We start from the raw sequence: 143084 nt of genomic DNA, 5'->3' as shown, positions 1-143084 counted from the left end.
CGATGGAGGAAGCCTAGATGCGGTCCCCAGCGGCAGCGAGGGAGAAGGGTGATCACATCACCCTTCAACCCGGCACCTCACAATCAGCTGGGGATCTGCAGTAGCTTCATCTCTCTCTTCCTCTCCCTCTCTGACAGCACAGCAGCCCCTCTGGGTCCCATGTAGCTCTGCCCCCCTGCTCACAGTTCACTCGGCCTCTCCTGATTAAAAAGAAAATAAGAGCCTGACCTGCTGCTCAGATGCGAGGAGGGGACGGGCGGTAGGTCCTCTGTGAGTACACTACACAGTCAAAATTAACTCTGACTCCTCACAACAGTGTGGACTGCAGGCGACGTCAGATGCCAATTTGGGTGTGCTTGCCGCACTACCTGCCCATCAAGCCCAACGTGGCATTTTGTATTAGGAACCCTATAACAGCATTCCGACATCCCTCCCTATGACGCTGCCATCCATACACTGCCGCTCTCATACATCCGTACACCGCCACTCTCATACATCCGCACACTGCCGCTCTCACACAACTGTACACTGTTGCTCTCATACATCCATACACTGCCGCTCTCATACATCCGTACAACCCCGCTCTCATACATCCGTACAACCCCGCTCTCATACATCCGTACAACCCCGCACTCTTACAGCCGCACTCTTACAGCCGCACTCTTACAGCCGCACTCTTACAGCCGTACTCTTACAGCCGCACACTGCCGCACTCTTACAGCCGCACACCGCCGCACGCATACAGCCGCACACCATCGCACTCATACAGCCGCACACCGACGCAGTTATACAGCCGTACATTGCCGCTCTCATACATCCGCACACTGCCGCTCTCATACATCCGCACACTGCCGCTCACATCTATACATACATAGCCTCCATACATCTACACATCCAATCCCCGCGCAAGGGAACACTGAAATCACTATCACTTTTCCCCGGGGTGTGACCACAGCCAGCCACTACTCCGGCCACCTTCTTGTGACACCAAAATGCATCTTACCTATCATCAGGGTGGTGCTGCTGCTGGGGGCAGGTTGCTGCCTCAGTCTCCTAGTTGGTGCTGCGATTGGAGGGGGTACTGCTTCCCTGTGCTGCCACTGTCTCCCGGATCATCGTGCCGCTGGCTGAATTGCAGCTTGACGCTACTGCTGCCGGGAGTAACAGCTTCCTGACTGTTGTTGCTGGTGGCTGCCTACTGCTCATTGCCGCCGGAACACTGACCGGCTCGGCAGTGATGCTGGCGGAGGAGTAGTGGCGGTGGGGTGGTGCCTGCTCCCTTCCCTCGAGCATGCCGCAGTGTAAAAAAATAAATAATAGAGAGCATACCAGGGTGAGAGTCTGTATGGATCACAGTGATTACACGGGGCACAGCATAAGGACACCTTGCTGTGAGGGGCTCTGCCCACACAGATTGCTGCACCCTCTCTGATGTCAGCCGCTGCCCTCTCGTTCTCTGGGCGGCCAGTTCCAGAGTGAGGTAGGAGAGGAAGAGAACACACAGGTGTTAGGCGCCGTGGTCCGCGATGTCCTCGCGGCCCGGCGCCTAGCAACTAGGGACGCCGAGTGTGCTAGCCGCCGGCTCCCTAGCAACGCTAGGACGCCGGGCGCGCTGAGCCGCCAGGACCCTAGCAACGGGGACGCCACGGACGGACTGCGCTCCCCTTGCAGGGTCAATCAAGTAAACTACACACACACACTTGTCTTCTGGTCGTGCAGCAAGGCAGCTGCACGGCATTGTGCTAATCAGGCTCTGAACTTCTGATTGAAGGACTCCCTGCTAAATACCTTCTCAGTGCTTCACACAGACGCCGGTAATAGCTTGTCAACCTTCTTGCCCTATGTTCCCTGTCAACGGATGAAGACGCATCATTATCTACCGCAGTCATTTTGGCCCAATAGATATGCAAGAAGTTTAGATTCCCCTTTCTTTGCAGGTAAAGGAAGGAAAAGGAAGAGGTCTGTAGCCTCTTCAAGATCGCAGGACCAGAGATTGTCCTCTGCTTCTGCCAAATCCACTGCATGACACTGGGGCTTTCTTGCAGGAGCCCACACCAGTGGGGGCACGTCTAAAACTCTTCAGTCAGTTCTGGATTCATTCGGACCTGGACTCGTGGGTTTTACAAATAGTGTCCCAAGGGTACAAACTGGGGTTTCAAGACGTTCCCCCTCACCGATTGTTCAAATTGGCCTTAGTCAGCAGGGAGAAGGTTTTTATTCAAGCCTCTTCGTGGTCCCGAAGCCGGACGGCTCAGTCAGACCAATCTTAAATCTGAAATCCCTCAATTTCTTCCTAAAGAAATTCAATTTCAAGATGGAATTTCTCAGGGCAGTGATCTCCAGTCCGGAGGACGGAGATTTCATGGTTTTGGTAGACATAAAGGATGCCTACTTACATGTTCCCATTTAGCCACTGCCTCAAGCTACCTAAGGTTTGCAATTCAGGATTGTCATTACCAATTTCAGACATTGCCGTTTGGTCTGTCCACGGCTCCGAGGATTTTCACCAGGGTGATGGCGGAAATTATGGTTCTCCTTCGCAAGCAAGAAGTCACAATTATCCCGTACTTGGATGATCTCCTGATAAAGGCGAGATCCAGGGACCAGTTGGTGCAAAACATTGCACTCTCCCTGACAGTTCTTCAACAACATGGTTGGCTCCTAAACTTGCCAAAATCGCAGTTGGTCCCAATGACGCGGTTGTTGTTTTTGGGAGTCATACTGTTAGGCGCCGGGGTCCGCTTGATGGTCTGCGCGGCCCGGCGCCTAGCAACTAGAGACGCCGTGCACGTACAGCCGCCGGCTCCCTAGCAACGCTAGACGCCGGGCGCGCTGAGCCGCACGGACCCTAGCAACGGGGACGCCACTGGCGGACCGCGTTCCCCGTTGCTAGGCTTTAGGAAATTAAGATATTCACCTGCTCTCTGGCATTTATTCTAATCAGCCTTTAGCAGCTGATTGGAGGACTCCTTGTTAAATACACTCCCAGGGCTTCTCACAGACGCCGGTAATAGCTTCCTGCATGCTGCCTTTGTTTGCTGAGAGTCTGTTTCCAGTCCTGCTGTATCAGGTCATTCCAGTCCGCAGAAGTCCGGTATTCGGGAGTTATCATCTCATCCCAAGAGGTCGTTTGGTTCCCTGGAGTCCTGACTGATCACCGTTTTATATCCAGTGGTGTTCGTGAGTTGCGGCTCTGCCGTGTGTTGCGGCTCAGCCGCTTTACCTTTTATATTTTGTGTTTGGAGCACTTGCGGAGGGTTCCGCTTCCACAAGTCCTCTCTGGTACTTGGCGGTGCCGGGTAGGAGAATTGGACAAGTGGATATTTTGGTTGTCCTTTTTCCTGGCGGTTTCTCCGCACATATTATAGTTTTGAGTTTGCTTAGCCCCTGGCCTGGTTGTTTAGTTAGAGGGCCTCTTGTTATCACCCTGTCTCAGGTTTCCCTTTGTCTCTCATTAAGACCGGGGGGCATCGAAGTTGGGCAGACATAATCCGCCCTTCAAACGCGGCTGCCAAGGGCTCAAGAAACCATAGTCTCGCAGGGGATTTCTGACAACACGGGTGAGACAACAGAGTTAGGGCGCCAGGGGCTATTTTCCTGTCCTGCTCCCTTCCCCAGCATTCCGTTCCAGTGCTCCAGTCCTTGCCATAAGATCTTCTCTGACCAGAGTGCTGGAATCATAACATTATTACCGGCCATACCAAAACTTAAAATTAAACAGGGTTTAATTTTTTCTCATTCAGTTTTGTGAGAGTTTATCGGCCTCATGAATCCAACAGGTTTAGGGCCAAATCCTGGTCAGCTCTTAGTCAGCCAGATTCTAGAACTTACTCAGATGGTTCAGGATCTTTCTCTTCGGGTGAAGTCGCAGGAAGATCTTTTGCGAGCTTCCCCAAGGGTAGTCCCTGAACCAAAGATGCATTTGCCTGACCGTTTTTCTGGTGATAGAAAAGAGTTTTTTTAATTTTAAAGAATCCTGTAAACTTTATTTTCGTTTAAGACCGACTTCCTCGGGTACTGAATCTCAGCGGGTCGGGTTTATTATTTCTTTGCTCCAGGGGGATCCTCAGACCTGGGCATTTGGTTTAAGAGCAGAGGATCCGGCATTGTTGTCAATTGACGCTTTTTTTGAGTCTTTAGGGCTCTTGTATGATGACCCTGATAGAGAGGCGTCCGCTGAAAGTCAGTTGCGCGCTCTCAGACAGGGTAGAAATCCTGCAGAGGTTTATTGTACGGAGTTTCGCCGTTGGTCGAACGACTGTGGCTGGAATGACCCAGCCCTGCGCAGTCAGTTTCGCCTCGGCTTATCAGAGTCTATAAAAGACAGTCTCCTTCAGTACCCCGCTCCTGAGACTCTCGATAAACTCATGGAGCTTTCTATTAAGATTGATCGTCGTCTCAGAGAGCGGAGGGCTGAAAAAGGAGCACCTGTAAGGTCAAGTCCGTGTGTATATTCCATTCCTGAAGACGTAGAGGAGACCATGCAGATGGGTCTCTTCCGGCTGTCTCCTGAAGAAAGAGCCAGAAGGCAAAATTCTGGTCTTTGTCTGTACTGTGGGGGTAAGGGACATTTTGCTCGTAATTGTCCGAACAAGTCGGGAAACGCTTTGACCAGGTGAATTGTGAGGGGGTTCACCTAGGTCTGCAGCTTATCTCCTCGAATAACTCCCTTTTAGTCCCAGTTAAAGTTTCCTTTGGCAGCCTCAGTTCTTTGGTGTCGGCTTTTGTTGACAGTGGAGCTGCAGGAAACTTTATGGATTTAACTTTGGCTAAGGCCTTAGGCATTCCTCAGTTACCTTTGGGTAGGTGTGTCACCATGCATGGCTTAGATGGGAGTCCGCTGTCTAATGGGATTATTTCTCTCTGTACACCCCCTGTACTACTTACAGTAGGAGCTCTACATTCCGAGAAAATCGAGTTCTTTCTTACACATTGCCCAGCAGTTCCAGTTGTTCTGGGTCACCCTTGGCTGGCCTTTCATAATCCCACCATTGATTGGCGGTCGGGGGAGATTTCACATTGGGGTACTTTTTGTGATAAGGAATGTATCACGTTTCCAGTCAGAGTAGCAGCTATCATTCCAGAACTCATTCCGGTGGAATACCAGGAGTTTGCTGATGTTTTCTCCAAAGGCAATGCGGACATTCTGCCTCCCCATCGGCCTTATGATTGTGCTATTGAGTTAATTCCTGGTGCCGCATTGCCAAAGGGAAGATTATATGCATTATCCGGGCCAGAAACTGCGGCTATGAATGATTATGTAAAGGAGAGCCTTGAGAAAGGATTTATTAGACCATCAAAATCTCCTTTAAGTGCAGGCTTCTTCTTTGTGGAGAAAAAGGATGGCTCGCTTAGACCTTGCATTGATTTTAGAGCCCTGAATAAGATCTCAGTTAAAAACACCTATCCTTTGCCGTTGATTTCTGTACTCTTTGATCAGTTACGTTCTGCTGTGATTTTTTCTAAAATTGACCTTAGAGGAGCGTACAACCTCATCCGAATTAAATCTGGAGATGAGTGGAAAACGGCCTTCAGTACTCAGTCGGGTCACTACGAATACCTGGTGATGCCGTTCGGCCTGTCCAATGCTCCGGCAGTTTTTCAAGACCTCATTAACGATGTGCTCCGTGACTTCCTAGGGAAATTCGTGGTCGTTTACTTAGACGACATCCTGATTTTTTCTAAATCAATGGAACAACATGTTACCCAGGTGCGTCTGGTTCTTCAAAAGTTATGTGAGAATCATTTATATGCCAAGCTGGAGAAGTGTGAGTTTCATGTCACGGAAGTATCTTTTTTAGGGTACATAATTTCCCCTCAGGGATTTTCCATGGAACCAAAGAAACTCCAGGCCATCCTTAGTTGGGCGCAACCCACCAATTTAAAAGCAATTAAGCGTTTTTTAGGGTTTGCGAATTATTATAGGAGGTTCATTCATTCTTTTTCTGACCTGGTTGCTCCCATTGTAGCTCTGACAAAGAAAGGAGCGGATCCTACCAACTGGTCGCGTGAAGCTGAGTTGTCCTTCCGGGCCTAGAAACAAGCCTTTGTCTCGGCTCCAGTCCTCAGACATCCTAATCCGGAATTGCCCTTTGTGGTGGAGGTTGATGCCTCGGAGGTTGGAGTGGGGGCTATCCTTTCTCAAAAGGATCCGGAGTCTCTGGAGTTATATCCTTGTGCCTTTATGTCCAGGAAATTCTCCTCCGCTGAATCCAACTATGACGTTGGTAATCGGGAGTTACTGGCGGTAAAATGGGCTTTCGAGGAGTGGAGGCATTGGCTGGAGGGAGCAAAACATACTATTTCGGTATTGACTGACTATAAGAACCTGCAATAGATTGAATCGGCTAAGCGGCTTAATGCCCGGCAGGCACGTTGGGCATTATTTTTTACGCGTTTCAAATTTATAATCACTTTCAGGCCTGGTTCCAAGAATACTAAGGCTGATGCCCTGTCACATAGCTTTCTTCCGGTTCACAATAACAATCCTGTTACCCCCATACTTCCATCTTCGGTCATCTGGGCGGGCCTCACACAAGATTTATTTACCCAGTTAAAACAGCTTCAACACCAAGCTCCTAGAATTACTCCTGCTGGTCGTCTTTACGTCCCTGAGTTTTTGAGAGTTACTGTTTTAACGGAATTCCATGATAACAAAGTTTCAGGGCATCCAGGAGTCTCTAAGACATTGGAGTTAGTCTCTCGCTCAGTATGGTGGCCTGGTCTTTCTAAAGACGTCAAGGAATTTGTTTATTCATGTCAGGTTTGTGCACAGCATAAGGTTCCCCGTTCCTTGCCCATCGGGCAACTTATGCCCTTAAATGTTCCTCTCAGGCCGTGGTCTCATATTTCCATGGATTTTGTGGTTGACCTTCCCCTTTCAGCCGGATTCCGAGTCATATGGGTGGTAGTGGACCGTTTTAGTAAAATGGCTCATTTTATTGCTCTTCCCCGATTGCCTTCTGCCCAAGGGTTGGCAGTTTTGTTTCTCCGCCATGTATTCAGGCTTCATGGGTTACCTACTGATATTGTTTCTGATCGGGGTCCACAATTCATCGCACAATTCTGGAAATGTTTTTGTGCCTCATTGAAGATGAAATTGTCGTTAACATCCGGTTACCACCCACAATCCAACGGGCAAACCGAACGAGTTAACCAATCATTGAAACAATATTTGCGCTTGTATTCAGCCAAACTCCAGAATGATTGGTCCGAGTTTCTTCCGTTGGCTGAATTTGCTTACAATAATTCTTGTCATTCCTCCACTAAAGAGTCTCCATTCTTTTCAGTTTTTGGTTTTCACCCCAGAGCTAATTCTTTTTTTCATCATTCCTCAGTCTCCTCGCTTACCTTAACCTCCCATCTCAGAGCCATTTGGAAAAAGGTGCACCTTGCTCTCAGAAAAGCGGCCTTTCGAGAGAAGAAATTTTCTGACAGGCTCCGACGTCCTTGCACTTTTAAGGTGGGAGATAGGGTGTGGTTGTCGACTCGCAACATCAGGCTTCGACAATCCTCAGCTAGACTGGGACCCAAATTTATTGGGCCATTTCTTATTATTAAAAGAGTCAACCCAGTTGCCTTTCGGTTACGTTTACCAAAGGTGGGCAGGGAGGGAGGTCAGTGTGATGTGGATGGGGGTGTGGGGAGGTGACAGGGAAGGGAGAGAGGGAGCAGGGCTGAGTTGTGGGGTAGCAGGACCATGGGGCAGAGGTGAATGAAAGTGGGGTAACAGGAAAGGTGGGGGAAGGAAACAGAGGGATGGAGGGGAGACAGAGGAGGGGAGAGAGGAGGAGGTGGAGGAGACTAGTGGGGAAGGATAAAGATACATTATTAGGTAGACACTGAGTGATGTGGGGAGTATAAGAAAACCTTGACATAGTGTTAAGTAGGTAAATAGGTTGAAGTAGTGGAAGTAGGAGAGGAGACTGTAAGGCAATCCGAGCAGAAGAATTGCAGAAATGCAGGTGAGAAAAGCAGTGTAGGCTCAAGGGGTGTAGATTTAGTATGAAATGAGTCAAAAGCGTAGATAAAGTGGGTGCAGAAATGTATTTGGAGTGTAAGAAATGAAAGGATTGTGAGAGGTTTAAGAAGCAATGGTAATTATGTTAGATGTTTTAAGTGTTTGCAGGCAAAATTGCATTGGTGCAGCTGTGCTTAAAAAACAAAATTACAATAATACAGATACAGGCATTTGTAGGTGAAATGGATGGTTTATGAAATGTCCAAGTAAGGTAGTTCTGTGCTATGTAATCAGATGCAACAATCAGGAGGTGAGTGATCTGAGGAGTAAGTGACTCACATTTGTTATTAGTTCTTCAGTTTTCTTTGTTTTGTTAGATTGGTGTGCTTCTGTTTTCCTTCTTTTTCACTTCGATTGAACGCTGATTGAACACTGCTGTTATGTGTCAATTTTATCACGCTTTGATAAAAATGCACGCTTAGATCAATAAATGCACAGCCAAATGGCTTTGCACAGCCTACACCATTGGACTTAAGTAGAAGACTATTACAAGTGAAACCAATAATTGAAATCTGTAACCACACCCCACCCCCTCAAATGCCAGGCAATAAATTACCTTAAAAACAACAACCAGGCATTCCACAAAGATTAAACTGGGTCTATATCATTCAAAACTTTAAAAAAGTACTTCAAAATCACATACTATGCAATAATGTTTCAATTTGCATTACCCAGCAGAATTAGCTTTGCATATATAGATATAGTGCAGCAGAATATATTGGTGGTTGTAGTCAATTGTAATTACCTGGAGGTGACAAGAAGAGAAGAAACGTCAATTCACAATCGATATCAGCTGAAGATAAATTAATGCTGATTGAACACTGCTGTTATGTGTCAATTTTATCACGCTTTGATAAAAATGCACGCTTGGATCAATAAATGCACAGCCAAACGGCTTTGCACAGCCTACACCATTGGACTTAAGTAGAAGACTATTACAAGTAAAACCAATAATTGAAATCTGTAACCAAACCCCCCCCCCACCTCAAATGCCAGGCAATAAATTACCTTAAAAACAACAACCAGGCATTCCACAAAGATTAAACTGGGTCTTTATCATTCAAAACTTTAAAAAAGTACTTAAAAATCACATACTATGCAATAATGTTTCAATTTGCATTACCCAGCAGAATTAGCTTTGCATATATAGATATAGTGCAGCAGAATATATTGGTGGTTGTAGTCAATTGTAATTACTCAGCAGAATTAGCTTTGCATATATAGATAGAGTGCAGCAGAATATATTGGTGGTTGTAGTCAATTGTAATTACCCAGCAGAATTAGCTTTGCAAATATAGATATAGTGCAGCAGAATATATTGGTGGTTGTAGTCAATTGTAATTACCCAGCAGAATTAGATCTTCATATATATAGTGCAGCAGAATATATTGGTGGTTGAAGTAAATTGTAATTACCCAGCAGCAGCTCTACTGCACTCAACATCACCAGTGCTCACAATATATATAATGCTATATACTATGCCATAGTGGTGCTTACTATATAACACCTCCTACTGCGTTCCCCCTGGCAATGAGCATGACACCCAGAGAGTGAAACCCCTGGCAATGAGCATGACACCCAGCACGTGAAACTCTTGGCGTTGAGCAGTTTTTGTAAAAGTAATTAGAAGCTTTACTGTAGGGCATAGTGTATCACAGATATTGTGGTGTGTGACATAATATGTTCCAAAGGGCATTAATGTGTGGGGCTTAACATGGTGGAAATTACTGTACTTTTTTCCCTGTGGTGGCCGAGGTCTGTTGGTGCAGGGTCAAGAACTAGGGTGTAAGGTAGTCTTTGCCTGCAAGGCTACGCTCATTTTATGGAGACCATACCCATACATTTAAGTGTGGCATATACCTGCGCTTGCTCGCGGGGTGAGAACATCTCCCTAATTGAATTCAGCGATATGAATAGAGGTTGTGCAGCAGCCACAGAAAGGGTTAATCTCTGCAGCTTGTCACTAAATTACATTGTTGCAATTTTAGCTGGGAGCTGCAATAATTACTCTAATACATAACACAGCCAACACTTCTATATTCACACAATATACTGCATGGTGAATATAGAAGTGGTGCTTGCTAAACAGCACCTCCTACTGCATTCCACATCACCGCTGGTCACACTCATATCAGGCCCATAATGCTGTATACTATGCCATAGTGGTGCTTACTATATAACACCAGGTGCTGTGCAGTGGTCAAAACTAGAGATGAGCGGGTTCGGTTTCTTTGAATCCGAACCCGCACGAACTTCACTTTTTTTTCCACGGGTCCGAGCGACTCGGATCTTCCCGCCTTGCTCGGTTAACCCGAGCGCGCCCGAACGTCATCATGACGCTGTCGGATTCTCGCGAGGCTCGGATTCTATCGCGAGACTCGGATTCTATATAAGGAGCCGCGCGTCGCCGCCATTTTCACTCGTGCATTGAGATTGATAGGGAGAGGACGTGTCTGGCGTCCTCTCCATTAGAATAGAGATAGATAGATTAGATAGAGAGAGATTGTGCAGAGTCGCAGACAGAGTTAGTTTACCACAGTCAGTGACCAGTGCAGTTGCTAGTTAACTTTTATTTAATATAATATATCCGTTCACTTCTCTCTGCTATATCCGTTCTCTGCCTGAAAAAAAAAACGATACACAGCACAGTCAGTCACACAGTGTGACTCAGTCTGTGTGCACTCAGCTCAGCCCAGTGTGCTGCACAGTCATCAATGTATAAATTAAAAGCTTATAATTAATTGTGGGGGAGACTGGGGAGCACTGCAGGTTGTTAGCAGGAGCCAGGAGTACAATTATATTAATTAACAGTGCACACTTTTGCTGCAGGAGTGGTGACCAGTGCCTGACCACCAGTATAGTATTGTTGTATACTACTAATATCTCTTTAAATATCAACCAGTCTATATTAGCAGCAGACACAGTACAGTGCGGTAGTTCACGGCTGTGGCTACCTCTGTGTCGGCACACGGCAGGCAGTCCGTCCGACCAGAATTGTATTATTTATTATTATATACCTACCACCTAACCGTGGTTTTTTTTTCATTCTTTATACCGTCATAGTGTCATCCTAATTGTTACGAGTATACTACTATCTCTTTATCAACCAGTGTACAGTGCGGTAGTTCACGGCTGTGGCTACCTCTGTGTCGGCACACGGCAGGCAGTCCGTCCGACCAGAATTGTATTATTTATTATTATATACCTACCACCTAACCGTGGTTTTTTTTTCATTCTTTATACCGTCATAGTGTCATCCTAATTGTTACGAGTATACTACTATCTCTTTATCAACCAGTGTACAGTGCGGTAGTTCACGGCTGTGGCTACCTCTGTGTCGGCACACGGCAGGCAGTCCGTCCGACCAGAATTGTATTATTTATTATTATATACCTACCACCTAACCGTGGTTTTTTTTTCATTCTTTATACCGTCATAGTGTCATCCTAATTGTTACGAGTATACTACTATCTCTTTATCAACCAGTGTACAGTGCGGTAGTTCACGGCTGTGGCTACCTCTGTGTCGGCACACGGCAGGCAGTCCGTCCGACCAGAATTGTATTATTTATTATTATATACCTACCACCTAACCGTGGTTTTTTTTTCATTCTTTATACCGTCATAGTGTCATCCTAATTGTTACGAGTATACTACTATCTCTTTATCAACCAGTGTACAGTGCGGTAGTTCACGGCTGTGGCTACCTCTGTGTCGGCAGTCGGCAGGCAGTCCGTCCATCCATAATTGTATTATTATTATAATATATACCACCTAACCGTGGTTTTTTTTTCATTCTTTATACCGTCATAGTGTCATACTAGTTGTTACGAGTATACTACTATCTCTTTATCAACCAGTGTACAGTGCGGTAGTTCACGGCTGTGGCTACCTCTGTGTCGGCAGTCGGCAGGCAGTCCGTCCATCCATAATTGTATTATAATATATACCACCTAACCGTGGTTTTTTTTTCATTCTTTATACCGTCATAGTCAGTCATACTAGTTGTTACGAGTATACTACTATCTCTTTATCAACCAGTGTACAGTGCGGTAGTTCACGGCTGTGGCTACCTCTGTGTCGGAACTCGGCAGGCAGTCCGTCCATCCATAATTGTATTATAATATATACCACCTAACCGTGGTTTTTTTTTCGTTCTTTATACCGTCGTCATACTAGTTGTTACGAGTATACTACTATCTCTTTATCAACCAGTGTACAGTGCGGTAGTTCACGGCTGTGGCTACCTCTGTGTCGGCACTCGGCAGGCAGTCCGTCCAACCATAATTGTATTATATACCACCTAACCGTGGTTTTTTTTTCATTCTTTATACCGTCGTCATACTAGTTGTTACGAGTATACTACTATCTCTTTATCAACCAGTGTACAGTGCGGTAGTTCACGGCTGTGGCTACCTCTGTGTCGGCACTCGGCAGGCAGTCCGTCCAACCATAATTGTATTATATACCACCTAACCGTGGTTTTTTTTTCATTCTTTATACCGTCGTCATACTAGTTGTTACGAGTATACTACTATCTCTTTATCAACCAGTGTACAGTGCGGTAGTTCACGGCTGTGGCTACCTCTGTGTCGGCACTCGGCAGCCCGTCCATAATTGTATATACCAGTGACCTAACCGTGGTTTTTTTTTTCTTTCTTTATACATACATACTAGTTACGAGTATACTATCTCTTTATCAACCAGTCTATATATTAGCAGCAGACACAGTACAGTGCGGTAGTTCACGGCTGTGGCTACCTCTGTGTCGGCACTCGGCAGCCCGTCCATAATTGTATATACCACCTAACCGTGGTTTTTTTTTTCTTTCTTTATACATACATACTGCAGTGCCACTCCTAGATGGGCCCGGTGTTTGTGTCGGCCACTAGGGTCGTTAATCTTACTCACACAGTCAGCTACCTCATTGCGCCTCTTTTTTTCTTTGCGTCATGTGCTGTTTGGGGAGGGTTTTTTGGAAGGGCCATCCTGCGTGACACTGCAGTGCCACTCCTAGATGGGCCCGGTGTTTGTGTCGGCCACTAGGGTCGCTAATCTTACTCACACAGCTACCTCATTGCGCCTCTTTTTTTCTTTGCGTCATGTGCTGTTTGGGGAGGGTTTTTTGGAAGGGACATCCTGCGTGACACTGCAGTGCCACTCCTAGATGGGCCCGGTGTTTGTGTCGGCCACTAGGGTCGCTTATCTTACTCACACAGCGACCTCGGTGCAAATTTTAGGACTAAAAATAATATTGTGAGGTGTGAGGTATTCAGAATAGACTGAAAATGAGTGTAAATTATGGTTTTTGAGGTTAATAATACTTTGGGATCAAAATGACCCCCAAATTCTATGATTTAAGCTGTTTTTTAGTGTTTTTGGAAAAAAACACCCGAATCCAAAACACACCCGAATCCGACAAAAAAAATTCGGTGAGGTTTTGCCAAAACGCGTTCGAACCCAAAACACGGCCGCGGAACCGAACCCAAAACCAAAACACAAAACCAGAAAAATTTCAGGCGCTCATCTCTAGTCAAAACACACTAACTGGTCCCATGCTGTTGTTGAACTAAAGGCCTATACACACGATGAGATTCGGTCTATGCTAATAGGTTTAAAAAGGTTACATAAAAGCTACTTTATGTATTTATTCATTAAAGTTTTTAAGTTGTATTTTACAACCATACAATGATATGATATATAATGTATCGTATAATCATTACATAATGTTGATGGCATTGAATTGTCTCTGCCTTGACTAGTGGCAGCAGCTTCAGCACTAGGTGGAAGTGGATCTTGATCTTTCCCTATTTTACCCTCCACCTTTTTGTTCTCCATTTTTTAATGTGTGGAATTATATGCCAGTAATATATCTGGAATTAGACGGTGGTAATGTCTGGAATTAGATACCACTAGATAGATACCAGATATCACTGTGACTGGAATGATGACATATGCACAGTGACAGGACACTACCACAGCACCCTACAGCAGCCATATGCGGCACAAGACACTGGAGTATTAGTAATGTACTGTAGTATACTGAGCACCACAAGACAATGAGCAGTGATACGGAGCACTGATGAGATTACTAGAACTGACACTGAGCAGCCAGATGCAGCACTGGACTATTAGTAATGTTCTGTAGTATACTGAGCACCACAATGCAGCACAAGACAATGAGCAGTGATACTGAGCACTGATGAGGATACTAGAACTGACACTGAGCAGCAAGATGCAGCACTGGACTATTAGTAATGTACTCTAGTATACTGAGCACCACATTGCAGCACAAGACAATGAGCAGTGATACTGAGCACTGATGAGGATACTACTGAGAACTGACACTGAGCAGGAGAGACACACTACAATTTCATCTTGCGCCTCTTTTTTTTATTTATCTTTGCATCATGTGCTGTTTGGGGCTATTTTTTTAAGTGCCATCCTGTCTGACACTGCAGTGCCACTCCTAGATGGGCCAGGTGTTTGTGCTGCCCACTTGGGTCGCTTAGCTTAGTCATCCAGGGACCTTGGTGCAAATTTTAGGACTAAAAATAATATTGGGAGGTGTGAGGTGTTCAGAATAGACTGGAAAGGAGTAGAAATTATGGTTATTGAGCTTAATACTATAGGATCAAAATTACCCCCAAATTCTATGATTTTAGCTGTTTGAGGTTTTAAAAAAAAATCACCCGAATACAAAACCCGAAAGGGTGGTTTTGCCAAAACGCGTCCGTATCCAAAACACAACTGCGGATCCGAAACCAAAACCAAAACATGAAACACGAAAAATGCCCGCTGCACATCTCTAGTTAGGGGAGAAGCATGTAGCCTTGTAGACTATGCACAGCTATATCTAGAAAAATATACGATCTAATCTTTAACCAACCAATGCAAGAAAGTATTTAATGTGAAAATACGAAACACTAGACTAATTGGAGGTGCGCCCTAAAGCAAATTACAATGTTAGGATTAGGGGGTTCGGAAAGACCTCTAGTGTAAACACTACTATATACATTTTAAGATAGGAAGGTACAAATTACATATTCACATTGCATCTATGGGCTGGATTCAAATGTCCCTTTCCTCCCTCAATCGTGCCCGTCAGCAGCTATTCTAATGTTGCTGCCAACGGGTGCGACATGTTTATTTCAGCTAGCTACCCCCAGGGGAAACAAGCTGAAATGTGTGCAAAGAGACCCATTTGGGCAACCAAACGGTGTCTTTTCATGATCGCGCCCATTACTTTATTCAGGTTTAGGTGCTTTGTGCACCTAAACCAGAGTGTAATGGGCGCAATAATTGAGGGCATTTGAATTTCCCTTATATGTGTGTGTGTGTGATATACACACAGACACACATACTGTATTTCTTTATATAATGGACACCTCAGTTTCTATTCATTCATGTCCTGCCCCCTACTCTGTCAGACCCCTTCCCCTCTACTTTTCTGACCCCAAACGCCACTCATTCTTGTTGAGTGCTGGTGGGCCCATTCAGAATTTTGCTATGGGGCCCACAAAGGTCTAGTTACGCCACTGGGCAGGGTTGTAGAGGAGGCGGTGCAAGGCATCCTGGGAACAGTCAAAGCTTTAGCCTGTTGGTGCCTTGGATCAAGATCCAACTCTACACCCCGATGTTAGTGTAGTGCCTTTTGGGGTTAAGGTTTTACAGAAAGTTACAGGTTTTTTTAATTTAGTAAAATATGCCCCATTTTAAAGATAGGGCATTTACATTTGTTGCACCTGTGCAGTACATAGCAGCCTGCAGGGCATGTACAGTGGCTTCATTTGGGTGCACATACATTGCCGGCTCCTGGTCGCAAACTGAAATTATTGTGTGTAAGTGGAATTAGCGGTGTTTATGTCATACAGGGGGTGGGGGAGGTTTGTGATTGGTGGGGGGCACGCTGTGTGATTATTATCCTGCATCTATACATACATGCGCTAACACCTGGACATACACTGATGTACCCACACCTAATATCCATACATACACGCCCTGACACCTGGACATACACCAACATTCCCACACCTGCATCTATACATACACATGCTGACACCTGGACATACACCAACATACAAGCACCTGCATCTATATATACACGCGCTGACAAATGGACATACACCGACGTACCCACACTTGCATCTATACATACATGCACTGACATCTGGACATACAAGCACCTGCATCTATACATACACGCGCTGACACCTGAACCTACACTGACGTTCCCACACCTGCATCTATACATACACATTCTGACACCTGGACATACACAGACGTACCCACACCTGCATCTATACATACACGCGTTGACACCTGGACGTACACTGACGTACACACACCTACATCTATATATGCATGGATGCAAATGTGGGTACGTCTGTATACGTCCAGGTGTTAGCATGTGTATGTATAGATGTTAGGTGTGGGTACATCAGTGTATGTCCAGGTGTCAGCACATGTATGTATAGATTCACATGTGGGTAAGCCGGTGTACGTCCACGTGTCAGCATGTGTAGGTATAGATGCAGGTGTGGGTACGTTGGTGTACGTTTAGGGGTCAGCGTGTTTATCTATAGATGTTGGTGTGTGTATGTCAGTGTACGTACAGATATAGGTGTGTGTATGTATGTATGTATGTATGTATGTATGTATGTATATGTATAGAGGAAGGTGTGATACATACATATAACACATACATGATAGATACATACATATATCACACACACGATAGATAGATAGATAGATAGATAGAACACATACATACAAGATAGATACATACATACATACATGATAGATACATATATATACACACACATACGATAGATAGATAGATAGATACATACATACATATATATTTATATATATATCACAAACATATATGATTCATACATATATCACACACACATACATGATACATACATGAGAAAGACCTGGGATGGTGATGAGGCCAGGGCCCCCTGCTGATGTTGCGTTGAGGAAGGCAGTGTTCCAGGGCGGATGCCAGTCGGGGAGAGCGCCGCGCAGCCCGGGAAAAATACTGCTGAGGAGCTACATCTGGAAGAGCCCCTGGGAGGGAGAGTGCCACATGCCCCATCCTGCGTGGCAGACTCTGCAGGCCTGCACATGGGAAAGGAGGTCTCTGGCCACACATACTCACCCTTCTGCTGAAGCCCCGCTGCTGTCCCCATCAGCGCTCTCCAGCGGGGAGCGGGGCCAGGATGAACCTCAACCTGTGAGAACTATCTTCATGATCAAGAGATCTCATATGCAAGATAAGTATGTGTTGGGATAGGGCTGGGGAGGGCGGCTGCTCGGGCACACCCCCGTCAAGTTAAGGAGATTTAACTGAGGAAGCACAAGGGAACTCTCGTCTGGGGACAACAACTGCAGGGAGACCACATCTTTTCAGATGAACATGGGAGGGCGGAAGGCTGCCTAATACTGAAGCACCCTCAGACATTAAACCATATGCAACAACTATTGCAAGCATTCCTGGGGGAAGGTCTGCAGCAGACGGATTTGCATACGGTGATGTCATCCAAGCAGTGGGCCAAAGTTGGCTGGAACCCTCATCTGTATATGAAAAGAGAAAAGGGGCATGCAGGGCATGGCGGCCTTTTGCGGCGCTTGTATAACCCCAAGTTTGCATTAAACACCCCCACCCTCCTTCGGTGTGGGGCTCATGTTGGCCATGCCCAAGCCCCTGAAGCATTCAAGCTGATTTCTTGCAGCAGCTGGGCACTGTAACAGCTTCAGAGCTGCTCTACAAGACAAGTAAAAGGGTGTGGGCCCTGCAGCACCACCTGTAGTTTGCATACACACATATATAGGACAGCATCTCTTATATGCCCCAGGGTCAATAAAATAGTATCCTTGTCTAGGCTATCCATCCCCTCAGATAAGGTATTTGTCCATGCCGCTACAGCACTACACACCCAGGCCGACGCAATTGCCGGTCTGAGTAAGGTACCTGAATGTGTATAAATGGACTTCAGGGTAATCTCCTGTTTGCGGTCAGCACACTCTTTGAAGGTAGCCGTATCCTGGGACGGGAGGGCTACCTTCTTGGATAAGCGTGTTAATGCTTTGTCCACCCTAGGGGAGCATTCCCATCGTAACCTATCCGTTGATGGGAAAGGATACGCCATAAGAATCCTTTTGGAAATCTGCAGTCTTTTATCTGGAGATTCCCAAGCTTTTTCACATAACTCGTTCAGCTCGTGTGAGGGGGGAAAGGTTACCTCAGGCTTCTTTCCCTTGTACATATGTACCCTCTTGTCAGCGACAGGGGGTTCCTCTGTGATGTGCAAAACATCTTTTATTGCCATAATCATAAATCGAATGGATTTTGCCAATTTTGGCTGTAACTTTGCATCATCGTAATCGACACTGGAGTCAGAATCCGTGTCGGTATCTGTGTCAACAATCTGGATAGTGGGCGCTTATGAGACCCTGACAGTCCCTGCAACATAGGATCAGGCATGGGTTGAAACCCTGACTGTCCCAAAGCTTCTGCCTTGTCTAATCTTTTGTGCAATGAGTTTACACTAGCATTTAAAACATTCCACATATCCATCCAATCAGCTGTCTGGCTATCAGAGGATGATCTCTGCTCCTGCGATCTTGAAGAGGATGCAGACCTCTTCTCTCTTCTCCTTCCTCTACCTGCAAAGAAAGGGGAATCTTAACTTCTTGCATATCTATTGGGCCGAAATGACTGCATCAGATAATGATGCGTCTTCATCCGTTGGGAGGGAACATAGGGCAAGAAGGTTGACTTACCTGCGGGAGCTGCCGAGATCAAATTAACTAGGCAGTCACCAAACAAGGCTTCACCTTCATAGGGAAGAGACTCCCTTTCTTCTTGGAGTCAGCATCAGAATTCTCTTGGTGAATCCACAATGCCCTCCTATCCGACACTGCCATGAAATTGGCCCGTGAACTCAAGAGTCCTATACCCCTTGCAGTCTCACGTAAGTATGCTGCAGTGTCCTTGATATGATACAACGTAAGGAGTATCCCATCTCTCCAGGGTATCTATATCGGATGACAAGGTATTCGACCAATTCTTGAATACTACTACTCACCCATGCACATGTAATGGCAGGTCTAAGTAATGTACCCGTGGTTACATAACTAGAAATAATGTAGCTTCCTGCATACGATCCGCTGGATTTGTGACAGGGCCCCGTGCAGAACAGGGGGTGACTCCCACTTTATTCTGTCCGCGGCGGGAAATGAATAAACAACCAGAATCCTTTTGGGGATTTGAAACCATCTTGTCGAGCTGGCCCAGACTTTCTCAAACAGAGATGGAGGAACGTTACATCAGCTTTCATTATATATCTATATATACATACATATAGACCCCTTTGTCAGGAACAGCAGGGTCTTCAGTGATTTTAATATGTCCTTAATATCCACAATCATGTACTGAATGCTCCTTGCCAATATTGGATCTAATCAGGAAACATTATGGTCGACATAAGTATCAGTATCCGTGTCAGTATCAGTGTGTAGTAACTGGGCAAAATAACATTTTTGCGACCCAGCGGGGCCTGAGGGAAAAGAAACATAGCCATGAATATCACATCTATTCTCTACGTCTGTGTCTGGGACACAGATTTATCCAACCTTACTCTGATATTACTGAAACATTTACCAAGTCAGTTATTGGTGGTGCCAACAGGGCCACCATCATATGTCTGCATTCCTAATATAGTTTCCTCTTGGGAAAAACATTCAGCCACCGACATGTTGACACACATATACCAAGTACCCACAGACACACCGGCTTATGGGGGACAGACCGTCAGTAAATCTGTCAGAGGGACACAGAGGATTTTTCAGCTCACAATCCAGCGCCAAAAGTACACAGTCTGGGAAATAATAAACTCTATAGTGATAGACTTGTAATGCTCTAAAGATGTTCTGGTGAGGTGAGGAAGAAGCCCCGCCGCTGTAATGGCGCGTATCTGTCCCGCTCAGAAATAATTAATTACGCTAGTGGGGTAAGGACAGTGCCCAGGCACTAATGTCCACTTTTTCCAGCCTTTTGTGAGGAATTTATGCTGCCCAGGGTGCCCCCCCCCCCCCTGTGCCCTGCACCCTGCAGTGCCTGTGTTTGTGTGTGAGCATGGCGCGCAGCGTTCCGCTCGCTGCTCGGTACCTCAGAATGCCGTCACTGAAGAAGAAGTCTCTGTTCTTCTGCTACTCACCTGTCTTCTGGCTCTGTAAGGGGGTGACGGCAGGCTTCGGGAGTGTGCATCTAGGCGTACCCAGCGATCAGCACCCTCAGGAGCTAATGGTGTCCTGTCAGCCTGAAGCAGAGCCATTGAACTCACTAGAAGTTGGTCATACTTCTCTCCCCTAAGTCCCACGAAGCAGGGAGACTGTTGCCAGCAGCCTCCCTGAAAATAAAAAAACTAACAAGTCTTTTCAGAGAAACTCAGTAGAGCTCCCCTGTAGTGCATCCAGTATCACTGCGCACAATACTAAAACTGGAGTCTGGAGGAGGGGCATAGAGGGAGGAGACAGTTCACACCCTTTGAAAGTCTTAAAGTGCCCATGTCTCCTGCGGATCCCGTCTATACCCCATGGTTCTTAATGTGACCCCAGCATCCTCTAGGACGTATGAGAAAACAAATAACGCACACACGAGGAGGAGAGAACTAAGGAAGCTATAAGGAGAAGAGGGGAGGGAGGGGGGGTTGAAAGGTAAGGTAGTAAAGGCATATTGGATAAACTACAACCTTATAGATATTCATTAATGTACCAGTAGTTAGAAGTAGAAGAGCTCTAACAGAAACCACAAAGCTTATCTAAAGCCACACCACACTGGATATGCCCAATCTCATTTGATTTTTGAAGCAAAGCAGTATTGGACTTTGTTAATACATGGATGGGAGACTGCTTGGTAGTATCAGATTCTTTAGGTGTTTTTAAACTACCAACACCATTTTCTTGGTACATTTAATTTTTACATGTATTCTTTTATGTACCAGAAGTTAGAAGTAGAAGAGCTGTAACAGAAACCACCAGCTCATCTACAGCCACAGCACACTGGATTTGCCCAATCTCTCCTGATCATGGAAGCTGAGCAGTGTTGGTCCTGGTTTTAGTACTTGGATGGGAGACCACAAGGAAATACCAGGAGCTGTGTGTATTTTTTCAATACTAACTAGAGATGAGCGCCTGAAATTTTTCGGGTTTTGTGTTTTGGTTTTGGGTTCGGTTCCGCGGCCGTGTTTTGGGTTCGAACGCGTTTTGGCAAAACCTCACCGAATTTTTTTTGTCGGATTCGGGTGTGTTTTGGATTCGGGTGTTTTTTTCAAAAAACACTAAAAAACAGCTTAAATCATAGAATTTGGGGGTCATTTTGATCCCAAAGTATTATTAACCTCAAAAACCATAATTTACACTCATTTTCAGTCTATTCTGAATACCTCACACCTCACAATATTATTTTTAGTCCTAAAATTTGCACCGAGGTCGCTGTGTGAGTAAGATAAGCGACCCTAGTGGCCGACACAAACACCGGGCCCATCTAGGAGTGGCACTGCAGTGTCACGCAGGATGTCCCTTCCAAAAAACCCTCCCCAAACAGCACATGACGCAAAGAAAAAAAGAGGCGCAATGAGGTAGCTGTGTGAGTAAGATTAGCGACCCTAGTGGCCGACACAAACACCGGGCCCATCTAGGAGTGGCACTGCAGTGTCACGCAGGATGTCCCTTCCAAAAAACCCTCCCCAAACAGCACATGACGCAAAGAAAAAATGAGGCGCAATGAGGTAGCTGTGTGAGTAAGATTAGCGACCCTAGTGCAGAAGAAGACACAAACACCGGGCCCATCTAGGAGTGGCACTGCAGTGTCACGCAGGATGTCCCTTCCAAAAAACCCTCCCCAAACAGCACATGACGCAAAGAAAAAAAGAGGCGCAATGAGGTAGCTGTGTGAGTAAGATTAGCGACCCTAGTGGCCGACACAAACACCGGGCCCATCTAGGAGTGGCACTGCAGTGTCACGCAGGATGTCCCTTCCAAAAAACCCTCCCCAAACAGCACATGACGCAAAGAAAAAAAGAGGCGCAATGAGGTAGCTGACTGTGTGAGTAAGATTAGCGACCCTAGTGGCCGACACAAACACCGGGCCCATCTAGGAGTGGCACTGCAGTGTCACGCAGGATGGCCCTTCCAAAAAACCCTCCCCAATCAGCACATGATGCAAAGAAAAAGAAAAGAAAAAAGAGGTGCAAGATGGAATTGTCCTTGGGCCCTCCCACCCACCCTTATGTTGTATAAACAAAACAGGACATGCACACTTTAACCAACCCATCATTTCAGTGACAGGGTCTGCCACACGACTGTGACTGATATGACGGGTTGGTTTGGACCCCCCCCAAAAAAGAAGCAATTAATCTCTCATTGCACAAACTGGCTCTACAGAGGCAAAATGTCCACCTCATCTTCACCCTCCGATATATCACCGTGTACATCCCCCTCCTCACAGATTATCAATTCGTCCCCACTGGAATCCACCATCTCAGCTCCCTGTGTACTTTGTGGAGGCAATTGCTGCTGGTCAATGTCTCCGCGGAGGAATTGATTATAATTCATTTTAATGAACATCATCTTCTCCACATTTTCTGGATGTAACCTCGTACGCCGATTGCTGACAAGGTGAGCGGCGGCACTAAACACTCTTTCGGAGTACACACTTGTGGGAGGGCAACTTAGGTAGAATAAAGCCAGTTTGTGCAAGGGCCTCCAAATTGCCTCTTTTTCCTGCCAGTATAAGTACGGACTGTGTGACGTGCCTACTTGGATGCGGTCACTCATATAATCCTCCACCATTCTATCAATGTTGAGAGAATCATATGCAGTGACAGTAGACGACATGTCCGTAATCGTTGTCAGGTCCTTCAGTCCGGACCAGATGTCAGCATCAGCAGTCGCTCCAGACTGCCCTGCATCACCGCCAGCGGGTGGGCTCGGAATTCTGAGCCTTTTCCTCGCACCCCCAGTTGCGGGAGAATGTGAAGGAGGAGATGTTGACAGGTCGCGTTCCGCTTGACTTGACAATTTTGTCACCAGCAGGTCTTTCAACCCCAGCAGACTTGTGTCTGCCGGAAAGAGAGATCCAAGGTAGGCTTTAAATCTAGGATCGAGCACGGTGGCCAAAATGTAGTGCTCTGATTTCAACAGATTGACCACCCGTGAATCCTTGTTAAGCGAATTAAGGGCTCCATCCACAAGTCCCACATGCCTAGCGGAATCGCTCCGTGTTAGCTCCTCCTTCAATGTCTCCAGCTTCTTCTGCAAAAGCCTGATGAGGGGAATGACCTGACTCAGGCTGGCAGTGTCTGAACTGACTTCACGTGTGGCAAGTTCAAAGGGCATCAGAACCTTGCACAACGTTGAAATCATTCTCCACTGCGCTTGAGACAGGTGCATTCCACCTACTATATCGTGCTCAATTGTATAGGCTTGAATGGCCTTTTGCTGCTCCTCCAACCTCTGAAGCAAATAGAGGGTTGAATTCCACCTCGTTACCACTTCTTGCTTCAGATGATGGCAGGGCAGGTTCAGTAGTTTTTGGTGGTGCTCCAGTCTTCTGTACGTGGTGCCTGTACGCCGAAAGTGTCCCGCAATTCTTCTGGCCACCGACAGCATCTCTTGCACGCCCCTGTCGTTTTTTAAAAAATTCTGCACCACCAAATTCAAGGTATGTGCAAAACATGGGACGTGCTGGAATTTGCCCATATTTAATGCACACACAATATTGCTGGCGTTGTCCGATGCCACAAATCCACAGGAGAGTCCAATTGGGGTAAGCCATTCCGCGATGATCTTCCTCAGTTGCCGTAAGAGGTTTTCAGCTGTGTGCGTATTCTGGAAAGCGGTGATACAAAGCGTAGCCTGCCTAGGAAAGAGTTGGCGTTTGCGAGATGCTGCTACTGGTGCCGCCGCTGCTGTTCTTGCGGCGGGAGTCCATACATCTACCCAGTGGGCTGTCACAGTCATATAGTCCTGACCCTGCCCTGCTCCACTTGTCCACATGTCCGTGGTTAAGTGGACATTGGGTACAACTGCATTTTTTAGGACACTGGTGAGTCTTTTTCTGACGTCCGTGTACATTCTCGGTATCGCCTGCCTAGAGAAGTGGAACCTAGATGGTATTTGGTAACGGGGGCACACTGCCTCAATAAATTGTCTAGTTCCCTGTGAACTAACGGCGGATACCGGACGCACGTCTAACACCAACATAGTTGTCAAGGCCTCAGTTATCCGCTTTGCAGTAGGATGACTGCTGTGATATTTCATCTTCCTCGCAAAGGACTGTTGAACAGTCAATTGCTTACTGGAAGTAGTACAAGTGGGCTTACGACTTCCCCTCTGGGATGACCATCGACTCCCAGCGGCAACAACAGCAGCGCCAGCAGCAGTAGGCGATACACGCAAGGATGCATCGGAGGAATCCCAGGCAGGAGAGGACTCGTCAGAATTGCCAGTGACATGGCCTGCAGGACTATTGGCATTCCTGGGGAAGGAGGAAATTGACACTGAGGGAGTTGGTGGGGTGGTTTGCGTGAGCTTGGTTACAAGAGGAAGGGATTTACTGGTCAGTGGACTGCTTCCGCTGTCACCCAAAGTTTTTGAACTTGTCACTGACTTATTATGAATGCGCTGCAGGTGACGTATAAGGGAGGATGTTCCGAGGTGGTTAACGTCCTTACCCCTACTTATTACAGCTTGACAAAGGGAACACACGGCTTGACACCTGTTGTCCGCATTTCTGGTGAAATACCTCCACACCGAAGAGCTGATTTTTTTGGTATTTTCACCTGGCATGTCAACGGCCATATTCCTCCCACGGACAACAGGTGTCTCCCCGGGTGCCTGACTTAAACAAACCACCTCACCATCAGAATCCTCCTGGTCAATTTCCTCCCCAGCGCCAGCAACACCCATATCCTCCTCATCCTGGTGTACTTCAACACTGACATCTTCAATCTGACTATCAGGAACTGGACTGCGGGTGCTCCTTCCAGCACTTGCAGGGGGCGTGCAAATGGTGGAAGGCGCATGCTCTTCACGTCCAGTGTTGGGAAGGTCAGGCATCGCAACCGACACAATTGGACTCTCCTTGTGGATTTGGGATTTCGAAGAATGCACAGTTCTTTGCTGTGCTGCTTTTGCCAGCTTGAGTCTTTTCATTTTTCTAGCGAGAGGCTGAGTGCTTCCATCCTCATGTGAAGCTGAACCACTAGCCATGAACATAGGCCAGGGCCTCAGCCGTTCCTTGCCACTCCGTGTGGTAAATGGCATATTGGCAAGTTTACGCTTCTCCTCCGACAATTTTATTTTAGGTTTTGGAGTCCTTTTTTTTCTGATATTTGGTGTTTTGGATTTGACATGCTCTGTACTATGACATTGGGCATCGGCCTTGGCAGACGACGTTGCTGGCATTTCATCGTCTCGGCCATGACTAGTGGCAGCAGCTTCAGCACGAGGTGGAAGTGGATCTTGATCTTTCCCTAATTTTGGAACCTCAACATTTTTGTTCTCCATATTTTAATAGGCACAACTAAAAGGCACCTCAGGTAAACAATGGAGATGGATACTAGTATACAATTATGGACTGCCTGCCGACTGCAGACACAGAGGTAGCCACAGCCGTGAACTACCGTACTGTACTGTGTCTGCAGCTAATATAGACTGGTTGATAAAGAGAAGATGTCTATGTAACTATGTATGTATAAAGAAGACTGAAAAAAATCCACGGTTAGGTGGTATACAATTATGGACGGACTGCCTGCCGAGTGCAGACACAGAGGTAGCCACAGCCGTGAACTACCGTACTGTACTGTGTCTGCAGCTAATATAGACTGGTTGATAAAGAGAAGATGTCTATGTAACTATGTATGTATAAAGAAGAATGAAAAAAAACCACGGTTAGGTGGTATACAATTATGGACGGACTGCCTGCCGAGTGCAGACACAGAGGTAGCCACAGCCGTGAACTACCGTACTGTACTGTGTCTGCAGCTAATATAGACTGGTTGATAAAGAGAAGATGTCTATGTAACTATGTATGTATAAAGAAGAATGGAAAAAATCCACGGTTAGGTGGTATTACAATTATGGACGGACTGCCTGCCGAGTGCAGAGACACAGAGGTAGCCACAGCCGTGAACTACCGTACTGTGTCTGCTGCGACTGGATGATAAATGATATAAAAAATATATATATATCACTACTGCAGCCGGACAGGTATATATTATATATTATATAATGACGGACCTGCTGGACACTGTCTGTCAGCAGAATGAGTTTTATTTTTATAGAATAAAAAAAAAAAAACACACAAGTGAAGTCACACGACGAGTGTTTAACTTTTTCAGGCAATCACAATATAAGTATACTACTAACTATACTGGTGGTCAGTGTGGTCAGGTCACTGGTCAGTCACACTGGCAGTGGCACTCCTGCAGCAAAAGTGTGCACTGTTTAATTTTAATATAATATGTACTCCTGGCTCCTGCTATAACCTATAACTGGCACTGCAGTAGTGCTCCCCAGTCTCCCCCACAATTATAAGCTGTGTGAGCTGAGCAGTCAGACAGATATATAATATATATAGATGATGCAGCACACTGGCCTGAGCCTGAGCAGTGCACACAGATATGGTATGTGACTGACTGAGTCACTGTGTGTATCGCTTTTTTCAGGCAGAGAACGGATATATTAAATAAACTGCACTGTGTGTCTGGTGGTCACTCACTATATAATATATTATGTACTCCTGGCTCCTGCTATAACCTATAACTGGCACTGCAGTAGTGCTCCCCAGTCTCCCCCACAATTATAAGCTGTGTGAGCTGAGCAGTCAGACAGATATATATAATATTATATATAGATAATAGATGATGCAGCACACTGGCCTGAGCCTGAGCAGTGCACACAGATATGGTATGTGACTGACTGAGTCACTGTGTGTATCGCTTTTTTCAGGCAGAGAACGGATATATTAAATAAACTGCACTGTGTGTCTGGTGGTCACTCACTATATAATATATTATGTACTCCTGGCTCCTGCTATAACCTATAACTGCAAATTCTGCTAAGTAACAGAATTTGCAATCCTTTGGTTCGCATGCTGGGGCCACCCATCACAGGGCATGGCCACCCAGCATGCCGCCTCCCTTCTTGACCACGCTGAAATTGCAGTCCCAGTGCAGTTCAGCGTGATCATAAAAAATGGGTTAGCCTCCTGTTGGTGCAGACTGTACGTGTGCGCAGGAAGCCGCCACCATTTTTGTGATCGCAACGGCTGCATGTGATGTCATGCAGCCGCTCTGACCACGCCTCCTGTTTCTCCGTTGAAGCCCTGCCCCCGCACCGCTCCATCTCCGACTTTGAAATGGAGTGTTGCTGACCCCCCCCCGCACCGATTGACAGTCACAGAAAATGCAGGCGCATGCGTATGCTCTTAGCAATTTTTGCAGTTGAATTGCTTATTGTGATTGCAATCCAACCTGAATCAGGCTCTATTACCTATCACAATGCACTGCAGGTAGTACAAAATGGGGTTAATATAGGAGAAAACCCCCCAGAGCTGTGCTCCTTAACTGTCCCTGGTGGCTAGTGGAGCGGCTGCCCAGTAATCAGTGTCCACGCCAGTGCGCACACGGCCCGCCCCCTACAGCCATGCTGGATCACGGTATAGTGTGGGCACAGAAGCCCCTTACCTCCCTTTCATCAGCGGCCTCGTGATCCCGGAGGGCGGTGTGTGTGTGACTGACCTTAGGAAGAAACCGGAGCCTCCGCTGCAGTGACCCAGCAACCAGGGCACGGGAGTATACTGCGCCGCTGGGAGTGACGGAGCTGCAGTAAAGATGTCTATTAGACCTAGCCTGCTGCAGCCCTTGTACATTCTTATAAAAAAAGTTCTTCTTTTCTTGTCAAAATTAATAGCTAAGTATAGGCTGCCTGAGGCAGCCCCCTGTTAAGTGTCCTGCTACTGAAGGCACCAACTACAAACTGAGCTCCCTGTTCATGGAAGCGAGGTTATAGAGCAGGGGGCGCTGAGCATCTTGGGAACAGTCAAAAGCTTTGAGCCTGTTGGTGCCTCAGATCAAGATCCTACTCTACACCACAATGTGAATCCTTGCGGAGTCCAGTGTACCCCACAGAAGAAATGAATGTGTCACACCCATTGGCAGCAACATTAGAATAGCTGCTGATGGGCACAATTGAGAAAGGAAGGGGGGAAAACATTTGAATCCAGCACATATATGTAATTTGAATATGTAATTTGTACCTTCCTACTTTAAAATGTAATGGATGAACCTCACCCTGTGAGAACTATCTTCATGATCAAGAGATCTCATATGCAAGATAAGTATGTGTTGGCAGAGGCGCTCACTGGGCAGAGATGCTGATCGCATCTCTGGCATGTGCAGGTGCACTGCGGCACCAGCACACACACACACACTTCAGACCTGATCTCCTGTTGTGTGAATATGCACAGCAGAGATCAGGTCTGAATACAGCTGTCAGTAAGGCAGGGATCTGCTGCTGCCAGTGAGGCAAGGATGTGCTGATGTCAGTGAAGCAGTGATCTGCTGCTGCCAGTGAGGCAGGGATCTGCTGCTGCCAGTGAGGCAGGGATGTGCTGCTATAAGTGAGGCAGGTATGTGCTGCTGTCAATGAGGCAGGGATGTGCTGCTGTCAGTGAAGCAGGGATGTGCTGCTGTCAGCGAGGCAGTGATCTGCTGCCCACTATCTCCCTATCACCCCTGCCTGAGTCACACACTTTCCCTGTCACCCCTGCCCCAGTTACCCACTATCTCCCAGTCACCGCTGCCTCAGTTAACCACTATACCTGCGACCCCTGCCTCAGTCACCCACTATACCAGTCACCCCTGCTTTAGTCACCCACTATCTCTGTCACCCCTGCCTCAGTCAACCACTATCTCCATATCACCCCTACCTCAGTCACCCACTATCCCTGTCACCTCTGCCTCAGTCACCCACTGTCACCCTATCACCCCTGCCTCAGTCACCCACTATCCCTGTCACCCCTGCCTCAGTCTCCTACTGTCCCTGTCACCCCTGCCACAGTCATCCACTATATCCCTATCACCCCTGCCTTAGTCACTGACTATCTCCCAGTCACCCCGGCCTCAGTCACCCACTATCTCCCAGTCATACATGCTTCAGTCACCCACTATCTCCCAGTCATCCCTGCCTCAGTCACCTACTGACACCAGTGCAGACATTTCTGCTGCGGCCTCTCCACTCTCCAGCGTGAACGTACTGACGACTGAGGAAATCCGCTTCCCAGTTGAGGACTCCGGGAATGAACACTGCCGATATTGCTGGCAGATGACGTTCTACCCAACTGAGGATTTTTGATACTTCCAGCTTTGCCATGCAATTTCGAGTGCCGCCTTGATGATTTGTGTACACTACCGTGGTGTCGTTGTCCGATTGTACTTGAACAGGCCTGTTCTGTACTAGAGGCAGGGCCAGTGTCAATGAATTGAACACTGCCCGCAATTCCAGAATGTTTATCGGGAGGAGAGATTCCTCCCTGGTCCACCGATGGTGAAGGGTCGTCATCACGGCCATGACCTTGGTGAATTTCCGAGGTGCCATGGCCAAACCAGAAGGCAGGACCTGAAATCCAAAAACTAACCAGGCACAACACTGCTTAGCTTCCAACATCAGATGAGATTGGACATATCCAGTGTGATGCGGCTGTAGATGATTTTTGCTGTTTCTAACTTCTACTTCTAACTACTGGTACATCAATGAATAAGTTTCAAAATATAATGCATCAAGAGAACGGTGTTGGTAGTATAAAACTACCTACAGCACCTGGTATTCCCAGGTGGTCTCACATCCAAGAACAAACCAGGCCTAAAATCAGGTGATATTGGGCATATACAGTGTGGTGTGGCTGTAGATGAGCTTAGTGGTTTCTGTTAGAGTTCTTCTACTTCTAACTACTCGTACATAAATGAGTAAGCAGCCGATTTATTAAACCTGGTGAAATGATAATTTGCATGGTGATAAAGTACCAGCCAATCAGCTCCTAATTGCCATGTCACAGGCTGGGTTTGAAAAATGACAGTTAGGAGCTGACTGGCTGGTACTTTATCACCTTGCACTTTATCAGTTCACCAGGCTTAATAGATCTGCCCCAATGTTTCAAAATGGAATGCATCAAGAGAACGGTGTTAGTATTAGAGATGAGCGGGTTCGGTTTCTCTGAATCCGAACCCGCCAGAACTTCATGGTTTTTTTCACGGGTCCGAGCAGACTCGGATCTTCCCGCCTTGCTCGGTTAACCCGAGCGCGCCCGAACGTCATCATGACGCTGTCGGATTCTCGCGAGGCTCGGATTCTATCGCGAGACTCGGATTCTATATAAGGAGCCGCGCGTCGCCGCCATTTTCACACGTGCATTGAGATTGATAGGGAGAGGACGTGGCTGGCGTCCTCTCCATTTAGATTATAAGAGACTGAGAGAGATTTACTGGAGCTGACTAGGAGGAGTACTGTTACTGTAGAAGTGTAGAGACTGAGTGGAGAGAGTTTACTAGTGAGGACAGTGCAGTTTACTTTATAATCCGTTCTCTGCCTGAAAAAAGCGATACACAGCACACAGTGACTCAGTCACATACCATATCTGTGTGCACTGCTCAGGCTCAGGCCAGTGTGCTGCATCATCTATTATCTATATATAATATTATATATATCTGTCTGACTGCTCAGCTCACACAGCTTATAATTGTGGGGGAGACTGGGGAGCACTACTGCAGTGCCAGTTATAGGTTATAGCAGGAGCCAGGAGTACATAATATATTATATAGTGAGTGACCACCAGACACACAGTGCAGTTTATTTAATATATCCGTTCTCTGCCTGAAAAAAGCGATACACACAGTGACTCAGTCAGTCACATACCATATCTGTGTGCACTGCTCAGGCTCAGGCCAGTGTGCTGCATCATCTATTATCTATATATAATATTATATATATCTGTCTGACTGCTCAGCTCACACAGCTTATAATTGTGGGGGAGACTGGGGAGCACTACTGCAGTGCCAGTTATAGGTTATAGCAGGAGCCAGGAGTACATAATATATTATATAGTGAGTGACCACCAGACACACAGTGCAGTTTATTTAATATATCCGTTCTCTGCCTGAAAAAAGAGATACACACAGTGACTCAGTCAGTCACATACCATATCTGTGTGCACTGCTCAGGCTCAGGCCAGTGTGCTGCATCATCTATTATCTATATATAATATTATATATATCTGTCTGACTGCTCAGCTCACACAGCTTATAATTGTGGGGGAGACTGGGGAGCACTACTGCAGTGCCAGCTTTGGGTAAAATCACTGGCCACAGTTTATTAATATACCACCTTACTAGGTTGCAGGGCATGGACAGAAAGTGGTGGGCAAGGTGGAATGTGTTACCCACTCATTCCATTTTTCCTGGGGCGTGCCCTGCCTACCCAGTAGGCACCGCGGCAACGCCCCCCTTGGGAACCAGCCCCTGTGGTGCATATCACGCTCGCCTGGCGTGCAGCCCACGGGCCCAACCGTCCACGGCTGGAGCCGGGCGTGCGTCCATTCACCGAGGGTGAATCTGCATACCTCAGCTGGCTCCCCCCTTCACCATGCCTTGCGCACCGCTTTTTCCCGCCACACAAGGTTCTCAGACATGCCTGAGCACCGAAGCCCCCACCCTGCAACCCGCCCTACCCCTCTGCCTTCTTGCACTTCCTGCCTCGGGTTATTTTACTTGTCAGTGCCAGTATCTGACAAATGCCTCCTGACCCCCCTGTACCTGCCCTATGTTTTATTTCTGATGTCTTTGTGCGGTACGCCCCTTTGCATTCCTGGCAGCGCTGCACCTCATTTTACGGCTGCACCCCCTATTTTTTTCTGGGCTCCCTCTCAGCCCGCTCCTCTCCAGGCTCCCTGCCAAGGCAACCTGGAGTCATGGTGCACCGTAAACCATTTTGCAGCATGCCCTTACTCTTTTCCCACGATCCTGGTCCCCCCTTATAACCGATTAGGTCCAGGGACTCTCCTAAGGTCGCCTCCCGTAGGTATAGCAATAACCTCCTTTTTCTGCCTGTACCGCTACCGCTAAAGCCCCTTGCAATCATGCCACAGGACCTTTGGTGCGGACCTGTCGCCTGCTATGTAAATATTGCACTCCGCCCGAATGCTGTAATCCTCTACCTAGCATCCCTTTCTAGCTGCTGATATTGCAGCCTCAGTCCCAAGCGATCGAGCACCATATTATGACCTGACAATTGTCCCTGGGCAGCTGGATGTGTCCAGCTACCAACATGGCTGCTGCAGTCACGTGTTGCTCGACTGTACTCTGCTGTTTTTTGGGAGGGGAGGGGTCAGGGCTTACCCTCCCCGTAGATTGGAACTGGTGCCTTTTCCAGAGTCGCATACTTTTTCCGTATCCTACTGTCCTCTTGAATGGACTTTGTCCTGATCGTGATACTGTGGCACCAACGCTAGCCTTCTAAGCAGTTTGCCTACCGGCGGGGTGATGCACGCTGCTTGTTTACCACCTGCACTCCCCTCACACTCCTGTAGCATAATTGGATATTCCTGTTGGCCATCCTGTGGGCCCATATTCCCATGGCCTCTGCTACTGAGAACACATCTACTATCGCCACATCCTTGGTTAGCTCATTGATTGGCATAATGTAGAAATTATACATTCAAAAAAGGGGTGGGTGGGATTCCCATTACTTGGCACCGCCGCGCTCTCTCCTGCGGGAGTCCAGTTTCCTTACCCGGGATGGGGGGGGGGGGGGAAGGGGACACACTCCGACTGCCCTGGTTCCCAACCTGCCAGTTCAAGTATTTGATTCACACTGAACTTGATGCTGCTGCGCAGGCGCCCTGCCGCCAGCCCCCTCCTCGCTTGCTGGCACTTGGCTCCCTTGTTCCTCTGTCTGGCTTCGCCATACAAGCTGGCCAGCCTGTGGCCCCTTATGCCGCCAGCCCGCCTGTTGACGGCCACCATCATGCCGCCTTCTCCCGGCCAGCTTCTTGGCCAGATAAACTGCTTTGGCCCCTGCTGGACACTCCCTGATTCCTGCATCTCTGCCAGCTGCCTGTGCTTCAAATGTCACCAAACTGCCAAACCTGACCAGGTGCCCTGGCTGTTTCTGAATGTGCCTTGCACTGTTCCTGACTAAGAAACCGCAGTGATAAATTTCATGCTGTCGCAGCTTATCTCCCTGCCCCCGCCCGGGCCTAACTCACGAGAAATAGCTAGAAGAGGCAAACGGTTCTATCCTCCTAACATCTGATGCTAACATCAATGGTTGCCCCCCATTGGATCCTGCTGCATTTCCATTGACTTCTGCTAACAAAACCAGTAGCACGCTAAATGCGAACCTCAATGGTTACGAACCCTCGGGAACCAGCTGCCTTTATGCATCTCCGCTGCCGGCAGACCGTGGCCCAACGCTTCAAAGCAGTTAGTTAGGAAAAACCTTCCTAGCCTCCTATTGTATGCCAACATCGATGCTTTGAACCCTTGGATGCTAAAACTGTCTTGGGCCCTCAGTTTTTCTGGTGCGATAGGCACGCTGAATACCTCCAGCATGACCTGTAGTTCGCGCAGCAATTGGCTGAGCTGACACAGAGGTAGCCACAGCCGTGAACTACCGCACTGTACTGTGTCTGCTGCTAATATATAGACTGGTTGATAAAGAGATAGTATACTCGTAACTAGTATGTATGTATAAAGAAAGAAAAAAAAACCACGGTTAGGTGGTATATACAATTATGGACGGGCTGCCGAGTGCCGACACAGAGGTAGCCACAGCCGTGAACTACCGCACTGTACTGTGTCTGCTGCTAATATAGACTGGTTGATAAAGAGATAGTATACTCGTAACTAGTATGTATGTATAAAGAAAGAAAAAAAAACCACGGTTAGGTGGTATATACAATTATGGACGGGCTGCCGAGTGCCGACACAGTGGTAGCCACAGCCGTGAACTACCGCACTGTACTGTGTCTGCTGCTAATATAGACTGGTTGATAAAGAGATAGTATACTCGTAACTAGTATGACTATAAAGAAAGAAAAAAAAACCACGGTTAGGTGGTATATACAATTATGGACGGGCTGCCGAGTGCCGACACAGAGGTAGCCACAGCCGTGAACTACCGCACTGTACTGTGTCTGCTGCTAATATAGACTGGTTGATAAAGAGATAGTATACTACTAATATTATATATACTGGTGGTCAGGTCACTGGTCACTAGTCACACTGGCAGTGGCACTCCTGCAGCAAAAGTGTGCACTGTTTAATTTTAATATAATATTATGTACTCCTGGCTCCTGCTATAACCTATAACTGGCACTGCAGTGCTCCCCAGTCTCCCCCACAATTATAAGCTGTGTGAGCTGAGCACAGTCAGATATATATATACATTGATGCAGCACACTGGGCTGAGCAGTGCACACAGATATGGTATGTGACTGAGTCACTGTGTGTATCGTTTTTTTCAGGCAGAGAACGGATATATTAAATAAAACAAACAACTGCACTGTCTGGTGGTCACTGTGGTCGTCAGTCACTAAACTCTGCACTCTCTTCTACAGTATCACAGCCTCAGGTCAATCTCTCTCTCTCTCTCTCAACCCTAATCTAAATGGAGAGGACGCCAGCCACGTCCTCTCCCTATCAATCTCAATGCACGTGTGAAAATGGCGGCGACGCGCGGCTCCTTATATAGAATCCGAGTCTCGCGATAGAATCCGAGCCTCGCGAGAATCCGACAGCGTCATGATGACGTTCGGGCGCGCTCGGGTTAACCGAGCAAGGCGGGAAGATCCGAGTCGCTCGGATCCGTGTAAAAAAAGCTGAAGTTCGGGCGGGTTCGGATTCCGAGGAACCGAACCCGCTCATCTCTAATTCAAGGTATGTGCAAAACATTGGACGTGCTGGAATTTGCCCATATTTAATGCACACACAATATTGCTGGCGTTGTCCGATGCCACAAATCCACAGGAGAGTCCAATTGGGGTAAGCCATTCCGCGATGATCTTCCTCAGTTGCCGTAAGAGGTTTTCAGCTGTGTGCGTATTCTGGAAACCGGTGATACAAAGCGTAGCCTGCCTAGGAAAGAGTTGGCGTTTGCGAGATGCTGCTACTGGTGCCGCCGCTGCTGTTCTTGCGGCGGGAGTCCATACATCTACCCAGTGGGCTGTCACAGTCATATAGTCCTGACCCTGCCCTGCTCCACTTGTCCACATGTCCGTGGTTAAATGGACATTGGGTACAACTGCATTTTTTAGGACACTGGTGAGTCTTTTTCTGACGTCCGTGTACATTCTCGGTATCGCCTGCCTAGAGAAGTGGAACCTAGATGGTATTTGGTAACGGGGGCACACTACCTCAAGAAATTGTCTAGTTCCCTGTGAACTAACGGCGGATACCGGACGCACGTCTAACACCAACATAGTTGTCAAGGCCTCAGTTATCCGCTTTGCAACAGGATGACTGCTGTGATATTTCATCTTCCTCGCAAAGGACTGTTGGACAGTCAATTGCTTGGTGGAAGTAGTAAAAGTGGGCTTACGACTTCCCCTCTGGGATGACCATCGACTCCCAGCAGCAACAACAGCAGCGCCAGCAGCAGTAGGCGTTACACGCAAGGATGCATCGGAGGAATCCCAGGCAGGAGAGGACTCGTCAGAATTGCCAGTGACATGGCCTGCAGGACTATTGGCATTCCTGGGGAAGGAGGAAATTGACACTGAGGGAGTTGGTGGGGTGGTTTGCGTGAGCTTGGTTACAAGAGGAAGGGATTTACTGGTCAGTGGACTGCTTCCGCTGTCGCCCAAAGTTTTTGAACTTGTCACTGACTTATTATGAATGCGCTGCAGGTGACGTATAAGGGAGGATGTTCCGAGGTGGTTAACGTCCTTACCCCTACTTATTACAGCTTGACAAAGGCAACACACGGCTTGACACCTGTTGTCCGCATTTCTGTTGAAATACTTCCACACCGAAGAGCTGATTTTTGGGGTATTTTCACCAGGCATGTCAATGGCCATATTCCTCCCACGGACAACAGGTGTCTCCCCGGGTGCCTGACTTAAACAAACCACCTCACCATCAGAATCCTCCTGGTCAATTTCCTCCCCAGCGCCAGCAACACCCATATCCTCCTCATCCTGGTGTACTTCAACACTGACATCTTCAATCTGACTATCAGGAACTGGACTGCGGGTGCTCCTTCCAGCACTTGCAGGGGGCGTGCAAATGGTGGAAGGCGCATGCTCTTCACGTCCAGTGTTGGGAAGGTCAGGCATCGCAACCGACACAATTGGACTCTCCTTGTGGATTTGGGATTTCAAAGAACGCACAGTTCTTTGCTGTGCTTTTGCCAGCTTGAGTCTTTTCATTTTTCTAGCGAGAGGCTGAGTGCTTCCATCCTCATGTGAAGCTGAACCACTAGCCATGAACATAGGCCAGGGCCTCAGCCGTTCCTTGCCACTCCGTGTGGTAAATGGCATATTGGCAAGTTTACGCTTCTCCTCCGACAATTTTATTTTAGATTTTTGAGTCCTTTTTTTACTGATATTTGGTGTTTTGGATTTTACATGCTCTGTACTATGACATTGGGCATCGGCCTTGGCAGACAACGTTGCTGGCATTTCATCGTCTCGGCCATGACTAGTGGCAGCAGCTTCAGCACGAGGTGGAAGTCGATCTTGATCTTTCCCTATTTTTGGAACCTCAACATTTTTGTTCTCCATATTTTAATAGGCACAACTAAAAGGCACCTCAGGTAAACAATGGAGATGGATGGATACTAGTATACTTATGGATGACGAGCGACTGCCGACACAGAGGTAGCTACAGCCGTGGACTACCGTACTGTGTCTGCTGCTAATATAGACTGGATGATAATGAGATAAAATTAAAATATATATATATATATCACACTAGTACTGCAGCCGGACAGGTATATATTATGTAATGACGGACCTTCTGGACACTGTCTGTCAGCACTGCAGACTCCTAAAGTAAGCTACTAGTATCAAGAAGATAGAAAAAAAAAAACCACGGGTAGGTGGTATACTATTATGGATGGACGAGCGACTGCCGACACAGAGGTAACTACAGCCGTGGACTACCGTACTGTGTCTGCTGCTAATATAGACTGGATGATAATGAGATAAAATTAAAATATATATATATATATATCACACTAGTACTGCAGCCGGACAGGTATATATTATGTAATGACGGACCTGCTGGACACTGTCTGTCAGCACTGCAGACTCCTAAAGTAAGCTACTAGTATCAAGAAGATAGAAAAAAAAAAACACGGGTAGGTGGTATACAATTATGGATGGACGAGCGACTGCCGACACAGAGGTAGCTACAGCCGTGGACTACCGTACTGTGTCTGCTGCTAATATAGACTGGATGATAATGAGATAAAATTAAAATATATATATATATCACACTAGTACTGCAGCCGGACAGGTATATATTATGTAATGACGGACCTGCTGGACACTGTCTGTCAGCACTGCAGACTCCTAAAGTAAGCTACTAGTATCAAGAAGATAGAAAAAAAAAAAAACACGGGTAGGTGGTATACAATTATGGATGGACGAGCGACTGCCGACACAGAGGTAGCTACTACAGCCGTGGACTACCGTACTGTGTCTGCTGCTAATATAGACTGGATGATAATGAGATAAAATTAAAATATATATATATATATATATATCACACTAGTACTGGCGCCGGACAGGTATATATTATGTAATGACGGACCTGCTGGACACTGTCTGTCAGCACTGCAGACTCCTAAAGTAAGCTACTAGTATCAAGAAGATAGAAGAAAAGAAAAAACACGGGTAGGTGGTATACAATTATGGATGGACGAGCGACTGCCGACACAGAGGTAGCTACAGCCGTGGACTACCGTACTGTGTCTGCTGCTAATATAGACTGGATGATAATGAGATAAAATTAAAATATATATATATTATATATCACACTAGTACTGCAGCCGGACAGGTATATATTATGTAATGACGGACCTGCTGGACACTGTCTGTCAGACTCAGCACTGCAGACTCCTAAAGTAAGCTACTAGTATCAAGAAGATAGAAAAAAAAAACCACGGGTAGGTGGTATACAATTATGGATGGACGAGCGACTGCCGACACAGAGGTAGCTACAGCCGTGGACTACCGTACTGTGTCTGCTGCTAATATAGACTGGATGATAGTGAGATAAAATTAAAATATATATATATATCACACTAGTACTGCAGCCGGACAGGTATATATTATGTAATGACGGACCTGCTGGACACTGTCTGCAGAATGCGTTTATAAAAACACCACACGACGAGTGTTTAACTTTTTCAGGCAGACAATCACAATATACTGGTGGTCAGCAGACAATCACAATACTGGTGGTCAGTGGTCACTGGTCAGTCACACTGGCAGTGGCACTCTGGCAGCAAAAGTGTGCACTGTACTTAAAATATGTACTCCTGCTATAACTGCTCCCCAGTCTCCCCCACAATTAAGCTGTGTGAGCAGTGAGCACTCAGCACAGTCAGATAATGATATACAGTATTACATATAATGCAGCACACTGGGCTGAGCACAGATATGGTATGTGACTGTGTCACACTGTGTATCGTTTTTTTTCAGGCAGAGAACGGATTAATTAAACTGGTGGTCACTGGTCACACTATCAGCAGCAAGTAGTACTCCTCCTAATAATATGCTCCCCAAAATTTGTGTCTCTCTCTAGTACTCTAGTCTAAACGGAGAGGACGCCAGCCACGTCCTCTCCCTATCAATCTCAATGCACGTGTGAAAATGGCGGCGACGCGCGGCTCCTTATATAGAATCCGAGTCTCGCGATAGAATACGAGCCTCGCGAGAATCCGACAGCGGGATGATGACGTTCGGGCGCGCTCGGGTTAACCGAGCAAGGCGGGAAGATCCGAGTCGCTCGGCCCCGTGTAAAAAAACCTGAAGTTCGGGCGGGTTCGGATTCCGAGGAACCGAACCCGCTCATCTCTACCCTCTATACAGTACACTGACCTCTATATACCTGCTAGTACATCCCTGATGCCTATATTTCCTAAGCTAAATCCCTGACGCCTCTATTCCCTACGCTACATCCCTGACGCCTCTATTCCCTATGCTACATCCCTGACGCCTCTATACCCTACGCTACATCCCTGATGCCTCTATTCCCTACGCTACATTCCTGATGCCTCTATAACCTACGCTACATCCCTGACGCCTCTATACCCTACGCTACATCCCTGACGCCTCTATACAGTACAATGCATTACTGATCCCTCTAGACCATACATCCTCATTACATCAGAGAGATAGTGAAACACTGGAAAAAATAAGGATAAAGTGGACTACAGAAACTGATGCTCTAAACAAAGGAGAGAGAGAGAGAGAGAAAAGCACAAGGGAAAGTGGGCAATCGGAACACCATAGAGAGAGGAGAGATAGAAATGCCTGAAAAAGTAAAGGGGGTTGGGTATGGCATCCGGCGCTCGGGATTCCAGCAGTCATATGATACCTAATCCTAACCCTCTGGGGGGGTGGCGGATAGGGCTAACCCTCAGGGGGTGGCAGCTAGGACTAACCCCCCCCCCTAGTGCCTTCCCTAACACCCCCTCCCCCGGTCCTAACCCTCCCTCCAATACTCGCCTTCGGGATGTTGGCTGTCAGCAAGATGCATCCTCATTTCAATGTCTACTGAAATAATTCAGGTTGACACCAGGAAACATTAACGCCACTGCATCCTTGCTGCTTTCTCATGTGGAAGTCTGTTTAATGTGAAAACAAGGTGATATCTAATTATCTAATTAGCACACAGGTAAGGAATTAAGAAAATCTTTATTTAAGGGTGAAGATGTTTCTCACAAAATCGTTGCCCCAATGCATCATTGAAATTCAAGCTGGAAAGATGATTTTAATATATCACTTGTACATTTTGTATTGCTCTTCTGGTGACAATGTAGTTTGTTTTTGTCAATTACCATTTTAATAATAGGGTAAATAAAATTAAGTGGATTTTTGAAAGAAAACAATACTGTCAATATACTATTAAAACAAATTAAAATGGTAAAAGTTATTGTACTTTAAGTAAAAATAAAAGAGCCAAAATATCAATCCCAGTTTTGGATTACTTTAATTAACAAAAAAAAAAGCATACAGCAGAGGATAGTTTCAATCTGCCTACCTCTGGGTTATGGGTCCAGCATGCTTCCATTGCAGTACTCTGCTGCACATGTAAGTGCAAGAGATCCTGAAGCACTCACTCATCATGGGAAAGTACCAATGTGTTTCTTCGTTGGTTGATGGAAGAAACATCTTACAAAAACTCTCCAGATTATTGACTTTTTAAAGTTTTGCTAGGAAACGTTTTAGATGAATGCTTATTAGCCTTTGTCAGTATGGACTTTTGCAAAGTGTCTCTGTGGCGCAATCAGTTAGTATGTACGGCTATTAACCAAAAGGTTGGTGGTTCAATCCCACCCAGGGACCTAATTGACCTTGTTATCAGATTTTGGTGATCTTTAAGTAGACTAGTCAAAATTTCAAACCCCCTGTTATGGTGTAGGGTACTTGGCCTTCTCTGATGTAATCAGAGTTAGATTTGATTCAGTGATTTTATAAAAACAGCTAGGAAGCACAATTTAGCAGTGGGTTGCAGAGAAAAAAAATATGCTGGCAGAAAAATCCAATTGAGTGATTAAACAGTTTTTTATTTTCTGGCTTTATTTTTATGCTAACAAATTTGTTCTCTGAAAAGTGTCCACAAAGCCAAGTCTCTGATTAACACCTTTGTAAGGATGGTTTTTCACCTATTACTAAATTAAACTTGCTTCATTGGAAAGGCAGCAAGATGCATCCTCATTTCAATGTCTACTGAAATAATACAGGTTGACACCAGGAAACATTAACGCCACTGCATCCTTGCTGCTTTCTCATGTGGAAGTCTGTTTAATGTGAAAACAAGGTGCTATCTAATTAGCACACAGGTAAGGAATTAAGAAAATCTTTATTTAAGGGTGAAGATGTTTCTCACAAAATCGTTGCCCCAATGCATCATTGAAATTATAGCTGGAAAGATGATTTTAATATATCACTTGTACATTTTGTATTGCTCTTCTGGTGACAATGTAGTTTGTTTTTGTCAATTACCATTTTAATAATAGGGTAAAGAAAATGAAGTGGATTTTTGAAAGAAAACAATACTGTCAATATACTATTAAAACAAATTAAAATGGTAAAAGTTATTGTACTTTAAGTAAAAATAAAAGAGACAAAATATCAATCCCAGTTTTGGATTACTTTAATTAACAAACAAAAAAATGCATATAGCAGAGGATAGTTTCAATCTGCCTACCTCTGGGTTATGGGTCCAGCATGCTTCCATTGCAGTACTCTGCTGCACATGTAAGTGCAAGAGATCCTGAAGCACTCACTCATCATGGGAAAGTACCAATGTGTTTCTTCGTTGGTTGATGGAAGAAACATCTTACAAAAACTCTCCTGATTATTGACTTTTTAAAGTTTTTCTAGGAAACGTTTTAGATGAATGCTTATTAGCCTTTGTCAGTATGAACTTTTGCAAAGTGTCTCTGTGGCGCAATCAGTTAGTATGTACGGCTATTAACCAAAAGGTTGGTGGTTCAATCCCACCCAGGGACCTAATTGACCTTGTTATCAGATTTTGGTGATCTTTAAGTAGACAAGTCAAATTTCATACCCCCTGTTATGGTGTAGGGTACCTGGCCTTCTCTGATGTAATCAGAGTTAGATTTGATTCAGTGATTTTATAAAAACATCTAGGAAGCACAATTTAGCAGTGGGTTGCAGAGAAAAAGAAATATGCTGGCAAAAAAATCAAATTGCGTGATTAAACAGCTCTTCATTTTCTGGCTTTATTTTTATGCTAACAAATTTGTTCTCTGAAAAGTGTCCACAAAGCCAAGTCTCTGATTAACACCTTTGTAAGGATGGTTTTTCACCTATTACTAAATTAAACTTGCTTCATTGGAAAGGCAGCAAGATGCATCCTCATTTCAATGTCTACTGAAATAATACAGGTTGACACCAGGAAACATTAACGCCACTGCATCCTTGCTGCTTTCTCATGTGGAAGTCTGTTTAATGTGAAAACAAGGTGATATCTAATTAGCACACAGGTAAGAAATTACGAAAATCTTTATTTAAGGGTGAAGATGTTTCTCACAAAATTGTTGCCCCAATGCATCATTGAAATTCAAGCTGGAAAGATGATTTTAATATATCACTTGTACATTTTGTATTGCTCTTCTGGTGACAATGTAGTTTTTTTTGTCAATTACCATTTTAATAATAGGGTAAAGAAAATGAAGTGGATTTTTGAAAGAAAACAATACTGTCAATATACTATTAAAACAAATTAAAATGGTAAAAGTTATTGTACTTTAAGTAAAAATAAAAGAGACAAAATATCAATCCCAGTTTTGGATTACTTTAATTAACAAAAAAAAAAAGCATACAGCAGAGGATAGTTTCAATCTGCCTACCTCTGGGTTATGGGTCCAGCATGCTTCCATTGCAGTACTCTGCTGCACATGTAAGTGCAAGAGATCCTGAAGCACTCACTCATCATGGGAAAGTACCAATGTGTTTCTTCGTTGGTTGATGGAAGAAACATCTTACAAAAACTCTCCAGATTATTGACTTTTTAAAGTTTTGCTAGGAAACGTTTTAGATGAATGCTTATTAGCCTATGTCAGTATGGACTTTTGCAAAGTGTCTCTGTGGCGCAATCAGTTAGTATGTACGGCTATTAACCAAAAGGTTGGTGGTTCAATCCCACCCAGGGACCTAATTGACCTTGTTATCAGATTTTGGTGATCTTTAAGTAGACAAGTCAAAATTTCAAACCCCCTGTTATGGTGTAGGGTACTTGGCCTTCTCTGATGTAATCAGAGTTAGATTTGATTCAGTGATTTTATAAAAACAGCTTGGAAGCACAATTTAGCAGTGGGTTGCAGAGAAAAAAAATATGCTGGCAGAAAAATCCAATTGAGTGATTAAACAGTTTTTTATTTTCTGGCTTTATTTTTATGCTAACAAATTTGTTCTCTGAAAAGTGTCCACAAAGCCAAGTCTCTGATTAACACCTTTGTAAGGATGGTTTTTCACCTATTACTAAATTAAACTTGCTTCATTGGAAAGGCAGCAAGATGCATCCTCATTTCAATGTCTACTGAAATAATACAGGTTGACACCAGGAAACATTAACGCCACTGCATCCTTGCTGCTTTCTCATGTGGAAGTCTGTTTAATGTGAAAACAAGGTGATATCTAATTAGCACACAGGTAAGGAATTAAGAAAATCTTTATTTAAGGGTGAAGATGTTTCTCACAAAATCGTTGCCCCAATGCATCATTGAAATTATAGCTGGAAAGATGATTTTAATATATCACTTGTACATTTTGTATTGCTCTTCTGGTGACAATGTAGTTTGTTTTTGTCAATTACCATTTTAATAATAGGGTAAAGAAAATGAAGTGGATTTTTGAAAGAAAACAATACTGTCAATATACTATTAAAACAAATTAAAATGGTAAAAGTTATTGTACTTTAAGTAAAAATAAAAGAGACAAAATATCAATCCCAGTTTTGGATTACTTTAATTAACAAACAAAAAAATGCATATAGCAGAGGATAGTTTCAATCTGCCTACCTCTGGGTTATGGGCCCAGCATGCTTCCATTGCAGTACTCTGCTGCACATGTAAGTGCAAGAGATCCTGAAGCACTCACTCATCATGGGAAAGTACCAATGTGTTTCTTCGTTGGTTGATGGAAGAAACATCTTACAAAAACTCTCCAGATTATTGACTTTTTAAAGTTTTTCTAGGAAACGTTTTAGATGAATGCTTATTAGCCTTTGTCAGTATGAACTTTTGCAAAGTGTCTCTGTGGCGCAATCAGTTAGTATGTACGGCTATTAACCAAAAGGTTGTTGGTTCAATCCCACCCAGGGACCTAATTGACCTTGTTATCAGATTTTGGTGATCTTTAAGTAGACAAGTCAAATTTCATACCCCCTGTTAAGGTGTAGGGTACCTGGCCTTCTCTGATGTAATCAGAGTTAGATTTGATTCAGTGATTTTATAAAAACATCTAGGAAGCACAATTTAGCAGTGGGTTGCAGAGAAAAAGAAATATGCTGGCAAAAAAATCAAATTGCGTGATTAAACAGCTCTTCATTTTCTGGCTTTATTTTTATGCTAACAAATTTGTTCTCTGAAAAGTGTCCACAAAGCCAAGTCTCTGATTAACACCTTTGTAGGGATGGTTTTTCACCTATTACTAAATTAAACTTGCTTCATTGGAAAGGCAGCAAGATGCATCCTCATTTCAATGTCTACTGAAATAATACAGGTTGACACCAGGAAACATTAACGCCACTGCATCCTTGCTGCTTTCTCATGTGGAAGTCTGTTTAATGTGAAAACAAGGTGATATCTAATTAGCACACAGGTAAGAAATTACGAAAATCTTTATTTAAGGGTGAAGATGTTTCTCACAAAATTGTTGCCCCAATGCATCATTGAAATTCAAGCTGGAAAGATGATTTTAATATATCACTTGTACATTTTGTATTGCTCTTCTGGTGACAATGTAGTTTTTTTTGTCAATTACCATTTTAATAATAGGGTAAAGAAAATGAAGTGGATTTTTGAAAGAAAACAATACTGTCAATATACTATTAAAACAAATTAAAATGGTAAAAGTTATTGTACTTTAAGTAAAAATAAAAGAGCAAAAATATCAATCCCAGTTTTGATTACTTAAATTAACCAAAAAAAATGCATATAGCAAAGGATAGTTTCAATCTGCCTACCTCTGGGTTATGGGTCCAGCATGCTTCCATTGCAGTACTCTGCTGCACATGTAAGTGCAAGAGATCCTGAAGCACTCCCTCATCATGGGAAAGTACCAATGTGTTTATTCATTGGTTGATGGAAGAAACATCTTACAAAAACTCTCCAGATTATTGATTTTTTAATATTTTTCTAGGAAACGTTCTAGATGTATGCTTATTAGCCTTTGTCAGTATGTACTGTTTGCAAAGTGTCTCGGTGGCGCAATCGGTTAGTGTGTTCGGCTATTAACCAAAAGGTTGGTGGTTCAATCCCACCCAGGGACGTAATTGACCTTGTGATCAGATTTTGGTGATATTTAAGTAGACAAGTCAAAATTTCAAACCCCCTCTTATTGTGTAGGGTACCTGGCCTTCTCTGATGTAATCAGAGTTAGATTTGATTCAGTGATTTTATAAAAAACAGCTAGGAAGCACAATTTAGCAGTGGGTTGCAGAGAAAAAAAATATGCTGGCAGAAAAATCCAATTGAGTGATTAAACAGCTCTTCATTTTCTGGAATTTATTTTTATGCTAACAAATTTGTTCTCTGAAAAGTGTCCACAAAGCCAAGTCTCTGATTAACACCTTTGTAAGGATGGTTTTTCACCTATTACTAAATTAAACTTGCTTCATTGGAAAGGCAGCAAGATGCATCCTCATTTCAATGTCTACTGAAATAATACAGGTTGACACCAGGAAACATTAACGCCACTGCATCTTTGCTGCTTTCTCACATGGAAGTCTGTTTAATGTGAAAACAAGGTGATATCTAATTAGCACACAGGTAAGGAATTACGAAAATCTTTATTTAAGGGTGAAGATGTTTCTCACAAAATTGTTGCCCCAATGCATCATTGAAATTCAAGCTGGAAAGATGATTTTAATATATCACTTGTACATTTTGTATTGCTCTTCTGGTGACAATGTAGTTTTTTTGTCAATTACCATTTTAATAACAGGGTAAAGAAAATTAAGTGGATTTTTGAAAGAAAACTATACTGTCAATATACTATTAAAACAAATTAAAATGGTAAAAGTTATTGTACTTTAAGTAAAAATAAAAGAGCAAAAATATCAATCCCAGTTTTGATTACTTAAATTAACAAAAAAAATGCATATAGCAAAGGATAGTTTCAATCTGCCTACCTCTGGGTTATGGGTCCAGCATGCTTCCATTGCAGTACTCTGCTGCCCATGTAAGTGCAAGAGATCCTGAAGCACTCACTCATCATGGGAAAGTACCAATGTGTTTATTCGTTGGTTGATGGAAGAAACATCTTACAAAAACTCTCCAGATTATTGATTTTTTAATGTTTTTCTAGGAAACGTTCTAGATGTATGCTTATTAGCCTTTGTCAGTATGTACTTTTTGCAAAGTGTCTCTGTGGCGCAATCGGTTAGTGTGTTTGGCTGTTAACCAAAAGGTTGGTGGTTCAATCCCACCCAGGGATGTAATTAACCTTGTGATCAGATTTTGGTGATATTTAAGTAGACAAGTCAAAATTTCAAACCTCCTCTTATGGTGTAGGGTACATGGCCTTCTCTGATGTAATCAGAGTTAGATTTGATTCAGTGATTTTATAAAAAACAGCTAGGAAGCACAATTTAGCAGTGGGTTGCAGAGAAAAAAAATTTGCTGGCAGAAAAATCCAATCGAGTGATTAAACAGCTCTTCATTTTCTGGCTTTATTTTTATGCTAACAAATTTGTTCTCTGAAAAGTGTCCACAAAGCCAAGTCTCTGATTAACACCTTTGTAAGGATGGTTTTTCACCTATTACTAAATTAAACTTGCTTCATTGGAAAGGCAGCAAGATGCATCCTCATTTCAATGTCTACTGAAATAATACAAGTTGACACCAGGAAACATTAACGCCACTGCATCCTTGCTGCTTTCTCATGTGGAAGTCTGTTTAATGTGAAAACAAGGTGATATCTAATTAGCACACAGGTAAGGAATTAAGAAAATCTTTATTTAAGGGTGAAGATGTTTCTCACAAAATTGTTGACCCAATGCATCATTGAAATTCAAGCTGGAAAGATGATTTTAATATATCACTTGTACATTTTGTATTGCTCTTCTGGTGACAATGTAGTTTGTTTTTGTCAATTACCATTTTAATAATAGGGTAAAGAAAATGAAGTGGATTTTTGAAAGAAAACAATACTGTCAATATACTATTAAAACAAATTAAAATGGTAAAAGTTATTGTACTTTAAGTAAAAATAAAAGAGACAAAATATCAATCCGAGTTTTGGATTACTTTAATTAACAAAAAAAAATGCATATAGCAGAGGATAGTTTCAATCTGCCTACCTCTGGGTTATGGGCCCAGCATGCTTCCATTGCAGTACTCTGCTGCACATGTAAGTGCAAGAGATCCTGAAGCACTCACTCATCATGGGAAAGTACCAATGTGTTTCTTCGTTGGTTGATGGAAGAAACATCTTACAAAAACTCTCCAGATAATTGACATTTTAAAGTTTTTCTAGGAAACGTTTTAGATGAATGCTTATTAGCCTTTGTCAGTATGAACTTTTGCAAAGTGTCTCTGTGGCGCAATCAGTTAGTATGTACGGCTATTAACCAAAAGGTTGGTGGTTCAATCCCACCAATTGACCTTGTTATCAGATTTTGGTGATATTTAAGTAGACAAGTCAAATTTCATACCCCCTGTTATGGTGTAGGGTACCTGGCCTTCTCTGATGTAATCAGAGTTAGATTTGATTCAGTGATTTTATAAAAACATCTAGGAAGCACAATTTAGCAGTGGGTTGCAGAGAAAAAGAAATATGCTGGCAAAAAAATCAAATTGCGTGATTAAACAGCTCTTCATTTTCTGGCTTTATTTTTATGCTAACAAATTTGTTCTCTGAAAAGTGTCCACAAAGCCAAGTCTCTGATTAACACCTTTGTAGGGATGGTTTTTCACCTATTACTAAATTAAACTTGCTTCATTGGAAAGGCAGCAAGATGCATCCTCATTTCAATGTCTACTGAAATAATACAAGTTGACACCAGGAAACATTAACGCCACTGCATCCTTGCTGCTTTCTCATGTGGAAGTCTGTTTAATGTGAAAACAAGGTGATATCTAATTAGCACACAGGTAAGAAATTCCGAAAATCTTTATTTAAGGGTGAAGATGTTTCTCACAAAATTGTTGCCCCAATGCATCTTTGAAATTCAAGCTGGAAAGATGATTTTAATATATCACTTGTACATTTTGTATTGCTCTTCTGGTGACAATGTAGTTTTTTTTGTCAATTACCATTTTAATAATAGGGTAAAGAAAATTAAGCGGATTTTTGAAAGAAAACTATACTGTCAATATACTATTAAAACAAATTAAAATGGTAAAAGTTATTGTACTTTAAGTAAAAATAAAAGAGCAAAAATATCAATCCCAGTTTTGATTACTTAAATTAACAAAAAAAAATGCATATAACAAAGGATAGTTTCAATCTGCCTACCTCTGGGTTATGGGTCCAGCATGCTTCCATTGCAGTACTCTGCTGCACATGTAAGTGCAAGAGATCCTGAAGCACTCACTCATCATGGGAAAGTACCAATGTGTTTATTCATTGGTTGATGGAAGAAACATCTTACAAAAACTCTCCAGATTATTGATTTTTTAATGTTTTTCTAGGAAACGTTCTAGATGTATGCTTATTAGCCTTTGTCAGTATGTACTGTTTGCAAAGTGTCTCTGTGGCGCAATCGGTTAGTGTGTTCGGCTATTAACCAAAAGGTTGGTGGTTCAATCCCACCCAGGGACGTAATTAACCTTGTGATCAGATTTTGGTGATATTTAAGTAGACAAGTCAAAATTTCAAACCTCCTCTTATGGTGTAGGGTACATGGCCTTCTCTGATGTAATCAGAGTTAGATTTGATTCAGTGATTTTATAAAAAACAGCTAGGAAGCACAATTTAGCAGTGGGTTGCAGAGAAAAAAAATATGCTGGCAGAAAAATCCAATCGAGTGATTAAACAGCTCTTCATTTTCTGGCTTTATTTTTATGCTAACAAATTTGTTCTCTGAAAAGTGTCCACAAAGCCAAGTCTCTGATTAACACCTTTGTAAGGATGGTTTTTCACCTATTACTAAATTAAACTTGCTTCATTGGAAAGGCAGCAAGATGCATCCTCATTTCAATGTCTACTGAAATAATACAAGTTGACACCAGGAAACATTAACGCCACTGCATCCTTGCTGCTTTCTCATGTGGAAGTCTGTTTAATGTGAAAACAAGGTGATATCTAATTAGCACACAGGTAAGGAATTAAGAAAATCTTTATTTAAGGGTGAAGATGTTTCTCACAAAATTGTTGACCCAATGCATCATTGAAATTCAAGCTGGAAAGATGATTTTAATATATCACTTGTACATTTTGTATTGCTCTTCTGGTGACAATGTAGTTTGTTTTTGTCAATTACCATTTTAATAATAGGGTAAAGAAAATTAAGTGGATTTTTGAAAGAAAACAATACTGTCAATATACTATTAAAACAAATTAAAATGGTAAAAGTTATTGTACTTTAAGTAAAAATAAAAGAGACAAAATATCAATCCCAGTTTTGGATTACTTTAATTAACAAAAAAAAAATGCATATAGCAGAGGATAGTTTCAATCTGCCTACCTCTGGGTTATGGGCCCAGCATGCTTCCATTGCAGTACTCTGCTGCACATGTAAGTTCAAGAGATCCTGAAGCACTCACTCATCATGGGAAAGTACCAATGTGTTTCTTCGTTGGTTGATGGAAGAAACATCTTACAAAAACTCTCCAGATTATTGACTTTTTAAAGTTTTGCTAGGAAACGTTTTAGATGAATGCTTATTAGCCTTTGTCAGTATGGAAATTTGCAAAGTGTCTCTGTGGCGCAATCAGTTAGTATGTACGGCTTTTAACCAAAAGGTTGGTGGTTTAATCCCACCTAGGGACCTAATTGACCTTGTTATCAGATTTTGGTGATCTTTAAGTAGACAAGTCAAAATTTCAAACCCCCTGTTAAGGTGTAGGGTACTTGGCCTTCTCTGATGTAATCAGAGTTAGATTTGATTCAGTGATTTTATAAAAACAGCTAGGAAGCACAATTTAGCAGTGGGTTGCAGAGAAAAAAAATATGCTGGCAGAAAAATCCAATTGAGTGATTAAACAGCTCTTTATTTTCTGGCTTTATTTTTATGCTAACAAATTTGTTCTCTGAAAAGTGTCCACAAAGCCAAGTCTCTGATTAACACCTTTGTAAGGATGGTTTTTCACCTATTACTAAATTAAACTTGCTTCATTGGAAAGGCAGCAAGATGCATCCTCATTTCAATGTCTACTGAAATAATACAGGTTGACACCAGGAAACATTAACGCCACTGCATCCTTGCTGCTTTCTCATGTAAAAGTCTGTTTAATATGAAAACAAGGTGATATCTAATTAGCACACAGGTAAGGAATTAAGAAAATCTTTATTTAAGGGTGAAGATGTTTCTCACAAAATCGTTGCCCCAATGCATCATTGAAATTCAAGCTGGAAAGATGATTTTAATATATCACTTGTACATTTTGTATTGCTCTTCTGGTGACAATGTAGTTTGTTTTTGTCAATTACCATTTTAATAATAGGGTAAAGAAAATGAAGTGGATTTTTGAAAGAAAACAATACTGTCAATATACTATTAAAACAAATTAAAATGGTAAAAGTTATTGTACTTTAAGTAAAAATAAAAGAGCCAAAATATCAATCCCAGTTTTGGATTACTTTAATTAACAAAAAAAAATGCATATAGCAGAGGATAGTTTCAATCTGCCTACCTCTGGGTTATGGGCCCAGCATGCTTCCATTGCAGTACTCTGCTGCACATGTAAGTGCAAGAGATCCTGAAGCACTCACTCATCATGGGAAAGTACCAATGTGTTTCTTCGTTGGTTGATGGAAGAAACATCTTACAAAAACTCTCCAGATTATTGACTTTTTAAAGTTTTTCTAGGAAACGTTTTAGATGAATGCTTATTAGCCTTTGTCAGTATGAACTTTTGCAAAGTGTCTCTGTGGCGCAATCAGTTAGTATGTACGGCTATTAACCAAAAGGTTGGTGGTTCAATCCCACCCAGGGACCTAATTGACCTTGTTATCAGATTTTGGTGATCTTTAAGTAGACAAGTCAAATTTCATACCCCCTGTTATGGTGTAGGGTACCTGGCCTTCTCTGATGTAATCAGAGTTAGATTTGATTCAGTGATTTTATAAAAACATCTAGGAAGCACAATTTAGCAGTGGGTTGCAGAGAAAAAGAAATATGCTGGCAAAAAAATCAAATTGCGTGATTAAACAGCTCTTCATTTTCTGGCTTTATTTTTATGCTAACAAATTTGTTCTCTGAAAAGTGTCCACAAAGCCAAGTCTCTGATTAACACCTTTGTAGGGATGGTTTTTCACCTATTACTAAATTAAACTTGCTTCATTGGAAAGGCAGCAAGATGCATCCTCATTTCAATGTCTACTGAAATAATACAGGTTGACACCAGGAAACATTAACGCCACTGCATCCTTGCTGCTTTCTCATGTGGAAGTCTGTTTAATGTGAAAACAAGGTGATATCTAATTAGCACACAGGTAAGAAATTACGAAAATCTTTATTTAAGGGTGAATATGTTTCTCACAAAATTGTTGCCCCAATGCATCATTGAAATTCAAGCTGGAAAGATGATTTTAATATATCACTTGTACATTTTGTATTGCTCTTCTGGTGACAATGTAGTTTTTTTTGTCAATTACCATTTTAATAATAGGGTAAAGAAAATTAAGTGGATTTTTGAAAGAAAACTATACTGTCAATATACTATTAAAACAAATTAAAATGGTAAAAGTTATTGTACTTTAAGTAAAAATAAAAGAGCAAAAATATCAATCCCAGTTTTGATTACTTAAATTAACAAAAAAAAATGCATATAGCAAAGGATAGTTTCAATCTGCCTACCTCTGGGTTATGGGTCCAGCATGCTTCCATTGCAGTACTCTGCTGCACATGTAAGTGCAAGAGATCCTGAAGCACTCCCTCATCATGGGAAAGTACCAATGTGTTTATTCATTGGTTGATGGAAGAAACATCTTACAAAAACTCTCCAGATTATTGATTTTTTAATATTTTTCTAGGAAACGTTCTAGATGTATGCTTATTAGCCTTTGTTAGTATGTACTGTTTGCAAAGTGTCTTGGTGGCGCAATCGGTTAGTGTGTTCGGCTATTAACCAAAAGGTCGGTGGTTCAATCCCACCCAGGGACGTAATTGACCTTGTGATCAGATTTTGGTGATATTTAAGTAGACAAGTCAAAATTTCAAACCCCCTCTTATTGTGTAGGGTACCTGGCCTTCTCTGATGTAATCAGAGTTAGATTTGATTCAGTGATTTTATAAAAAACAGCTAGGAAGCACAATTTAGCAGTGGGTTGCAGAGAAAAAAAATATGCTGGCAGAAAAATCCAATTGAGTGATTAAACAGCTCTTCATTTTCTGGAATTTATTTTTATGCTAACAAATTTGTTCTCTGAAAAGTGTCCACAAAGCCAAGTCTCTGATTAACACCTTTGTAAGGATGGTTTTTCACCTATTACTAAATTAAACTTGCTTCATTGGAAAGGCAGCAAGATGCATCCTCATTTCAATGTCTACTGAAATAATACAGGTTGACACCAGGAAACATTAACGCCACTGCATCTTTGCTGCTTTCTCACATGGAAGTCTGTTTAATGTGAAAACAAGGTGATATCTAATTAGCACACAGGTAAGGAATTACGAAAATCTTTATTTAAGGGTGAAGATGTTTCTCACAAAATTGTTGCCCCAATGCATCATTGAAATTCAAGCTGGAAAGATGATTTTAATATATCACTTGTACATTTTGTATTGCTCTTCTGGTGACAATGTAGTTTTTTTGTCAATTACCATTTTAATAACAGGGTAAAGAAAATTAAGTGGATTTTTGAAAGAAAACTATACTGTCAATATACTATTAAAACAAATTAAAATGGTAAAAGTTATTGTACTTTAAGTAAAAATAAAAGAGCAAAAATATCAATCCCAGTTTTGATTACTTAAATTAACAAAAAAAATGCATATAGCAAAGGATAGTTTCAATCTGCCTACCTCTGGGTTATGGGTCCAGCATGCTTCCATTGCAGTACTCTGCTGCCCATGTAAGTGCAAGAGATCCTGAAGCACTCACTCATCATGGGAAAGTACCAATGTGTTTATTCGTTGGTTGATGGAAGAAACATCTTACAAAAACTCTCCAGATTATTGATTTTTTAATGTTTTTCTAGGAAACGTTCTAGATGTATGCTTATTAGCCTTTGTCAGTATGTACTTTTTGCAAAGTGTCTCTGTGGCGCAATCGGTTAGTGTGTTTGGCTGTTAACCAAAAGGTTGGTGGTTCAATCCCACCCAGGGACGTAATTAACCTTGTGATCAGATTTTGGTGATATTTAAGTAGACAAGTCAAAATTTCAAACCTCCTCTTATGGTGTAGGGTACATGGCCTTCTCTGATGTAATCAGAGTTAGATTTGATTCAGTGATTTTATAAAAAAACAGCTAGGAAGCACAATTTAGCAGTGGGTTGCAGAGAAAAAAAATATGCTGGCAGAAAAATCCAATCGAGTGATTAAACAGCTCTTCATTTTCTGGCTTTATTTTTATGCTAACAAATTTGTTCTCTGAAAAGTGTCCACAAAGCCAAGTCTCTGATTAACACCTTTGTAAGGATGGTTTTTCACCTATTACTAAATTAAACTTGCTTCATTGGAAAGGCAGCAAGATGCATCCTCATTTCAATGTCTACTGAAATAATACAAGTTGACACCAGGAAACATTAACGCCACTGCATCCTTGCTGCTTTCTCATGTGGAAGTCTGTTTAATGTGAAAACAAGGTGATATCTAATTAGCACACAGGTAAGGAATTAAGAAAATCTTTATTTAAGGGTGAAGATGTTTCTCACAAAATTGTTGACCCAATGCATCATTGAAATTCAAGCTGGAAAGATGATTTTAATATATCACTTGTACATTTTGTATTGCTCTTCTGGTGACAATGTAGTTTGTTTTTGTCAATTACCATTTTAATAATAGGGTAAAGAAAATGAAGTGGATTTTTGAAAGAAAACAATACTGTCAATATACTATTAAAACAAATTAAAATGGTAAAAGTTATTGTACTTTAAGTAAAAATAAAAGAGACAAAATATCAATCCCAGTTTTGGATTACTTTAATTAACAAAAAAAAATGCATATAGCAGAGGATAGTTTCAATCTGCCTACCTCTGGGTTATGGGCCCAGCATGCTTCCATTGCAGTACTCTGCTGCACATGTAAGTGCAAGAGATCCTGAAGCACTCACTCATCATGGGAAAGTACCAATGTGTTTCTTCGTTGGTTGATGGAAGAAACATCTTACAAAAACTCTCCAGATTATTGACATTTTAAAGTTTTTCTAGGAAACGTTTTAGATGAATGCTTATTAGCCTTTGTCAGTATGGAAATTTGCAAAGTGTCTCTGTGGCGCAATCAGTTAGTATGTATGGCTTTTAACCAAAAGGTTGGTGGTTTAATCCCACCCAGGGACCTAATTGACCTTGTTATCAGATTTTGGTGATCTTTAAGTAGACAAGTCAAAATTTCAAACCCCCTGTTATGGTGTAGGGTACTTGGCCTTCTCTGATGTAATCAGAGTTAGATTTGATTCAGTGATTTTATAAAAACAGCTAGGAAGCACAATTTAGCAGTGGGTTGCAGAGAAAAAAAATATGCTGGCAGAAAAATCCAATTGAGTGATTAAACAGCTCTTTATTTTCTTGCTTTATTTTTATGCTAACAAATTTGTTCTCTGAAAAGTGTCCACAAAGCCAAGTCTCTGATTAACACCTTTGTAAGGATGGTTTTTCACCTATTACTAAATTAAACTTGCTTCATTGGAAAGGCAGCAAGATGCATCCTCATTTCAATGTCTACTGAAATAATACAGGTTGACACCAGGAAACATTAACGCCACTGCATCCTTGCTGCTTTCTCATGTAAAAGTCTGTTTAATATGAAAACAAGGTGATATCTAATTAGCACACAGGTAAGGAATTAAGAAAATCTTTATTTAAGGGTGAAGATGTTTCTCACAAAATCGTTGCCCCAATGCATCATTGAAATTCAAGCTGGAAAGATGATTTTAATATATCACTTGTACATTTTGTATTGCTCTTCTGGTGACAATGTAGTTTTTTTTGTCAATTACCATTTTAATAATAGGGTAAAGAAAATTAAGTGGATTTTTGAAAGAAAACTATACTGTCAATATACTATTAAAACAAATTAAAATGGTAAAAGTTATTGTACTTTAAGTAAAAATAAAAGAGCAAAAATATCAATCCCAGTTTTGATTACTTAAATTAACAAAAAAAAAATGCATATAGCAAAGGATAGTTTCAATCTGCCTACCTCTGGGTTATGGGTCCAGCATGCTTCCATTGCAGTACTCTGCTGCACATGTAAGTGCAAGAGATCCTGAAGCACTCACTCATCATGGGAAAGTACCAATGTGTTTATTCATTGGTTGATGGAAGAAACATCTTACAAAAACTCTCCAGATTATTGATTTTTTAATATTTTTCTAGGAAACGTTCTAGATGTATGCTTATTAGCCTTTGTCAGTATGTACTGTTTACAAAGTGTCTCGGTGGCGCAATCGGTTAGTGTGTTCGGCTATAAACCAAAAGGTTGGTGGTTCAATCCCACCCAGGGACGTAATTGACCTTGTGATCAGATTTTGGTGATATTTAAGTAGACAAGTCAAAATTTCAAACCCCCTCTTATTGTGTAGGGTACCTGGCCTTCTCTGATGTAATCAGAGTTAGATTTGATTCAGTGATTTTATAAAAAACAGCTAGGAAGCACAATTTAGCAGTGGGTTGCAGAGAAAAAAAATATGCTGGCAGAAAAATCCAATCGAGTGATTAAACAGCTCTTCATTTTCTGGCTTTATTTTTATGCTAACAAATTTGTTCTCTGAAAAGTGTCCACAAAGCCAAGTCTCTGATTAACACCTTTGTAAGGATGGTTTTTCACCTATTACTAAATTAAACTTGCTTCATTGGAAAGGCAGCAAGATGCATCCTCATTTCAATGTCTACTGAAATAATACAAGTTGACACCAGGAAACATTAACGCCACTGCATCCTTGCTGCTTTCTCATGTGGAAGTCTGTTTAATGTGAAAACAAGGTGATATCTAATTAGCACACAGGTAAGGAATTAAGAAAATCTTTATTTAAGGGTGAAGATGTTTCTCACAAAATTGTTGACCCAATGCAACATTGAAATTCAAGCTGGAAAGATGATTTTAATATATCACTTGTACATTTTGTATTGCTCTTCTGGTGACAATGTAGTTTGTTTTTGTCAATTACCATTTTAATAATAGGGTAAAGAAAATGAAGTGGATTTTTGAAAGAAAACAATACTGTCAATATACTATTAAAACAAATTAAAATGGTAAAAGTTATTGTACTTTAAGTAAAAATAAAAGAGACAAAATATCAATCCCAGTTTTGGATTACTTTAATTAACAAAAAAAAAATGCATATAGCAGAGGATAGTTTCAATCTGCCTACCTCTGGGTTATGGGCCCAGCATGCTTCCATTGCAGTACTCTGCTGCACATGTAAGTTCAAGAGATCCTGAAGCACTCACTCATCATGGGAAAGTACCAATGTGTTTCTTCGTTGGTTGATGGAAGAAACATCTTACAAAAACTCTCCAGATTATTGACTTTTTAAAGTTTTTCTAGGAAACGTTTTAGATGAATGCTTATTAGCCTTTGTCAGTATGGACTTTTGCAAAGTGTCTCTGTGGCGCAATCAGTTAGTATGTACGGCTATTAACCAAAAGGTTGGTGGTTCAATCCCACCCAGGGACCTAATTGACCTTGTTATCAGATTTTGGTGATCTTTAAGTAGACAAGTCAAAATTTCAAACCCCCTGTTATGGTGTAGGGTACCTGGCCTTCTCTGATGTAATCAGAGTTAGATTTGATTCAGTGATTTTATAAAAACAGCTAGGAAGCACAATTTAGCAGTGGGTTGCAGAGAAAAAAAATATGCTGGCAGAAAAATCCAATTGAGTGATTAAACAGCTCTTTATTTTCTGGCTTTATTTTTATGCTAACAAATTTGTTCTCTGAAAAGTGTCCACAAAGCCAAGTCTCTGATTAACACCTTTGTAGGGATGGTTTTTCACCTATTACTAAATTAAACTTGCTTCATTGGAAAGGCAGCAAGATGTATCCTCATTTCAATGTCTACTGAAATAATACAGGTTGACACCAGGAAACATTAACGCCACTGCATCCTTGCTGCTTTCTCATGTGGAAGTCTGTTTAATGTGAAAACAAGGTGGTATCTAATTAGCACACAGGTAAGGAATTACGAAAATCTTTATTTAAGGGTGAAGATGTTTCTCACAAAATTGTTGCCCCAATGCATCATTGAAATTCAAGCTGGAAAGATGATTTTAATATATCACTTGTACATTTTGTATTGCTCTTCTGGTGACAATGTAGTTTTTTTGTCAATTACCATTTTAATAACAGGGTAAAGAAAATTAAGTGGATTTTTGATAGAAAACTATACTGTCAATATACTATTAAAACAAATTAAAATGGTAAAAGTTATTGTACTTTAAGTAAAAATAAAAGAGCCAAAATATCAATCCCAGTTTTGGATTACTTTAATTAACAAACAAAAAAATGCATATAGCAGAGGATAGTTTCAATCTGCCTACCTCTGGGTTATGGGCCCAGCATACTTCCATTGCAGTACTCTGCTGCACATGTAAGTGCAAGAGATCCTGAAGCACTCACTCATCATGGGAAAGTACCAATGTGTTTCTTCGTTGGTTGATGGAAGAAACATCTTACAAAAACTCTCCAGATTATTGACTTTTTAAAGTTTTTCTATTAAACGTTTTAGATGAATGCTTATTAGCCTTTGTCAGTATGGACTTTTGCAAAGTGTCTCTGTGGTGCAATCGGTTAGTGTGTTTGGCTATTAACCAAAAGGTTGGTGGTTCAATCCCACCCAGGGACATAATTAACCTTGTGATCAGATTTTGGTGATATTTAAGTAGACAAGTCAAAATTTCAAACCTCATCTTATGGTGTAGGGTACATGGCCTTCTCTGATGTAATCAGAGTTAGATTTGATTCAGTGATTTTATAAAAAACAGCTAGGAAGCACAATTTAGCAGTGGGTTGCAGAGAAAAAAAATATGCTGGCAGAAAAATCCAATCGAGTGATTAAACAGCTCTTCATTTTCTGGCTTTATTTTTATGCTAACAAATTTGTTCTCTGAAAAGTGTCCACAAAGCCAAGTCTCTGATTAACACCTTTGTAAGGATGGTTTTTCACCTATTACTAAATTAAACTTGCTTCATTGGAAAGGCAGCAAGATGCATCCTCATTTCAATGTCTACTGAAATAATACAAGTTGACACCAGGAAACATTAACGCCACTGCATCCTTGCTGCTTTCTCATGTGGAAGTCTGTTTAATGTGAAAACAAGGTGATATCTAATTAGCACACAGGTAAGGAATTAAGAAAATCTTTATTTAAGGGTGAAGATGTTTCTCACAAAATTGTTGACCCAATGCAACATTGAAATTCAAGCTGGAAAGATGATTTTAATATATCACTTGTACATTTTGTATTGCTCTTCTGGTGACAATGTAGTTTGTTTTTGTCAATTACCATTTTAATAATAGGGTAAAGAAAATGAAGTGGATTTTTGAAAGAAAACAATACTGTCAATATACTATTAAAACAAATTAAAATGGTAAAAGTTATTGTACTTTAAGTAAAAATAAAAGAGACAAAATATCAATCCCAGTTTTGGATTACTTTAATTAACAAAAAAAAAAAATGCATATAGCAGAGGATAGTTTCAATCTGCCTACCTCTGGGTTATGGGCCCAGCATGCTTCCATTGCAGTACTCTGCTGCACATGTAAGTTCAAGAGATCCTGAAGCACTCACTCATCATGGGAAAGTACCAATGTGTTTCTTCGTTGGTTGATGGAAGAAACATCTTACAAAAACTCTCCAGATTATTGACTTTTTAAAGTTTTTCTAGGAAACGTTTTAGATGAATGCTTATTAGCCTTTGTCAGTATGGACTTTTGCAAAGTGTCTCTGTGGCGCAATCAGTTAGTATGTACAGCTATTAACCAAAAGGTTGGTGGTTCAATCCCACCCAGGGACCTAATTGACCTTGTTATCAGATTTTGGTGATCTTTAAGTAGACAAGTCAAATTTCATATCCCCCTGTTATGGTGTAGGGTACCTGGCCTTCTCTGATGTAATCAGAGTTAGATTTGATTCAGTGATTTTATAAAAACATCTAGGAAGCACAATTTAGCAGTGGGTTGCAGAGAAAAAGAAATATGCTGGCAAAAAAATCAAATTGCGTGATTAAACAGCTCTTCATTTTCTGGCTTTATTTTTATGCTAACAAATTTGTTCTCTGAAAAGTGTCCACAAAGCCAAGTCTCTGATTAACACCTTTGTAGGGATGGTTTTTCACCTATTACTAAATTAAACTTGCTTCATTGGAAAGGCAGCAAGATGCATCCTCATTTCAATGTCTACTGAAATAATACAGGTTGACACCAGGAAACATTAACGCCACTGCATCCTTGCTGCTTTCTCATGTGGAAGTCTGTTTAATGTGAAAACAAGGTGATATCTAATTAGCACACAGGTAAGAAATTACGAAAATCTTTATTTAAGGGTGAAGATGTTTCTCACAAAATTGTTGCCCCAATGCATCATTGAAATTCAAGCTGGAAAGATGATTTTAATATATCACTTGTACATTTTGTATTGCTCTTCTGGTGACAATGTAGTTTTTTTTGTCAATTACCATTTTAATAATAGGGTAAAGAAAATTAAGTGGATTTTTGAAAGAAAACTATACTGTCAATATACTATTAAAACAAATTAAAATGGTAAAAGTTATTGTACTTTAAGTAAAAATAAAAGAGCAAAAATATCAATCCCAGTTTTGATTACTTAAATTAACAAAAAAAAATGCATATAGCAAAGGATAGTTTCAATCTGCCTACCTCTGGGTTATGGGTCCAGCATGCTTCCATTGCAGTACTCTGCTGCACATGTAAGTGCAAGAGATCCTGAAGCACTCACTCATCATGGGAAAGTACCAATGTGTTTATTCATTGGTTGATGGAAGAAACATCTTACAAAAACTCTCCAGATTATTGATTTTTTAATATTTTTCTAGGAAACGTTCTAGATGTATGCTTATTAGCCTTTGTCAGTATGTACTGTTTGCAAAGTGTCTCGGTGGCGCAATCGGTTAGTGTGTTTGGCTATTAACCAAAAGGTTGGTGGTTCAATCCCACCCAGGGACGTAATTGACCTTGTGATCAGATTTTGGTGATATTTAAGTAGACAAGTCAAAATTTCAAACCCCCTCTTATTGTGTAGGGTACCTGGCCTTCTCTGATGTAATCAGAGTTAGATTTGATTCAGTGATTTTATAAAAAAACAGCTAGGAAGCACAATTTAGCAGTGGGTTGCAGAGAAAAAAAATATGCTGGCAGAAAAATCCAATTGAGTGATTAAACAGCTCTTCATTTTCTGGAATTTATTTTTATGCTAACAAATTTGTTCTCTGAAAAGTGTCCACAAAGCCAAGTCTCTGATTAACACCTTTGTAAGGATGGTTTTTCACCTATTACTAAATTAAACTTGCTTCATTGGAAAGGCAGCAAGATGCATCCTCATTTCAATGTCTACTGAAATAATACAGGTTGACACCAGGAAACATTAAAGCCACTGCATCCTTGCTGCTTTCTCATGTGGAAGTCTGTTTAATGTGAAAACAAGGTGATATCTAATTAGCACACAGGTAAGAAATTACGAAAATCTTTATTTAAGGGTGAAGATGTTTCTCACAAAATTGTTGCCCCAATGCATCATTGAAATTCAAGCTGGAAAGATGATTTTAATATATCACTTGTACATTTTGTATTGCTCTTCTGGTGACAATGTAGTTTTTTTTGTCAATTACCATTTTAATAATAGGGTAAAGAAAATTAAGTGGATTTTTGAATGAAAACTATACTGTCAATATACTATTAAAACAAATTAAAATGGTAAAAGTTATTGTACTTTAAGTAAAAATAAAAGAGCAAAAATATCAATCCCAGTTTTGATTACTTAAATTAACAAAAAAAAATGCATATAGCAAAGGATAGTTTCAATCTGCCTACCTCTGGGTTATGGGTCCAGCATGCTTCCATTGCAGTACTCTGCTGCACATGTAAGTGCAAGAGATCCTGAAGCACTCACTCATCATGGGAAAGTACCAATGTGTTTATTCATTGGTTGATGGAAGAAACATCTTACAAAAACTCTCCAGATTATTGATTTTTTAATATTTTTCTAGGAAACGTTCTAGATGTATGCTTATTAGCCTTTGTCAGTATGTACTTTTTGCAAAGTGTCTCGGTGGCGCAATCGGTTAGTGTGTTTGGCTATTAACCAAAAGGTTGGTGGTTCAATCCCACCCAGGGACGTAATTGACCTTGTGATCAGATTTTGGTGATATTTAAGTAGACAAGTCAAAATTTCAAACCCCCTCTTATTGTGTAGGGTACCTGGCCTTCTCTGATGTAATCAGAGTTAGATTTGATTCAGTGATTTTATAAAAAAACAGCTAGGAAGCACAATTTAGCAGTGGGTTGCAGAGAAAAAAAATATGCTGGCAGAAAAATCCAATTGAGTGATTAAACAGCTCTTCATTTTCTGGAATTTATTTTTATGCTAACAAATTTGTTCTCTGAAAAGTGTCCACAAAGCCAAGTCTCTGATTAACACCTTTGTAAGGATGGTTTTTCACCTATTACTAAATTAAACTTGCTTCATTGGAAAGGCAGCAAGATGCATCCTCATTTCAATGTCTACTGAAATAATACAGGTTGACACCAGGAAACATTAAAGCCACTGCATCCTTGCTGCTTTCTCATGTGGAAGTCTGTTTAATGTGAAAACAAGGTGATATCTAATTAGCACACAGGTAAGGAATTACGAAAATCTTTATTTAAGGGTGAAGATGTTTCTCACAAAATTGTTGCCCCAATGCATCATTGAAATTCAAGCTGGAAAGATGATTTTAATATATCACTTGTACATTTTGTATTGCTCTTCTGGTGACAATGTAGTTTTTTTGTCAATTACCATTTTAATAACAGGGTAAAGAAAATTAAGTGGATTTTTGAAAGAAAACTATACTGTCAATATACTATTAAAACAAATTAAAATGGTAAAAGTTATTGTACTTTAAGTAAAAATAAAAGAGCCAAAATATCAATCCCAGTTTTGGATTACTTTAATTAACAAACAAAAAAATGCATATAGCAGAGGATAGTTTCAATCTGCCTACCTCTGGGTTATGGGCCCAGCATGCTTCCATTGCAGTACTCTGCTGCACATGTAAGTGCAAGAGATCCTGAAGCACTCACTTATCATGGGAAAGTACCAATGTGTTTCTTCGTTGGTTGATGGAAGAAACATCTTACAAAAACTCTCCAGATTATTGACTTTTTAAAGTTTTTCTAGGAAACGTTTTAGATGAATGCTTATTAGCCTTTGTCAGTATGGACTTTTGCAAAGTGTCTCTGTGGCGCAATCAGTTAGTGTGTTTGGCTATTAACCAAAAGGTTGGTGGTTCAATCCCACCCAGGGACGTAGTTAACCTTGTGATCAGATTTTGGTGATATTTAAGTAGACAAGTCAAAATTTCAAACCTCCTCTTATGGTGTAGGGTACATGGCCTTCTCTGATGTAATCAGAGTTAGATTTGATTCAGTGATTTTATAAAAAACAGCTAGGAAGCACAATTTAGCAGTGGGTTGCAGAGAAAAAAAATATGCTGGCAGAAAAATCCAATCGAGTGATTAAACAGCTCTTCATTTTCTGGCTTTATTTTTATGCTAACAAATTTGTTCTCTGAAAAGTGTCCACAAAGCCAAGTCTCTGATTAACACCTTTGTAAGGATGGTTTTTCACCTATTACTAAATTAAACTTGCTTCATTGGAAAGGCAGCAAGATGCATCCTCATTTCAATGTCTACTGAAATAATACAAGTTGACACCAGGAAACATTAACGCCACTGCATCCTTGCTGCTTTCTCATGTGGAAGTCTGTTTAATGTGAAAACAAGGTGATATCTAATTAGCACACAGGTAAGGAATTAAGAAAATCTTTATTTAAGGGTGAAGATGTTTCTCACAAAATTGTTGACCCAATGCAACATTGAAATTCAAGCTGGAAAGATGATTTTAATATATCACTTGTACATTTTGTATTGCTCTTCTGGTGACAATGTAGTTTGTTTTTGTCAATTACCATTTTAATAATAGGGTAAAGAAAATGAAGTGGATTTTTGAAAGAAAGCAATACTGTCAATATACTATTAAAACAAATTAAAATGGTAAAAGTTATTGTACTTTAAGTAAAAATAAAAGAGACAAAATATCAATCCCAGTTTTGGATTACTTTAATTAACAAAAAAAAAATGCATATAGCAGAGGATAGTTTCAATCTGCCTACCTCTGGGTTATGGGCCCAGCATGCTTCCATTGCAGTACTCTGCTGCACATGTAAGTTCAAGAGATCCTGAAGCACTCACTCATCATGGGAAAGTACCAATGTGTTTCTTCGTTGGTTGATGGAAGAAACATCTTACAAAAACTCTCCAGATTATTGACTTTTGAAAATTTTTCTAGGAAACGTTTTAGATGAATGCTTATTAGCCTTTGTCAGTATGGACTTTTGCAAAGTGTCTCTGTGGCGCAATCAGTTAGTATGTACGGCTATTAACCATAAGGTTGGTGGTTCAATCCCACCCAGGGACCTAATTGACCTTGTTATCAGATTTTTGTGATCTTTAAGTAGACAAGTCAAAATTTCAAACCCCCTGTTATGGTGTAGGGTACCTGGCCTTCTCTGATGTAATCAGAGTTAGATTTGATTCAGTGATTTTATAAAAACAGCTAGGAAGCACAATTTAGCAGTGGGTTGCAGAGAAAAAAAATATGCTGGCAGAAAAATCCAATTGAGTGATTAAACAGCTCTTTATTTTCTGGCTTTATTTTTATGCTAACAAATTTGTTCTCTGAAAAGTGTCCACAAAGCCAAGTCTCTGATTAACACCTTTGTAAGGATGGTTTTTCACCTATTACTAAATTAAACTTGCTTCATTGGAAAGGCAGCAAGATGCATCCTCATTTCAATGTCTACTGAATTAATACAGGTTGACACCAGGAAACATTAACGCCACTGCATCCTTGCTGCTTTCTCTTGTGGAAGTCTGTTTAATGTGAAAACAAGGTGATATCTAATTAGCACACAGGTAAGGAATTAAGAAAATCTTTATTTAAGGGTGAAGATGTTTCTCACAAAATCGTTGCCCCAATGCATCATTGAAATTCAAGCTGGAAAGATGATTTTAATATATCACTTGTACATTTTGTATTGCTCTTCTGGTGACAATGTAGTTTGTTTTTGTCAATTACCATTTTAATAATAGGGTAAAGAAAATTAAGTGGATTTTTGAAAGAAAACAATACTGTCAATATACTATTAAAACAAATTAAAATGGTAAAAGTTATTGTACTTTAAGTAAAAATAAAAGAGCCAAAATATCAATCCCAGTTTTGGATTACTTTAATTAACAAACAAAAAAATGCATATAGCAGAGGATAGTTTCAATCTGCCTACCTCTGGGTTATGGGCCCAGCATGCTTCCATTGCTGTACTCTGCTGCACATGTAAGTGCAAGAGATCCTGAAGCACTCACTCATCATGGGAAAGTACCAATGTGTTTCTTCGTTGGTTGATAGAAGAAACATCTTACAAAAACTCTCCAGATTATTGACTTTTTTAAGTTTTTCTAGGAAACGTTTTAGATGAATGCTTATTAGCATTTGTCAGTATGTGCTTTTGCAAAGTGTCTCTGTGGCGCAATCAGTTAGTGTGTACGGCTATTAACCAAAAGGTTGGTGGTTCAATCCCACCCAGGGACGTAATTGACCTTGTTATCAGATTTTGGTGATCTTTAAGTAGACAAGTCAAATTTCATACCCCCTGTTATGGTGTAGGGTACCTGGCCTTCTCTGATGTAATCAGAGTTAGATTTGATTCAGTGATTTTATAAAAACATCTAGGAAGCACAATTTAGCAGTGGGTTGCAGAGAAAAAGAAATATGCTGGCAAAAAAATCAAATTGCGTGATTAAACAGCTCTTCATTTTCTGGCTTTATTTTTATGCTAACAAATTTGTTCTCTGAAAAGTGTCCACAAAGCCAAGTCTCTGATTAACACCTTTGTAGGGATGGTTTTTCACCTATTACTAAATTAAACTTGCTTCATTGGAAAGGCAGCAAGATGTATCCTCATTTCAATGTCTACTGAAATAATACAGGTTGACACCAGGAAACATTAACGCCACTGCATCCTTGCTGCTTTCTCATGTGGAAGTCTGTTTAATGTGAAAACAAGGTGATATCTAATTAGCACACAGGTAAGGAATTAAGAAAATCTTTATTTAAGGGTGAAGATGTTTCTCACAAAATTGTTGACCCAATGCAACATTGAAATTCAAGCTGGAAAGATGATTTTAATATATCACTTGTACATTTTGTATTGCTCTTCTGGTGACAATGTAGTTTGTTTTTGTCAATTACCATTTTAATAATAGGGTAAAGAAAATGAAGTGGATTTTTGAAAAAAAACAATACTGTCAATATACTATTAAAACAAATTAAAATGGTAAAAGTTATTGTACTTTAAGTAAAAATAAAAGAGACAAAATATCAATCCCAGTTTTGGATTACTTTAATTAACAAAAAAAAATGCATATAGCAGAGGATAGTTTCAATCTGCCTACCTCTGGGTTATGGGCCCAGCATGCTTCCATTGCAGTACTCTGCTGCACATGTAAGTGCAAGAGATCCTGAAGCACTCACTCATCATGGGAAAGTACCAATGTGTTTCTTCGTTGGTTGATGGAAGAAACATCTTACAAAAACTCTCCAGATTATTAACTTTTGAAAGTTTTTCTAGGAAACGTTTTAGATGAATGCTTATTAGCCTTTGTCAGTATGTGCTTTTGCAAAGTGTCTCTGTGGCGCAATCAGTTAGTGTGTACGGCTATTAACCAAAAGGTTGGTGGTTCAATCCCACCCAGGGACCTAATTGACCTTGTTATCAGATTTTGGTGATCTTTAAGTAGACAAGTCAAAATTTCAAACCCCCTGTTATGGTGTAGGGTACCTGGCCTTCTCTGATGTAATCAGAGTTAGATTTGATTCAGTGATTTTATAAAAACAGCTAGGAAGCACAATTTAGCAGTGGGTTGCAGAGAAAAAAAATATGCTGGCAGAAAAATCCAATTGAGTGATTAAACAGCTCTTCATTTTCTGGCTTTATTTTTATGCTAACAAATTTGTTCTCTGAAAAGTGTCCACAAAGCCAAGTCTCTGATTAACACCTTTGTAAGGATGGTTTTTCACCTATTACTAAATTAAACTTGCTTCATTGGAAAGGCAGCAAGATGCATCCTCATTTCAATGTCTACTGAAATAATACAGGTTGACACCAGGAAACATTAACGCCACTGCATCCTTGCTGCTTTCTCATGTGGAAGTCTGTTTAATGTGAAAACAAGGTGATATCTAATTAGCACACAGGTAAGGAATTAAGAAAATCTTTATTTAAGGGTGAAGATGTTTCTCACAAAATCGTTGCCCCCATGCATCATTGAAATTCAAGCTGGAAAGATGATTTTAATATATCACTTGTACATTTTGTATTGCTCTTCTGGTGACAATGTAGTTTGTTTTTGTCAATTACCATTTTATTATAGGGTAAAGAAAATTAAGTGGATTTTTGAAAGAAAACAATACTGTCAATATACTATTAAAACAAATTAAAATGGTAAAAGTTATTGTACTTTAAGTAAAAATAAAAGAGCCAAAATATCAATCCCAGTTTTGGATTACTTTAATTAACAAACAAAAAAATGCATATAGCAGAGGATAGTTTCAATCTGCCTACCTCTGGGTTATGGGCCCAGCATGCTTCCATTGCAGTACTCTGCTGCACATGTAAGTGCAAGAGATCCTGAAGCACTCACTTATCATGGGAAAGTACCAATGTGTTTCTTCGTTGGTTGATGGAAGAAACATCTTACAAAAACTCTCCAGATTATTGACTTTTTAAAGTTTTTCTAGGAAACGTTTTAGATGAATGCTTATTAGCCTTTGTCAGTATGGACTTTTGCAAAGTGTCTCTGTGGCGCAATCGGTTAGTGTGTTTGGCTATTAACCAAAAGGTTGGTGGTTCAATCCCACCCAGGGACGTAATTAACCTTGTGATCAGATTTTGGTGATATTTAAGTAGACAAGTCAAAATTTCAAACCTCCTCTTATGGTGTAGGGTACATGGCCTTCTCTGATGTAATCAGAGTTAGATTTGATTCAGTGATTTTATAAAAAAACAGCTAGGAAGCACAATTTAGCAGTGGGTTGCAGAGAAAAAAAATATGCTGGCAGAAAAATCCAATCGAGTGATTAAACAGCTCTTCATTTTCTGGCTTTATTTTTATGCTAACAAATTTGTTCTCTGAAAAGTGTCCACAAAGCCAAGTCTCTGATTAACACCTTTGTAAGGATGGTTTTTCACCTATTACTAAATTAAACTTGCTTCATTGGAAAGGCAGCAAGATGCATCCTCATTTCAATGTCTACTGAAATAATACAAGTTGACTCCAGGAAACATTAATGCCACTGCATCCTTGCTGCTTTCTCATGTGGAAGTCTGTTTAATGTGAAAACAAGGTGATATCTAATTAGCACACAGGTAAGGAATTAAGAAAATCTTTATTTAAGGGTGAAGATGTTTCTCACAAAATTGTTGACCCAATGCAACATTGAAATTCAAGCTGGAAAGATGATTTTAATATATCACTTGTACATTTTGTATTGCTCTTCTGGTGACAATGTAGTTTGTTTTTGTCAATTACCATTTTAATAATAGGGTAAAGAAAATGAAGTGGATTTTTGAAAGAAAGCAATACTGTCAATATACTATTAAAACAAATTAAAATGGTAAAAGTTATTGTACTTTAAGTAAAAATAAAAGAGACAAAATATCAATCCCAGTTTTGGATTACTTTAATTAACAAAAAAAAAATGCATATAGCAGAGGATAGTTTCAATCTGCCTACCTCTGGGTTATGGGCCCAGCATGCTTCCATTGCAGTACTCTGCTGCACATGTAAGTTCAAGAGATCCTGAAGCACTCACTCATCATGGGAAAGTACCAATGTGTTTCTTCGTTGGTTGATGGAAGAAACATCTTACAAAAACTCTCCAGATTATTGACTTTTGAAAATTTTTCTAGGAAACGTTTTAGATGAATGCTTTTTAGCCTTTGTCAGTATGGACTTTTGCAGAGTGTCTCTGTGGCGCAATCAGTTAGTATGTACGGCTATTAACCATAAGGTTGGTGGTTCAATCCCACCCAGGGACCTAATTGACCTTGTTATCAGATTTTTGTGATCTTTAAGTAGACAAGTCAAAATTTCAAACCCCCTGTTATGGTGTAGGGTACCTGGCCTTCTCTGATGTAATCAGAGTTAGATTTGATTCAGTGATTTTATAAAAACAGCTAGGAAGCACAATTTAGCAGTGGGTTGCAGAGAAAAAAAATATGCTGGCAGAAAAATCCAATTGAGTGATTAAACAGCTCTTTATTTTCTGGCTTTATTTTTATGCTAACAAATTTGTTCTCTGAAAAGTGTCCACAAAGCCAAGTCTCTGATTAACACCTTTGTAAGGATGGTTTTTCACCTATTACTAAATTAAACTTGCTTCATTGGAAAGGCAGCAAGATGCATCCTCATTTCAATGTCTACTGAATTAATACAGGTTGACACCAGGAAACATTAACGCCACTGCATCCTTGCTGCTTTCTCTTGTGTAAGTCTGTTTAATGTGAAAACAAGGTGATATCTAATTAGCACACAGGTAAGGAATTAAGAAAATCTTTATTTAAGGGTGAAGATGTTTCTCACAAAATCGTTGCCCCAATGCATCATTGAAATTCAAGCTGGAAAGATGATTTTAATATATCACTTGTACATTTTGTATTGCTCTTCTGGTGACAATGTAGTTTGTTTTTGTCAATTACCATTTTAATAATAGGGTAAAGAAAATTAAGTGGATTTTTGAAAGAAAACAATACTGTCAATATACTATTAAAACAAATTAAAATGGTAAAAGTTATTGTACTTTAAGTAAAAATAAAAGAGCCAAAATATCAATCCCAGTTTTGGATTACTTTAATTAACAAACAAAAAAATGCATATAGCAGAGGATAGTTTCAATCTGCCTACCTCTGGGTTATGGGCCCAGCATGCTTCCATTGCTGTACTCTGCTGCACATGTAAGTGCAAGAGATCCTGAAGCACTCACTCATCATGGGAAAGTACCAATGTGTTTCTTCGTTGGTTGATAGAAGAAACATCTTACAAAAACTCTCCAGATTATTGACTTTTTTAAGTTTTTCTAGGAAACGTTTTAGATGAATGCTTATTAGCATTTGTCAGTATGTACTTTTGCAAAGTGTCTCTGTGGCGCAATCAGTTAGTGTGTACGGCTATTAACCAAAAGGTTGGTGGTTCAATCCCACCCAGGGACGTAATTGACCTTGTTATCAGATTTTGGTGATCTTTAAGTAGACAAGTCAAATTTCATACCCCCTGTTATGGTGTAGGGTACCTGGCCTTCTCTGATGTAATCAGAGTTAGATTTGATTCAGTGATTTTATAAAAACATCTAGGAAGCACAATTTAGCAGTGGGTTGCAGAGAAAAAGAAATATGCTGGCAAAAAAATCAAATTGCGTGATTAAACAGCTCTTCATTTTCTGGCTTTATTTTTATGCTAACAAATTTGTTCTCTGAAAAGTGTCCACAAAGCCAAGTCTCTGATTAACACCTTTGTAGGGATGGTTTTTCACCTATTACTAAATTAAACTTGCTTCATTGGAAAGGCAGCAAGATGTATCCTCATTTCAATGTCTACTGAAATAATACAGGTTGACACCAGGAAACATTAACGCCACTGCATCCTTGCTGCTTTCTCATGTGGAAGTCTGTTTAATGTGAAAACAAGGTGATATCTAATTAGCACACAGGTAAGGAATTAAGAAAATCTTTATTTAAGGGTGAAGATGTTTCTCACAAAATTGTTGACCCAATGCATCATTGAAATTCAAGCTGGAAAGATGATTTTAATATATCACTTGTACATTTTGTATTGCTCTTCTGGTGACAATGTAGTTTGTTTTTGTCAATTACCATTTTAATAATAGGGTAAAGAAAATGAAGTGGATTTTTGAAAGAAAACAATACTGTCAATATACTATTAAAACAAATTAAAATGGTAAAAGTTATTGTACTTTAAGTAAAAATAAAACAGACAAAATATCAATCCCAGTTTTGGATTACTTTAATTAACAAACAAAAAAATGCATATAGCAGAGGATAGTTTCAATCTGCCTACCTCTGGGTTATGGGCCCAGCATGCTTCCATTGCAGTACTCTGCTGCACATGTAAGTTCAAGAGATCCTGAAGCACTCACTCATCATGGGAAAGTACCAATGTGTTTCTTCGTTGGTTGATGGAAGAAACATCTTACAAAAACTTTCCAGATTATTGACTTTTTAAAGTTTTTCTAGGAAACGTTTTAGATGAATGCTTATTAGCCTTTGTCAGTATGGACTTTTGCAAAGTGTCTCTGTGGCGCAATCAGTTAGTATGTACGGCTATTAACCAAAAGGTTGGTGGTTCAATCCCACCCAGGGACCTAATTGACCTTGTTATCAGATTTTGGTGATCTTTAAGTAGACAGTCAAAATTTCATACCCCCTTTTATGGTGTAGGGTACCTGGCCTTCTCTGATGTAATCAGAGTTAGATTTGATTCAGTGATTTTATAAAAACAGCTAGGAAGCACAATTTAGCAGTGGGTTGCAGAGAAAAAAAATATGCTGGCAGAAAAATCCAATTGAGTGATTAAACAGCTCTTTATTTTCTGGCTTTATTTTTATGCTAACAAATTTGTTCTCTGAAAAGTGTCCACAAAGCCAAGTCTCTGATTAACACCTTTGTAAGGATGGTTTTTCACCTATTACTAAATTAAACTTGCTTCATTGGAAAGGCAGCAAGATGCATCCTCATTTCAATGTCTACTGAAATAATACAGGTTGACACCAGGAAACATTAACGCCACTGCATCCTTGCTGCTTTCTCATGTGGAAGTCTGTTTAATGTGAAAACAAGGTGATATCTAATTAGCACACAGGTAAGGAATTAAGAAAATCTTTATTTAAGGGTGAAGATGTTTCTCACAAAATCGTTGCCCCAATGCATCATTGAAATTCAAGCTGGAAAGATGATTTTAATATATCACTTGTACATTTTGTATTGCTCTTCTGGTGACAATGTAGTTTGTTTTTGTCAATTACCATTTTAATAATAGGGTAAAGAAAATGAAGTGGATTTTTGAAAGAAAACAATACTGTCAATATACTATTAAAACAAATTAAAATGGTAAAAGTTATTGTACTTTAAGTAAAAATAAAAGAGACAAAATATCAATCCCAGTTTTGGATTACTTTAATTAACACAAAAAAAATGCATATAGCAGAGGATAGTTTCAATCTGCCTACCTCTGGGTTATGGGCCCAGCATCACTGTATGCAAATCCGTCTTCTGCAGACCTTCCCCCAGGAATGCTTGTACTAGTTGTTGCATTTGGTTTGTTGTTTGGGGGTGCTTCAGTATTAGGCAGCCTTCTGCCCTCCCATGTTCATTTGAAAATATGTGTTCTCCCTGCAGTTGTTGTCCCCAGATGAGAGTTCCCTTGTGCTGCCTCAGTTGAATCGCCTTTACTTGACAGAGATGTGCCTGAGCAGCGGCCCTCCCCAGCCCTATCCCAAATCATACTTATTTTGCATAGGAGATATCATGGTCATGAAGATTGTTCTCCCAGGGTGAGGTTCATTCATTGCATTCTGGGTATGATGACCCCTGTGATTTCCCCAAATATGGGAAACTCGACTGCATTATTTGTGGTAGTGGGGGACTGTGTTTGTGCTTTCCTCTGGTCAGCTCTGGTAAAAGTCAGATTTCTTTGTCTCAGATCTTCCTCTAGCCTTGTTCTTCTTTCGAGAGTTCCCTTGTGCTGCCTCAGTTGGATCTCCTTCACTTGACAGGGGGGTGCCCGAGCAGCGACCCTCCCCAGCTCTAGCCCAACTCCTACTTACCTGCCAGGTGAGATACTATGATCAGGAAGGTGCTTCTCCCAGGGCAAGGCTCACCCATTGCACTCTGGGTGTGCTGCCCCTTTGATTTCCCCAAATGTGGGACACTTGACTGCATAATTTGTGTTTCCCCTGGTCGGCTCTCATATAATTCAGATCTCTTTGTCTCAGGTCTCTCTTCAGCCTAGTTTGCTGTCTGTTTCCACTTCTCTTTTCTTGAGCCGCTCCCTTCTATGCCCTTGCACACTAGCCTGACTTCTCCCATCTGCTTACTTTGTGCCTTCCAACGCACAATGCGAACTACAGGTAGTGCTGCAGGGCCCACACCCTTTTACTTGCCTTACAGAGCAGCTCTGGAGCTGTTACAGTGCCCAGCTGCTGCAAGAAATCAGCTTGAATGCTTCAGGGGCTGGGGCATAGCCAACATGAGCCCCACACCGAAGGAGGGTGGAGGTGTTTAATGCGAACTAGGGGTCATCCAAGCGCCGCAAAAGGCCGCCATGCCCTGCATGCCCCTTTTCTCTTTTCATATGCAGACGAGGGTTGAAGCCAACTTTGACCCACTGCTTGGATGACATCACCATATGCAAATCCATCTGCTGCAGGCCTTCCCCCAGGAATGCTTGCACTAGTTGTTGCATTTGGTTTGTTGTTTGGGGGTGCTTCAGTATTAGGCAGCCTTCTGCCCTCCCATGTTCATCTGAAAATATGTGTTCTCCCTGCAGTTGTTGTCCCCAGATGAGAGTTCCCTTGTGCTGCCTCAGTTGAATCTCCTTTACTTGACAGAGATGTGCCTGAGCAGCGGCCCTCCCCAGCCCTATCCCAAATCATACTTATTTTGCATAGGAGATACCATGGTCATGAAGATTGTTCTCCCAGGGTGAGGTTCATTCATTGCATTCTGGGTATGCTGACCCCTGTGATTTCCCCAAATGTGGGAAACTCGACTGCATTATTTGTGGTAGTGGGGGACTGTGTTTGTGCTTTCCTCTGGTCAGCTCTGGTAAAAGTCAGATTTCTTTGTCTCAGATCTTCCTCTAGCCTTGTTCTTCTTTCGAGAGTTCCCTTGTGCTGCCTCAGTTGGATCTCCTTCACTTGACAGGGGGGTGCCCGAGCAGCGACCCTCCCCAGCTCTAGCCCAACTCCTACTTACCTGCCAGGTGAGATACTATGATCATGAAGGTGCTTCTCCCAGGGCAAGGCTCATCCATTGCACTCTGGGTGTGCTGCTCCTGTGATTTCCCCAAATGTGGGAAACTTGACTGCATAATTTGTGTTTCCACTGGTCGGCTTTCATATAATTCAGATCTCTTTGTCTCAGGTCTCTCTCCAGCCTAGTTTGCTGTCTGTTTCCACTTCTTTTTTTTTGAGCCCCTCCCTTCTATACCCTTGTGCACTATCCTGACTTCTACTCCTGTCTGCTTACTTTGTGCCTTCCAATGCACAATGCAAACTACAGGTAGTGCTGCAGGGCCCACAACCTTTTACTTGCCTTACAGAGCAGCTCTGGAGCTGTTACAGTGCCAAGCTGCTGCAAGAAATCAGCTTGAATGCTGGGGCATTGCCAATATGAGCCCCACACCGAAGGATGGTGGGGGTGTTTAATGCGAACTAAGGGTCATCCAAGCGCCGCAAAAGGCCGCCATGCCCTGCATACCCCTTTTCTCTTTTCATATGCAGATGAGGGTTCCAGCCAACTTTGGCCCACTGCTTGGATGACATCACTGTATGCAAATCCGTCTTCTGCAGACCTTCCCCCAGGAATGCTTGTACTAGTTGTTGCATTTGGTTTGTTGTTTGGGGGTGCTTCAGTATTAGGCAGCCTTCTGCCCTCCCATGTTCATTTGAAAATATGTGTTCTCCCTGCAGTTGTTGTCCCCAGATGAGAGTTCCCTTGTGCTGTCTCAGTTGAATCTCCTTTACTTGACAGAGATATGCCTGAGCAGCGGCCCTCCCCAGCCCTATCCCAAATCATACTTATTTTGCATAGGAGATACCATGGTCATGAAGATTGTTCTCCCAGGGTGAGGTTCATTCATTGCATTCTGGGTATGCTGACCCCTGTGATTTCCCCAAATGTGGGAAACTCGACTGCATTATTTGTGGTAGTGGGGGACTGTGTTTGTGCTTTCCTCTGGTCAGCTCTGGTAAAAGTCAGATTTCTTTGTCTCAGATCTTCCTCTAGCCTTGTTCTTCTTTCGAGAGTTCCCTTGTGCTGCCTCAGTTGGATCTCCTTCACTTGACAGGGGGGTGCCCGAGCAGCGACCCTCCCCAGCTCTAGCCCAACTCCTACTTACCTGCCAGGTGAGATACTATGATCAGGAAGGTGCTTCTCCCAGGGCAAGGCTCACCCATTGCACTCTGGGTGTGCTGCTCCTGCGATTTCCCCAAATGTGGGACACTTGACTGCATAATTTGTGTTTCCTCTGGTCGGCTCTCGTATAATTCAGATCTCTTTGTCTCAGGTCTCTCTCCAGCCTAGTTTGCTGTCTGTTTCCACTTCTCTTTTCTTGAGCCGCTCCCTTCTATGCCCTTGCGCACTATCCTGACTTCTCCCGTCTGCTTACTTTGTGCCTTCCAACGCACAATGCGAACTACAGGTAGTGCTGCAGGGCCCACACCCTTTTAGTTGCCTTACAGAGCAGCTCTGGAGCTGTTACAGTGCCCAGCTGCTGCAAGAAATCAGCTGGAATGCTTCAGGGGCTGGGGCATTGCCAACATGAGCCCCACACCGAAGGAGGGTGGGGGTGTTTAATGCGAACTGAGGGTCATCCAAGCGCCGCAAAAGGCCGCCATGCCCTGCATACCCCTTTTCTCTTTTCATATGCAGATGAGGGTTCCAGCCAACTTTGGCCCACTGCTTGGATGACATCACTGTATGCAAATCCGTCTTCTGCAGACCTTCCCCCAGGAATGCTTGTACTAGTTGTTGCATTTGGTTTGTTGTTTGGGGGTGCTTCAGTATTAGGCAGCCTTCTGCCCTCCCATGTTCATTTGAAAATATGTGTTCTCCCTGCAGTTGTTGTCCCCAGATGAGAGTTCCCTTGTGCTGCCTCAGATGAATCTCCTTTACTTGACAGATATATGCCTGAGCAGCGGCCCTCCCCAGCCCTATCCCAAATCATACTTATTTTGCATAGGAGATACCATGGTCATGAAGATTGTTCTCCCAGGGTGAGGTTCATTCATTGCATTCTGGGTATGCTGACCCCTGTGATTTCCCCAAATGTGGGAAACTCGACTGCATTATTTGTGGTAGTGGGGGACTGTGTTTGTGCTTTCCTCTGCTCAGCTCTGGTAAAAGTCAGATTTCTTTGTCTCAGATCTTCCTCTAGCCTTGTTCTTCTTTCGAGAGTTCCCTTGTGCTGCCTCAGTTGGATCTCCTTCACTTGACAGGGGGGTGCCCTAGCAGCGACCCTCCCCAGCTCTAGCCCAACTCCTACTTACCTGCCTGGTGAGATATTATGATCAGGAAGGTGCTTCTCCCAGGGCAAGGCTCACCCATTGCACTCTGGGTGTGCTGCTCCTGCGATTTCCCCAAATGTGGGGCACTTGACTGCATAATTTGTGTTTCCTCTGGTCGGCTCTCGTATAATTCAGATCTCTTTGTCTCAGGTCTCTCTCCAGCCTAGTTTGCTGTCTGTTTCCACTTCTCTTTTCTTGAGCCACTCCCTTCTATGCCCTTGCGCACTATCCTGACTTCTCCCGTCTGCTTACTTTGTGCCTTCCAACGCACAATGCGAACTACAGGTAGTGCTGCAGGGCCCACACCCTTTTACTTGCCTTACAGAGCAGCTCTGGAGCTGTTACAGTGCCCAGCTGCTGCAAGAAATCAGCTTGAATGCTTCAGGTGCTGGGGCATAGCCAACATGAGCCCCACACCGAAGGAGGGTGGAGGTGTTTAATGCGAATTAGGGGTCATGCAAGCGCCGCAAAAGGCCGCCATGCCCTGCACATCCCTTTTTTCTTTTCATATGCAGACGAGGGTTGAAGCCAACTTTGACCCACTGCTTGGATGACATCACCATATGCAAATCCATCTGCTGCAGGCCTTCCCCCAGGAATGCTTGCACTAGTTGTTGCATTTGGTTTGTTGTTTTTTGGGTGCTTCAGTATTAGGCAGCCTTCTGCCCTCCCATGTTCATCTGAAAATATGTGTTCTCCCTGCAGTTGTTGTCCCCAGATGAGAGTTCCCTTGTGCTGCCTCAGTTGAATCGCCTTTACTTGACAGAGATGTGCCTGAGCAGCGGCCCTCCCCAGCCCTATACCAAATCATACTTATTTTGCATAGGAGATATCATGGTCATGAAGATTGTTCTCCCAGGGTGAGGTTCATTCATTGCATTCTGGGTATGATGACCCCTGTGATTTCCCCAAATGTGGGAAACTCGACTGCATTATTTGTGGTAGTGGGGGACTGTGTTTGTGCTTTCCTCTGGTCAGCTCTGGTAAAAGTCAGATTTCTTTGTCTCAGATCTTCCTCTAGCCTTGTTCTTCTTTCGAGAGTTCCCTTGTGCTGCCTCAGTTGGATCTCCTTCACTTGACAGGGGGGTGCCCGAGCAGCGACCCTCCCCAGCTCTAGCCCAACTCATACTTACCTGCCAGGTGAGATACTATGATGATGTAGGTGCTTCTCCCAGGGCAAGGCTCACCCATTGCACTCTGGGTGTGCTGCCCCTTTGATTTCCCCAAATGTGGGAAACTTGACTGCATAATTTGTGTTTCCCCTGGTCGGCTCTCATATAATTCAGATCTCTTTGTCTCAGGTCTCTCTTCAGCCTAGTTTGCTGTCTGTTTCCACTTCTCTTTTCTTGAGCCGCTCCCTTCTATGCCCTTGCGCACTATCCTGACTTCTCCCATCTGCTTACTTTGTGCCTTCCAACGCACAATGCGAACTACAGGTAGTGCTGCAGGGCCCACACCCTTTTACTTGCCTTACAGAGCAGCTCTGGAGCTGTTACAGTGCCCAGCTGCTGCAAGAAATCAGCTTGAATGCTTCAGGGGCTGGGGCATAGCCAACATGAGCCCCACACCGAAGGAGGGTGGAGGTGTTTAATGCGAACTAGGGGTCATCCAAGCGCCGCAAAAGGCCGCCATGCCCTGCACGCCCCTTTTCTCTTTTCATATGCAGATGAGGGTTGAAGCCAACTTTGACCCACTGCTTGGATGACATCACCATATGCAAATCCATCTGCTGCAGGCCTTCCCCCAGGAATGCTTGTACTAGTAGTTGCATTTGGTTTGTTGTTTGGGGGTGCTTCAGTATTAGGCAGCCTTCTGCCCTCCCATGTTCATCTGAAAATATGTGTTCTCCCTGCAGTTGTTGTCCCCAGATGAGAGTTCCCTTGTGCTGCCTCAGTTGAATCTCCTTTACTTGACAGAGATGTGCCTGAGCAGCGGCCCTCCCCAGCCCTATCCCAAATCATACTTATTTTGCATAGGAGATACCATGGTCATGAAGATTGTTCTCCCAGGGTGAGGTTCATTCATTGCATTCTGAGTATGCTGACCCCTGTGATTTCCCCAAATGTGGGAAACTCGACTGCATTATTTGTGGTAGAGGGGGACTATGTTTGTGCTTTCCTCTGGTCAGCTCTGTTAAAAGTCAGATTTCTTTGTCTCAGATCTTCCTCTAGCCTTGTTCCTCTTTCGAGAGTTCCCTTGTGCTGCCTCAGTTGGATCTCCTTCACTTGACAGGGGGGTTCCCGAGCAGCGACCATCCCCAGCTCTAGCCCAACTCCTACTTACCTGCCAGGTGAGATACTATGATCATGAAGGTGCTTCTCCCAGGGCAAGGCTCACCCATTGCACTCTGGGTGTGCTGCTCCTGCAATTTCCCCAAATGTGGGACACTTGACTGCATAATTTGTGTTTCCTCTGGTCGGCTCTCGTATAATTCAGATCTCTTTGTCTCAGGTCTCTCTCCAGCCTAGTTTGCTGTCTGTTTCCACTTCTCTTTTCTTGAGCCGCTCCCTTCTATGCCCTTGCGCACTATCCTGACTTCTCCCATCTGCTTACTTTGTGCCTTCCAACGCACAATGCATACTACAGGTAGTGCTGCAGGGCCCACACCCTTTTACATGCTTTACAGAACAGCTCTGGAGCTGTTACAGTGCCCAGCTGCTGCAAGAAATCATCTTGAATGCTTCAGGGGCTGGGGCATAGCCAACATGAGCCCCACACCGAAGGAGGGTGGAGATGTTTAATGCGAATTAAGGGTCATCCAAGCGCCACAAAAGGACGCCATGCCCTGCACATCCCTTTTTTCTTTTCATATGCAGACGAGGGTTGAAGCCAACTTTGACCCACTGCTTGGATGACATCACCATATGCAAATCCATCTGCTGCAGGCCTTCCCCCAGGAATGCTTACACTAGTTGTTGCATTTGGTTTGTTGTTTGGGGGTGCTTCAGTATTAGGCAGCCTTCTGCCCTCCCATGTTCATCTGAAAATATGTGTTCTCCCTGCAGTTGTTGTCCCCAGATGAGAGTTCCCTTGTGCTGCCTCAGTTGAATCTCCTTTACTTGACAGAGATGTGCCTGAGCAGCGGCCCTCCCCAGCCCTATCCCAAATCATACTTATTTTGCATAGGAGATACCATGGTCATGAAGATTGTTCTCCCAGGGTGAGGTTCATTCATTGCATTCTGGGTATGCTGACCCCTGTGATTTCCCCAAATGTGGGAAACTCGACTGCATTATTTGTGGTAGTGGGGGACTGTGTTTGGGCTTTCCTCTGCTCAGCTCTGGTAAAAGTCAGATTTCTTTGTCTCAGATCTTCCTCTAGCCTTGTTCTTCTTTCGAGAGTTCCCTTGTGCTGCCTCAGTTGGATCTCCTTCACTTGACAGGGGGGTGCCCGAGCAGCGACCCACCCCAGCTCTAGCCCAACTCCTACTTACCTGCCAGGTGAGATACTATGATCAGGAAGGTGCTTCTCCCAGGGCAAGGCTCACCCATTGCACTCTGGGTGTGCTGCTCCTGTGATTTCCCCAAATGTGGGAAACTTGACTGCATAATTTGTGTTTCCTCTGGTCGGCTCTCGTATAATTCAGATCTCTTTGTCTCAGGTCTTTCTCCAGCCTAGTTTGCTGTCTGTTTCCACTTCTCTTTTCTTGAGCCGCTCCCTTCTATGCCCTTGCGCACTATCCTGACCTCTCCCGTCTGCTTACTTTGTGCCTTCCAACGCACAATGCATACTACAGGTAGTGCTGCAGGGCCCACACCCTTTTACATGCTTTACAGAACAGCTCTGGAGCTGTTACAGTGCCCAGCTGCTGCAAGAAATCATCTTGAATGCTTCAGGGGCTGGGGCAAAGCCAACATGAGCCCCACACCGAAGGAGGGTGGAGATGTTTAATGCGAATTAAGGGTCATCCAAGCGCCACAAAAGGACGCCATGCCCTGCACATCCCTTTTTTGTTTTCATATGCAGACGAGGGTTGAAGCCAACTTTGACCCACTGCTTGGATGACATCACCATATGCAAATCCATCTGCTGCAGGCCTTCCCCCAGGAATGCTTACACTAGTTGTTGCATTTGGTTTGTTGTTTGGGGGTGCTTCAGTATTAGGCAGCCTTCTGCCCTCCCATGTTCATCTGAAAATATGTGTTCTCCCTGCAGTTGTTGTCCCCAGATGAGAGTTCCCTTGTGCTTCCTCAGTTGAATCTCCTTTACTTGACAGAGCTGTGCCTGAGCAGCGGCCCTCCCCAGCCCTATCCCAAATCATACTTATTTTGCATAGGAGATACCATGGTCATGAAGATTGTTCTCCCAGGGTGAGGTTCATTCATTGCATTCTGGGTATGCTGACCCCTGTGATTTCCCCAAATGTGGGAAACTCGACTGCATTATTTGTGGTAGTGGGGGACTGTGTTTGTGCTTTCTTCTGGTCAACTCTGGTAAAAGTCAGATTTCTTTGTCTCAGATCTTCCTCTAGCCTTGTTCTTCTTTCGAGAGTTCCCTTGTGCTGCCTCAGTTGGATCTCCTTCACTTGACAGGGGGGTGCCCGAGCAGCGACCCTCCCCAGCTCTAGCCCAACTCCTACTTACCTGCCAGGTGAGATACTATGATCAGGAAGGTGCTTCTCCCAGGGCAAGGCTCACCCATTGCACTCTGGGTGTGCTGCTCCTGCGATTTCCCCAAATGTGGGACACTTGACTGCATAATTTGTGTTTCCTCTGGTCGGCTCTCGTATAATTCAGATCTCTTTGTCTCAGGTCTCTCTCCAGCCTAGTTTGCTGTCTGTTTCCACTTCTCTTTTCTTGAGCCGCTCCCTTCTATGCCCTTGCGCACTATCCTGACTTCTCCCGTCTGCTTACTTTGTGCCTTCCAACGCACAATGCGAACTACAGGTAGTGCTGCAGGGCCCACACCCTTTTAGTTGCCTTACAGAGCAGCTCTGGAGCTGTTACAGTGCCCAGCTGCTGCAAGAAATCAGCTTGAATGCTTCAGGTGCTGGGGCATAGCCAACATGAGCCCCACACCTAAGGAGGGTGGAGGTGTTTAATGCGAATTAGGGGTCATGCAAGCGCCGAAAAAGGCCGCCATGCCCTGCACATCCCTTTTTTCTTTTCATATGCAGACGAGGGTTGAAGCCAACTTTGACCCACTGCTTGGATGACATCACCATATGCAAATCCATCTGCTGCAGGCCTTCCCCCAGGAATGCTTGCACTAGTTGTTGCATTTGGTTTGTTGTTTGGGGGTGCTTCAGTATTAGGCAGCCTTCTGCCCTCCCATGTTCATCTGAAAATATGTGTTCTCCCTGCAGTTGTTGTCCCCAGATGAGAGTTCCCTTGTGCTGCCTCAGTTGAATCTCCTTTACTTGACAGAGATGTGCCTGAGCAGCGGCCCTCCCCAGCCCTATCCCAAATCATACTTATTTTGCATAGGAGATACCATGGTCATGAAGATTGTTCTCCCAGGGTGAGGTTCATTCATTGCATTCTGGGTATGATGACCCCTGTGATTTCCCCAAATGTGGGAAACTCGACTGCATTATTTGTGGTAGTGGGGGACTGTGTTTGTGCTTTCTTCTGGTCAACTCTGGTAAAAATCAGATTTCTTTGTCTCAGATCTTCCTCTAGCCTTGTTCCTCTTTCGAGAGTTCCCTTGTGCTGCCTCAGTTGGATCTCCTTCACTTGACAGGGGGGTACCCGAGCAGCGACCCTCCCCAGCTCTAGCCCAACTCCTACTTACCTGCCAGGTGAGATACTATGATCATGTAGGTGCTTCTCCCAGGGCAAGGCTCACCCATTGCACTCTGGGTGTGCTGCCCCTGTGATTTCCCCAAATGTGGGAAACTTGACTGCATAATTTGTGTTTCCCCTGGTCGTCTCTCGTATAATTCAGATCTCTTTGTCTCAGGTCTCTCTCCAGCCTAGTTTGCTGTCTGTTTCCACTTCTCTTTTCTTGAGCCGCTCCCTTCTATGCCCTTGCGCACTATCCTGACTTCTCCCGTCTGCTTACTTTGTGCCTTCCAACACACAATGCAAACTACAGGTAGTGCTGCAGGGCCCACACCCTTTTACTTGCCTCACAGAGCAGCTCTGGAGCTGTTACAGTACCCAGCTGCTGCAAGAAATCAGCTTGAATGCTTCAGGGGCTGGGGCATTGCCAACATGAGCCCCACACCGAAGGAGGGTGGAGGTGTTTAATGCGAACTAAGGGTCACCCAAGCGCCGCAAAAGGCCGCCATGCCCTGCACGCCCCTTTTCTCTTTTCATATGCAGACGAGGGTTGAAGCCAACTTTGACCCACTGCTTGGATGGCATTACCATATGCAAATCAATCTGCTGCAGGCCTTCCCCCAGGAATGCTTGCACTAGTTGTTGCATTTGGTTTGTTGTTTGGGGGTGCTTCGGTATTAGGCAGCCTTCTGCCCTCCCATGTTCATCTGAAAATATGTGTTCTCCCTGCAGTTGTTGTCCCCAGATGAGAGTTCCCTTGTGCTGCCTCAGTTGAATCTCCTTTACTTGACAGAGATGTGCCTGAGCAGCGGCCCTCCCCAGCCCTATCCCAAATCATACTTATTTTGCATAGGAGATACCATGGTCATGAAGATTGTTCTCCCAGGGTGAGGTTCATTCATTGCATTCTGGGTATGCTGACCCCTGTGATTTCCCCAAATGTGGGAAACTCGACTGCATTATTTGTGGTAGTGGGGGACTGTGTTTGTGCTTTCCTCTGCTCAGCTCTGGTAAAAGTCAGATTTCTTTGTCTCAGATCTTCCTCTAGCCTTGTTCTTCTTTCGAGAGTTCCCTTGTGCTGCCTCAGTTGGATCTCCTTCACTTGACAGGGGGGTGCCCGAGCAGCGACCCTCCCCAGCTCTAGCCCAACTCCTACTTACCTGCCAGGTGAGATACTATGATCAGGAAGGTGCTTCTCCCAGGGCAAGGCTCACCCATTGCACTCTGGGTGTGCTGCTACTGCGATTTCCCCAAATGTGGGAAACTTGACTGCATAATTTGTGTTTCCTCTGGTCGGCTCTCGTATAATTCAGATCTCTTTGTCTCAGGTCTTTCTCCAGCCTAGTTTGCTGTCTGTTTCCACTTCTCTTTTCTTGAGCCGCTCCCTTCTATGCCCTTGCGCACTATCCTGACCTCTCCCGTCTGCTTACTTTGTGCCTTCCAACGCACAATGCATACTACAGGTAGTGCTGCAGGGCCCACACCCTTTTACATGCTTTAAAGAACAGCTCTGGAGCTGTTACAGTGCCCAGCTGCTGCAAGAAATCATCTTGAATGCTTCAGGGGCTGGGGCATAGCCAACATGAGCCCCACACCGAAGGAGGGTGGAGATGTTTAATGCGAATTAAGGGTCATCCAAGCGCCACAAAAGGACGCCATGCCCTGCACATCCCTTTTTTCTTTTCATATGCAGACGAGGGTTGAAGCCAACTTTGACCCATTGCTTGGATGACATCACCATATGCAAATCCATCTGCTGCAGGCCTTCCCCCAGGAATGCTTACACTAGTTGTTGCATTTGGTTTGTTGTTTGGGGGTGCTTCAGTATTAGGCAGCCTTCTGCCCTCCCATGTTCATCTGAAAATATGTGTTCTCCCTGCAGTTGTTGTCCCCAGATGAGAGTTCCCTTGTGCTGCCTCAGTTGAATCTCCTTTACTTGACAGAGATGTGCCTGAGCAGCGGCCCTCCCCAGCCCTATCCCAAATCATACTTATTTTGCATAGGAGATACCATGGTCATGAAGATTGTTCTCCCAGGGTGAGGTTCATTCATTGCATTCTGGGTATGCTGACCCCTGTGATTTCCCCAAATGTGGGAAACTCGACTGCATTATTTGTGGTAGAGGGGGACTGTGTTTGTGCTTTCTTCTGGTCAACTCTGGTAAAAGTTAGATTTCTTTGTCTCAGATCTTCCTCTAGCCTTGTTCTTCTTTCGAGAGTTCCCTTGTGCTGCCTCAGTTGGATCTCCTTCACTTGACAGGGGGGTGCCCGAGCAGCGACCCTCCCCAGCTCTAGCCCAACTCCTACTTATCTGCCAGGTGAGATACTATGATCAGGAAGGTGCTTCTCCCAGGGCAAGGCTCACCCATTGCACTCTGGGTGTGCTGCTCCTGCGATTTCCCCAAATGTGGGACACTTGACTGCATAATTTGTGTTTCCTCTGGTCGACTCTCGTATAATTCAGATCTCTTTGTCTCAGGTCTCTCTCCAGCCTAGTTTGCTGTCTGTTTCCACTTCTCTTTTCTTGAGCCGCTCCCTTCTATGCCCTTGCGCACTATCCTGACTTCTCCTGTCTGCTTACTTTGTGCCTTCCAACGCACAATGCGAACTACAGGTAGTGCTGCAGGGCCCACACCCTTTTAGTTGCCTTACAGAGCAGCTCTGGAGCTGTTACAGTGCCCAGCTGCTGCAAGAAATCAGCTTGAATGCTTCAGGTGCTGGGGCATAGCCAACATGAGCCCCACACCTAAGGAGGGTGGAGGTGTTTAATGCGAATTAGGGGTCATGCAAGCGCCGCAAAAGGCCGCCATGCCCTGCACATCCCTTTTTTCTTTTCATATGCAGACGAGGGTTGAAGCCAACTTTGACCCACTGCTTGGATGACATCACCATATGCAAATCCATCTGCTGCAGGCCTTCCCCCAGGAATGCTTGCACTAGTTGTTGCATTTGGTTTGTTGTTTGGGGGTGCTTCAGTATTAGGCAGCCTTCTGCCCTCCCATGTTCATCTGAAAATATGTGTTCTCCCTGCAGTTGTTGTCCCCAGATGAGAGTTCCCTTGTGCTGCCTCAGTTGAATCGCCTTTACTTGACAGAGATGTGCCTGAGCAGCGGCCCTCCCCAGCCCTATCCCAAATCATACTTATTTTGCATAGGAGATATCATGGTCATGAAGATTGTTCTCCCAGGGTGAGGTTCATTCATTGCATTCTGGGTATGATGACCCCTGTGATTTCCCCAAATGTGGGAAACTCGACTGCATTATTTGTGGTAGAGGGGGACTGTGTTTGTGCTTTCCTCTGGTCAGCTCTGGTAAAAGTCAGATTTCTTTGTCTCAGATCTTCCTCTAGCCTTGTTCTTCTTTCGAGAGTTCCCTTGTGCTGCCTCAGTTGGATCTCCTTCACTTGACAGGGGGGTGCCCGAGCAGCGACCCTCCCCAGCTCTAGCCCAACTCCTACTTACCTGCCAGGTGAGATACTATGATCAGGAAGGTGCTTCTCCCAGGGCAAGGCTCACCCATTGCACTCTGGGTGTGCTGCTCCTGCGATTTCCCCAAATGTGGGACACTTGACTGCATAATTTGTGTTTCCTCTGGTCGGCTCTCGTATAATTCAGATCTCTTTGTCTCAGGTCTCTCTCCAGCCTAGTTTGCTGTCTGTTTCCACTTCTCTTTTCTTGAGCCGCTCCCTTCTATGCCCTTGCGCACTATCCTGACTTCTCCCGTCTGCTTACTTTGTGCCTTCCAACGCACAATGCGAACTACAGGTAGTGCTGCAGGGCCCACACCCTTTTACTTGCCTTACAGAGCAGCTCTGGAGCTGTTACAGTGCCCAGCTGCTGCAAGAAATCAGCTTGAATGCTTCAGGTGCTGGGGCATAGCCAACATGAGCCCCACACCTAAGGAGGGTGGAGGTGTTTAATGCGAATTAGGGGTCATGCAAGCGCCGCAAAAGGCCGCCATGCCCTGCACATCCCTTTTTTCTTTTCATATGCAGACGAGGGTTGAAGCCAACTTTGACCCACTGCTTGGATGACATCACCATATGCAAATCCATCTGCTGCAGGCCTTCCCCCAGGAATGCTTGCACTAGTTGTTGCATTTGGTTTGTTGTTTGGGGGTGCTTCAGTATTAGGCAGCCTTCTGCCCTCCCATGTTCATCTGAAAATATGTGTTCTCCCTGCAGTTGTTGTCCCCAGATGAGAGTTCCCTTGTGCTGCCTCAGTTGAATCTCCTTTACTTGACAGAGATGTGCCTGAGCAGCGGCCCTCCCCAGCCCTATCCCAAATCATACTTATTTTGCATAGGAGATACCATGGTCATGAAGATTGTTCTCCCAGGGTGAGGTTCATTCATTGCATTCTGGGTATGCTGACCCCTGTGATTTCCCCAAATGTGGGAAACTCGACTGCATTATTTGTGGTAGTGGGGGACTGTGTTTGTGCTTTCCTCTGGTCAGCTCTGGTAAAAGCCAGATTTCTGTGTCTCAGATCTTCCTCTAGCCTTGTTCTTCTTTCGAGAGTTCTCTTGTGCTGCCTCAGTTGGATCTCCTTCACTTGACAGGGGGGTGCCCGAGCAGCGACCCTCCTCAGCTCTTGCCCAACTCCTACTTACCTGCCAGGTGAGATACTATGATCATGAAGGTGCTTCTCCCAGGGCAAGGCTCACCCATTGCACTCTGTGTGTGCTGCTCCAGCTATTTCCCCAAATGTGGGAAACTCGACTGCATAATTTGTGTTTCCCCTGGTCGGCTCTCGTATAATTCAGATCTCTTTGTCTCAGGTCTCTCTCCAGCCTAGTTTGCTGTCAGTTTCCACTTCTCTTTTCTTGAGCCGCTCCCTTCTATGCCCTTGCGCACTATCCTGACTTCTCCCGTCTGCTTACTTTGTGCCTTCCAACGCACAATGCGAACTACAGGTAGTGCTGCAGGGCCCACACCCTTTTAGTTGCCTTACAGAGCAGCTCTGGAGCTGTTACAGTGCCCAGCTGCTGCAAGAAATCAGCATGAATGTTCTTCGTTGATTGATGGAAGAAACATCTTACAAAAACTCTCCAGATTATTGACTTTTTAAAGTTTTTCTAGGAAACGTTCTAGATGAATGCTTATTAGCCTTTGTCAGTATGTACTTTTGCAAAGTGTCTCTGTGGCGCAATTGGTTAGTGTGTAAGGCTATTAACAAAAGGTTGGTGGTTCAATCCCACCCAGGAATGTAATTGACCTTGTGATCAGATTTTGGTGATATTTAAGTAGACAAGTCAAAATTTCAAACCCCCTCTTATTGTGTAGGGTACCTGGCCTTCTCTGATGTAATCAGAGTTAGATTTGATTCAGTGATTTTATAAAAAACAGCTAGGAAGCACAATTTAGCAGTGGGTTGCAGATAAAAAAAATATGCTGGCAAAAAAATACAATTGAGTGATTAAACAGCTCTTCATTTTCTGGCTTTATTTTTATGCTAACAAATTTGTTCTCTGAAAAGTGTCCACAAAGCCAAGTCTCTGATTAACACCTTTGTAGGGATGGTTTTTCACCTATTACTAAATTAAACTTGCTTCATTGGAAAGGCAGCAAGATGCATCCTCATTTCAATGTCTACTGATATAATACAGGTTGACACCAGGAAACATTAACGCCACTGCATCCTTGCTGCTTTCTCATGTGGAAGTCTGTTTAATGTGAAAACAAGGTGATATCTAATTAGCACACAGGTAAGGAATTAAGAAAATCTTTATTTAAGGGTGAAGATGTTTCTCACAAAATCGTTGCCCCAATGCATCATTGAAATTCAAGCTGGAAAGATGATTTTAATATATCACTTGTACATTTTGTATTGCTCTTCTGGTGACAATGTAGTTTGTTTTTGTCAATTACCATTTTAATAATAGGGTAAAGAAAATTAAGTGGATTTTTGAAAGAAAACAATACTGTCAATATACTATCAAAACAAATTAAAATGGTAAAAGTTATTGTACTTTAAGTAAAAATAAAAGAGCCAAAATATCAATCCCAGTTTTGGATTACTTTAATTAACAAAAAAAATGCATATAGCAAAGGATAGTTTCAATCTGCCTACCTCTGGGTTATGGGCCCAGCATGCTTCTATTGCAGTACTCTGCTGCACATGTAAGTGCAAGAGATCCTGAAGCACTCACTCATCATGGGAAAGTACCAATGTGTTTCTTCATTGGTTGATGGAAGAAACATCTTACAAAAACTCTCCAGATTATTGACTTTTTAAAGTTTTTCTAGGAAACGTTCTAGATGAATGCTTATTAGCCTTTGTCAGTATGTACTTTTGCAAAGTGTCTCTGTGGCGCAATTGGTTAGTGTGTAAGGCTATTAACCAAAAGGTTGGTTGTTCAATCCCACCCAGGGACGTAATTGACCTTGTGGTCAGATTTTGGTGATATTTAAGTAGACAAGTCAAAATTTCAAACCCCATCTTATTGTGTAGGGTACCTGGCCTTCTCTGATGTAATCAGAGTTAGATTTGATTCATTGATTTTATAAAAACAGCTAGGAAGCACAATTTAGCAGTGGTTTGCAGAGAAAAAAAATATGCTGGCAGAAAAATCCAATTGAGTGATTAAACAGATCTTCATTTTCTGGCTTTATTTTTATGCTAACAAATTTGTTCTCTGAAAAGTGTCCACAAAGCCAAGTCTCTGATTAACACCTTTGTAAGGATGGTTTTTCACCTATTACTAAATTAAACTTGCTTCATTGGAAAGGCAGCAAGATGCATCCTCATTTCAATGTCTACTGAAATAATACAGGTTGACACCAGGAAACATTAACGCCACTGCATCCTTGCTGCTTTCTCATGTGGAAGTCTGTTTAATGTGAAAACAAGGTGATATCTAATTAGCACACAGGTAAGGAATTAAGAAAATCTTTATTTAAGGGTGAAGATGTTTCTCACAAAATCGTTGCCCCAATGCATCATTGAAATTCAAGCTGGAAAGATGATTTTAATATATCACTTGTACATTTTGTATTGCTCTTCTGGTGACAATGTAGTTTGTTTTTGTCAATTACCATTTTAATAATAGGGTAAAGAAAATTAAGTGGATTTTTGAAAGAAAACAATACTGTCAATATACTATTAAAACAAATTAAAATGGTAAAAGTTATTGTACTTTAAGTAAAAATAAAAGAGCAAAAATATCAATCCCAGTTTTGGATTACTTTAATTAACAAAAAAAATGCATATAGCAAAGGATAATTTCAATCTGCCTACCTCTGGGTTATGAGCCCAGCATGCTTCCATTGCAGTACTCTGCTGCACATGTAAGTGCAAGAGATCCTGAAGCACTCACTCATCATGGGAAAGTACCAATGTGTTTCTTCATTGGTTGATGGAAGAAACATCTTACAAAAACTCTCCAGATTATTGACTTTTTAAAGTTTTTCTAGGAAACGTTCTAGATGATTGCTTATTAGCCTTTGTCAGTATGTACTTTTGCAAAGTGTCTCTGTGGCGCAATTGGTTAGTGTGTAAGGCTATTAACCAAAAGGTTGGTGGTTCAATCCCACCCAGGGACGTAATTGACCTTGTGATCAGATTTTGGTGATATTTAAGTAGACAAGTCAAAATTTCAAACCCCATCTTATTGTGTAGGGTACCTGGCCTTCTCTGATGTAATCAGAGTTAGATTTGATTCATTGATTTTATAAAATCAGCTAGGAAGCACAATTTAGCAGTGGTTTGCAGAGAAAAAAAATATGCTGGCAGAAAAATCCAATTGAGTGATTAAACAGCTCTTCATTTTCTGGCTTTATTTTTATGCTAACAAATTTGTTCTCTGAAAAGTGTCCACAAAGCCAAGTCTCTGATTAACACCTTTGTAAGGATGGTTTTTCACCTATTACTAAATTAAACTTGCTTCATTGGAAAGGCAGCAAGATGCATCCTCATTTCAATGTCTACTGAAATAATACAAGTTGACACCAGGAAACATTAACGCCACTGCATCCTTGCTGCTTTCTCATGTGGAAGTCTGTTTAATGCGAAAACAAGGTGATATCTAATTATCACACAGGTAAGGAATTAAGAAAATCTTTATTTAAGGGTGAAGATGTTTCTCACAAAATCGTTGCCCTAATGCATCATTGAAATTCAAGCTGGAAAGATGATTTTAATATATCACTTGTACATTTTGTATTGCTCTTCTGGTGACAATGTAGTTTGTTTTTGTCAATTACCATTTTAATAATAGGGTAAAGAAAATTAAGTGGATTTTTGAAAGAAAACAATACTGTCAATATACTATCAAAACAAATTAAAATGGTAAAAGTTATTGTACTTTAAGTAAAAATAAAAGAGCCAAAATATCAATCCCAGTTTTGGATTACTTTAATTAACAAAAAAAATGCATTAAGCAAAGGATAGTTTCAATCTGCCTACCTCTGGGTTATGGGCCCAGCATGCTTCCATTGCAGTACTCTGCTGCACATGTAAGTGCAAAAGATCCTGAAGCACTCACTCATCATGGGAAAGTACCAATGTGTTTCTTCATTGGTTGATGGAAGAAACATCTTACAAAAACTCTCCAGATTATTGACTTTTTAAAGTTTTTCTAGGAAACGTTCTAGATGAATGCTTATTAGATTTTGTCAGTATGTACTTTTGCAAAGTGTCTCTGTGGCGCAATTGGTTAGTGTGTAAGGCTATTAACCAAAAGGTTGGTGGTTCAATCCCACCCAGGGACGTAATTGACCTTGTGTTCAGATTTTGGTGATATTTAAGTAGACAAGTCAAAATTTCAAACCCCATCTTATTGTGTAGGGTACCTGGCCTTCTCTGATGTAATCAGAGTTAGATTTGATTCATTGATTTTATAAAAACAGCTAGGAAGCACAATTTAGCAGTGGTTTGCAGAGAAAAAAAATATGCTGGCAGAAAAATCCAATTGAGTGATTAAACAGCTCTTCATTTTCTGGCTTTATTTTTATGCTAACAAATTTGTTCTCTGAAAAGTGTCCACAAAGCCAAGTCTCTGATTAACACCTTTGTAAGGATGGTTTTTCACCTATTACTAAATTAAACTTGCTTCATTGGAAAGGCAGCAAGATGCATCCTCATTTCAATGTCTACTGAAATAATACAAGTTGACACCAGGAAACATTAACGCCACTGCATCCTTGCTGCTTTCTCATGTGGAAGTCTGTTTAATGCGAAAACAAGGTGATATCTAATTATCACACAGGTAAGGAATTAAGAAAATCTTTATTTAAGGGTGAAGATGTTTCTCACAAAATCGTTGCCCTAATGCATCATTGAAATTCAAGCTGGAAAGATGATTTTAATATATCACTTGTACATTTTGTATTGCTCTTCTGGTGACAATGTAGTTTGTTTTTGTCAATTACCATTTTAATAATAGGGTAAAGAAAATTAAGTGGATTTTTGAAAGAAAACAATACTGTCAATATACTATCAAAACAAATTAAAATGGTAAAAGTTATTGTACTTTAAGTAAAAATAAAAGAGCCAAAATATCAATCCCAGTTTTGGATTACTTTAATTAACAAAAAAAATGCATTAAGCAAAGGATAGTTTCAATCTGCCTACCTCTGGGTTATGGGCCCAGCATGCTTCCATTGCAGTACTCTGCTGCACATGTAAGTGCAAAAGATCCTGAAGCACTCACTCATCATGGGAAAGTACCAATGTGTTTCTTCATTGGTTGATGGAAGAAACATCTTACAAAAACTCTCCAGATTATTGACTTTTTAAAGTTTTTCTAGGAAACGTTCTAGATGAATGCTTATTAGATTTTGTCAGTATGTACTTTTGCAAAGTGTCTCTGTGGCGCAATTGGTTAGTGTGTAAGGCTATTAACCAAAAGGTTGGTGGTTCAATCCCACCCAGGGACGTAATTGACCTTGTGTTCAGATTTTGGTGATCTTTAAGTAGACAAGTCAAAATTTCAAACCCCCTCTTATTGTGTAGGGTACCTGGCCTTCTCTGATGTTATCAGAGTTAGATTTGATTCAGTGATTTTATAAAAAACAGCTAGGAAGCACAATTTAGCAGTGGGTTGCAGAGAAAAAAATATGCTGGCAAAAAAATCCAATTGAGTGATTAAACAGCTCTTCATTTTCTGGTTTATTTTTATGCTAACAAATTTGTTCTCTGAAAAGTGTCCACAAAGCCAAGTCTCTGATTAACACCTTTGTAGGGATGGTTTTTCACCTATTACTAAATTAAACTTGCTTCATTGGAAAGGCAGCAAGATGCATCCTCATTTCAATGTCTACTGAAATAATACAGGTTGACACCAGGAAACATTAACGCCACTGCATCCTTACTGCTTTCTCATGTGGAAGTCTGTTTAATGCGAAAACAAGGTGATATCTAATTAGCACACAGGTAAGGAATTAAGAAAATCTTTATTTAAGGGTGAAGATGTTTCTCACAAAATCGTTGCCCCAATGCATCATTGAAATTCAAGCTGGAAAGATGATTTTAATATATCACTTGTACATTTTGTATTGCTCTTCTGGTGACAATGTAGTTTGTTTTTGTCAATTACCATTTTAATAATAGGGTAAAGAAAATTAAGTGGATTTTTGAAAGAAAACAATACTGTCAATATACTATTAAAACAAATTAAAATGGTAAAAGTTATTGTACTTTAAGTAAAAATAAAAGAGCCAAAATATCAATCCCAGTTTTGGATTACTTAAATTAAAAAAAGCATACAGCAGAGGATAGTTTCAATCTGCCTACCTCTGGGTTATGAGCCCAGCATGCTTCCATTGCTGTACTCTGCTGCACATGTAAGTGCAAGAGATCCTGAAGCACTCACTCATCATGGGAAAGTACCAATGTGTTTCTTCGTTGGTTGATGGAAGAAACATCTTACAAAAACTCTCCAGATTATTGACTTTTTAAAGTTTTTCTAGGAAACGTTTTAGATGAATGTTTATTAGCCTTTGTCAGTATGCATTTTCGCAAAGTGTCTCTGTGGCGCAATCAGTTAGTGTGTACGGCTATTAACTAAAAGGTTGGTGGTTCAATCCCACCCAGAGATGTAATTGATCTTGTTATCAGATTTTGGTGATCTTTCAGTAGACAAGTCAAAATTTCAAACCCCCTCTTATGGTGTAGGGTACCTGGCCTTCTCTGATGTAATCAGAGTTAGATTTGATTCATTGATTTTATAAAAACAGCTAGGAAGCACAATTTAGCAGTGGGTTGCAGAGAAAAAGAAATATGCTGGCAAAAAAATCAAATTGCGTGATTAAACAGCTCTTCATTTTCTGGCTTTATTTTTATGCTAACAAATTTGTTCTCTGAAAAGTGTCCACAAAGCCAAGTCTCTGATTAACACCTTTGTATGGATGGTTTTTCACCTATTACTAAATTAAACTTGCTTCATTGGAAAGGCAGCAAGATGCATCCTCATTTCAATGTCTACTGAAATAATACAGGTTGAAACCAGGAAACATTAACGCCACTGCATCCTTGCTGCTTTCTCATGTGGAAGTCTGTTTAATGTGAAAACAAGGTGATATCTAATTAGCACACAGGTAAGGAATTACGAAAATCTTTATTTAAGGGTGAAGATGTTTCTCACAAAATTGTTGCCCCAATGCATCATTGAAATTCAAGCTGGAAAGATGATTTTAATATATCACTTGTACATTTTGTATTGCTCTTCTGGTGACAATGTAGTTTTTTTTGTCAATTACCATTTTAATAATAGGGTAAAGAAAATGAAGTGGATTTTTGAAAGAAAACAATACTGTCAATATACTATTAAAACAAATTAAAATGGTAAAAGTTATTGTACTTTAAGTAAAAATAAAAGAGCAAAAATATCAATCCCAGTTTTGATTACTTAAATTAACAAAAAAAAATGCATATAGCAAAGAATAGTTTCAATCTGCCTACCTCTGGGTTATGGGTCCAGCATGCTTCCATTGCAGTACTCTGCTGCACATGTAAGTGCAAGAGATCCTGAAGCACTCACTCATCATGGGAAAGTACCAATGTGTTTATTTGTTGGTTGATGGAAGAAACATCTTACAAAAACTCTCCAGATTATTGATTTTTTAATGTTTTTCTAGGAAACGTTCTAGATGTATGCTTATTAGCCTTTGTCAGTATGTACTTTTCGCAAAGTGTCTCTGTGGCGCAATCGGTTAGTGTGTTCGGCTATTAACCAAAAGGTTGGTGGTTCAATCCCACCCAGGGACGTAATTGACCTTGTGGTCAGATTTTGGTGATATTTAAGTAGACAAGTCAAATTTCAAACCCCCTCTTATTGTGTAGGGTACCTGGCCTTCTCTGATGTAATCAGAGTTAGATTTGATTCAGTGATTTTATAAAAAACAGCTAGGAAGCACAATTTAGCAGTGGGTTGCAGAGAAAAAAAATATGCTGGCAGAAAAATCCAATTGAGTGATTAAACAGCTCTTCATTTTCTGGCTTTATTTTTATGCTAACAAATTTGTTCTCTGAAAAGTGTGCACAAAGCCAAGTCTCTGATTAACACCTTTGTAAGGATGGTTTTTCACCTATTACTAAATTAAACTTGCTTCATTGGAAAGGCAGCAAGATGCATCCTCATTTCAATGTCTACTGAAATAATACAAGTTGACACCAGGAAACATTAACGCCACTGCATCCTTGCTGCTTTCTCATGTGGAAGTCTGTTTAATGTGAAAACAAGGTGATATCTAATTAGCACACGGGTAAGGAATTAAGAAAATCTTTATTTAAGGGTGAAGATGTTTCTCACAAAATTGTTGACCCAATGCATCATTGAAATTCATGCTGGAAAGATGAATTTAATATATCACTTGTACATTTTGTATTGCTCTTCTGGTGACAATGTAGTTTGTTTTTGTCAATTACCATTTTAATAATAGGGTAAAGAAAATGAAGTGGATTTTTGAAAGAAAACAATACTGTCAATATACTATTAAAACAAATTAAAATGGTAAAAGTTATTGTACTTTAAGTAAAAATAAAAGAGCCAAAATATCAATCCCAGTTTTGGATTACTTTAATTAACAAAAAAAAATGCATATAGCAGAGGATAGTTTCAATCTGCCTACCTCTGGGTTATGGGCCCAGCATGCTTCCATTGCTGTACTCTGCTGCACATGTAAGTGCAAGAGATCCTGAAGCACTCACTCATCATGGGAAAGTACCAATGTGTTTCTTCGTTGGTTGATAGAAGAAACATCTTACAAAAACTCTCCAGATTATTGACTTTTTTAAGTTTTTCTAGGAAACGTTTTAGATGAATGCTTATTAGCATTTGTCAGTATGTACTTTTGCAAAGTGTCTCTGTGGCGCAATCAGTTAGTGTGTACGGCTATTAACCAAAAGGTTGGTGGTTCAATCCCACCCAGGGACGTAATTGACCTTGTTATCAGATTTTGGTGATCTTTAAGTAGACAAGTCAAATTTCATACCCCCTGTTATTGTGTAGGGTACCTGGCCTTCTCAGATGTAATCAGAGTTAGATTTGATTCAGTGATTTTATAAAAACATCTAGGAAGCACAATTTAGCAGTGGGTTGCAGAGAAAAAGAAATATGCTGGCAAAAAAATCAAATTGCGTGATTAAACAGCTCTTCATTTTCTGGCTTTATTTTTATGCTAACAAATTTGTTCTCTGAAAAATGTCCACAAAGCCAAGTCTCTGATTAACACCTTTGTAGGGATGGTTTTTCACCTATTACTAAATTAAACTTGCTTCATTGGAAAGGCAGCAAGATGCATCCTCATTTCAATGTCTACTGAAATAATACAGGTTGAAACCAGGAAACATTAACGCCACTGCATCCTTGCTGCTTTCTCATGTGGAAGTCTGTTTAATGTGAAAACAAGGTGATATCTAATTAGCACACAGGTAAGGAATTACGAAAATCTTTATTTAAGGGTGAAGATGTTTCTCACAAAATTGTTGCCCCAATGCATCATTGAAATTCAAGCTGGAAAGATGATTTTAATATATCACTTGTACATTTTGTATTGCTCTTCTGGTGACAATGTAGTTTTTTTTGTCAATTACCATTTTAATAATAGGGTAAAGAAAATTAAGTGGATTTTTGAAAGAAAACTATACTGTCAATATACTATTAAAACAAATTAAAATGGTAAAAGTTATTGTACTTTAAGTAAAAATAAAAGAGCAAAAATATCAATCCCAGTTTTGATTACTTAAATTAACAAAAAAAAATGCATATAGCAAAGAATAGTTTCAATCTGCCTACCTCTGGGTTATGGGTCCAGCATGCTTCCATTGCAGTACTCTGCTGCACATGTAAGTGCAAGAGATCCTGAAGCACTCACTCATCATGGGAAAGTACCAATGTGTTTATTTGTTGGTTGATGGAAGAAACATCTTACAAAAACTCTCCAGATTATTGATTTTTTAATGTTTTTCTAGGAAACGTTCTAGATGTATGCTTATTAGCCTTTGTCAGTATGAACTTTTCACAAAGTGTCTCTGTGGCGCAATCGGTTAGTGTGTTCGGCTATTAACCAAAAGGTTGGTGGTTCAATCCCACCCAGGGACGTAATTGACCTTGTGGTCAGATTTTGGTGATATTTAAGTAGACAAGTCAAAATTTCAAACCCCCTCTTATTGTGTAGGGTACCTGGCCTTCTCTGATGTAATCAGAGTTAGATTTGATTCAGTGATTTTATAAAAACAGCTAGGAAGCACAATTTAGCAGTGGGTTGCAGAGAAAAAAAATATGCTGGCAGAAAAATCCAATTGAGTGATTAAACAGCTCTTCATTTTCTGGCTTTATTTTTATGCTAACAAATTTGTTCTCTGAAAAGTGTCCACAAAGCCAAGTCTCTGATTAACACCTTTGTAAGGATGGTTTTTCACCTATTACTAAATTAAACTTGCTTCATTGGAAAGGCAGCAAGATGCATCCTCATTTCAATGTCTACTGAAATAATACAAGTTGACACCAGGAAACATTAACGCCACTGCATCCTTGCTGCTTTCTCATGTGGAAGTCTGTTTAATGTGAAAACAAGGTGATATCTAATTAGCACACAGGTAAGGAATTAAGAAAATCTTTATTTAAGGGTGAAGATGTTTCTCACAAAATTGTTGACCCAATGCATCATTGAAATTCATGCTGGAAAGATGAATTTAATATATCACTTGTACATTTTGTATTGCTCTTCTGGTGACAATGTAGTTTGTTTTTGTCAATTACCATTTTAATAATAGGGTAAAGAAAATGAAGTGGATTTTTGAAAGAAAACAATACTGTCAATATACTATTAAAACAAATTAAAATGGTAAAAGTTATTGTACTTTAAGTAAAAATAAAAGAGACAAAATATCAATCCCAGTTTTGGATTACTTTAATTAACAAAAAAAAATGCATATAGCAGAGGATAGTTTCAATCTGCCTATCTCTGGGTTATGGGCCCAGCATGCTTCCATTGCAGTACTCTGCTGCACATGTAAGTGCAAGAGATCCTGAAGCACTCACTTATCATGGGAAAGTACCAATGTGTTTCTTTGTTGGTTGATGGAAGAAACATCTTACAAAAACTCTCCAGATTATTGACTTTTTAAAGTTTTTCTAGGAAACGTTCTTGATGAATGCTTATTAGCCTTTGTCAGTATGTACTTCTTGCAATGTGTCTCTGTGGTGCAATTGGTTAGTGTGTAAGGCTAATAACCAAAAGGTTGGTGGTTCAATCCCACCCAGGAACGTAATTGACCTTGTGATCAGATTTTGGTGATATTTAAGTAGACAAGTCAAAATTTCAAACCCCCTCTTATTGTGTAGGGTACCTGGCCTTCTTTGATGTAATCAGAGTTAGATTTGATTCAGTGATTTTATAAAAAACAGCTAGGAAGCACAATTTAGCAGTGGGTTGCAGAGAAAAAAAATATGCTGGCAAAACAAATCCAATTGAGTGATTAAACAGCTCTTCATTTTCTGGCTTTATTTTTATGCTAACAAATTTGTTCTCTGAAAAGTGTCCACAAAGCCAAGTCTCTGATTAACACCTTTGTAGGGATGGTTTTTCACCTATTACTAAATTAAACTTGCTTCATTGGAAAGGCAGCAAGATGCATCCTCATTTCAATGTCTACTGAAATAATACAAGTTGACACCAGGAAACATTAACGCCACTGCATCCTTGCTGCTTTCTCATGTGGAAGTCTGTTTAATGCGAAAACAAGGTGATATCTAATTAGCACACAGGTAAGGAATTAAGAAAATCTTTATTTAAGGGTGAAGATGTTTCTCACAAAATCGTTGCCCCAATGCATCATTGAAATTCAAGCTGGAAAGATGATTTTAATATATCACTTGTACATTTTGTATTGCTCTTCTGGTGACAATGTAGTTTGTTTTTGTCAATTACCATTTTAATAATAGGGTAAAGAAAATTAAGTGTATTTTTGAAAGAAAACAATACTGTCAATATACTATTAAAACAAATTAAAATGGTAAAAGTTATTGTACTTTAAGTAAAAATAAAAGAGCCAAAATATCAATCCCAGTTTTGGATTACTTTAATTAAAAAAAAAAGCATACAGCAGAGGATAGTTTCAATCTGCCTACCTCTGGGTTATGAGCCCAGCATGCTTCCATTGCTGTACTCTGCTGCACATGTAAGTGCAAGAGATCCTGAAGCACTCACTCATCATGGGAAAGTACCAATGTGTTTCTTCGTTGGTTGATGGAAGAAACATCTTACAAAAACTCTCCAGATTATTGACTTTTTAAAGTTTTTCTAGGAAACGTTTTAGATGAATGCTTATTAGCCTTTGTCAGTATGCACTTTCGCAAAGTGTCTCTGTGGCACAATCAGTTAGTGTGTACGGCTATTAACTAAAAGGTTGGTGGTTAAATCCCACCCAGGGATGTAATTGATCTTGTTATCAGATTTTGGTGATCTTTAAATTGACAAGTCAAAATTTCAAACCCCCTCTTATGGTGTAGGGTACCTGGCCTTCTCTGATGTAATCAGAGTTAGATTTGATTCATTGATTTTATAAAAACAGCTAGGAAGCACAATTTAGCAGTGGTTTGCAGAGAAAAAAAATATGCTGGCAGAAAAATTCAATTGAGTGATTAAACAGCTCTTCATTTTCTGGCTTTATTTTTATGCTAACAAATTTGTTCTCTGAAAAGTGTCCACAAAGCCAAGTCTCTGATTAACACCTTTGTAAGGATGGTTTTTCACCTATTACTAAATTAAACTTGCTTCATTGGAAAGGCAGCAAGATGCATCCTCATTTCAATGTCTACTGAAATAATACAAGTTGACACCAGGAAACATTAACGCCACTGCATCCTTGCTGCTTTCTCATGTGGAAGTCTGTTTAATGCGAAAACAAGGTGATATCTAATTATCACACAGGTAAGGAATTAAGAAATCTTTATTTAAGGGTGAAGATGTTTCTCACAAAATCGTTTCCCCAATGCATCATTGAAATTCAAGCTGGAAAGATGATTTTAATATATCACTTGTACATTTTGTATTGCTCTTCTGGTGACAATGTAGTTTGTTTTTGTCAATTACCATTTTAATAATAGGGTAAAGAAAATTAAGTGGATTTTTGAAAGAAAACAATACTGTCAATATACTATTAAAACAAATTAAAATGGTAAAAGTTATTGTACTTTAAGTAAAAATAAAAGAGCCAAAATATCAATCCCAGTTTTGGATTACTTTAATTAACAAAAAAAATGCATATAGCAGAGGATAGTTTCAATCTGCCTACCTCTGGGTTATGGGCCCAGCATGCTTCCATTGCTGTACTCTGCTGCACATGTAAGTGCAAGAGATCCTGAAGCACTCACTCATCATGGGAAAGTACCAATGTGTTTCTTCGTTGGTTGATAGAAGAAACATCTTACAAAAACTCTCCAGATTATTGATTTTTTAATGTTTTTCTAGGAAACGTTCTAGATGTATGCTTATTAGCCTTTGTCAGTATGCACGTTTTGCAAAGTGTCTCTGTGGCGCAATCGGTTAGTGTGTTTGGCTATTAACCGAAAGGTTGGTGGTTCAATCCCACCTAGGGACGTAATTAAACTTGTGATCAGATTTTGGTGATATTTAAGTAGACAAGTCAAAATTTCAAACCCCCTCTTATGGTGTAGGGTACATGGCCTTCTCTGATGTAATCAGAGTTAGATTTTATTCAGTGATTTTATAAAAAAACAGCTAGGAAGCACAATTTAGCAGTGGGTTGCAGAGAAAAAAAATATGCTGGCAGAAAAATCCAATCCAGTGATTAAACAGCTCTTCATTTTCTGGCTTTATTTTTATGCTAACAAATTTGTTCTCTGAAAAGTGTCCACAAAGCCAAGTCTCTGATTAACACCTTTGTAAGGATGGTTTTTCACCTATTACTAAATTAAACTTGCTTCATTGGAAAGGCAGCAAGATGCATCCTCATTTCAATGTCTACTGAAATAATACAAGTTGATACCAGGAAACATTAACGCCACTGCTTCCTTGCTGCTTTCTCATGTGGAAGTCTGTTTAATGTGAAAACAAGGTGATATCTAATTAGCACACAGGTAAGGAATTAAGAAAATCTTTATTTAAGGGTGAAGATGTTTCTCACAAATTTGTTGACCCAATGCATCATTGAAATTCAAGCTGGAAAGATGATTTTAATATATCACTTGTACATTTTGTATTGCTCTTCTGGTGACAATGTAGTTTGTTTTTGTCAATTACCATTTTAATAATAGGGTAAAGAAAATGAAGTGGATTTTTGAAAGAAAACAATACTGTCAATATACTATTAAAACAAATTAAAATGGTAAAAGTTATTGTACTTTAAGTAAAAATAAAAGAGCCAAAATATCAATCCCAGTTTTGGATTACTTTAATTAACAAAAAAAAAATGCATATAGCAGAGGATAGTTTCAATCTGCCTACCTCTGGGTTATGGGCCCAGCATGCTTCCATTGCTGTACTCTGCTGCACATGTAAGTGCAAGAGATCCTGAATCACTCATTCATCATGGGAAAGTACCAATGTGTTTCTTCGTTGGTTGATAGAAGAAACATCTTACAAAAACGCTCCAGATTATTGACTTTTTTAAGTTTTTCTAGGAAACGTTTTAGATGAATGCTTATTAGCATTTGTCAGTATGTACTTTTGAAAAGTGTCTCTGTGGCGCAATCAGTTAGTGTGTACGGCTATTAACCAAAAGGTTGGTGGTTCAATCCCACCCAGGGACGTAATTGACCTTGTTATCAGATTTTGGTGATCTTTAAGTAGACAAGTCAAATTTCATACCCCCTGTTATGGTGTAGGGTACCTGGCCTTCTCTGATGTAATCAGAGTTAGATTTGATTCAGTGATTTTATAAAAACAGCTAGGAAGCACAATTTAGCAGTGGGTTGCAGAGAAAAAGAAATATGCTGGCAAAAAAATCAAATTGCGTGATTCAACAGCTCTTCATTTTCTGGCTTTATTTTTATGCTAACAAATTTGTTCTCTGAAAAGTGTCCACAAAGCCAAGTCTCTGATTAACACCTTTGTAGGGATGGTTTTTCACCTATTACTAAATTAAACTTGCTTCATTGGAAAGGCAGCAAGATGTATCCTCATTTCAATGTCTACTGAAATAATACAGGTTGACACCAGGAAACATTAACGCCACTGCATCCTTGCTGCTTTCTCATGTGGAAGTCTGTTTAATGTGAAAACAAGGTGATATCTAATTAGCACACAGGTAAGGAATTAAGAAAATCTTTATTTAAGGGTGAAGATGTTTTCTCACAAAATCGTTGCCCCAATGCATCATTGAAATTCAAGCTGGAAAGATGATTTTAAAATATCACTTGTACATTTTGTATTGCTCTTCTGGTGACAATGTAGTTTGTTTTTGTCAATTACCATTTTAATAATAGGGTAAAGAAAATGAAGTGGATTTTTGAAAGAAAACAATACTGTCAATATACTATTAAAACAAATTAAAATGGTAAAAGTTATTGTACTTTAAGTAAAAATAAAAGACAAAATATCAGTCCCAGTTTTGGATTACTTTAATTAACAAAAAAAAAATGCATATAGCAGAGGATAGTTTCAATCTGCCTACCTCTGGGTTATGGGCCCAGCATGCTTCCATTGCAGTACTCTGCTGCACATGTAAGTGCAAGAGATCCTGAAGCACTCACTCATCATGGGAAAGTACCAATGTGTTTCTTCATTGGTTGATGGAAGAAACATCTTACAAAAACTCTCCAGATTATTGACTTTTTAAAGTTTTTCTAGGAAACGTTTTAGATGAATGCTTATTAGCCTTTGTCAGTAAGGACTTTTGCAAAGTGTCTCTGTGGCGCAATCAGTTAGTATGTACGGCTATTTACCATAAGGTTGGTGGTTCAATCCCACCCAGGGACCTAATTTCCCTTGTTATCAGATTTTGGTGATCTTTAAGTAGACAAGTCAAAATTTCAAACCCCCTGTTACGGTGTAGGGTACCTGGCCTTCTCTGATGTAATCAGAGTTAGATTTGATTCAGTGATTTTATAAAAACAGCTAGGAAGCACAATTTAGCAGTGGGTTGCAGAGAAAAAAAATATGCTGGCAGAAAAATCCAATTGAGTGATTAAACAGCTCTTCATTTTCTGGCTTTATTTTTATGCTAACAAATTTGTTCTCTGAAAAGTGTCCACAAAGCCAAGTCTCTGATTAACACCTTTGTAAGGATGGTTTTTCACCTATTACTAAATTAAACTTGCTTCATTGGAAAGGCAGCAAGATGCATCCTCATTTCAATGTCTACTGAAATAATACAAGTTGACACCAGGAAACATTAACGCCACTGCATCCTTGCTGCTTTCTCATGTGGAAGTCTGTTTAATATGAAAACAAGGTGATATCTAATTAGCACACGGGTAAGGAATTAAGAAAATCTTTATTTAAGGGTGAAGATGTTTCTCACAAAATCGTTGCCCCAATGCATCATTGAAATTCAAGCTGGAAATATGATTTTAATATATCACTTGTACATTTTGTATTGCTCTTCTGGTGACAATGTAGTTTGTTTTTGTCAATTACCATTTTAATAATAGGGTAAAGAAAATGAAGTGGATTTTTGAAAGAAAACAATACTGTCAATATACTATTAAAATAAATTAAAATGGTAAAAGTTGTTGTACTTTAAGTAAAAATAAAAGAGCCAAAATATCAATCCCAGTTTTGGATTACTTTAATTAACAAACAAAAAAATGCATATAGCAGAGGATAGTTTCAATCTGCCTACCTCTGGGTTATGGGCCCAGCATGCTTCCATTGCTGTACTCTGCTGCACATGTAAGTGCAAGAGATCCTGAAGCACTCACTCATCATGGGAAAGTACCAATGTGTTTCTTCGTTGGTTGATGGAAGAAACATCTTACAAAAACTCTCCAGATTATTGACTTTTTAAAGTTTTTCTAGGAAACGTTTTAGATGAATGCTTATTAGCTTTGTCAGTATGTACTTTTGCAAAGTGTCTCTGTGGCGCAATCAGTTAGTATGTACGGCTATTAACCAAAAGGTTGGTGGTTCAATCCCACCCAGGGACCTAATTGACCTTGTTATCAGATTTTGGTGATCTTTAAGTAGACAAGTCAAAATTTCAAACCCCCTGTTATGGTGTAGGGTACCTGGCCTTCTCTGATGTAATCAGAGTTAGATTTGATTCAGTGATTTTATAAAAACAGCTAGGAAGCACAATTTAGCAGTGGTTTGCAGAGAAAAAAAATATGCTGGCAGAAAAATCCAATTGAGTGATTAAACAGCTCTTTATTTTCTGGCTTTATTTTTATGCTAACAAATTTGTTCTCTGAAAAGTGTCCACAAAGCCAAGTCTCTGATTAACACCTTTGTAAGGATGGTTTTTCACCTATTACTAAATTAAACTTGCTTCATTGGAAAGGCAGCAAGATGCATCCTCATTTCAATGTCTACTGAAATAATACAGGTTGACACCAGGAAACATTAACGCCACTGCATCCTTGCTGCTTTCTCATGTGGAAGTCTGTTTAATGTGAAAACAAGGTGATATCTAATTAGCACACAGGTAAGGAATTAAGAAAATCTTTATTTAAGGGTGAAGATGTTTCTCACAAAATCGTTGCCCCAATGCATCATTGAAATTCAAGCTGGAAAGATGATTTTAATATATCACTTGTACATTTTATATTGCTCTTCTGGTGACAATGTAGTTTGTTTTTGTCAATTACCATTTTAATAATAGGGTAAAGAAAATGAAGTGGATTTTTGAAAGAAAACAATACTGTCAATATACTATTAAAACAAATTAAAATGGTAAAAGTTATTGTACTTTAAGTAAAAATAAAAGAGCCAAAATATCAATCCCAGTTTTGGATTACTTTAATTAACAAAAAAAAAATGCATATAGCAGAGGATAGTTTCAATCTGCCTACCTCTGGGTTATGGGCCCAGCATGCTTCCATTGCTGTACTCTGCTGCACATGTAAGTGCAAGAGATCCTGAAGCACTCACTCATCATGGGAAAGTACCAATGTGTTTCTTCGTTGGTTGATGGAAGAAACATCTTACAAAAACTCTCCAGATTATTGACTTTTTAAAGTTTTTCTAGGAAACGTTTTAGATGAATGCTTATTAGCCTTTGTCAGTATGGTCTTTCGCAAAGTGTCTCTGTGGCGCAATCAGTTAGTATGTACGGCTATTAACCATAAGGTTGGTGGTTCAATCCCACCCAGGGACCTAATTGACCTTGTTATCAGATTTTGGTGATCTTTAAGTAGACAAGTCAAAATTTCAAACCCCCTGTTATGGTGTAGGGTACCTGGCCTTCTCTGATGTAATCAGAGTTAGATTTGATTCAGTGATTTTATAAAAACAGCTAGGAAGCACAATTTAGCAGTGGGTTGCAGAGAAAAAAAATATGCTGGCAGAAAAATCCAATTGAGTGATTAAACAGCTCTTCATTTTCTGGCTTTATTTTTATGCTAACAAATTTGTTCTCTGAAAAGTGTCCACAAAGCCAAGTCTCTGATTAACACCTTTGTAAGGATGGTTTTTCACCTATTACTAAATTAAACTTGCTTCATTGGAAAGGCAGCAAGATGCATCCTCATTTCAATGGTAAGTCAACCTTCTTGCCCTATGTTCCCTGTCAACGGATGAAGACGCATCATTATCTACCGCAGTCATTTTGGCCCAATAGATATGCAAGAAGTTTAGATTCCCCTTTCTTTGCAGGTAGAGGAAGGAAAAGGAAGAGGTCTGTAGCCTCTTCAAGATCGCAGGACCAGAGATTGTCCTCTGCTTCTGCCAAATCCACTGCATGACACTGGGGCTTTCTTGCAGGAGCCCACACCAGTGGGGGCACGTCTAAAACTCTTCAGTCAGTTCTGGATTCATTCGGACCTGGACTCGTGGGTTTTACAAATAGTGTCCCAAGGGTACAAACTGGGGTTTCAAGACGTTCCCCCTCACCGATTGTTCAAATTGGCCTTAGTCAGCAGGGAGAAGGTTTTTATTCAAGCCTCTTCGTGGTCCCGAAGCCGGACGGCTCAGTCAGACCAATCTTAAATCTGAAATCCCTCAATTTCTTCCTAAAGAAATTAAATTTCAAGATGGAATTTCTCAGGGCAGTGATCTCCAGTCCGGAGGACGGAGATTTCATGGTTTTGGTAGACATAAAGGATGCCTACTTACATGTTCCCATTTAGCCACTGCCTCAAGCTACCTAAGGTTTGCAATTCAGGATTGTCATTACCAATTTCAGACATTGCCGTTTGGTCTGTCCACGGCTCCGAGGATTTTCACCAGGGTGATGGCGGAAATTATGGTTCTCCTTCGCAAGCAAGGAGTCACAATTATCCCGTACTTGGATGATTTCCTGATAAAGGTGAGATCCAGGGACCAGTTGGTGCAAAACATTGCACTCTCCCTGACAGTTCTTCAACAACATGGTTGGCTCCTAAACTTGCCAAAATCGCAGTTGGTCCCAATGACGCGGTTGTTGTTTTTGGGAGTCATACTGTTAGGCGCCGGGGTCCGCTTGATGGTCTGCGCGGCCCGGCGCCTAGCAACTAGAGACGCCGTGCACGTACAGCCGCCGGCTCCCTAGCAACGCTAGACGCCGGGCGTGCTGAGCCGCACGGACCCTAGCAACGGGGACGCCACTGGCGGACCGCGTTCCCCGTTGCTAGGCTTTAGGAAATTAAGATATTCACCTGCTCTCTGGCCGTGCAGCAAGGCAGCTGCACGGCATTTATTCTAATCAGCCTTTAGCAGCTGATTGGAGGACTCCTTGTTAAATACACTCCCAGGGCTTCTCACAGACGCCGGTAATAGCTTCCTGCATGCTGCCTTTGTTTGCTGAGAGTCTGTTTCCAGTCCTGCTGTATCCGGTCATTCCAGTCCGCAGAAGTCCGGTATTCGGGAGTTGTCATCTCATCCCAAGAGGTCGTTTGGTTCCCTGGAGTCCTGACTGATCACCGTTTTATATCCAGTGGTGTTCGTGAGTTGCGGCTCTGCCGTGTGTTGCGGCTCAGCCGCTTTACCTTTTATATTTTGTGTTTGGAGCATTTGCGGATGGTTCCGCTTCCACAAGTCCTCTCTGGTACTTGGCGGTGCCGGGTAGGAGAATTGGACAAGTGGATATTTTGGTTGTCCTGTTTCCTGGCGGTTTCTCCGCACATATTATAGTTTTGAGTTTGCTTAGCCCCTGGCCTGGTTGTTTAGTTAGAGGGCCTCTTGTTATCACCCTGTCTCAGGTTTCCCTTTGTCTCTCATTAAGACCGGGGGGGCATCGAAGTTGGGCAGACATAATCCGCCCTTCAAACGCGGCTGCCAAGGGCTCAAGAAACCATAGTCTTGCAGGGGATTTCTGACAACACGGGTGAGACAACAGAGTTAGGGCGCCAGGGGCTATTTTCCTGTCCTGCTCCCTTCCCCAGCATTCCGTTCCAGTGCTCCAGTCCTTGCCATAAGATCTTCTCTGACCAGAGTGCTGGAATCATAACATTATTACCGGCCATACCAAAACTTAAAATTAAACGGGGTTTAATTTTTTCTCATTCAGTTTTGTGAGAGTTTATCGGCCTCATGAATCCAACAGGTTTAGGGCCAAATCCTGGTCAGCTCTTAGTCAGCCAGATTCAAGAACTTACTCAGATGGTTCAGGATCTTTCTCTTCGGGTGAAGTCGCAGGAAGATCTTTTGCGAGCTTCCCCAAGGGTAGTCCCTGAACCAAAGATGCATTTGCCTGACCGTTTTTCTGGTGATAGAAAAGAGTTTTTTAATTTTAAAGAATCCTGTAAACTTTATTTTCGTTTAAGACCGACTTCCTCGGGTACTGAATCTCAGCGGGTCGGGTTTATTATTTCTTTGCTCCAGGGGGATCCTCAGACCTGGGCATTTGGTTTAAGAGCAGAGGATCCGGCATTGTTGTCAATTGACGCTTTTTTTGAGTCTTTAGGGCTCTTGTATGATGACCCTGATAGAGAGGCGTCCGCTGAAAGTCAGTTGCGCCCTCTCAGACAGGGTAGAAATCCTGCAGAGGTTTATTGTACGGAGTTTCGCCGTTGGTCGAACGACTGTGGCTGGAATGACCCAGCCCTGCGCAGTCAGTTTCGCCTCGGCTTATCAGAGTCTATAAAAGACAGTCTCCTTCAGTACCCTGCTCCTGAGACTCTCGATAAACTCATGGAGCTTTCTATTAAGATTGATCGTCGTCTCAGAGAGCGGAGGGCTGAAAAAGGAGCACCTGTAAGGACAAGTCCGTGTGTATATTCCATTCCTGAAGACGTAGAGGAGACCATGCAGATGGGTCTCTCCCGGCTGTCTCCTGAAGAAAGAGCCAGAAGGCAAAATTCTGGTCTTTGTCTGTACTGTGGGGGTAAGGGACATTTTGCTCGTAATTGTCCGAACAAGTCGGGAAACGCTTTGACCAGGTGAATTGTGAGGGGGTTCACCTAGGTCTGCAGCTTATCTCCTCGAATAACTCCCTTTTAGTCCCAGTTAAAGTTTCCTTTGGCAGCCTCAGTTCTTTGGTGTCGGCTTTTGTTGACAGTGGAGCTGCAGGAAACTTTATGGATTTAACTTGGGCTAAGGCCTTAGGCATTCCTCAGTTACCTTAGTGTCCTTCGTTTGGGAGAAAAATGCAAAGGTACAAGACAGCTTTTCCTTGCCAATATCTCTCTTTTGCAAAGAGCTGCGCATTGGAAAATTCAGGGCTATGCCGTGTAGATGATGGCCTAACAGGAGGCTTAAAAATTTTCTTTCTAGTGTCCTTCGTTTGGGAGAAAAATGCAAAGGTACAAGACAGCTTTTCCTTGCCAATATCTCTCTTTTGCAAAGAGCTGCGCATTGGAAAATTCAGGGCTATGTCGTGTAGATGATGGCCTAACAGGAGGCTTTAAAATTTTCTTTCTAGTGTCCTTCGTTTGGGAGAAAAATGCAAAGGTACAAGACAGCTTTTCCTTGCCAATATCTTTCTTTTGCAAAGAGCTGCGCATTGGAAAATTCAGGGCTATGTCGTGTAGATGATGGCCTAACAGTAGGCTTTAAAATTATCTTTCTAGTGTCCTTCGTTTGGGAGAAAAATGCAAAGGTACAAGACAGCTTTTCCTTGCCAATATCTCTCTTTTGCAAAGAGCTGCGCATTGGAAAATTCAGGGCTATACCGTGTAGATGAAGCACTATCAGGAGGCTTTAAAATTTTCATTCTAGTGTCCTTCGTTTGGGAGAAAAATGCAAAGGTACAAGACAGCTTTTCCTTGCCAATATCTCTCCTTTGCAAAGAGCTGCGCATTGGAAAATTCAGGGCTATGCCGTGTAGATGATGGCCTAACAGGAAGCTTTAAAATTTTCTTTCTAGTGTCCTTCGTTTGGGAGAAAAATGCAAAGGTACAAGACAGCTTTTCCTTGCCAATATCTCTCTTTTGCAAAGAGCTGTGCATTGGAAAATTCAGGGCTATGTCGTGTAGATGATGGCCTAACAGGAGGCTTTAAAATTATCTTTCTAGTGTCCTTCGTTTGGGAGAAAAATGCAAAGGTACAAGACAGCTTTTCCTTGCCAATATCTCTCTTTTGCAAAGAGCTGCGCATTGTAAAAATCAGGGCTATGTCGTGTAGATGATGGCCTAACAGGAGGCTTTAAAATTATCTTTCTAGTGTCCTTCGTTTGGGAGAAAAATGCAAAGGTACAAGACAGCTTTTCCTTGCCAATATCTCTCTTTTGCAAAGAGCTACGCATTGGAAAATTCAGGGCTATGTCTTGTAGATGATGGCCTAACAGTAGGCTTTAAAATTTTCTTTCTAGTGTCCTTCGTTTGGGAGAAAAATGCAAAGGTACAAGACAGCTTTTCCTTGCCAATATCTCTCTTTTGCAAAGAGCTACGCATTGGAAAATTCAGGGCTATGTCTTGTAGATGATGGCCTAACAGTAGGCTTTAAAATTTTCTTTCTAGTGTCCTTCTTTTGGGAGAAAAATGCAAAGGTACAAGACAGCTTTTCCTTGCCAATATCTCTCTTTTGCAAAGAGCTGCGCATTGGAAAATTCAGGGCTATGTCGTGTAGATGATGGCCTAACAGGAGGCTTTAAAATTATCTTTCTAGTGTCCTTCGTTTGGGAGAAAAATGCAAAGGTACAAGACAGCTTTTCCTTGCCAATATCTCTCTTTTGCAAAGAGCTACGCATTGGAAAATTCAGGGCTATGTCGTGTAGATGATGGCCTAACAGGAGGCTTTAACATTTTCTTTCTAGTGTCCTTCGTTTGGGAGAAAAATGCAATGGTACAAGACAGCTTTTCCTTGCCAATATCTCTCTTTTGCAAAGAGCTGCGCATTGGAAAATTCAGGGCTATGTCGTGTAGATGATGGAATAACAGGAGGCTTTAAAATTTTCTTTCTAGTGTCCTTCGTATGGGAGAAAAATGCAAAGGTACAAGACAGCTTTTCCTTGCCAATATCTCTCTTTTGCAAAGAGCTGCGCATTGGAAAATTCAGGGCTATGCCGTGTAGATGATGGCCTAACAGGAGGCTTTAAAATTTTCTTTCTAGTGTCCTTCGTTTGGGAGAAAAATGCAAAGGTACAAGACAGCTTTTCCTTGCCAATATCTCTCTTTTGCAAAGAGCTGCGCATTGGAAAATTCAGGGCTATGTCGTGTAGATGATGGCCTAACAGGAGGCTTTAAAATTATCTTTCTCTATCGTCCTAAGTGGATGCTGGGGTTCCTGAAAGGACCATGGGGAATAGCGGCTCCGCAGGAGACAGGGCACAAAAGTAAAGCTTTTACAGGTCAGGTGGTGTGTACTGGCTCCTCCCCCTATGACCCTCCTCCAGACTCCAGTTAGATTTTTGTGCCCGGCCGAGAAGGGTGCAATTCTAGGTGGCTCTCATAAAGAGCTGCTTAGAGAGTTTAGCTTAGGTTTTTTATTTTACAGTGATTCCTGCTGGCAACAGGATCACTGCAACGAGGGACAGAGGGGAGAAGAAGTGAACTCACCTGCGTGCAGGATGGATTGGCTTCTTGGCTACTGGACATGAAGCTCCAGAGGGACGATCACAGGTACAGCCTGGATGGTCACCGGAGCCACGCCGCCGGCCCCCTCACAGATGCTGAAGCAAGAAGAGGTCCAGAATCGGCGGCTGAAGACTCCTGCAGTCTTCTTAAGGTAGCGCACAGCACTGCAGCTGTGCGCCATTTTCCTCTCAGCACACTTCACACGGCAGTCACTGAGGGTGCAGGGCGCTGGGGGGGGGGCGCCCTGGGAGGCAAATGAAAACCTTTAAAAAGGCTAAAAATACCTCACATATAGCCCCAGAGGCTATATGGAGATATTTACCCCTGCCTAAATGTACTAAATAGCGGGAGACGAGCCCACCGAAAAAGGGGCGGGGCCTATCTCCTCAGCACACGGCGCCATTTTCTGTCACAGCTCCGCTGGTCAGGAAGGCTCCCAGGTCTCTCCCCTGCACTGCACTACAGAAACAGGGTATAACAGAGAGGGGGGGCAAAATAAATGGCAATATATTAATATAAAAGCAGCTATAAGGGAGCACTTAATCATAAGGCTATCCCTGTCATATATAGCGCTTTTTGGTGTGTGCTGGCAGACTCTCCCTCTGTCTCCCCAAAGGGCTAGTGGGTCCTGTCTTCGTATAGAGCATTCCCTGTGTGTCTGCTGTGTGTCGGTACGTGTGTGTCGACATGTATGAGGACGTTATTGGTGTGGAGGCGGAGCAATTGCCAAATATGAGGATGTCACCTCCTAGGGGGTCGACACCAGAATGGATGCCTTTATTTGTGGAATTACGGGATAGCGTCAACTCGCTTAAGCAGTCGTTTGCCGACATGAGGCGGCCGGACACTCAATTAGTGCCTGTCCAGGCGCCTCAAACACCGTCAGGGGCTGTAAAACGCCCCTTGCCTCAGTCGGTCGACACAGACCCAGACACAGGCACTGATTCCGGTGGTGAAGGTGACGAATCAACCGTATTTTCCAGTAGGGCCACACGTTATATGATTTTGGCAATAAAGGAGATGTTACATTTAGCTGATACTACAGGTACCACTAAACAGGGTATTATGTGGGGTGTGAAAAAACTACCAGTAGTTTTTACCGAATCAGAAGAATTAAATGACGTGTGTGATGAAGCGTGGGGTGCCCCGATAAAAAACTGCTAATTTCAAAGAAGTTATTGGCTTTATACCCTTTCCCGCCAGAGGTTAGGGAGCGCTGGGAAACACCTCCTAGGGTGGACAAAGCGCTAACACGCTTATCAAAACAAGTGGCGTTACCCTCTCCTGAGACGGCCGCACTTAAAGATCCATCAGATAGGAGGATGGAAAATATCCAAAAAGGTATATACACACATGCAGGTGTTATACTACGACCAGCTATTGCGACTGCCTGGATGTGCAGTGCTGGGGTAGTTTGGTCAGAGTCCCTGATCGAAAATATTGATACCCTGGACAGGGACAATATTTTACTGTCGTTAGAACAAATAAAGGATGCATTTCTTTATATGCGTGATGCACAGAGAGATATCTGCACACTGGCATCACGGGTAAGTGTGCTATGTCCATTTCGGCCAGAAGAGCTTTATGGACACGACAGTGGACAGGCGATGCGTAGAGGAGTTATTTGGGGTCGGTCTATCGGATTTGGTGGCCACGGCTACGGCCGGGATATCCACCTTTCTACCTCAAGTCACTCCCCAACAGAAAAAGGCACCGACCTTTCAACCGCAGCCCTTTCGTTCCTTTAAAAATAAGAGAGCAAAGGGCTATTCATATCTGCCACGAGGCAGAGGACGAGGGAAGAGACAGCAACAGGCAGCTCCTTCCCAGGAACAGAAGCCCTCCCCGGCTTCTACAAAAGCCTCAGCATGACGCTGGGGCTTCGCAAGCGGACTCGGGGGCGGTAGGCGGTCGTCTCAAGAATTACAGCGCGCAGTGGGCTCACTCGCAGGTAAATCCCTGGATCCTGCAGATAATATCTCAGGGGTACAGGTTGAAATTAGAGACAGAGCCACCTCGCCGTTTCCTGAAGTCTGCTTTACCAACGTCCCCCTCAGAAAGGGAGACGGTTTTGGAAGCCATTCACAAGCTGTATTCTCAGCAGGTGATAGTCAAGGTACCTCTTCTACAACAAGGGAAGGGGTATTATTCCACTCTTTTTGTGGTACCGAAGCCGGATGGCTCGGTAAGGCCTATTCTAAATCTGAAGTCCTTGAACCTGTACATAAAGAAGTTCAAGTTCAAGATGGAGTCACTCAGAGCAGTGATAGCGAACCTGGAAGAAGGGGACTTTATGGTATCCTTGGACATCAAGGATGCGTATCTCCACGTTCCAATTACCCCTCACACCAGGGGTACCTCAGGTTCGTTGTACAAAACTGTCACTATCAGTTTCAGACGCTGCCGTTTGGTTTGTCCACGGCACCTCGGGTCTTTACAAAGGTAATGGCCGAGATAATATTTCTTCTTCGAAGAAAAGGCGTATTAATTATCCCATACTTGGACGATCTCCTAATAAGGGCAAGGTCCAGAGAACAGCTAGAGATGGGTTTAGCACTATCTCAAGAGGTGCTAAAGCAGCACGGATGGATTCTGAATATTCCAAAATCCCAATTAATGCCGACAACTCGTCTGCTGTTCCTGGGGATGATTCTGGACACAGTTCAGAAAAAGGTTTTTCTTCCCGAAGAAAAAGCCAAGGAGTTATCTGACCTGGTCAGGAACCTCCTAAAACCAGGAAAGGTGTCTGTACATCAATGCACAAGAGTCCTGGGAAAAAATGGTAGCTTCTTACGAAGCAATCCCTTTCGGCAGATTCCATGCAAAGGGATCTGTTGGACAAATGGTCAGGGTCGCATCTTCAGATGCACCTGCGGATAACCCTGTCGCCGAGGACAAGGGTATCCCTTCTGTGGTGGTTGCAGGAGGCTCATCTATTGGAGGGCCGCAGATTCGGCATGCAGGATTGGATCCTGGTGACCACGGATGCCAGCCTGAGAGGCTGGGGAGCAGTCACACAGGGAAGAAATTTCCAGGGAGTGTGGTCGAGCCTGAAAAAGTCTCTTCACATAAGCATTCTGGAACTAAGAGCAATCTACAATGCTCTAAGCCAGGCGGAACCTCTGCTTCAAGGAAGACCGGTGTTGATCCAGTCGGACAACATCACGGCAGTCGCCCATGTAAACAGACAGGGCGGCACAAGAAGCAGGAGGGCAATGGCAGAAGCTGCCAGGATCCTTCGCTGGGCGGAGAATCACGTGATAGCACTGTCAGCAGTATTCATCCCGGGCGTGGACAACTGGGAAGCAGACTTCCTCAGCAGACACGACCTTCACCCGGGAGAGTGGGGACTTCATCCAGAAGTTTTCCACATGCTATTAAACCGTTGGGTAAAACCAATGGTGGACATGATGGCGTCTCGCCTCAACAAAACACTGGACAGGTATTGCGCCAGGTCAAGAGATCTGCAGGCAATAGCTGTGGACGCGCTGGTAACACCTTGGGTGTACCAGTCGGTATATGTGTTTCCTCCTCTGCCTCTCATACCAAAGGTATTGAGGATTATACGGCAAAGAGGAGTAAGACTAGTGGCTCCGGATTGGCCAAGAAGGACTTGGTACCCGGAACTTCAAGAGATGGTCACGGACGATCCGTGGCCTCTAGTTCTGAGAAGGGACCTGCTTCAGCAGGGTCCTTGTCTTTTTCAAGACTTACCGCGGCTGCGTTTTGACGGCATGGCGTTTGAATGCCAGATCCTAAAAGGAAAAGGCATTCCAGAAGAAGTCATTCCTACCTTGATAAAGGCAAGGAAGGAAGTCACCGCGAAGCATTATCGCCGTATTTGGCGAAAATATGTTGCGTGGTGCGAGCAGCGGAGTGCTCCGATGGAGGAATTTCAACTGGGTCGTTTTCCTACATTTCCTGCAATCAGGATTGTCTATGGGTCTCAAATTGGGATCTATTAAGGTTCAAATTTCGGCCCTATCAATATTCTTCCAAAAAGAATTGGCCTCAGTCCCTGAGGTCCAGATTTTTATCAAAGGAGTACTGCATATACAGCCTCCTGTGGTGCCTAAGGTGGCACCGTGGGATCTAAATGTAGTTTTAGATTTCCTCAAATCCAATTGGTTTGAACCACTAAAGAATGTGGATTTGAAATATCTCACATGGAAAGTGACTATGTTACTGGCCCTGGCTTCGGCCGGGAGAGTATCTGAACTGGCGGCTTTGTTTTATAAAAGCCCATATTTAATTTTCCATTCGACATAGGGCAGAGCTGCGGACGCGTCCGCATTTTCTCCCTAAGGTGGTATCAGCGTTTCACCTGAACCAGCCTATTGTAGTGCCTGCGGCTACAGACGACTTGAAGGACTCCAAGTTGTTGGACGTTGTCAGAGCCTTAAAAATATACATTTAAAGGACGGCTGGAGTCAGAAAATCTGACTCGCTGTTTATACTGTATGCACCCAACAAGTTGGGTGCACCTGCTTCTAAGCAGTCGATTGCTCGTTGGATTTGTAACAAAATTCAACTTGTACATTCTGTGGCAGGCCTGCCACAGCCTAAATCTGTTAAGGCCCATTCCGCAAGGAAGGTGGGCTCATCTTGGGCGGCTGCCCGAGGGGTCTCGGCATTACAACTCTGCCGAGCAGCTACGTGGTCAGGGGAGAACACGTTTATAAATTTTTACAAATTTGATACCCTGGCAAAGGAGGACCTGGAGTTCTCTCATTCGGTGCTGCAGAGTCATCCGCACTCTCCCGCCCGTTTGGGAGCTTTGGTATAATCCCCATGGTCCTTTCAGGAACCCCAGCATCCACTTAGGACGATAGAGAAAATAAGAATTTACTTACCGATAATTCTATTTCTCGGAGTCCGTAGTGGATGCTGGGCGCCCATCCCAAGTGCGGATTGTCTGCAATACTTGTACATAGTTATTGTTAACTAATTCGGGTTATTGTTTAGGAAGCCATCTTTCAGAGGCTCCTCTGTTATCATACTGTTAACTGGGTTTAGATCACAAGTTGTACGGTGTGATTGGTGTGGCTGGTATGAGTCTTACCCGGGATTCAAAATCCTCCCTTATTGTGTACGCTCGTCCGGGCACAGTACCTAACTGGAGTCTGGAGGAGGGTCATAGGGGGAGGAGCCAGTACACACCACCTGACCTGTAAAAGCTTTACTTTTGTGCCCTGTCTCCTGCGGAGCCGCTATTCCCCATGGTCCTTTCAGGAACCCCAGCATCCACTACGGACTCCGAGAAATAGAATTATCGGTAAGTAAATTCTTATTTTCTAGTGTCCTTCGTTTGGGAGAAAAATGCAAAGGTACAAGACAGCTTTTCCTTGCCAATATCTCTCTTTTGCAAAGAGCTGCGCATTGGAAAATTCAGGGCTATGTCGTGTAGATGATGGCCTAACAGGAGGCTTTAAAATTATCTTTCTAGTGTCCTTCGTTTGGGAGAAAAATGCAAAGGTACAAGACAGCTTTTCCTTGCCAATATCTCTCTTTTGCAAAGAGCTACGCATTGGAAAATTCAGGGCTATGCCGTGTAGATGAAGCACTAACAGGAGGCTTTAAAATTATCTTTCTAGTGTCCTTCGTTTGGGAGAAAAATGCAAAGGTACAAGACAGCTTTTCCTTGCCAATATCTCTCTATTGCAAAGAGCTACGCATTGGAAAATTCAGGGCTATGCCGTGTAGAGGAAGCACTAACAGGAGGCTTTAAAATTATCTTTCTAGTGTCCTTCGTTTGGGAGAAAAATGCAAAGGTACAAGACAGCTTTTCCTTGCCAATATCTCTCTATTGCAAAGAGCTACGCATTGGAAAATTCAGGGCTATGCCGTGTAGATGAAGCACTAACAGGAGGCTTTAAAATTATCTTTCTAGTGTCCTTCGTTTGGGAGAAAAATGCAAAGGTACAAGACAGCTTTTCCTTGCCAATATCTCTCTTTTGCAAAGAGCTGCGCATTGGAAAATTCAGGGCTATGTCGTGTAGATGACGGCCTAACAGGAGGCTTTAAAATTATCTTTCTAGTGCCCTTCGTTTGGGAGAAAAATGCAAAGGTACAAGACAGCTTTTCCTTGCCAATATCTCTCTTTTGCAAAGAGCTACGCATTGGAAAATTCAGGGCTATGTCGTGTAGATGATGGCCTAACAGGAGGCTTTAAAATTATCTTTCTAGTGCCCTTCGTTTGGGAGAAAAATGCAAAGGTAAAGACAGCTTTTCCTTGCCAATATCTCTCTTTTGCAAAGAGCTGCGCATTGGAAAATTCAGGGCTATGCCGTGTAGATGATGGCCTAACAGGAGGCTTTAAAATTTTCTTTCTAGTGTCCTACGTTTGGGAGAAAAATGCAAAGGTACAAGACAGCTTTTCCTTGCCAATATCTCTCTTTTGCAAAGAGCTGCGCATTGGAAAATTCAGGGCTATGTCGTGTAGATGATGGCCTAACAGGAGGCTTTAAAATTATCTTTCTAGTGTCCTTCGTTTGGGAGAAAAATGCAAAGGTACAAGACAGCTTTTCCTTGCCAATATCTCTCTTTTGCAAAGAGCTACGCATTGGAAAATTCAGGGCTATGTCTTGTAGATGATGGCCTAACAGTAGGCTTTCAAATTTTCTTTCTAGTGTCCTTCGTTTGGGAGAAAAATGCAAGGTACAAGACAGCTTTTCCTTGCCAATATCTCTCTTTTGCAAAGAGCTACGCATTGGAAAATTCAGGGCTATGTCTAGTAGATGATGGCCTAACAGTAGGCTTTAAAATTTTCTTTCTAGTGTCCTTCGTTTGGGAGAAAAATGCAAAGGTACAAGACAGCTTTTCCTTGCCAATATCTCTCTTTTGCAAAGAGCTACGCATTGGAAAATTCAGGGCTATGTCGTATAGATGATGGCCTAACAGGAGGCTTTAAAATTTTCTTTCTAGTGTCCTTCGTTTGGGAGAAAAATGCAAAGGTACAAGACAGCTTTTCCTTGCCAATATCTCTCTTTTGCAAAGAGCTACGCATTAGAAAATTCAGGGCTATGCCGTGTAGCTGAAGCACTAACAGGAGGCTTTAAAATTTTCATTCTAGTGTCCTTCGTTTGGGAGAAAAATGCAAAGGTACAAGACAGCTTTTCCTTGCCAATATCTCTCTTTTGCAAAGAGCTGCGCATTGGAAAATTCAGGGCTATACCGTGTAGATGAAGCACTAACAGGAGGCTTTAAAATTTTCTTTCTAGTGTCCTTCGTTTGGGAGAAAAATGCAATGGTACAAGACAGCTTTTCCTTGCCAATATCTCTCTTTTGCAAAGAGCTACGCATTGGAAAATTCAGGGCTATGTCGTGTAGATGATGGCCTAACAGGAGGCTTTAACATTTTCTTTCTAGTGTCCTTCGTTTGGGAGAAAAATGCAAAGGTACAAGACAGCTTTTCCTTGCCAATATCCCTCTTTTGCAAAGAGCTGCGCATTGGAAAATTCAGGGCTATGTCGTGTAGATGATGGCCTAACAGGAGGCTTTAAAATTTTCTTTCTAGTGACCTTCGTTTGGGAGAAAAATGCAAAGGTACAAGACAGCTTTTCCTTGCCAATATCTCTCTTTTGCAAAGAGCTGCGCATTGGAAAATTCAGGGCTATGTCGTGTAGATGATGGCCTAACAGGAGGCTTTAAAATTTTCTTTCTAGTGACCTTCGTTTGGGAGAAAAATGCAAAGGTATAAGACAGCTTTTCCTTGCCAATATCTCTCTTTTGCAAAGAGCTGCGCATTGGAAAATTCAGGGCTATGTCGTGTAGATGATGGCCTAACAGGAGGCTTTAAAATTTTCTTTCTAGTGTCCTTCGTTTGGGAGAAAAATGCAATGGTACAAGACAGCTTTTCCTTGACAATATCTCTCTTTTGCAAAGAGCTGCGCATTGGAAAATTCAGGGCTATGTCGTGTAGATGATGGCCTAACAGGAGGCTTTAAAATTTTCTTTCTAGTGTCCTTCGTTTGGGAGAAAAATGCAAAGGTACAAGACAGCTTTTCCTTGCCAATATCTCTCTTTTGCAAAGAGCTGCGCATTGGAAAATTCAGGGCTATGTCGTGTAGATGATGGCCTAACAGGAGGCTTTAAAATTTTAATTCTAGTGTCCTTCGTTTGGGAGAAAAATGCAAAGGTACAAGACAGCTTTTCCTTGCCAATATCTCTCTATTGCAAAGAGCTACGCATTGGAAAATTCAGGGCTATGCCGTTTAGATGAAGCACTAACAGGAGGCTTTAAAATTTTAATTCTAGTGTCCTTCGTTTGGGAGAAAAATGCAAAGGTACAAGACAGCTTTTCCTTGCCAATATCTCTCTTTTGCAAAGAGCTACGCATTGGAAAATTCAGGGCTATGTCGTGTAGATGATGGCCTAACAGGAGGCTTTAAAATTATCTTTCTAGTGTCCTTCGTTTGGGAGAAAAATGCAAAGGTAAAGACAGCTTTTCCTTGCCAATATCTCTCTTTTGCAAAGAGCTGCGCATTGGAAAATTCAGGGCTATGCCGTGTAGATGATGGCCTAACAGGAGGCTTTCAAATTTTCTTTCTAGTGTCCTTCGTTTGGGAGAAAAATGCAAAGGTACAAGACAGCTTTTCCTTGCCAATATCTCTCTTTTGCAAAGAGCTACGCATTGGAAAATTCAGGGCTATGTCATATAGATGATGGCCTAACAGGAGGCTTTAAAATTTTCTTTCTAGTGTCCTTCGTTTGGGAGAAAAATGCAAAGGTACAAGACAGCTTTTCCTTGCCAATATCTCTCTTTTGCAAAGAGCTACGCATTAGAAAATTCAGGGCTATGCCGTGTAGCTGAAGCACTAACAGGAGGCTTTAAAAAATTCTTTCTAGTGACCTTCGTTTGGGAGAAAAATGCAAAGGTAAAGACAGCTTTTCCTTGCCAATATCTCTCTTTTGCAAAGAGCTGCGCATTGGAAAATTCAGGGCTATGCCGTGTAGATGATGGCCTAACAGGAGGCTTTAAAATTTTCTTTCTAGTGTCCTTCGTTTGGGAGAAAAATGCAAAGGTACAAGACAGCTTTTCCTTGCCAATATCTCTCTTTTGCAAAGAGCTACGCATTGGAAAATTCAGGGCTATGTCGTATAGATGATGGCCTAACAGGAGGCTTTAAAATTTTCTTTCTAGTGTCCTTCGTTTGGGAGAAAAATGCAAAGGTACAAGACAGCTTTTCCTTGCCAATATCTCTCTTTTGCAAAGAGCTACGCATTAGAAAATTCAGGGCTATGCCGTGTAGCTGAAGCACTAACAGGAGGCTTTAAAATTTTCATTCTAGTGTCCTTCGTTTGGGAGAAAAATGCAAAGGTACAAGACAGCTTTTCCTTGCCAATATCTCTCTTTTGCAAAGAGCTGCGCATTGGAAAATTCAGGGCTATACCGTGTAGATGAAGCACTAACAGGAGGCTTTAACATTTTCTTTCTAGTGTCCTTCGTTTGGGAGAAAAATGCAATGGTACAAGACAGCTTTTCCTTGCCAATATCTCTCTTTTGCAAAGAGCTACGCGTGTTTTGGTTTTGGGTTCGGTTCCGCGGCCGTGTTTTGGGTTCGAACGCGTTTTGGCAAAACCTCACCGAATTTTTTTTGTCGGATTCGGGTGTGTTTTGGATTCGGGTGTTTTTTTCAAAAAACACTAAAAAACAGCTTAAATCATAGAATTTGGGGGTCATTTTGATCCCAAAGTATTATTAACCTCAAAAACCATAATTTACACTCATTTTCAGTCTATTCTGAATACCTCACACCTCACAATATTATTTTTAGTCCTAAGATTTGCACCGAGGTCGCTGTGTGAGTAAGATAAGCGACCCTAGTGGCCGACACAAACACCGGGCCCATCTAGGAGTGGCACTGCAGTGTCACGCAGGATGTCCCTTCCAAAAAACCCTCCCCAAACAGCACATGACGCAAAGAAAAAAAGAGGCGCAATGAGGTAGCTGTGTGAGTAAGATTAGCGACCCTAGTGGCCGACACAAACACCGGGCCCATCTAGGAGTGGCACTGCAGTGTCACGCAGGATGGCCCTTCCAAAAAACCCTCCCCAAACAGCACATGACGCAAAGAAAAAAAGAGGCGCAATGAGGTAGCTGTGTGAGTAAGATTAGCGACCCTAGTGGCCGACACAAACACCGGGCCCATCTAGGAGTGGCACTGCAGTGTCACGCAGGATGTCCCTTCCAAAAAACCCTCCCCAAACAGCACATGACGCAAAGAAAAAAAGAGGCGCAATGAGGTAGCTGTGCGAGTAAGATTAGCGACCCTAGTGGCCGACACAAACACCGGGCACATCTAGGAGTGGCACTGCAGTGTCACGCAGGATGTCCCTTCCAAAAAACCCTCCCCAAACAGCACATGACGCAAAGAAAAAAAGAGGCGCAATGAGGTAGCTGTGTGAGTAAGATTAGCGACCCTAGTGGCCGACACAAACACCGGGCCCATCTAGGAGTGGCACTGCAGTGTCACGCAGGATGTCCCTTCCAAAAAACCCTCCCCAAACAGCACATGACGCAAAGAAAAAAAGAGGCGCAATGAGGTAGCTGTGTGAGTAAGATTATCGACCCTAGTGGCCGACACAAACACCGGGCCCATCTAGGAGTGGCACTGCAGTGTCACGCAGGATGGCCCTTCCAAAAAACCCTCCCCAAACAGCACATGACGCAAAGAAAAAAAGAGGCGCAATGAGGTAGCTGTGTGAGTAAGATTAGCGACCCTAGTGGCCGACACAAACACCGGGCCCATCTAGGAGTGGCACTGCAGTGTCACGCAGGATGTCCCTTCCAAAAAACCCTCCCCAAACAGCACATGACGCAAAGAAAAAAAGAGGCGCAATGAGGTAGCTGTGTGAGTAAGATTAGCGACCCTAGTGGCCGACACAAACACCGGGCACATCTAGGAGTGGCACTGCAGTGTCACGCAGGATGTCCCTTCCAAAAAACCCTCCCCAAACAGCACATGACGCAAAGAAAAAAAGAGGCGCAATGAGGTAGCTGTGTGAGTAAGATTAGCGACCCTAGTGGCCGACACAAACACCGGGCCCATCTAGGAGTGGCACTGCAGTGTCACGCAGGATGTCCCTTCCAAAAAACCCTCCCCAAACAGCACATGACGCAAAGAAAAAAAGAGGCGCAATGAGGTAGCTGACTGTGTGAGTAAGATTAGCGACCCTAGTGGCCGACACAAACACCGGGCCCATCTAGGAGTGGCACTGCAGTGTCACGCAGGATGTCCCTTCCAAAAAACCCTCCCCAATCAGCACATGATGCAAAGAAAGGGAAAAGAAAAAAGAGGTGCAAGATGGAATTGTCCTTGGGCCCTCCCACCCACCCTTATGTTGTATAAACAAAACAGGACATGCACACTTTAACCAACCCATCATTTCAGTGACAGGGTCTGCCACACGACTGTGACTGATATGACGGGTTGGTTTGGACCCCCCCCAAAAAAGAAGCAATTAATCTCTCCTTGCACAAACTGGCTCTACAGAGGCAAGATGTCCACCTCATCTTCACCCTCCGATATATCACCGTGTACATCCCCCTCCTCACAGATTATCAATTCGTCCCCACTGGAATCCACCATCTCAGCTCCCTGTGTACTTTGTGGAGGCAATTGCTGCTGGTCAATGTCTCCGCGGAGGAATTGATTATAATTCATTTTAATGAACATCATCTTCTCCACATTTTCTGGATGTAACCTCGTACGCCGATTGCTGACAAGGTGAGCGGCGGCACTAAACACTCTTTCGGAGTACACACTTGTGGGAGGGCAACTTAGGTAGAATAAAGCCAGTTTGTGCAAGGGCCTCCAAATTGCCTCTTTTTCCTGCCAGTATAAGTACGGACTGTGTGACGTGCCTACTTGGATGCGGTCACTCATATAATCCTCCACCATTCTATCAATGTTGAGAGAATCATATACAGTGACAGTAGACGACATGTCCGTAATCGTTGTCAGGTCCTTCAGTCCGGACCAGATGTCAGCATCAGCAGTCGCTCCAGACTGCCCTGCATCACCGCCAGCGGGTGGGCTCGGAATTCTGAGCCTTTTCCTCGCACCCCCAGTTGCGGGAGAATGTGAAGGAGGAGATGTTGACAGGTCGCGTTCCGCTTGACTTGACAATTTTGTCACCAGCAGGTCTTTCAACCCCAGCAGACCTGTGTCTGCCGGAAAGAGAGATCCAAGGTAGGCTTTAAATCTAGGATCGAGCACGGTGGCCAAAATGTAGTGCTCTGATTTCAACAGATTGACCACCCGTGAATCCTTGTTAAGCGAATTAAGGGCTGCATCCACAAGTCCCACATGCCTAGCGGAATCGCTCCGTGTTAGCTCCTCCTTCAATGCCTCCAGCTTCTTCTGCAAAAGCCTGATGAGGGGAATGACCTGACTCAGGCTGGCAGTGTCTGAACTGACTTCACGTGTGGCAAGTTCAAAGGGCATCAGAACCTTGCACAACGTTGAAATCATTCTCCACTGCACTTGAGACAGGTGCATTCCACCTACTATATCGTGCTCAATTGTATAGGCTTGAATGGCCTTTTGCTGCTCCTCCAACCTCTGAAGCATATAGAGGGTTGAATTCCACCTCGTTACCACTTCTTGCTTCAGATGATGGCAGGGCAGGTTCAGTAGTTTTTGGTGGTGCTCCAGTTTTCTGTACGTGGTGCCTGTACGCCGAAAGTGTCCCGCAATTCTTCTGGCCACCGACAGCATCTCTTGCACGCCCCTGTCGTTTTTTAAAAAATTCTGCACCACCAAATTCAAGGTATGTGCAAAACATGGGACGTGCTGGAATTGGCCCAGATTTAATGCACACACAATATTGCTGGCGTTGTCCGATGCCACAAATCCACAGGAGAGTCCAATTGGGGTAAGCCATTCCGCGATGATCTTCCTCAGTTGCCGTAAGAGGTTTTCAGCTGTGTGCGTATTCTGGAAAGCGGTGATACAAAGCGTAGCCTGCCTAGGAAAGAGTTGGCATTTGCGAGATGCTGCTACTGGTGCCGCCGCTGCTGTTCTTGCGGCGGGAGTCCATACATCTACCCAGTGGGCTGTCACAGTCATATAGTCCTGACCCTGCCCTGCTCCACTTGTCCACATGTCCGTGGTTAAGTGGACATTGGGTACAGCTGCATTTTTTAGGACACTGGTGACTCTTTTTCTGAGGTCTGTGTACATTTTCGGTATCGCCTGCCTAGAGAAATGGAACCTAGATGGTATTTGGTACCGGGGACACAGTACCTCCAACAAGTCTCTAGTTGGCTCTGCAGTAATGATGGATACCGGAACCACGTTTCTCACCACCCAGGATGCCAAGGCCTCAGTTATCCGCTTTGCAGTAGGATGACTGCTGTGATATTTCATCTTCCTCGCAAAGGACTGTTGAACAGTCAATTGCTTACTGGAAGTAGTACAAGTGGGCTTACGACTTCCCCTCTGGGATGACCATCGACTCCCAGCGGCAACAACAGCAGCGCCAGCAGCAGTAGGCGTTACACGCAAGGATGCATCGGAGGAATCCCAGGCAGGAGAGGACTCGTCAGACTTGCCAGTGACATGGCCTGCAGGACTATTGGCATTCCTGGGGAAGGAGGAAATTGACACTGAGGGAGTTGGTGGGGTGGTTTGCGTGAGCTTGGTTACAAGAGGAAGGGATTTACTGGTCAGTGGACTGCTTCCGCTGTCACCCAAAGTTTTTGAACTTGTCACTGACTTATTATGAATGCGCTGCAGGTGACGTATAAGGGAGGATGTTCCGAGGTGGTTAACGTCCTTACCCCTACTTATTACAGCTTGACAAAGGTAACACACGGCTTGACACCTGTTGTCCGCATTTCTGGTGAAATACCTCCACACCGAAGAGCTGATTTTTTTGGTATTTTCACCTGGCATGTCAACGGCCATATTCCTCCCACGGACAACAGGTGTCTCCCCGGGTGCCTGACTTAAACAAACCACCTCACCATCAGAATCCTCCTGGTCAATTTCCTCCCCAGCGCCAGCAACACCCATATCCTCCTCATCCTGGTGTACTTCAACACTGACATCTTCAATCTGACTATCAGGAACTGGACTGCGGGTGCTCCTTCCAGCACTAGCAGGGGGCGTGCAAATGGTGGAAGGCGCATGCTCTTCACGTCCAGTGTTGGGAAGGTCAGGCATCGCAACCGACACAATTGGACTCTCCTTGTGGATTTGGGATTTCAAAGAACGCACAGTTCTTTGCGGTGCTTTTGCCAGCTTGAGTCTTTTCAGTTTTCTAGCGAGAGGCTGAGTGCTTCCATCCTCATGTGAAGCTGAACCACTAGCCATGAACATAGGCCAGGGCCTCAGCCGTTCCTTGCCACTCCGTGTGGTAAATGGCATATTGGCAAGTTTACGCTTCTCCTCCGACAATTTTATTTTAGGTTTTGGAGTCCTTTTTTTACTGATATTTGGTGTTTTGGTTTTGACATGCTCTGTACTATGCCATTGGGCATCGGCCTTGGCAGACGACGTTGCTGGCATTTCATCGTCTCGGCCATGACTAGTGGCAGCAGCTTCAGCACGAGGTGGAAGTGGATCTTGATCTTTCCCTAATTTTGGAACCTCAACATTTTTGTTCTCCATATTTTAATAGGCACAACTAAAAGGCACCTCAGGTAAACAATGAAGATGGATGGATTGGATACTAGTATACAATTATGGACGGGCTGCCGAGTGCCGACACAGAGGTAGCCACAGCCGTGAACTACCGCACTGTACTGTGTCTGCTGCTAATATATAGACTGGTTGATAAAGAGATAGTATACTCGTAACTAGTATGTATGTATAAAGAAAGAAAAAAAAACCACGGTTAGGTGGTATATACAATTATGGACGGGCTGCCGAGTGCCGACACAGAGGTAGCCACAGCCGTGAACTACCGCACTGTACTGTGTCTGCTGCTAATATATAGACTGGTTGATAAAGAGATAGTATACTCGTAACTAGTATGTATGTATAAAGAAAGAAAAAAAAACCACGGTTAGGTGGTATATACAATTATGGACGGGCTGCCGAGTGCCGACACAGAGGTAGCCACAGCCGTGAACTACCGCACTGTACTGTGTCTGCTGCTAATATATAGACTGGTTGATAAAGAGATAGTATACTCGTAACTAGTATGTATGTATAAAGAAAGAAAAAAAAACCACGGTTAGGTGGTATATACAATTATGGACGGGCTGCCGAGTGCCGACACAGAGGTAGCCACAGCCGTGAACTACCGCACTGTACTGTGTCTGCTGCTAATATATAGACTGGTTGATAAAGAGATAGTATACTCGTAACTAGTATGTATGTATAAAGAAAGAAAAAAAAACCACGGTTAGGTGGTATATACAATTATGGACGGGCTGCCGAGTGCCGACACAGAGGTAGCCACAGCCGTGAACTACCGCACTGTACTGTGTCTGCTGCTAATATATAGACTGGTTGATAAAGAGATAGTATACTCGTAACTAGTATGTATGTATAAAGAAAGAAAAAAAAACCACGGTTAGGTGGTATATACAATTATGGACGGGCTGCCGAGTGCCGACACAGAGGTAGCCACAGCCGTGAACTACCGCACTGTACTGTGTCTGCTGCTAATATATAGACTGGTTGATAAAGAGATAGTATACTCGTAACTAGTATGTATGTATAAAGAAAGAAAAAAAAACCACGGTTAGGTGGTATATACAATTATGGACGGGCTGCCGAGTGCCGACACAGAGGTAGCCACAGCCGTGAACTACCGCACTGTACTGTGTCTGCTGCTAATATATAGACTGGTTGATAAAGAGATAGTATACTCGTAACTAGTATGTATGTATAAAGAAAGAAAAAAAAACCACGGTTAGGTGGTATATACAATTATGGACGGGCTGCCGAGTGCCGACACAGAGGTAGCCACAGCCGTGAACTACCGCACTGTACTGTGTCTGCTGCTAATATATAGACTGGTTGATAAAGAGATAGTATACTCGTAACTAGTATGTATGTATAAAGAAAGAAAAAAAAACCACGGTTAGGTGGTATATACAATTATGGACGGGCTGCCGAGTGCCGACACAGAGGTAGCCACAGCCGTGAACTACCGCACTGTACTGTGTCTGCTGCTAATATATAGACTGGTTGATAAAGAGATAGTATACTCGTAACTAGTATGTATGTATGTATAAAGAAAGAAAAAAAAACCACGGTTAGGTGGTATATACAATTATGGACGGGCTGCCGAGTGCCGACACAGAGGTAGCCACAGCCGTGAACTACCGCACTGTACTGTGTCTGCTGCTAATATATAGACTGGTTGATAAAGAGATAGTATACTCGTAACTAGTATGTATGTATAAAGAAAGAAAAAAAAACCACGGTTAGGTGGTATATACAATTATGGACGGGCTGCCGAGTGCCGACACAGAGGTAGCCACAGCCGTGAACTACCGCACTGTACTGTGTCTGCTGCTAATATATAGACTGGTTGATAAAGAGTTTAAAAATGGGAAAAAATACCGCGCTGTCACTGGGATTTTTTTTTGGTGTGTTTGAGCAGCCCTGGATAAAGAGATAAATACTGGCAGTTTGTTTTAGAATCAAGGCGCTTGTAACAATATGTAAGAGTATATTGCAACAATTAATTGTTGCAATACTGCAGTGCAATACCTGTAATAAAAAAAGGATTAGTAAATGTTTACAGCCCCTTTTGTGTGTTTTATTACTGGTCCTGCCGGGTTTCTATGTAGCCGGCTCCGTGAGACAGTCTTTCTGCAGGATCTTGCAAGATTTCCTATCTGACCCTATGCTACCCACCTTTTTCCTTGATAGCGGTGGGGAAGAAGCAGTGCTCCTGGCGGCTAGCTGTTTGTTCTCCGCAAAACAGCTGTTCGTTCAGCCGCGTCTTCTGTGCACCAAGCTGTACGGCTGCAGGTGCTCACGATCCCGGCTTGTTAAGACGGACGTAGATGTCTTCTATTTCTGTGCGCTCTGTGGCTGAGAGTGCACGGACCAAGTAATTGCTTCCAACGCGTTTCGGGCTGCACGCCCTTTATCGAGGATATCACTGGTTGATAAAGAGATAGTATACTCGTAACTAGTATGTATGTATAAAGAAAGAAAAAAAAACCACGGTTAGGTGGTATATACAATTATGGACGGGCTGCCGAGTGCCGACACAGAGGTAGCCACAGCCGTGAACTACCGCACTGTACTGTGTCTGCTGCTAATATAGACTGGTTGATAAAGAGATAGTATACTACTAATATTATATACTGGTGGTCAGGTCACTGGTCACTAGTCACACTGGCAGTGGCACTCCTGCAGCAAAAGTGTGCACTGTTTAATTTTAATATAATATTATGTACTCCTGGCTCCTGCTATAACCTATAACTGGCACTGCAGTAGTGCTCCCCAGTCTCCCCCACAATTATAAGCTGTGTGAGCTGAGCAGTCAGACAGATATATAATATATATAGATGATGCAGCACACTGGCCTGAGCCTGAGCAGTGCACACAGATATGGTATGTATGTGACTGAGTCACTGTGTGCTGTGTATCGCTTTTTTCAGGCAGAGAACGGATTATAAATAAAAGTGGTGGTCACTGGTCACTATCAGCAAAACTCTGCACTGTACACTACTGAGTACTCCTAATGCTCCCCAAAATTAGTAAATCAAGTGTCTAAACGGAGAGGACGCCAGCCACGTCCTCTCCCTATCAATCTCAATGCACGTGTGAAAATGGCGGCGACGCGCGGCTCCTTATATAGAATCCGAGTCTCGCGATAGAATCCGAGCCTCGCGAGAATCCGACAGCGTCATGATGACGTTCGGGCGCGCTCGGGTTAACCGAGCAAGGCGGGAAGATCCGAGTCGCTCGGACCCGTGAAAAAAAACATGAAGTTCTGGCGGGTTCGGATTCAGAGAAACCGAACCCGCTCATCTCTAGAACCAACTAGAGACTTGTTGGAGGTACTGTGTCCCCGGTACCAAATACCATCTAGGTTCCATTTCTCTAGGCAGGCGATACCGAAAATGTACACAGACCTCAGAAAAAGAGTCACCAGTGTCCTAAAAAATGCAGCTGTACCCAATGTCCACTTAACCACGGACATGTGGACAAGTGGAGCAGGGCAGGGTCAGGACTATATGACTGTGACAGCCCACTGGGTAGATGTATGGACTCCCGCCGCAAGAACAGCAGCGGCGGCACCAGTAGCAGCATCTCGCAAACGCCAACTCTTTCCTAGGCAGGCTACGCTTTGTATCACCGCTTTCCAGAATACGCACACAGCTGAAAACCTCTTACGGCAACTGAGGAAGATCATCGCGGAATGGCTTACCCCAATTGGACTCTCCTGTGGATTTGTGGCATCGGACAACGCCAGCAATATTGTGTGTGCATTAAATCTGGGCCAATTCCAGCACGTCCCATGTTTTGCACATACCTTGAATTTGGTGGTGCAGAATTTTTAAAAAAACGACAGGGGCGTGCAAGAGATGCTGTCGGTGGCCAGAAGAATTGCGGGACACTTTCGGCGTACAGGCACCACGTACAGAAAACTGGAGCACCACCAAAAACTACTGAACCTGCCCTGCCATCATCTGAAGCAAGAAGTGGTAACGAGGTGGAATTCAACCCTCTATATGCTTCAGAGGTTGGAGGAGCAGCAAAAGGCCATTCAAGCCTATACAATTGAGCACGATATAGTAGGTGGAATGCACCTGTCTCAAGTGCAGTGGAGAATGATTTCAACGTTGTGCAAGGTTCTGATGCCCTTTGAACTTGCCACACGTGAAGTCAGTTCAGACACTGCCAGCCTGAGTCAGGTCATTCCCCTCATCAGGCTTTTGCAGAAGAAGCTGGAGGCATTGAAGGAGGAGCTAACACGGAGCGATTCCGCTAGGCATGTGGGACTTGTGGATGCAGCCCTTAATTCGCTTAACAAGGATTCACGGGTGGTCAATCTGTTGAAATCAGAGCACTACATTTTGGCCACCGTGCTCGATCCTAGATTTAAAGCCTACCTTGGATCTCTCTTTCCGGCAGACACAGGTCTGCTGGGGTTGAAAGACCTGCTGGTGACAAAATTGTCAAGTCAAGCGGAACGCGACCTGTCAACATCTCCTCCTTCACATTCTCCCGCAACTGGGGGTGCGAGGAAAAGGCTCAGAATTCCGAGCCCACCCGCTGGCGGTGATGCAGGGCAGTCTGGAGCGACTGCTGATGCTGACATCTGGTCCGGACTGAAGGACCTGACAACGATTACGGACATGTCGTCTACTGTCACTGCATATGATTCTCTCAACATTGATAGAATGGTGGAGGATTATATGAGTGACCGCATCCAAGTAGGCACGTCACACAGTCCGTACTTATACTGGCAGGAAAAAGAGGCAATTTGGAGGCCCTTGCACAAACTGGCTTTATTCTACCTAAGTTGCCCTCCCACAAGTGTGTACTCCGAAAGAGTGTTTAGTGCCGCCGCTCACCTTGTCAGCAATCGGCGTACGAGGTTACATCCAGAAAATGTGGAGAAGATGATGTTCATTAAAATGAATTATAATCAATTCCTCCGCGGAGACATTGACCAGCAGCAATTGCCTCCACAAAGTACACAGGGAGCTGAGATGGTGGATTCCAGTGGGGACGAATTGATAATCTGTGAGGAGGGGGATGTACACGGTGATATATCGGAGGGTGAAGATGAGGTGGACATCTTGCCTCTGTAGAGCCAGTTTGTGCAAGGAGAGATTAATTGCTTCTTTTTTGGGGGGGGTCCAAACCAACCCGTCATATCAGTCACAGTCGTGTGGCAGACCCTGTCACTGAAATGATGGGTTGGTTAAAGTGTGCATGTCCTGTTTTGTTTATACAACATAAGGGTGGGTGGGAGGGCCCAAGGACAATTCCATCTTGCACCTCTTTTTTCTTTTCTTTTTCTTTGCATCATGTGCTGATTGGGGAGGGTTTTTTGGAAGGGACATCCTGCGTGACACTGCAGTGCCACTCCTAGATGGGCCCGGTGTTTGTGTCGGCCACTAGGGTCGCTAATCTTACTCACACAGTCAGCTACCTCATTGCGCCTCTTTTTTTCTTTGCGTCATGTGCTGTTTGGGGAGGGTTTTTTGGAAGGGACATCCTGCGTGACACTGCAGTGCCACTCCTAGATGGGCCCGGTGTTTGTGTCGGCCACTAGGGTCGCTAATCTTACTCACACAGTCAGCTACCTCATTGCGCCTCTTTTTTTCTTTGCGTCATGTGCTGTTTGGGGAGGGTTTTTTGGAAGGGACATCCTGCGTGACACTGCAGTGCCACTCCTAGATGGGCCCGGTGTTTGTGTCGGCCACTAGGGTCGCTAATCTTACTCACACAGTCAGCTACCTCATTGCGCCTCTTTTTTTCTTTGCGTCATGTGCTGTTTGGGGAGGGTTTTTTGGAAGGGACATCCTGCGTGACACTGCAGTGCCACTCCTAGATGTGCCCGGTGTTTGTGTCGGCCACTAGGGTCGCTAATCTTACTCACACAGCTACCTCATTGCGCCTCTTTTTTTCTTTGCGTCATGTGCTGTTTGGGGAGGGTTTTTTGGAAGGGCCATCCTGCGTGACACTGCAGTGCCACTCCTAGATGGGCCCGGTGTTTGTGTCGGCCACTAGGGTCGCTAATCTTACTCACACAGCTACCTCATTGCGCCTCTTTTTTTCTTTGCGTCATGTGCTGTTTGGGGAGGGTTTTTTGGAAGGGACATCCTGCGTGACACTGCAGTGCCACTCCTAGATGGGCCCGGTGTTTGTGTCGGCCACTAGGGTCGCTAATCTTACTCACACAGTCAGCTACCTCATTGCGCCTCTTTTTTTCTTTGCGTCATGTGCTGTTTGGGGAGGGTTTTTTGGAAGGGCCATCCTGCGTGACACTGCAGTGCCACTCCTAGATGGGCCCGGTGTTTGTGTCGGCCACTAGGGTCGCTAATCTTACTCACACAGCTACCTCATTGCGCCTCTTTTTTTCTTTGCGTCATGTGCTGTTTGGGGAGGGTTTTTTGGAAGGGCCATCCTGCGTGACACTGCAGTGCCACTCCTAGATGGGCCCGGTGTTTGTGTCGGCCACTAGGGTCGCTAATCTTACTCACACAGCTACCTCATTGCGCCTCTTTTTTTCTTTGCGTCATGTGCTGTTTGGGGAGGGTTTTTTGGAAGGGACATCCTGCGTGACACTGCAGTGCCACTCCTAGATGGGCCCGGTGTTTGTGTCGGCCACTAGGGTCGCTTATCTTACTCACACAGCGACCTCGGTGCAAATTTTAGGACTAAAAATAATATTGTGAGGTGTGAGGTATTCAGAATAGACTGAAAATGAGTGTAAATTATGGTTTTTGAGGTTAATAATACTTTGGGATCAAAATGACCCCCAAATTCTATGATTTAAGCTGTTTTTTAGTGTTTTTGGAAAAAAACACCCGAATCCAAAACACACCCGAATCCGACAAAAAAAATTCGGTGAGGTTTTGCCAAAACGCGTTCGAACCCAAAACACGGCCGCGGAACCGAACCCAAAACCAAAACACAAAACCCGAAAAATTTCAGGCGCTCATCTCTAGTTGTACGGTGTGATTGGTGTGGCTGGTATGAGTCTTACCCGGGATTCAAAATCCTTCCTTAGTGTCAGCTCTTCCGGGCACAGTATCCTAACTGAGGTCTGGAGGAGGGTCATAGGGGGAGGAGCCAGTGCACACCAGGTAGTCCTAAAGCTCTCTTTAGTTGTGCCAAGTCTCCTGCGGAGCCGCTATTCCCCATGGTCCTTACGGAGTCCCAGCATCCACTACGGACTAAGAGAAATAGATTTACCGGTGAGTAAAATCTTATTATATATATATATATATATATATATATATATATATATGACTTGGGGTTTGTTTTATTAGATAGAGCATGTCCCTGTGAAGTGCCTTTTGGGGTTGTGGTTTTTCAGAAAGTTACAGGTTTTTTTTAATTAAGAGAAATATGCCCCATTATAGAGATCGGGCATTTCAATTTGTTGCGCCTGCGCAGTGGCCGCCAGCAGGGGGTGTACTAGAGTGCCTTCTCTTGAGAGCCGCAATATGGCCGCCTTCTCCCCGGTTATTCTGTAAATAGGAAAATAACCTCACAGGTTCACATAGGGCAGAGTTGCCACTACTAGTGCAGGGCTGTAACTTACAGTACTAAGGAAAAGCCATATACTAAAGCGGCACGGTGACCTCACCCCTCTCAGAGACACCAGGGCGCAGCACACTGGTACACACACCTGTTAGCTCAGGGCAGCACTATAGGACCCTCCTGTAATGCTGTGCTGGCGGCGTGTAGTGATCAGGGCACTGGGAGACTGGCTGGCTGGTCTCCGTCTCTGCTGCCTATAGAACTTCCACCTCTGTTATATATCAGGGCTGCTCTCCTGTTGTTATGATTCCAATACTCTGGTCTGGGGATATCTTATAGCAAGGACCTGAGTACTGGAACGTAATGCTTGGAAAGGGAGTGGGAACGGGAATAGCCCCTGGCGCCCTATCTCCGTTGTCTCGCCCGTGCTGTCAGAAATCTCTTGCGAGACTATGGTTGCTTGGGCCCATGGCAGCCGCGTTTGAAGGGCGGATTACGTCTGCCCAACTCCGATGCCCCCTCAGGTCTTAATGGGAGACAAAGAGAAATCCGAGACAGGGTGATAACAAGGGGCCCTCTACTAAACAACAAAGCCAGGGGCTCAAAACTAACTTTAAACTAGAGTATGTGCGGAAAACCGCCAGGGAAAAGGACAACCAAAATACCCACTTGTCCACTCTTCTACCCGGCACCGGCGAGTTCCGGAGAGGAGTGTGGGAGCGTAAACCTCCGCAAATGCACCAACACAGAATACAAAATAAAGCGGCCTAGGCCGCAGCACGCGGCAGAGCCGCCACTCACGAAAACCACACGAGATCCTCTAGCGACTGTTGCGGGTAAATGAGGACTGGAAGACTCCTTGGGAAGAGATGACAACACTAAGATTCAGGAACTCTGAGGACAGGAATGACCGGACACAGCAGAACTGGAACAGACGTCAGCAAACCAAAGCAGCATGCAGGAAGCTATTACCGGCGTCTGTGTGAAGCACTGAGAAGGTATTTAGCAGGGAGTCCTTCAATCAGAAGTTCAGAGCCTGATTAGCACAATGCCGTGCAGCTGCCTTGCTGCACGACCAGAAGACAAGTGTGTGTGTGTAGTTCACTTGATTGACCCTGCAAGGGGAGCGCAGTCCGTCCGTGGCGTCCCCGTTGCTAGGGTCCAGGCGGCTCAGCGCACCCGGCGTCCTAGCGTTGCTAGGGAGCCGGCGGCTAGCACGCTCGGCGTCCCTAGTTGCTAGGCGCCGGGCCGCGAGGACATCGCGGACCACGGCGCCTAACACCTGTGTGTTCTCTTCCTCTCCTACCTCACACTGGAACTGGCCGCCCAGAGAACGAGAGGGCAGCGGCTGACATCAGAGAGGGTGCAGCAATCTGTGTGGGCAGAGCCCCTCACAGCAAGGTGTCCTTATGCTGTGCCCCGTGTAATCACTGTGATCCATACAGACTCTCACCCTGGTATGCTCTCTATTATTTATTTTTTTACACTGCGGCATGCTCGAGGGAAGGGAGCAGGCACCACCCCACCGCCACTACTCCTCCGCCAGCATCACTGCCGAGCCGGTCAGTGTTCCGGCGGCAATGAGCAGTAGGCAGCCACCAGCAACAACAGTCAGGAAGCTGTTACTCCCGGCAGCAGTAGCGTCAAGCTGCAATTCAGCCAGCGGCACGATGATCCGGGAGACAGTGGCAGCACAGGGAAGCAGTACCCCCTCCAATCGCAGCACCAACTAGGAGACTGAGGCAGCAACCTGCCCCCAGCAGCAGCACCACCCTGATGATAGGTAAGATGCATTTTGGTGTCACAAGAAGGTGGCCGGAGTAGTGGCTGGCTGTGGTCACACCCCGGGGAAAAGTGATAGTGATTTCAGTGTTCCCTTGCGCGGGGATTGGATGTGTAGATGTATGGAGGCTATGTATGTATAGATGTGAGCGGCAGTGTGCGGATGTATGAGAGCGGCAGTGTGCGGATGTATGAGAGCGGCAATGTACGGCTGTATAACTGCGTCGGTGTGCGGCTGTATGAGTGCGATGGTGTGCGGCTGTATGCGTGCGGCGGTGTGCTGCTGTAAGAGTGCGGCAGTGTGCGGCTGTAAGAGTACGGCTGTAAGAGTACGGCTGTAAGAGTGCGGCTGTAAGAGTGCGGGGTTGTACGGATGTATGAGAGCGGGGTTGTACGGATGTATGAGAGCGGCAGTGTATGGATGTATGAGAGCAACAGTGTACAGTTGTGTGAGAGCGGCAGTGTGCGGATGTATGAGAGTGGCGGTGTACGGATGTATGAGAGCGGCAGTGTATGGATGGCAGCGTCATAGGGAGGGATGTTGGAATGCTGTTATAGGGTTCCTAATACAAAATGCCACGTTGGGCTTGATGGGCAGGTAGTGCGGCAAGCACACCCAAATTGGCATCTGACGTCGCCTGCAGTCCACACTGTTGTGAGGAGTCAGAGTTAATTTTGACTGTGTAGTGTACTCACAGAGGACCTACCGCCCGTCCCCTCCTCGCATCTGAGCAGCAGGTCAGGCTCTTATTTTCTTTTTAATCAGGAGAGGCCGAGTGAACTGTGAGCAGGGGGGCAGAGCTACATGGGACCCAGAGGGGCTGCTGTGCTGTCAGAGAGGGAGAGGAAGAGAGAGATGAAGCTACTGCAGATCCCCAGCTGATTGTGAGGTGCCGGGTTGAAGGGTGATGTGATCACCCTTCTCCCTCGCTGCCGCTGGGGACCGCATCTAGGCTTCCTCCATCGAGGGCATGCGGCGCAGCAGTGGGCAGCGTGTAATGAGTTTGTCTGACTCATTATACTGCTGCCTGTTGTGGACACCTCCGTCCGTACGGACTGGTGTACATGCCCAGCACAGAGGTGACAGTGTTGGTGGAAGTGCTGCCCAGTTCTGACCCTGCAGGCCTCCCTGATCTGACTGCGGCCGCTGCTACTGCTGCGGCCCGAAACCCCTGCCGGTCCCCTCCATAGACTTCTGCCTGTCCAGCGCTGAGGTACTAGGGGTATCCCAGCTGCGGGAAGGGTATGTCTCTGGCTTTCTCTCCGGCAGGGGAAGGTGACAGCGGCGGAGGAAGTGTTGCCCACCTCAGACACTGCAGGCCTCCCCGATCCAGCTGCGGCCACAGCTGATGCTGCCAGAACCCCCTGCTGGTCTCCTTTGTTGACTGCCGCATGGCCAGTGCTGAAGTACTGGGGGTAGGCCAGCTACGGGAAGAGTGTCTCTGCCTCGGGCTCTCTCTCTCTGTCAAGGGAAGGAAGGGCTGATTCTCTGGCACAACAGGGAGGGCTAGGCTGCAGGAACACAGCACTGGAAGAAACAGGAGGCCGAACTCATGACCAAAAAGTGAGCAGTGCAGTGATCAGCCCCCTAGTCTTTCCCTCTCTCTGGGTGCAGAGCTGTATTCTACAGAGAGAGCTGGGATGGGAAGAAGGGGAACGGCACCTGACACACACATACACGCGCGGCACCTGACACACACATACACGCGCAACACCTGACACACACACATACACGTGCGGCACCTGACACACACACACGTAGCATCAGACACAATAAAATAAACATGCAGCACCTGACCCACACATACACGCGCAACACCTGACACACACACATACACGTGCGGCACCTGACACACACACACGTAGCATCAGACACAATAAAATAAACATGCAGCACCTGACCCACACATACACGCGCAACACCTGACACACACACACATATACACGTGCAGCACCTGACACACACACGTACCATCAGACACAATAAAATAAACATGCAGCACCTGACACATGCATATACACGCAGCACCTGACACATGCATATACACGCAGCACCTGACACATGCATATACACGCAGCACCTGACACATGCATATACACGCAGCACCTGACACATGCATATACACGCAGCACCTGACACATGCATATACACGCAGCACCTGACACATACATATACACGCACACCATCAGACACACACATACACACGCAGTGCCTTACTCACACACACATAGACACGTGCAGCACCTGAGGCACACACATGTACACGCGCAGCACCTCACGCACACACATGTACACGCGCAGCACCTGACGCACACTCATGTACACACGCAGCACCTGACGCACACTCATGTACACGCGCAGCACCTAATGCACACTCATGTACACGCGCAGCACCTGACGCACACTCATGTACACGCGCATCACCTGACACAGACATACGTATTCATGCACAGCACCAGACATACACTTGTACACACGCGGAGCACCTGATACTCACACACATATACACCCGCAACACCTGACACACACACACACACACACGTGCGGCAGCTGACGCATACACACGCACCATCAGACACACTCATATATACACGCAGCACCTGACACACACATACACACAGGAGCTGACACACACATACACAGGCAGCACCTGACACACACACACATATACACGCGCAGCACCTGACACCACGCACTCACACGTACAAGCAATGCATTTCACGCCTACCTCCAGCCTCAGTTACAGGCTGCTGCCGCCTACCCCCCTCCCTGCATCAGCTGCAAAGGCAGCAAAATATTTTGACCAAAGTCTAAAGGCCCGTACACATTAAACGATGTCGCTCTGTGAGCTACATCGTCTAATGTTTCCCCTCCCGGGCCGGCCGGCGGCCGACTGTACACACTGAGCGATATGACCGCTCATATCGCTCAGTGACGTCACGCCCCCGCCAGCCCTGCATGAAGGTCGTGGACGACAGTCCACATCCTTCCTGCATGCCCTACCGACAGCGAAGATTGTTGCCGACCCGCGGGGCCGCGCATCGTTTGTCGCTGGCTGCATACACACTTAACGATAAAATGAGCGACGTCGCTCATTAAATCGTTAAGTGTGTACGGACCTTAAACAATTTGGTTTGGTTAATAAAATAATTTTGCACAGAACAGTGATGTTATACGAACATTTTCATTAAACATTTAAAAAATCAAATGTTTATTCTTTAAGTGAAATTTTACATTTCTGAATAAAAAAAATAAATAAAAAAAAAGCGATGAAATTCCATAGACAAAAAACCTTACGGTTTCACATGTCCCATTAAGGCTTCTTAGACATGATCGAAATTTCAGAAACCTGTTGTAACTCTTCCACTCAAACTCCAAAAAGCAATTAAATTCCGATCATTAAGGCTGACGCCTTAATGGACGTGTTCCTTGCGCAATACAGATATGGTATGCCATCACAGCCTGTGGGTAAGTGCAGATTCAGCACTCTCACAGAGTGAGATTGCTGTCACTCACACAATGGTGGAGCTGCTAATTCACAGATTTGTGTGCTCATTGGAATACACACATGCAGTCTATGCAACTGAAGGTCTGAGCGGAAGACAAAGCTGCTCAGATGAGGTAAGAGTGTTGTTGATTGGAGGGAGGAGAGCGGTGTGGATGGGGGAACAGAAGTGTGTGGATAGAGGGAACACTAAGCAGCACTAATGGGGGGGACAGAGAAACACGGGGTAATTCAGACCGCAGCAGCAGCAGCGATTGCAGTCTGAATTAGTTTGTGAGGTGCGCACGTGCAATGGCCGCACTGCGCGTGCGTACCCCAGGAGCCCAGTGAGATGCTATCACCCTGCCTGATGGATAGGCAGAGGTGGTTGCGGGGAAGGAGGGGGGCGTGCAAACAGCGTTAGAATGCCATTGGCAGGGCATGGTCTGCACAACGGAGGCGTTTCCGGACCACTGGGGGGTGGGCTGTGGCGGTTATCCCCCTGCCAAGAGCGCAGGATCCACTAAATTTACCTTCAGGATGTCAGCTACATGAATAGGGTAAGAGTGGTGTGGATAGGGGGTAGATTAAGCAGCAAGTATGGGAAGGGAGACAGAGCGGTGCAGATGGGGGAAATGGTGCAGATGGGTTGAAAACACTGGCATGGATGGGTAGAAAACTGGTGCAGATGGGAGAGAAGACAGTGTGCCATGTACTGGAGGAGGCAGAGTGACGTTGAAGAAGGAAACACTGAGCAGCACAGAGAGAAAGAAACGGTGGTACAGACAATGCACAGGTGGGGAAAGACAGATGGTACAGATAAGTTAGTACAGACTAGCACAGATGGGAGAATACAGCAGTAGGGATTGGGGAAGACCGGGCAGCATGGGGGTGTATAGGGGAAGTAAGTGTAGATGCATAGACCGTAGATGGGGTATTATAGTTTAGCAATTAACCAAGATGTTTGAGGGAGCTAAATGTGTATACTAAGTGAGATGGATGTATGGAGTTAGAAGGATGTTGTAACAAGGTGGCTTTGTTGTGTTGACTGAATGGGATGGTTGTGGGCACTGTGTGGGATGGGAGCACCACAAAACTGCTCAGACCTTCAGTTGCATAGACTGCATGTGTGTATTCCAATGAGCACACAAATCTGTGAATTAGCAGCTCCACCATTGTGTGAGTGACAGCAATCTCACTCTGTGAGAGTGCTGAATCTGCACTTACCCACAGGCTGTGATGGCATACCATATCTGTATTGCGCAAGGAACACGTCCATTAAGGCGTCAGCCTTAATGATCGGAATTTCATTGCTTTTTGGAGTTTGAGTGGAAGAGTTACAACAGGTTTCTGAAATTTCGATCATGTCTAAGAAGCCTTAATGGGACATGTGAAACCGTAAGGTTTTTTGTCTATGGAATATATATATATATCACAAACATATATGATTCATACATATATCACACACACATACATGATACATACATGAGAAAGACCTGGGATGGTGATGAGGCCAGGGCCCCCTGCTGATGTTGCGTTGAGGAAGGCAGTGTTCCAGGGCGGATGCCAGTCGGGGAGAGCGCCGCGCAGCCCGGGAAAAATACTGCTGAGGAGCTACATCTGGAAGAGCCCCTGGGAGGGAGAGTGCCACATGCCCCATCCTGCGCGGCAGACTCTGCAGGCCTGCACATGGGAAGGGAGGTCTCTGGCCACACATACTCACCCTTCTGCTGAAGCCCCGCTGCTGTCCCCATCAGCGATCTCCAGCGGGGAGCGGGGCCAGGATGAACCTCAACCTGTGAGAACTATCTTCATGATCAAGAGATCTCATATGCAAGATAAGTATGTGTTGGGATAGGGCTGGGGAGGGCGGCTGCTCGGGCACACCCCCGTCAAGTTAAGGAGATTTAACTGAGGAAGCACAAGGGAACTCTCGTCTGGGGACAACAACTGCAGGGAGACCACATCTTTTCAGATGAACATGGGAGGGCGGAAGGCTGCCTAATACTGAAGCACCCTCAGACATTAAACCATATGCAACAACTATTGCAAGCATTCCTGGGGGAAGGTCTGCAGCAGACGGATTTGCATACGGTGATGTCATCCAAGCAGTGGGCCAAAGTTGGCTGGAACCCTCATCTGTATATGAAAAGAGAAAGAGAAAAGGGGCATGCAGGGCATGGCGGCCTTTTGCGGCGCTTGGATAACCCCAAGTTTGCATTAAACACCCCCACCCTCCTTCGGTGTGGGGCTCATGTTGGCCATGCCCAAGCCCCTGAAGCATTCAAGCTGATTTCTTGCAGCAGCTGGGCACTGTAACAGCTTCAGAGCTGCTCTACAAGACAAGTAAAAGGGTGTGGGCCCTGCAGCACCACCTGTAGTTTGCATACACACATATATAGGACAGCATCTCTTATATGCCCCAGGGTCAATAAAATAGTATCCTTGTCTAGGCTATCCATCCCCTCAGATAAGGTATTTGTCCATGCCGCTACAGCACTACACACCCAGGCCGACGCAATTGCCGGTCTGAGTAAGGTACCTGAATGTGTATAAATGGACTTCAGGGTAATCTCCTGTTTGCGGTCAGCACACTCTTTGAGGGTAGCCGTATCCTGGGACGGGAGGGCTACCTTCTTGGATAAGTGTGTTAATGCTTTGTCCACCCTAGGGGAGGATTCCCATCGTAACCTATCCGTTGATGGGAAAGCATACGCCATAAGAATCCTTTTGGAAATCTGCAGTCTTTTATCTGGAGATTCCCAAGCTTTTTCACATAACTCGTTCAGCTCGTGTGAGGGGGGAAAGGTTACCTCAGGCTTCTTACCCTTGTACATATGTACCCTCTTGTCAGCGACAGGGGGTTCCTCTGTGATGTGCAAAACATCTTTTATTGCATAATCATAAATCGAATGGATTTTGCCAATTTTGGCTGTAACTTTGCATCATCGTAATCGACACTGGAGTCAGAATCCGTGTCGGTATCTGTGTCAACAATCTGGGATAGTGGGCGCTTATGAGACCCTGACAGTCCCTGCAACATAGGATCAGGCATGGGTTTAAACCCTGACTGTCCCAAAGCTTCTGCCTTGTCTAATCTTTTGTGCAATGAGTTTACACTAGCATTTAAAACATTCCACATATCCATCCAATCAGCTGTCGGCGGAGACACCACATTCATTTGCTCCCGCTCCTCTCTAATATAGCCTTCTTCCTCAGACATGTCGACACACGTGTACCGACACACTACACACACAGGGAATGCTTTTTCTGAAGACAGTTTCCCCACAAGGCCCTTTGGAGAGACAGAGAGAGAGTATGCCAGCACACCCCCCAGCGCTATATAACCCAGGAATAAAACAGTAACTTAATGTTTGCCCAGTAGTGCTGCTGTATGTAATTTGCGAATTATGTGCCCCCCCCCCCCCCTCTTTTCAACCCTCTTGTCTAACGTGGTATAAGCAGGGGAGAGTTCGGGGAGCTTCCTCTCAGCGGTGCTGTGGAGAAAAAATGGCGCTGGTGAGTGCTGAGGGAGAAGCCCCGCCCCCTCGGAGGCGGGCTTCTGTCCCGCTTAAACAAAAATTGGTGGGGGCTTATACATATATAAAGTGCCCAGCTGTATATATGTTATATTTTTGCGAAAGAGGTTTATATTGCTGCCCAGGGCGCCCCCCCTGCGCCCTGCACCCTTACAGTGACCAGAGTATGTGAGGTGTATGGGAGCAAAGGCGCACAGCTGCAGTGCTGTGCGTTACCTCAGTGAAGATCATGAAGTCTTCTGGCGCCTCTGAAGTCTTCTTTTCTTCTCATACTCACCCGGCTTCTATCTTCCGGCTCTGCGAGGGGGACGGCGGCGCGGCTCTGGGACTGTCGGCGAGGGTGAGATCCTGCGTACCAATCCCACTGGAGCTAATGGTGTCCAGTAGCCTAAGAAGCAGGACCTTGCAACTCAGAGAGTAGGGCTGCTTCTCTCCCCTCAGTCCCTCGATGAGGGAGTCTGTTGCCAGCAGTGCTCCCTGAAAATTAAAAACCTAACAAAATACTTTCTGTCAGAAAGCTCAGGAGAGCTCCTGAAAAGCACCCAGTCTCCACTGGGTACAGTATCAAACTGAGGTCTGGAGGAGGGGCATAGAGGGAGGAGCCAGTGCACACCCAGAACTAAAGTCTTTCTTAAAGTGCCCATGTCTCCTGCGGAGCCCGTCTATCCCCATGGTCCTTACGGAGTCCCCAGCATCCTCTAGGACGTTAGAGAAAATAGGATTTTAATACCTACCGGTAAATCCTTTTCTCTTAGTCCGTAGAGGATGCTGGGCACCCGTCCCAGTGCGTACTGTGTCTGCAGTTATTAAATGGCCCTTAACTCCAGAACATTTATGTGGAGATGAAAACATCCAAGGAAGACTTGACCATCTTCCTTGGATGTTTTCCCCCTGTGTGACTGCTCTCCAGCCTCGGAGGGTTGCATCCGTGGTCCCTAGGATCCCGTCCTGGATCCCGAACCATCGCCCCTCTAGGTGGTGAGAACTGTGCAGCCACCAATGGAGTGAGATTCTGGTCTTGGAAGACAGGATTATCCTCCGGTGCATGTGTAGGTGGGATCCGGACCACTTGTCCAACAGGTCCCACTGTAACACTCTGGCATGGAACCTGCCAAACTGAATGGCCTCGTAGGCCGCAACCATCTTCCCCAGCAACTGAATGCATTGATGGATTAACACTCTTGCTGGTTTCAGAATTTGTTTGACCAGACTCTGGATCTCCAGAGCGTTTCCACTAGAAGAAAACCTCTTCTGTGTCCAGTATCACTCCCAAAAACAACAACCGCGTCATTGGGACCAACTGCGATTTTGGCAAGTTTAGGAGCCAACCATGTTGTTGAAGAACTGTCAGGAAGAGTAGATGTTTTGCACCAACTGGTCCCTGGATCTCGCCTTTATCAGGAGATCATCAAAGTACGGGATAATTGTGACTCCTTGCTTGCGAAGGAGGACCATCATTTCCGCCATCACCCTGGTGAAAATCCTCGGAGCCGTGGACAGACCAAACGGCAACGTCTGAAATTGGTAATGACAATCCTGAATTGCAAACCTCAGGTAGCTTGATGCAGTGGCTAAATGGGAACATATAAGTAGGCATCCTTTATGTCTACCAAAACCATGAAATCTCCTTTATCCCCCGGACTGAAGATCACTACCCTGAGAGATTCCATCTTGAAATTGAATTTCTTTAGGTAGAAATTAAGGGATTTCAGATTTCAGATTGGTCTAACTGAGCCGTCCGGCTTCGGGACCACGAAGAGGCTTGAATAAAAACCTTCTCCCTGCTGACTAAGGCTGATTTGATCAATCGGTGAGGGGGAACGTCTTGAAACCCCAGTTTGTACCCTTGGGACACTATTTGTAAAACCCACGAGTCCAGGTCCGAATGAATCTAGAACTGACTGAAGAGTTTTAGACGTGCCCCCCACTGGTGCGGGCTCCTGCAA

General features: G+C 43.3%; 28 non-coding genes and 2 pseudogenes across 28 annotated transcripts; all 30 read left to right on the top strand.

The window, feature by feature from the left end:
• The first annotated feature begins 53430 nt into the window (after nt 1-53430).
• TRNAN-GUU (transfer RNA asparagine (anticodon GUU)) lies at nt 53431-53504 on the top strand. The gene has a single exon. It is a non-coding gene; the product is annotated as a tRNA-Asn (tRNA).
• Nucleotides 53505-55768: 2264 nt separating this feature from the next.
• On the top strand, nt 55769-55842 carry TRNAY-AUA (transfer RNA tyrosine (anticodon AUA)). Its single transcript has one exon. It is a non-coding gene; the product is annotated as a tRNA-Tyr (tRNA).
• Nucleotides 55843-58106: 2264 nt separating this feature from the next.
• TRNAN-AUU (transfer RNA asparagine (anticodon AUU)) lies at nt 58107-58180 on the top strand. The gene has a single exon. It is a non-coding gene; the product is annotated as a tRNA-Asn (tRNA).
• A 9284-nt stretch (nt 58181-67464) lies between these two features.
• Nucleotides 67465-67538, top strand: TRNAN-AUU (transfer RNA asparagine (anticodon AUU)). The gene has a single exon. It is a non-coding gene; the product is annotated as a tRNA-Asn (tRNA).
• A 4647-nt stretch (nt 67539-72185) lies between these two features.
• On the top strand, nt 72186-72349 carry LOC135044235 (U1 spliceosomal RNA). Its single transcript, XR_010236945.1, has one exon. It is a non-coding gene; the product is annotated as a U1 spliceosomal RNA (small nuclear RNA).
• Nucleotides 72350-72501: 152 nt separating this feature from the next.
• On the top strand, nt 72502-72643 carry LOC135044246 (U1 spliceosomal RNA; annotated as a pseudogene).
• Nucleotides 72644-73335: 692 nt separating this feature from the next.
• Nucleotides 73336-73499, top strand: LOC135044227 (U1 spliceosomal RNA). Its single transcript, XR_010236937.1, has one exon. It is a non-coding gene; the product is annotated as a U1 spliceosomal RNA (small nuclear RNA).
• A 152-nt stretch (nt 73500-73651) lies between these two features.
• LOC135044243 (U1 spliceosomal RNA) lies at nt 73652-73814 on the top strand. The gene has a single exon (XR_010236953.1). It is a non-coding gene; the product is annotated as a U1 spliceosomal RNA (small nuclear RNA).
• Nucleotides 73815-74479: 665 nt separating this feature from the next.
• On the top strand, nt 74480-74643 carry LOC135044226 (U1 spliceosomal RNA). Its single transcript, XR_010236936.1, has one exon. It is a non-coding gene; the product is annotated as a U1 spliceosomal RNA (small nuclear RNA).
• A 152-nt stretch (nt 74644-74795) lies between these two features.
• Nucleotides 74796-74958, top strand: LOC135044239 (U1 spliceosomal RNA). The gene has a single exon (XR_010236949.1). It is a non-coding gene; the product is annotated as a U1 spliceosomal RNA (small nuclear RNA).
• Nucleotides 74959-75629: 671 nt separating this feature from the next.
• Nucleotides 75630-75793, top strand: LOC135044225 (U1 spliceosomal RNA). Its single transcript, XR_010236935.1, has one exon. It is a non-coding gene; the product is annotated as a U1 spliceosomal RNA (small nuclear RNA).
• A 152-nt stretch (nt 75794-75945) lies between these two features.
• LOC135044244 (U1 spliceosomal RNA) lies at nt 75946-76108 on the top strand. Its single transcript, XR_010236954.1, has one exon. It is a non-coding gene; the product is annotated as a U1 spliceosomal RNA (small nuclear RNA).
• A 672-nt stretch (nt 76109-76780) lies between these two features.
• LOC135044232 (U1 spliceosomal RNA) lies at nt 76781-76944 on the top strand. The gene has a single exon (XR_010236942.1). It is a non-coding gene; the product is annotated as a U1 spliceosomal RNA (small nuclear RNA).
• Nucleotides 76945-77096: 152 nt separating this feature from the next.
• On the top strand, nt 77097-77238 carry LOC135044247 (U1 spliceosomal RNA; annotated as a pseudogene).
• A 692-nt stretch (nt 77239-77930) lies between these two features.
• On the top strand, nt 77931-78094 carry LOC135044231 (U1 spliceosomal RNA). The gene has a single exon (XR_010236941.1). It is a non-coding gene; the product is annotated as a U1 spliceosomal RNA (small nuclear RNA).
• A 152-nt stretch (nt 78095-78246) lies between these two features.
• LOC135044236 (U1 spliceosomal RNA) lies at nt 78247-78409 on the top strand. The gene has a single exon (XR_010236946.1). It is a non-coding gene; the product is annotated as a U1 spliceosomal RNA (small nuclear RNA).
• Nucleotides 78410-79080: 671 nt separating this feature from the next.
• On the top strand, nt 79081-79244 carry LOC135044230 (U1 spliceosomal RNA). The gene has a single exon (XR_010236940.1). It is a non-coding gene; the product is annotated as a U1 spliceosomal RNA (small nuclear RNA).
• A 152-nt stretch (nt 79245-79396) lies between these two features.
• Nucleotides 79397-79559, top strand: LOC135044240 (U1 spliceosomal RNA). Its single transcript, XR_010236950.1, has one exon. It is a non-coding gene; the product is annotated as a U1 spliceosomal RNA (small nuclear RNA).
• Nucleotides 79560-80230: 671 nt separating this feature from the next.
• LOC135044228 (U1 spliceosomal RNA) lies at nt 80231-80394 on the top strand. Its single transcript, XR_010236938.1, has one exon. It is a non-coding gene; the product is annotated as a U1 spliceosomal RNA (small nuclear RNA).
• A 152-nt stretch (nt 80395-80546) lies between these two features.
• Nucleotides 80547-80709, top strand: LOC135044238 (U1 spliceosomal RNA). The gene has a single exon (XR_010236948.1). It is a non-coding gene; the product is annotated as a U1 spliceosomal RNA (small nuclear RNA).
• Nucleotides 80710-81380: 671 nt separating this feature from the next.
• Nucleotides 81381-81544, top strand: LOC135044234 (U1 spliceosomal RNA). Its single transcript, XR_010236944.1, has one exon. It is a non-coding gene; the product is annotated as a U1 spliceosomal RNA (small nuclear RNA).
• A 152-nt stretch (nt 81545-81696) lies between these two features.
• LOC135044245 (U1 spliceosomal RNA) lies at nt 81697-81859 on the top strand. The gene has a single exon (XR_010236955.1). It is a non-coding gene; the product is annotated as a U1 spliceosomal RNA (small nuclear RNA).
• Nucleotides 81860-82530: 671 nt separating this feature from the next.
• LOC135044224 (U1 spliceosomal RNA) lies at nt 82531-82694 on the top strand. The gene has a single exon (XR_010236934.1). It is a non-coding gene; the product is annotated as a U1 spliceosomal RNA (small nuclear RNA).
• A 152-nt stretch (nt 82695-82846) lies between these two features.
• On the top strand, nt 82847-83009 carry LOC135044242 (U1 spliceosomal RNA). Its single transcript, XR_010236952.1, has one exon. It is a non-coding gene; the product is annotated as a U1 spliceosomal RNA (small nuclear RNA).
• Nucleotides 83010-83680: 671 nt separating this feature from the next.
• On the top strand, nt 83681-83844 carry LOC135044229 (U1 spliceosomal RNA). Its single transcript, XR_010236939.1, has one exon. It is a non-coding gene; the product is annotated as a U1 spliceosomal RNA (small nuclear RNA).
• Nucleotides 83845-83996: 152 nt separating this feature from the next.
• LOC135044241 (U1 spliceosomal RNA) lies at nt 83997-84159 on the top strand. Its single transcript, XR_010236951.1, has one exon. It is a non-coding gene; the product is annotated as a U1 spliceosomal RNA (small nuclear RNA).
• A 671-nt stretch (nt 84160-84830) lies between these two features.
• Nucleotides 84831-84994, top strand: LOC135044233 (U1 spliceosomal RNA). Its single transcript, XR_010236943.1, has one exon. It is a non-coding gene; the product is annotated as a U1 spliceosomal RNA (small nuclear RNA).
• A 152-nt stretch (nt 84995-85146) lies between these two features.
• LOC135044237 (U1 spliceosomal RNA) lies at nt 85147-85309 on the top strand. The gene has a single exon (XR_010236947.1). It is a non-coding gene; the product is annotated as a U1 spliceosomal RNA (small nuclear RNA).
• Nucleotides 85310-85980: 671 nt separating this feature from the next.
• LOC135044223 (U1 spliceosomal RNA) lies at nt 85981-86144 on the top strand. Its single transcript, XR_010236933.1, has one exon. It is a non-coding gene; the product is annotated as a U1 spliceosomal RNA (small nuclear RNA).
• Nucleotides 86145-86296: 152 nt separating this feature from the next.
• LOC135044248 (U1 spliceosomal RNA) lies at nt 86297-86459 on the top strand. The gene has a single exon (XR_010236956.1). It is a non-coding gene; the product is annotated as a U1 spliceosomal RNA (small nuclear RNA).
• Nucleotides 86460-143084: the final 56625 nt, after the last annotated feature.

This window comes from Pseudophryne corroboree, unplaced genomic scaffold (genome assembly GCF_028390025.1).
Source record: "Pseudophryne corroboree isolate aPseCor3 unplaced genomic scaffold, aPseCor3.hap2 scaffold_896, whole genome shotgun sequence".
Lineage (NCBI taxonomy): Eukaryota > Metazoa > Chordata > Amphibia > Anura > Myobatrachidae > Pseudophryne > Pseudophryne corroboree.
Note: the sequence above shows the minus strand (reverse complement) of the source record. Positions and strands in the feature narration are given on the sequence as shown.